At 39.4% G+C, this 144,179-nt stretch overlaps 3 protein-coding genes and 1 long non-coding RNA gene across 5 annotated transcripts; 3 read left to right on the forward strand and 1 right to left on the reverse strand.

Moving 5' to 3' along the window:
• The first annotated feature begins 1,606 nt into the window (after positions 1-1,606).
• RNF128 (ring finger protein 128) lies at positions 1,607-39,450 on the forward strand. 2 transcript variants are annotated; one of them, XM_053473747.1, is made up of 7 exons: positions 1,607-2,167; positions 24,602-24,849; positions 31,898-31,969; positions 37,214-37,296; positions 37,949-38,045; positions 38,437-38,602; positions 39,164-39,450. In XM_053473747.1, exons 1-7 carry the CDS (start codon positions 1,762-1,764, stop codon positions 39,280-39,282), a joined length of 1,191 nt encoding a protein of 396 aa, XP_053329722.1. In that variant the 5' UTR covers positions 1,607-1,761; the 3' UTR covers positions 39,283-39,450. The 2 variants fall into 2 exon arrangements, with proteins under 2 accessions (XP_053329722.1, XP_053329721.1); XM_053473746.1 differs by lacking the exon at positions 1,607-2,167 and adding an exon at positions 16,887-17,385.
• A 5,414-nt stretch (positions 39,451-44,864) lies between these two features.
• Positions 44,865-66,184, forward strand: TBC1D8B (TBC1 domain family member 8B). Its single transcript, XM_053473086.1, has 21 exons — positions 44,865-45,035; positions 49,994-50,104; positions 52,743-52,861; positions 53,404-53,629; positions 54,684-54,924; positions 56,733-56,940; positions 57,653-57,817; positions 58,206-58,346; positions 58,493-58,643; positions 59,024-59,238; positions 59,896-60,013; positions 60,672-60,957; positions 61,808-61,937; positions 62,122-62,220; positions 62,780-62,848; positions 63,328-63,568; positions 63,710-63,775; positions 64,285-64,368; positions 64,818-64,874; positions 65,129-65,226; positions 65,590-66,184. Exons 1-21 carry the CDS (start codon positions 44,909-44,911, stop codon positions 65,992-65,994), a joined length of 3,357 nt encoding a protein of 1,118 aa, XP_053329061.1. The 5' UTR covers positions 44,865-44,908; the 3' UTR covers positions 65,995-66,184.
• Positions 66,185-67,133: 949 nt separating this feature from the next.
• LOC128503072 (uncharacterized) lies at positions 67,134-67,758 on the forward strand. The gene is made up of 2 exons (XR_008355198.1): positions 67,134-67,493; positions 67,531-67,758. It is a non-coding gene; the product is annotated as an uncharacterized LOC128503072 (long non-coding RNA).
• Positions 67,759-76,585: 8,827 nt separating this feature from the next.
• On the reverse strand, positions 76,586-103,737 carry PASD1 (PAS domain containing repressor 1). The gene is made up of 19 exons (XM_053473564.1): positions 103,706-103,737; positions 101,184-101,338; positions 100,972-101,063; positions 94,334-94,423; positions 93,778-93,898; positions 93,045-93,158; positions 90,988-91,106; positions 90,490-90,572; positions 85,275-85,381; positions 84,001-84,148; positions 81,550-81,631; positions 80,877-81,000; positions 80,200-80,306; positions 79,708-79,794; positions 79,073-79,231; positions 78,395-78,601; positions 77,677-78,110; positions 77,178-77,385; positions 76,586-76,741 (listed from the first exon to the last, which is right to left on the reverse strand). Exons 1-19 carry the CDS (start codon positions 103,735-103,737, stop codon positions 76,586-76,588), a joined length of 2,625 nt encoding a protein of 874 aa, XP_053329539.1.
• Between the last annotated feature and the right edge of the window lie 40,442 nt (positions 103,738-144,179).

Below are 144,179 nucleotides of genomic sequence, written 5' to 3' on the forward strand. Positions count from 1 at the left end.
ATAATTATCTTTTATTTTTATGGTGCCCACAATTTATGCAGCGCTTAATACAAAACATATATTCAAGGTGTATGACAAGACGAGAATTGACGGACTAACACAAACCGATACATTAGGTGGAGAGAGCTCGGCTCGCAAGCTTACAATCTTGAGGGAATGGGGTGACAAACATAAGGCACAGAGAAAGGGTGAGAGGTAGTGTGGTGGTTGGATCAGTGCCAAGGAAGTTCTAGCAGCTAAGATGGCTGCAGCTTCTCTGAAGAAGTGAGGTTTGAGATGTTTTTTGAATGTCGGGAGGCAGGGTGAATGCTGAAGGTTCGGTGGATTCCAGAGATATGGGGCAGCCTGAGTGAAATCTTGTAGAGACAGTAGAGAACTTTTGCATGTTTGTGAGGCCTGGACAGAGACCTGTGATGGTTTGGCGTAGAACTTATATCCTGTTCTTATATTGATATAATGTACTGAAACATTTACGGTCTGGTAGTTGGTTAGCAGCTGGGAAACTGAACCTGTTCCAGTTTATTCTGAGAGCACAAAAGGCTGCCCCTTCACATTCTTCGGTTCATTGCGGACTGTATCAGATTGAATCCTGCAATAAGAGGTCATCTACCTTCCTCTTCGTCCCCACTCTTACCAACATGCTCAGCTCACTCAAACGATCCCTTCCACTCTCTCTGTAGCTCAATGCACGGTGCTCCTGGAAATGACATAACTTCCTGGTACGCAGTATATGCGAGACAAAGAGGACCACGTCTGACATTCAGACTTGCCTTGTCACAAACTTGGTCTCTGCTTCATGGAACAGAGCTGCAAAATCAGGACTGTGTAGAATGCATTGAGACAGTTGTGAGGCATAGATTTATACATATAATTCTGTGTGTGTGCATTTAATGATACAGTTTTTAAATTGAGACACTGGTAGAAGCATAATAATAAACCGAAGACTCTAATAAAGTGTTTATATGCCTTTTGCCTACATCTGTATTTTTGGATTTATGTTACTGTAACCGCACATATTAAGAGGTCTGTTAGTAGGAATGTCGAGTCATGTTAATAAGGTTAATACGTACAACATATTTTCTTTTATAGGCATTCTTGAAATGCCACCACACTACGTCTACCTCTCTGTTCCTTATGTTTGTCCTCACCCCATTCCCTCAAGCTTGTAAGCTTGCGAACCTAATGTATCAGTTTGTCTTAGTCTGTCAATTCTAGTCTTGCCATACTCCTTGAATAAATCTATCGTATAAAGTGCTGTGTAAATTGTTGGCGCTATATAAATAAAATATAATATTAATAATAAAAATGCCAATGCAGTGTGTGTCTAACTTCAAACTTTCATTTAAAAAAATAAACCTTTTCCTGGTACTAAATCTGTACGTACGCTATGTTTTTAACCTATCTATTCTGTCTACCTTTGATACTGGAAACGCACATTTATATGTTTGTCACAACAAACACTTATGCTCCGCATCGTGCATACCTTGTGCATACCTTGTGTTGTAAAACGTCAATGATTGGCACTTGCTTTAGAGTAAACCGCCCTTGTTATACTGGTCAAGGGTTTACCTGATAAGGCAGGTGAAATGGATATGACGTCTACAGGGTTTGTGTTGCCTGAAGTAGTATCAGTTACCTTTACAGAGCTGAAACTTCAACCTTCACAGGAGGATTATGCACAGCCAGTCCAGCCGCCAGTAACTATTCTGCACATTTTTATATAGATATATCTATAAAAGTATATACTTCTTAAAAGAAGCAATGAAGAAGAACGGACCCGTCATTTGCTGTCTTTTGATTACTGTTATCGTATTAAACGTCAAAGCTAGAGATGCCGAAGCAAACGCCAATGTGAACCTATCCTATTTCAGCTTCCAAAACAACAGCACTATATCAAAATATTGTGAATGTGGCCTGTATGGCTTAATGTCCCCTATGGGCAATGCCCAGGGACTGGTGGGAATACCTATTTCCCCCAATCTTCAAGGCTGCGATAAAAACAGCAAGTTTTCCATTACAACCAAACCTTGGATTGCACTAATAGAAAGAGGGAATTGTACATTTTCCGAGAAGATTCTCCTAGCTGTCAGCAAAGGCGCAGAAGCTGTTGTGATATACAATTCTCCTTCAAGTAATGGCAATCAGACCATTCCAATGGTGCACTATGGTAAGTGCTTATTTACTATTGGAAAGCTACTATTTGTCTGTCTGTTCTGCGCTCTCACTGCTATTTTGTGTCCGCAGTAATGATACACTCAAATAATGTGAGACGTCTTGCTATTGTTCCCTGTGGACTATGTAAAACAAATGCTTTTAGCCATGTGGCATCTCTGTGACCTGGAATTGTTGTGCGTTTCTGTGTGTTTAGCAAAATACATATTAACTCCATGTGCATGGTATACGGGCATGTGCTTATTAAAAGCACTTTATTCTGGTTAAAAGATACACAATGACAACTGTATTAATAGGCAAATGTGACAAAAAGGGCAAGAGAGAAGGTCATTCTTATCAATGCAGCGGTTGATTCTCTCTCTCTCTCTCTCTGTATATATATATATATACAGAGAGAGAGGCAGAGGCAGAGAGAGAGAGAGTGTACGTGTTTGTATGCTTGCAATGTCTTGGATTTATGCATATCATTTATGCTGTTACTTTGATACACAGAATTGGCCATGTAACCAGCACTGTGCAACTGTGCCCCATGGCTTTACCAGTCCCAGTATAAATGGGTTAAGTAAAAAGATTTGTCTTTAGCATAAGCATAGCACCTGGTCAAGGCTACTTTGAAGCTTAAGGGAAGAGTATGGCACATATATATAAAGCACCATAATATGTCTACTATTGATTTTCACTGTTCCCAATGAGTGGTGCAAATAGTAGTGCCCATGGCCAGGAGGTGGCAGAGAAATACAGCTCTTCCTGTTCCGTTAATACAGTCGGGGTTACCACCTGAAACATCTGGCCCCCGCTTCTGTATCGTTAAAGTCTTTCCAGTTACCACTTTTGTTTCTTGAGAGTCAGTTTTGACACCCCCTATACCTCTTTTCCATCCTCTTATCCCATATAGTTTTCACTCAGTCTATATGTTTCACCCTTCCCTCCTTTTCATGCTCTTTTGTCCTTCAAGATCAGGAAGTCAAGTTCAAATTAGTGAATGACCCGGCTGATGTAAAATGTTCACTTGGAGTGAAACTAAGGGAGTTCTGGACAATTGTTACACTTACTTGAGGTTAACATGACATTAACATATAAATCAATTGTGTGTCACACTTAACCACAATAAAATGTATCTGAAAATATAATGTGATATAGATTTATTGAGTTTTGTAGAACATTAACTATAAAATATTGCATTCCCAGCTTAATTTTAAGTAGTAGGCTGTCAATAAAACATTCTTATGCTTTTAACTGTTAAAGATATTGATTTACCTAGATAAAATGTAAACTGGATGGTTTAGAACATAAAGCAAAGATACGCAAGCTTTTTGTGCACTTTATTATGCATTCTTTAAAAAGGTAAAAGAAAAATAAAAGCTGCAGCTCCCTGTCTCCTCAGTGGTCCAACAATTCTCACCACTGATGAAGCCGGCAATCATCGCCAGCAAAGCGCTCCTACTTAAAATCAATGGGAGCGCTTTCCTGTTGTTTACGAAACCAGCACTGGAGCAAACTGCTGGAAAGTATATATCGTTATATATGGATGTGGGGAAAAGGCAAATGCATTTGTGGAGATGCTGCAGAACCCCCATACTTTTTGCCAGGAGAACACCACATAAAGTTAAAGAGACCTCTCACTTATCATTTGCATTAAAGTGCATATGATGGCTGGACTGTCTATGTAAGGTGTTTTTGTTGATATGGCAACAAGGCTTTTTAGCCTATCCGTATGCACTCTTAGTATCTGAATACAGACTATAATAATATATTTCCTGAGTAATATGGAATAGTATGGACATGAATATGAAAAACATCAATTTGCGCTTGAATTATACTTCAGGGCATGGTCCTATTAATATGGGATTATTTTGGATATATCCTTGCTATTATATTTTCTCAGTTTTGTTTAGCTTCTTGATAATTTTATGTATACATTACTGTGTACTGTGATGGCTATCCATCGTGCTAGGAGGACCCCCTGGTTCCCATTACAGCTAGCTTTTTGAAAAATAAAGAATACTTTCCAAGCTTCTTTCTTTAGGTGGGGAGCAGTCCCTCTTCCATCCCCTGATGTCCCTTTTTTCTATGAGCTTAAGATGTTCAGTAGGTATGAACCTATCAGTGTTCTAGAGACCTAAAAGTCACATAAGAATGCATGAAAAAGAGGTAGAAAATGTGTTTATATATTGAATTGTGTAAATAATACAGTAAAGCCCTCCCCCACAGTTAAAATGTCACATATTTGACATTTTACACACATATTTACAGAGTTTTTGCGAGGTGGGTTATTACAGGAAGATATGCCTTCTATTGACATTGGGCCATACAAAGGGTATATATATATAAGCCTCCATACGGAGAATTCATATAACGTGTTTAATGATTTTAAGCTTGTTGTATATAAATAAAGAAATATCTCCTTGAAATGCATTTTCCTGCTACATGTAAGAGAAGACATGACTGGCTATGACAGATGAAAGCTTTGAGTGCTTCGAGGTGACCTTATGCCTTTGGGATATAGGATAAAATGTAACATGGTTTGTTTTCACTAATGCACCAGTCTGCTTGTTTTTCTGGATCCCTTTGTAACTCTAAATGTCACAATGGATTTTTCTCATACTTTCACCCATGTGACCAAATGCAATAATCTCATAAACTGAAAATTTTACAGCACAGACTCTGAAAAACACATGGGTTTCTTTTCCGGAGATAGAGTGATTGCAGACTTGGCTGCCTGCAGTTCTAGGTTACCTCTGGTCGGATATGTTTTAGATCCCAGAAAAGTATAGGGGTGTTTACATGCTCCAGATTATTATTATCTAAGTAATTACTCCATACCCCTTTCCAGGAAGGAGGATAATCCCTATTATGCAAGTATGTGGGAAAATACCAGTACTTCGTGCATGGTGAATCTGGCAGCAGTGATAGCGATTGATCAATTGGCGAGTGGTCTGAGTTTAGGCCTTAAAGGTTCCATAAAACTGATTTTAGCGCAGTAACACGCACCAAATTAGAACAGGCAACATTAGGGTCTGTCATTGTAGTTAGTTTATATCCATTACAGGTTTAGTTAGCTTTGCAGAAACTTGAGGAGCCTGTGCTGTTCATAGGAAAGCTTTGTCTTCCTCTTGTAGGCCATCAGCGGGTTGGTCTTGTCCTCAGGCCTGCTGCGATTCTCAAGGTCCTCAATTTTGTCTAGCAGGGTCTCGATGGTAGTGGTCTATGTTTCAGATGACCCCTTTAACCTTTCCACCTCATCCTCCAGGTCCCTGTGTCTGCTTCCAGTGTGGTAATTCTAGCTGAGTTGGCTGCAATTTGCTAGATGGCATTATGCACAGATGACTTGTATTTGGTGAGTTTGGCATCAAAGAGGGGTCATGTAGCCCTGATAATTATTGGACTATCTCTGATATCTGAGAAGGTGTTGGGTTGGTATTACTGGGCTTCCCAACAGGTCCAGCAATAGACGAGTCACAATATCCTCTCTTGGCAATCTAGGAGGTGGCTCCTCATAATGCTGGGAGGCCTTCTTCGGTTTAGACAGTTGTTTTGGGGCCAAACGCTGAGAGACCTTCCTCTTGACCATAGTGCAACAACCGCTCTCAGTGCACAGCTTAGCGTAGGAGCCAGATATAGTGACCACAGTTTCAATGTAACCAATGGTCAAGATCTTATGTTTATATTATGAACTGTAGAGTGGAGAATAGTCCGTTGGCACCCAAAGGGTTGAATCCATTCAATGTATTTCACATATTACCATACATTTTGAAAACATATACTTTATAAATCTAATTTGAATTTAATGTGTATTAATACAAAGGAGAAAAAAAACACATACAAAAATGTCTTTCAATTTGCAATCACACCAAGGTCTTTTTAGCCAAACGCCTTGTAGCTATTAACCCTTTTCCCGCACTGTACGAACCGGCAAATCTCAAGAAAATCATAAAGTGATCCTTATACTGTAATTTCTTTTTTAAATACAGCATGCAGCTAATAGAGAACATCAGATTTTAAGTGAAATGATAAGAAATGTATATTTTTTATGGTAAATCAATTTGTTAAAATACAGATGTTATTGCGGGTTCCACGCCATCACTTTAATTGGGATTCTGCCAGTGCATCTATTAGAAGCCACAATAAGTAATGACACTTCATTTTAGTGTGCCTTTCTCATAAAAGTCTAAAAATTGTTGTGAATTAACCCTTACAAACCCTGACACTTACCCCTTTGGCAATCCCTTGTATTTTAAATGTATTTATTTATTTGTTAAACAAAGCCATTTGCAATCAACTTTTAAGAGTCTTATAAATGTCACATAAAATCTTAAATTCTCAAGCTTAAGAATTACGTTGAATAGTAATTGCATACTTAAAATAATTGGCTCTGCAAACACTTTGTAAATTTGCCATATAAAACTGTGGAAAGTTTATAGCCGTAGTTAAAGGAAACAAGGTCATGTGCGTGGTTTTATACGTTGCTTTTACAGGATTTTCCTGTGTGTCTTTGGAGTTGTGATGCAAAATCACATACAAACATATAATAATGTATAGTATTTATGGCTGAAGAGGTATTGTATGGCAGGCTTAATATACAATTTATATGATTATAGTTGGTTGATATGTTGGAGTTGGTGTTAGTGTCTGTGTGTGTCAGCACATGATGTTTGAGTGTGAGTGTTGAGCCTGAATCGGGGGGGGGCTGGCCTGGGGGGCATGGAACCTTACTTGGAAAAGAGATTCCATTTAGTATAACTATTTACTTATTGCTCCTGATCACGCACTGTGTAAGTAAAGTGCGCAGTCATGTTAGCTGTCACAGTATTCGCATTGTTAGTTCTTCCCTTGAGTTTGGTTACTGTTTTCTTTGGTGGAGGACGATTGATTCTTGCTACCTTGGGTAATGAAGGGAGAAACTCGGGACAGGATATTGATTAGACACCTTTTGCCACGTACACCTGACGCAATATAGTCATTTACACTGTTTTCACAAACAAATGTACCTTCCTTAATCCATCCAACATTTAGAAGGGACTTTTTTTGATTATTCCCATTATTATTTTTCTAGAAAAGGTTGTAGGTTCTGCTGGAACACGTACTTAGAGAAGAGACTCTTCCGAGCAGAAGCAGTTTATTATTTAGTAGGTTTACATGCTTGACAGGGGATAAATTACACAGATATTAGTGCTTAATGAATACCCCTGCTCCAAAATATATTTCCTATAAAATATAAAAAGTAATGTTTTCATGGGATAAGAGTGACCCCTGGTGGCTAACACTTGAGTTCCACTGATAAAATAATTACTGAATATTGTATCTGAAATCTAGAATATTGAAAAAATATTATTACAGCTTAACTTTTTGATTATGTTTTTAGGCCAAGTTTATGTTTTGTATTTAATGACTGGACATATTGCGAATGCAATTTTCTGGAATGCAGAAAAATGCTATTATGTCCCTTTAAGCCTCACTGGAATTTTTACATAAAAAATTTGCTTTTTTTATATAAATTAAATAATGTTACAGAAAACTACTGTAAATAAAATAAAGTTTTCCAAAAGTGGCCAACCAACAAAATGAGTAAAAATGAGTTTAGTCCTTTCATGGTCATGCCAAACATCGTATTACTTCTGTTGCTGAAATAGTTAAATCAATCTATACTCTGAACGAATTGCGTTCTGACTACTTAGTATGGTTTCATGTTGGTCGGTTTCATTCTCACATGTTATCTAAACAAGTCCTTGCTATTGATATGAAGCTGGAAGCCTAGTATGAAGGAACCCCAAATGGAGTATTAATGTAATCTATGTAGTCACAAGATCACCAATGAAGACAGGATTCAAAAAGTCACACACATCATAAATATAAAATAAAGCCAGAAGCCATGCAAAGAGGTCGGCAAAGGCTTAGGCCAGGCCATCAGCGGGGTGTGCTGCAACACCTTTCCAGCGACACAAAGTTTCCTCATAGTGACCCGGAGACCCCGAGAAGCAGTTAATCACCTCAGAGTCTCTGGGCGAAACCCAGAGTTCACAGGTATGCATAATACGAAACAGCTGACAGAATTAAAGTGATAATTAGTAGTTACTAGCGATATCGATAACGATATACAAGTGGAATGATAACGACAAGCAGGTGGAACCCGTGTGCTTACACTGAATACTTCCGCATGATGAGGCAACAACGAGAAGTGGCGTAAGGAGGGCATGACAGTCTGGCTTTCAAACGTTGCGATTTTGAGTACATTTATTCACACGATTTTCTACTCCTTTGAAATAACGTGGGCACCAGACTTGGCAGATGTGATGCATTCTTTAATACGACAGATAGGGCATTTCCCTTCTGTTATCACTAATTCAACTTCCTTATAACGGTTTCTGTATACTGCAGGCTGCGCAGAAACCTCTTCTTCTAGATATATATAAATATATATATATATATATATATATATAGTGACATATTGTGGCCTAGGAAGCAGCAGCTGCTGCCGCCAAACCGAGCGAGCAGGCCCTAGGATGAAACTTATTTTTTATCAGGCTATGTTGTAACCTAAGTGTTATTTTCTAGTGCCAAAAAATATTAACTTGGCAGAAAAGTAATAGGCTTCCCTTGAAAATGTTGGTCTGTAAAGGAAATTGCTCCAAACCATTCAGCTCAAACAAAATTAATGTGCTGTTTTTCAAAAATGGCGAACAACCTTTCTCTGTTTTTAACCCCTTAATGACTAAAGCTGTTTTTTTTGTTTACTTTTTAGAATTGAGTATGTAAGGGGTTTTAGCACTTTTGCTATCATGTTTTCAAGCATAATTTCACTCTATCTCATTTAGTTTAAAAGGGAAGTATTGTTTTATTTTAAAACCATACATGTGTCATATATATATATATATATATATATATATATATATATATATATATATATATATATATATATATATAATCAAGATATGATGTACCACTGATAAATTCATTAAATATAGCAATTTTTTTTTTAAAAAAATTCTTTGGTCTGCTCTTCTCCTTTCTTGAATGTCAGTCAGATGATGCACCCAGGTGTAATACTTGTGTAAGATGTGTTTAGGGTTTCCGTCCAACCCTACCACCTAAATCTACTAAGTGTAAAAAAAAAAGGGGGAAACTGACCATGCAGGGTTAAAAAAAAGTGCACAGACTTCTGATCACTCTATAACAGCAATTTATTTTAAAAAGATACTTTTGAACCCACTATATTGACTATAACATTGTTCTTTCTTTGCCTCACATCAGATTAAAGGAGAAAGAGGCAGAGAACACTGACACCCTCAGTTTTAAATACTGGTTTTGCAAGGACAAAAGGATACGTCTTCCGTCCTTAAGGGGTCAAATGCTGGAAAGGAATGTAGCTGTTTATATTGAATATATTTTATATTGTATTGCTGTTTCTATTTTAGTTTCGTGTTGTATTTTTTATTTAGTATGTAATATACTAATTATCCTAAGTCATGCTTTTGTAATATCTTGAATGAACTTGAGTAACCCGGCTTTATCTGACATTCAAAATACTGCTGTCAATTTAATTCTATAGTCTTTCCTGATCTGCTGGACTTTTGTATAACTAGTTATCTAACAATTGTATAACTAGTTATCTAACTGATCCGTGTGCATGTACGTAGCATGTTTGCTGTCAGTACATTTCCAGTAAAAAAATAATTTAAAAATAAGATTGTTTTATTGCAAACATCTTGATGGTAGACCTCGGGGACCATAATACTAATTAGGTCATATATATCAATATTTTTAAAAAAAAATCACAGACACTTTTTATTGAAACATAGTAACCATATTTTCATGATCTCTTTGTTTGTTTGTTTTTTAGTATAGAATTTGCATAAATCAGTGTCAATTTTCTAGAAGAAGAAGTACCATGTGACCAAAGTCTTCTCTGTCTACAGTGATGTCAGGGCCTTGGTTTCCACTTGCTAGGTTATGCAACAAGGCGTGTTTCATGCACACGGTACATACGACATGTTCCGAGCATTCTGCATGTTTGTCTTTTGTTCTTTTGAAAGAGTAATGTCCCTGAAAACGTGTCCATAAAGGGAGCCAGATCATCAACCTGCTGAAAATCTGCTCTGGCATTTGTGGCAATTTCTGCCCACAAATTAAATGTTTTTGGTGACCTTCACAGAAAAAGTGACTGACAGATCTAAAGTCTTGCAATACCAAAGTCCATAAAAAATAACATATGGTAATACATGAGCGTGTTACAATAACGAGGCTCCTGTGCAGCTCCACCAATAACTCAACATTGTAGATGGTCCAAGCAATGCCGGTCCTTTTCCTGATGGTTCAGGGGCTGGACTCCAACAATTTCTATAGCTCTCTGTCTCACTTTGCTCCATTTGCCAATACAGAATAACACAGAGGTTGGCTTCTGTTTCATTGAAACGGAACACGGTTGAAGTGTCGGATGGTCACTTCTTCCCCATTCAACGTGGTTAGGGAAGTGAGGTTGGAGAAAATGTAGCCCTACCTAAAATCTACCTAAACCCTCCCCTCCTGCTTCTGCTTACTTGAAACCTGACCTACCTACTTCTCTGCCTCCGTCATAAATAGTACAGTAGTGGGATACTTCATAAACTTTTGTTGTAAGAACTTAGCCTTTTGGGACCCACCCTCCCAAAGTGTTAAACCAGAAAAACAAAAATACTTGTTGGAAACTAACATCCTTGTAACATCTTAAAATGACCTCATTAAAAAAGTAACGGTGAAGTATTGCCCCAGTGACAACAAATTGTTTTGAATATTGGGATATTGTAGCTTAAGATTCCTGCCAATTCCAGCCCTCGGAATTCAGACATTCTTTAAAATCATATTTTAAAATATTGATAGTATTTTTCAGCACGTGACTTCAATCACTATTTGCCACGCATTTGCACGTAGTTTTGTTTTCTATTAGTGAACAATTGTACATTGTGATAATTTATACTAAATTGTGATAATATAAACCCTCCTCAGAGTCATTGATTAGTTATGCAAGGGAACGGCGTTACACAAGTTGTACGTAATGGAAAAGACTTTACAAACAGTAGATAAGGGTCACTAAGATGTGTAATCTCAGACTAGATATTACATGCTGTACCCAAATATCCTGCAAGTTTAGTAACAACATGGGTATGGAGCGATCTGGCTATATAGGACATTTTTTTTATTTTAAGTGTATATTGCTTTCTTGTAATTGCATCCCATTTGTAGTTTTAACCCCTTAAGTGCATGGGAGATCTTGAATTGTTTCGCCTGGGAGTTCTGGCCAGGTTTCATAGTATGGCTCTCATTATAGCAAGAGCACGATTTTTAAATGCTGGCCAGACTTCCTATGCATTCAAAGGGTTAAAATTACAAAAGCCACTCAATTACAAGGAACCAATATACACTTTTCAATGTTCAAGTGTCGTGAAACTAGTGAAACTACCCCAAAATGGTCTCCGCTTCCTTGTGTCATCCTACCCTTGCACTTTACCACAGAAGGACGTTGGCGCTGGGTATGAGATACTATGGAAGCTTTGCCAGCGAGCTCTTTATTTCCCACAGAAAAGGCAGGTGTGGTACTGGGTTTTTAGGGGCCCTAAGTTAAAATATTAAAGGGAGCCCATCTGAAGTACAATTTATGGAATATATACTTATACAAAGGAACTAATACTAATAATGATCACAAGTTTGTTAATGAATAGAATACATAATCGCGATAAGCGGTGTCTCATGCCCCCCGCATGCTGTACGGAGGCCCTAAGCAGCTGCCTAATATGCTTAAAAGGTAGGCCCAGGCAAAAGGGTTTCTTTTTGAAACCTCTAAATAATTTCTGGTTGAGATGGCGCATACAAATTGACAACCACTAGAGGGAGTTTTCTACTTATATTTCCTTCATCACAGAACATCAGCCAAAGAGCCCCCAGGAGCTGGACACAGGGCAGGTATCAGAGCTCACACCCAAGTGTGTTAAGGATGAGGTGCTGGGCTCAGAATCCACCATGTAGGGTTCATCTTTATTCCTTCTGCTTCTCTAACATAGAATGTTTCTACATTGAATTCGTACCAGTCACCATACTTGGGAAATTTCTCTGTGTGAATTTGAGATTTTTTGAATCCTAACACTTTGTAAACACAACGGCTCTTATACCGGCCCTTATGGAAATCTTGATTTATTATTAAAGATACACTTAATTGAGTTACTTGTATTCAAAGTGGATATCAACAATAACATTCTTGTAGCCAAATGTTAATTGGGAGGCTCAGGTTTTATCAGATCTAGGTAGCTTATGAAGGAGTCATCTCCAGACAGTGTGACCTGAAATTCTGGCCCTTCACCCTGAGTCTCAGGAGCAAAACCAGCCATGTCAACCGCTAGTCTTTCTGATTTGCCTAATGTTTGTGGTCCGGTATGGATTGGTAATGATGGAGGTTCTTTTACATTTTCTGCAACTCAATAGAACCTTGAAAAGTTACTTCAATAGTAAGAAATATATGCTCTGTAAAGGTTAGGGTTATGTAATATGAGCCAGGACTTGAATGCATGCCGTATTCTCAACTAGTTGATACTCTTTCAACAACCCTTGGCCTAGGGCATAGAAATTCAATATAGATGAACAATAAAGATTAGCTCACATACCCTGGGTTTACAAAACATGTTAAATGGATACCTCAGTGTCCTTGGGAGCCTCCTGAACAATTAACAGATATTAAAGTATTTTATAAACTTAGAATTTGACGTCAGATAAGAACCGTTCGGTCCATCTACACAGCCCATTTTTCCTGATGTAAAGTTATTCCTGATATTGGATAGCTTTATGCCTCTCCCATACATGTTTAGATTTCATCACTGTGCTCTGTAACCTCTGACGGGAGGCTGTCCCATCTATCTCTTACCCTCTTGGTTAAGTGAAATTCTTTATAATATATGAATATATAACATGCATTCATTAAAGATAAAAATATATATCACTGTACATTCAGCTTTCAGGAGGAGCTGGAGTGGACACCTCCTCCTTGGTCCGATGTTTCATGCCATTGATTGGTTACTTGAAGCAGCTAATTGAGTACTCGCTTCATATGCGTACTCACTGAGACCTGGCATGGGGTATGTACATCATGTGCCAGGAAAACGCATTTCCTACCCGGCGAAGTGTTGGGGGAAGGGGAAAGGTGCAAAAGGCATATGAAGAATGCAGAATTCGCGTATTTGACTTGCAGGGACAATAAAACAAAGATTTAAAGGAACCACTTAACTATGATATGCATTAAAGTACAGATAATGGCTGCAGTGTCCCTTTAATATTAAATAGGGTGATAACAGTATGACGTATGGCGAACAAAGTCAAGTATAATTCATCATACTCTCAGTAGATAACAGATGATAAAGAAAAAAGTACAGTTGTTGCTACGAGAAGGAGGATTTCATAACATTTCCATATATATAGATATATGTACATATTTAAATCCTCTTTTCCAAGGTGCTCTTTGGGTGCGTCCAGTAAAGCATCCTGAACTAGGGAGGCAGGCCCCTTGTACAAAACCCAGAGGCAGATCACCATCTTGGGGGTCAAGCCCCCTAGTGTCCTACGGCACAACGAGCCCAGTTATAATATCCTTACAGACTTTTTTACACCATGGAGGCCGTGTCGGCCCAGCGCAGTCTCCGTAGGCTGCATTAAAAGGTGCTGTGCGCTTTTTAATGGATTCTTCAATCTGACAAGGAGAAGGGTGGCTGGGAGTTGCCCTAGGTAGGACCTAGGACAATCCCAAAGGTACATACATCACTGGTTGTGTTCACTTAGGTACCTTAGCTTTTTACTGCGTTTGGAACCTGTTGTAAAAATGACCACAGTTTTTATATATCCAAGAAAAGTCAGGTCAAATATGAATTCCTTCATTATGGACATTTAGTTTCTTACTGAATATTTGGCCCCTATTATGTGAGGGGTTTTGCAAATAAAGTATCTTTTAGGAGCACAGGTCATTTTAATAATACTAAAAAAATGTGTGCAGTTCTTTGTGGGCAACTGGTCAATGTAGAATTCCCATAGCGGGTGATCCTCCTTTGAAGATATTTTTGTAGCCATGGCAAGGGTCAAACACATCAGTTGTACTATTGTTACCTCCCTTGTCCATCTTATCAGTAAAACACGGTTCCAGGGATGTAATTTCACTAAGTTGGTTATATAATTGTACTTGCAGTGCATTCTGGGACACAGGGAATTGTATAACATCAAAAGGTACATGAATGCCTTCAGGAGGGAGCCATTAGTAAGCGTTCTGGCTATAACCTGCTTGTTACTAATATAGGCTCCTTATCGGAATTAATTAATCAGACGTGCAAAAACCTTAAGCTGATAACTATATCCTCGCCTTCTCTGTTTGCAGGCGTAGTTTCCACTCAAACAGAAAAGAGTGTAACCAGGATATAGCCCGAGCACTGCAAGCTACAATTTATCAAATTCTTCTTCAGTCTCGGAGAGCAAACATTGACAACAGCCCTCCACCTTACAGAGCGCAGCCAACAAAATGAGCACTCCTGCTCTCAACACAAACTTCTTGATTCTTCTTCTTATTAAATCCTATTTAAGGAACACACTTTAATGCATGTGATTGCCGAGTGTTCCCTTTACATTATCACTTAACCCCTTGCATGCAACAGCACAGACCTCTATTGATTTTACAGCTACCTGGGCCAGTCAGGTGAGATCACAGGATTCCTCAACTGGCGAATGAACCCCATAACTGGAAAGCATTGGGCTCTGGATACCTGGAGTCTATGCTTGCGGGAGGCTGACATCACGGGACTCACCCCCATTTAAAGGGGCAATGGACGGGGAGTGGGGCGTCTCAGGACCCCGCTCCCAGGACCTGGAGGATTCTGGTGTCAGCACGGAGAGCCAGAAAAGCAGCGCTTCTCCTGGAGTCCCTGGGCGAAACCCATAGAGTTCCCAGGTATGGTGATCCCCACAGCTACATAGGATAGTGCCTGGAAATCAACACTGGCCCATCAAAACTGGGACACTTGGTACAACTAACAAAGTAACAACTAACTCCTCTGTAGTAGACTAAGAAATTATGTTGCAATATGTTGGGAATCCACCATTGTTAAAGGTGCTGTTCCGTGTAACGTTATTATATTGCCCTCTATTATGCTACGCGAAGAAATAGATCTGTGATGTTATTCTTTGTTCTAAAGTGTCAGCACAATATTTTTAGACATGGATCACCGAAGAAGGAACAGGCTCTGCTTGCAAACACGTTAAACTGAGGAGTCTCAAGGACGGCAAGACCACCCATGCAGGAGCTTCTTGGGCTGTCCAGCCAGAAACTCTCAGGGCCGCGGGAGTGGCATTATTTCTGTCCATTTACCCTCCAGCCACACAAGTTTTACCACAGCGTCATCAGGCCTGCCCACCAACATCAGGATTGCCCACTGATGCCAGCTGGCCCCCTGCCTACATCAGCGGACCACCCCCCTGATGGGACTGCCTACCCCCACCCTGAGAAGGAAAGGCTCCAGCTAGCTGGAGCCTGAAAGTTGCCAGTTATGGTTTTAACACGTAAAAACAACACAAACTTTTAAGATGTTTATTTTCAGTTTTTATGACAACAGTCTATCAGTGCCTGCTTTTGTGTCACATGACGACTAAGTGTTCCCATGAAGCATTTTGAATATGGCGAGATTTTACATGATTAAAGAATTTGATACCCTTCCCAGGGTGTAAGGGTTCTATATGTGAAAGCTAATGTTGAAATTGGTACTTTTTTGCTTATTTATAATGATTAAAAAAAAAAAAACATAATATTGGGGCATTTCCTAGCAGGCCTTGGCTGGCCACAGGAACCCTACATTCACTGGGCGCTGCAGTGCGTGGCCAATGCCTGGATATGCCCGGCCAATGTAAGCATGCAGCCGCCAGCCTTAAAGTGCCAGGACATCCCTGCCATCGCCAGTCCGGCCCTGTTTACTATGGAGGACGCATTTAACCCATTGCATAGTGAAAAAAGGAATGCAAAGAAACCCAACAGCGCATCCCTGGCAACAATTCTGAATTAGGCACAATAGGCATGATGTTTCTAAGGTTGCGTTTGGCAGAAAAGGTGGAATAGCCTGTGACTGCTTCAGAAGGTTAGCGGCTCTCTCAGCAAAAACTAACTGGGCCATCATTTGAAAACTAATATACCTCCCTTCCGCTAACCATTAAAAATCAATAACTAGACAGAATTGCATGAACAGGTTAACTCAATTTCAGCAAACTGTGGAGTAGCCATTAAAAGCTATTTTCATTCTGTATGAGCGTTCACTCCACTCCCATTACTCATGCTCACCAGTATTTTCCTAGTTTGCTTTATAGCACCGCTTCTAAAGTTCCAGCATGTAGCGGGTTAATAGTGTCCTCCTTAGTGAATGCCTCTATGTTAATTTTTTTATTTATTTATGTGGTTTATTTTCATTTAGAGCATTTCCTAAACACACGAGAATAGCCCTGATTGTCAGTTTATTGTCAGGGTGTTCTGTATTAGACCTCTGCAAACACAGGTAGGCAAACAGTACTGGGAGTGATGTGAGTAACTGTGGAAAACTAGAATGGGTTACGTGTAAGCCACGCCTCCTAGGGGCGTGTGTCCGGGCTGCAGGTAATCCAGGTGATATGAGATCCACAGAACAGGATAGAGACGCTGAGATTACAGACTCCGGTGCTGATTGTGGCAGTTGTTGTTTAAATCTTCTTTCTAAATGACCGGAGTGATGACATTTGGACCCCAAATCCCTGGGTCCCGGCTGCTGCCCAGCCCGCCCCGTGTAATAATGCTGCTGCTACTGCTGCTGTTTGCGGCGGGGGCACAGGAAGCAAGAGCAGAGGTCTTCTGGACGGCGAACCTGAACTATTCGTACGTTCTGGAGAACAGGACGTTCTCTGAATTCGGAGAGTTCGGGATCTTCGGACACGACTCTCCCGTGGACAGGGCGGTAGGGCTGTTGGTTTTACCCAAGCGAGAGAGGCGCCACGAAGACCGGTACACTGCCTGCGACAAGCGGGTGAACTTCACTGTCCCGGCTTCGTGGAGCGGCCCCTGGATCGCCCTCATAGAGCGTGGAGGAGGCTGCACCTTCACGGAGAAGATCAACGCGGCGGCCGCCAGCGGAGCAGAGGCGGTCATCATATACAACGACAACCGGGCTAATAACAACGAGGTCATTGAAATGTCTCATGCCGGTGAGTGCGGAACACCGCGAGCTGCACGGCCTGTGGGGTTGGGGTGGGGTGAAGAAGTCTCTTGTAATGTTTAGCTTTCGCTTCCAGGGTCTCCGATCGCTTGGATCTTCTTTCTTCCTTTAGAATCCAGGAACTGGGGAGGACTTAGAGGGGTGATGACCCGTTTTCACGCCCGTCCATTACAGGGGTGCTGTTTTCTCAAGGAAGAAATACCCCTTCTGGTGCTTATGGCTCCAATAGTCTCTTTATAACACCTCTTGTAAAGTTCCAACATATAGTGGGTTAACTTGTGCCCTCCTTGGTAAACTTGGTAAAGGTCTCAAAGTTTTATTTATTTATTAATCTGATTTTTTATATATATATATATATATATATATATATATTATATAACCTGGTGTAGCAAACTCCTCGTGTGATGTCCTGCTCTGGAAAGTGACCCGGTTTTGTCACTTGATTGTCGTGCGACAGAAAAGCAATTTGTTTCAATAGAGGATGAAAAGGCTTCTTTGCGCTCGATTATTGTACGTGATTGTGTAGTCAGAGGAATGGATAAAATGCGAAATCTGCTAAGGGTAAGTAACGTTCTAGAGCGCCTGATGGCTCGCTGGGTGGAACAGCACCTTTAACTGGTCATACGCCAACTGCTTCGTTATGCAAAACGCCATAAACCTAATGACCGAGATGAATAGCGCAGAATAAGTCACTTGGAAGTTCTTATCTTATGGCTATTATCTGCTTTAGTGTTGGCTCCGAAGTCCATAGATGCTGGGGTGCTTTATTCTTCGGACTGGTACCAGCTGGTATCGGCTATCTGTCGGTGTATGATTTGCTGGGTACGCGGGTGTCCTGGAGGATTAACCCAGACCCAGCTTGGCACATGGGCCCCGCTGCGTGTAATGAACCTTTTATTAAGGCACGGAGAACACCTGATGAACTCCTGCTTGTTATTGTGACTGCGCCTTTCAAGTACCAAAAACATAAAAAAAATAAAAATCGGGGGAGGTCCCTTTTTTTTTTTTTTTTTTGGTGGAGCAAAGTGGGAGATCTACCAGATCTGATGAGCTTTATCAGTATGTGTGGCATCCTACTGATACCTCATACAAAAGAACAATTATGTTACAAAGTGGGGCAGTCACCCCATAACAACTTCCATGTAAAAGTGGATGAATGAGCGCTAGGTTGATACACAAGGCTTGGTTTATAGCCCCAGTTGGTACAAAGGCTTGTCTGCCTATCCCCCCCCCCCAAAAAAAAAGCCTTCATCGGTGCCTTCACTGTATGGCTACATAGCACGTGACTCATCCCCTGTCCTTGCCATGGATACTTTACCCATCTCCACCACATGGCAATTGGGTTTCATTCTCTAAAGACAGTGTTAGCAGAGGAGTTGCAGTTTTAACCCAGACTCTGCAATGCTTTATAAAGAGCTATCACGTTCCAGTTTCTCTACAAAGTAGCTGGCCCAACATCATACATATTCCAATCAGTGGGAGGAATTTCATGAACGCTTGCTTTAACGAATTCATACAGAAAGAAACAGACATTATTTGATATGTTAGTCTGCAGAACTTTTCCAAAATCTTTGAATTATTCCAAAAATAATTTCAGTATTCAGTTTCATAATATAAACGGGACGTCGGCCATCATACGCACTTTACTGCATGTGATACCTGCATGCCCCTTTAAATGTTCATGGTGTCCTCCAATTATGCGTGGGGGAGATTCTGTAAAATGAATGGCCGCCAGACCAAGCAAGAGGGCAGCTGCAGCGCTAGGGCTGTGGTTTCTGCCTCAGGTAAGTGTTTTTGTTTTTTTGTTTCGTTTTCTTTTTCAGATGTGGGATTTGGCTCCCTCCCTCCCTCTGGCATTCTTTTGCATGTTATCTATACATAGAAGGTGTTGGGAATGTTTGGACACAAAGGAGAAAGTGGTGTGTTTTGTCTTTTGATTAAGGTGTTTGAAAATGGATCATTGTGATCACAAAAGCCTTCCAGCAAATATTGGCGCTCGAGTTAGCAATTGCCTCGATTAGAATTGTGGATTCACTTTGTTTTTTTTTTGTTTGTTTTTTTTTACTGCTTGCATTCACACAGCAAGACTGGGATGATTTGTTTGTCTAGAATAATCTGTGTAATCTAGTAGATTCTTTATCAATAAGAAAACATGCCGTCTTTCCACACCATTCAGTTAGCTATGAGCTTTTTCTGAAATATATATATATTTTTTTTCTTTAATTTTTTATTTCAGAGCTTGCTGCGATTTGAGCCAGGCACATTCCATAGGTTGATTATGGTAGCTGCCGTAACTTAAATAGTTAAAAAGAACCCTGAATCTCTCTGTGGGTCAGAGCTGATGGAGGATACTATCGCGTTCAGCTGCTAGGCTTTTCTTTTGGAAATATATAGAATTTATTTTTATTTTATTCTGTTCCAGTCTTTGATTCAGCTTTGCCTTGTGTGAGGTATATTAAAGGGGAATTGCCACTGTTTGTATTCATATTTCTGGATATTAGCCATTTATATGTGTTGCAGCTGTTTTAGAGCCAACCTACTAGACAAACACCCTGAATCCTTATTGTGCTGTCAGAGGCTAACAATACATTGTCTTATTGTCAATCTCTCAGCCAGACACTCTAATAAATATCTATGGGTGTTCAGACTTCATTAGCATTGACATAAAGAATCAAACAATTGGTGTGGTGTTTGAGCAGGGGAAGTCACCAAAGATATCACATGACTGACAACAATGGCGGCCTCCAGGTCTACAGATAAAGAAGGCCGTTGGAACAAAAAGGTGATAAACTAGGGTTTTTTGTCAATACTAACCAAAAGTATTGTATGTAGAATGCATATTATGCTCAAAGAGAAAAATCTCTATTTTTCCCATGGCACTTCCCTTTTAATGAATCATGCCCCCTATTGAGCTGTCAATCTGTGTATAATTCCCATTATCAAGTTTCCTTGATGTCACTGGATACCCAGAAACGTCTTCACACAGCGCAGCCTAGAAAGAAGGTGTCAATAAAAGACCTTCAAAACTTGAGTAACTAGTCTTTCCACATGGTGGTATCTGACGTGTTGAGATCATCTCACACCGCTGGAAAAAAGATCCATATGATATGTTCTGGTGTGTGTGTGGTCAACCCACTGACCATAACCATACCTGGCAACTTTCTGGATCCAGCTACCTGGTGCCCTTCTTGCTAACGCCGCAGGCTGGTCCTGTAGACATTGGTGGGCAGTCCTATTGATATCGCGGGGCTCATGTCATTGTTGGAAGGGAGTTTATCGTTGTTGTTATTGCTGTGCTCACTACTTTTGGCCCACTTGTGGCTAGTCACAACCGCCACATGGCTACACACTTTTCCTGTCCCAGCATTAACTCCACCCAGGTTCATTATGGAGGCCAGCATATCCAAGAGGCTTCTGGATATGTATAGTTAGATGGGTTTCTTTTCTTCTGTGAGTGACTTGATTTTATTTCTCTTAAAGAAACCTGGAAGCTGCCATTGTACGCAGCCGAGATAGCTTAGGAAAACTCTTCTGCTCGGACGTCGTACTCAGCTTGTTCTTTGACAATGAAACCTTTCCTCTATAGACGCTCATTAGTCAGTGTCTTGGTAGCTAAGACAGAGCCATTCTATTGTTTACCAGAAGACACTATACGGAGCCAGGGTGTCTAGTTAGTCTAACAGAGCTAGAACACATCTACATGGCTAATATGCAACTGTGTGAAAAACCTCTTATGCTAAAACAGAGTTTTACCGGTATATTGCTGGTTTAAACAGATTGTCACCTGCTATTTCTCTGTTTTATGCTATTCAGCGTGGCTCCTGGCATTCTCCTTGTAAGGTCGGGTAATGGCTGTTTGCACGCTGCTGTGGTGTAAAATGTAGTTCTGGTTCGTGAATACGTTTTTTTGTTTTCCTTGTATGTTTTTCCGATAGATCTGGTCTCGAAGGCCTGGTTTTGGCTGTGTCACTGCTCTGTGTCGCTACGCAAATGGTTTCAAAGTACATTTCTGTTAATCGCTGTTCCGCGATGTGTGCCGACCTTTCTGAACCGGTAGTTTTGAAGCCGCTCTGGGTGCAAATTTTTTGTTTTGCTTTTTTCCCTAGGCTACAAATAAAATACCATGGTTTACATACAGCGCCACACGCATTATGTCACTAGTAGGGTTCCTTTATTCTATGGAAATATGTGACATTTAACCATTTCCATGGCTACATTTACCATAGAGGCAAAGGGGGTTTTGATGATATCCCTGTCCATTGATATATGTACTGTGCCACACTTCAAATATGTTACATCTATTTATTCCTATTTCACAAATAACTGTGATTTTGGATGCAGTATTTGCCACTGAAGCAGCCGTTAGTGGTGTAATGCTCCCGTCGGTAGCGGCGAGTAAACCCACTTAAGCAGGTCCTCGCGTTCTTTCTGTTTCTATGTGATGTGCTACTTGTTAAGACCGGTTTACCCATTGTACGGCGCTGTGCAATACGATGGCGCTATAAATCGATAAATATGAAGTATATCACATACCGGGGGATGTGTTCAATCTGTATGGAATATTTGGGTGGGTGAGGAAACGGGCAACTATGAGGGTATTCTGCAGAGAGGGCATATAATGCCTTGTGTCCCTTTTAATGCAAAAACATTTTTGTGTTTAATGGTCGGTGACGGTTCCTCATCGTGTTCTGACAGCTTAGTGCCTTTTCTGTTTGTTCAGTCTTTGCTTTTTGGCAATGTGGGAGATATGCAAACAGGAGGGTGCCTGGCTTTTCAGCAAACCAGTAGTAATGTGGAACGTCTGGGGAAATGTATTCGCTTTTTGTAGCTTTTTCTTGGCCACCGTATCAGTGCAGTTGGGTGGTTTTAGATGGTGACAGTAAAAATGTTTTATTGGGGGAGGGATTCCTATTGCGTTTTTGTTATATTCTATATCCTCGTTCTTTTACTACTACTACTACATGGGAAAAGGTTTTTTTGTTTGTTTACATACATACATACATACATACATACATACATACATACATACATACATACATACATACATACACCTTCTTAACTTGTTAGGTGCAGCTGTTGGTGGCATGAGTAAGTAAATATAGCCCAGGAGTATGTAAAAGGCCCCACAATAACAAGGTGTATAATGTACCAGAGAATCAATATAAAGCTGGACATTGGAACACGTAACCAGCACAGGATTACACAGTATACATGAAAGACGCAAGTCCATGAAGGTCATGGAGAAGCAAGCAAAAACTCACATTGCGGAAATCTTTCCAGTCGTGGCTCACAAAGGGAAAAATTCCCTCTCCAAAATCCCAGTCTGATTTTTCACTGGATCATCACGATATAGCTAATGCTAATCCAGCCCATGTTTAAAGGCATTAATTGAATTTGACATCACAGTAAATTCATCCTTCTTAGTGTAAAAAACTCTTCGGCTGCTGTAGGCCAATATTGGTTTCTTCTAGTCTGGGTGACCTTGTGTTCTTTGTACAAGCCTATTAAAGAACGAGTCATTAGTGTTTGTATTGTCCCCACATGTATCTTGTATAATGCTTGTATTCCTTAATACACACAAAACAAATTTTAATTCCTCTTATAATATAATGTGTAGCCTCTGCCCTTTTTGTGGTTCCTTTTAATGTAACGTCTAGTTAGGAGTATATTACCTTAGCTAACTGTGTCTTCTGGAAACAGATACATGGCTCTCAATGCCCGCTGTAAGATCATGGAGGGACATTAAATGGCCTAGGATTGAACTCTCTAAGATCTTTTATGCTGGTTTTGCTCAATTCTTCATAGAATGCAATGAATACTGACTGTGATGTCTCTTAGTAATGATGTTATTGGAGAAATATTAAATATTCTCTTAACAAACGTTCAAATAATTTTCCCCGCGGCAGATGCCAGCTCTTAAGTCTGTAATTACCCGAGTACAAAGACTATCTTGCTCGCTTGTCCCTAGAGGGATACCAACAGCACTCCAGTGATGAGGCCCATGAAGGCCAAAATGTAGATCTGGGGTTGTTGGTTTCCTTGTGCAGAGGTTCTGGACTGCCCTCGTCAGACTGATGTCGATGAAGATTCTTCCTCTGTGGTGGCACAAGTGACCTAAAACATGAGATGCTCCTGAGTGGAGACGCACTGTGGGGGCAGACTGTTAAGCAGCTGCTCGTTCTCCGTTCACTTGTTCTTTTTGTCCCTTTGGGGTATTGCTTGGATCTCCAGTAAATTATACTAGGTTTCTGCTGATATCTGTTGCTGTTCCTGATTCTTCTTGGGCCACATGACCTTTAGACAGGCATCTCATGTTTATAATCTGTTCTTTGTAGTTAAGGTGAGCAGAAAGAGCAACCAGTCCATAGATCTTTCCTGGCAGTGGATATTCTCCCAGTTTCCTTCTACCTTATTATTTATCTTTAGCTATGTTTGTATTTATCAGGACCATAAAGTAATATTGTGCAAATGCAATTAAACGCTGGCTCGTAGCCACGGAGCAATTTTTTTGTGATGAGTTAGAAGTAAACTTAACTATATGGCAGGGGTTGTTATTAATACTATTTCAGCTCTTGGTTTGTTGAGTGATTATTTTAGTTTATTACTTTTGATTGGAGGCCATATAATTTTATGTTTTAAAAATTTGCATCATATTTACTTATCTCAGCTGTTGACGTTTAAGGTACCCAAACATTCAAGTCTCAGGTGTAACATAAAGGATCGTTACGGCAAATCTGTCTGGATATGGAAACAAACACTGCCGTTACTCTTTACCTTAATGTAATGTGAAATCGGAGGTCATACCGTACATGGCTTGCCCTGCTTCGCAATACTTTACTAATGTATATGCTTGTGTCCTAAACTCCAAGTTCAGCCTTTCCCATATCTGTTAATTGCTGTTGATCCAAAAGTAGCAATTACTACATTAAATTTAAAAAAAAAAAAGTTCCTTGTGCAGCCGAAGCTCTGTCAGTTTTATACAGAGAAGAGATATGAGCCGGTTAGTAATCCAGACTGACCATTCTTCTACTTGCTACAAGATGTCTACATTCTGTTTCCCCTTGGTTATGGCCAAGAGAGCCTTCTGCCTGTCCCATGTTTGTTCTGAACTATATTCATCTATAGTAACGTTGTGTTTGGAATGTTTAGCTCTTATTCACTAGCCTTTCGGTAATCTTCTTTTTTTTTTTTTCTTACGCTTTCAGGGACTAAAGACACTATTGCTATTATGATTAGCAATGAAAAAGGAATGGAGATTTTACAACTTGTCACGCAAGGCATCCAGGTGACCATGGTAATAGAAGTGGGAAAGAAACATGGAACCTGGATAAACCACTATTCCATCTTCTTTGTGTCTGTGTCCTTCTTCGTTGTTACAGCTGCCACCGTGGGTTATTTCATCTTCTACTCCGCGCGCAGGTGGAGAGTGACAAGAGCTCAGAACAAGAGACAGGTAAGCGAGTTAAAAATGGCGCTAGGTCTTGGATGGTGTGTATGCGGAGGACTATGGAACAGATGTCGTCGTACTCCTTGTGTGGCTTCCTAATGAGCAGATACCTGTTCAACATTACAGCTTTTAAAGTATCATAGTTTTGGCTTTTTCCAGCTTTCCTGTTTTTGTTTTTTGTTTTTCTTCTTTACAGCTCTGTATTTTGACCCAAAACCTACAGAATCTAGGAATATTGATTACAATTACTAATACTGTTTTAATGTTGACTGTAGGGTTTATGTGCCAAAATTTAAAAGGGTTATCATGCATTAGAGTTTACATGATGGCTGGAATAGTGTTTTTTCTTTCGTAATGCCAGTAATAGGAATGTATTTCTAACCCTCACCCCCTGTCATGCCTTTTTTCATCTATTCCTTCAATGACGTATAAACGTCATTGAACATGTTAAGATACTGAGTGAAACCTGTATAAAGAATTGGCCCCCGGTCCTGACCTCTGCTCAGCATAAGGGTAGAATAATTATGGAAATCCTGTTGCTCTTTCTGAAGCGGAGGGCGTTATTAGATACGTGTCTAGACTACCAGGAAATGCTTTTGGTTAAATTATACAATAAACGGGTTTACTTTACTTTTTTTTTTTAATTGTGCAACAGCCTCTCAGTATGATCTATTTTCCTTTTGGTGTGAGGCCAGTAACTCGATACAGGGCTACTTCCAACCTAATCATCAGTACTAATTATACCTGTAAATTGTCCTGTCTTTTAACGCAGTGGTGCAAGCATTCCCAAACGGATCAAAGGTAGCACGTCATTAGCTGATAAGGTTTTTCGAATGGAAAGATTGATGCAATAAATGCGTGACTGTTCTGTATGATGGACTTTATTAACAGGAAATGAATCTGTGTTGGGCTGTCCAGCTGGACTGAACCTGATAAAACGTTTTTAAACTGATGTGATTCTTGGAAGTGTCCAGAAAGTTTGATATATCAGGGGCACCATTGCTTTGGATAATGGTACTTGCGTAGAAACACATTTCATAGTGGATAAGAAGCATCCTTCCCGTTTGTCCAGATATAAAGACTCTGACCTTAATCAGTCCATGGCCATGTCTTAGATTCAGGGTAGCTCATGTATGTTTAAATTCCCTCCCTGTATTAGCTTCTACCACTTCTGCTGGGAGGCTCTGCCATTGATCTGCCGCCCTCTTGGTACAGTAAAGCATCCTTAAATTGCATCTAAGCGTCGGACCCTTAATCTTTAGACTATGACTTCTTGTTCTAATATTTCTCCTCCTTTGACATAAACGTCCATCTTTCTACTTTGTTGGCTGTAGAATTGGGCTGTAGCATTTACAATCGGGACTAGTCAAATTACAGGTGTCATAGGACCGGTAGCTCGATATTTTTCCTGATGGCTCTTTTTATGTGTTCTGCAGTCTGGCACCCTTCTTTTTAAGCGTCCAAAAAAATAAAATCAATACAAATTATTTATAAACATATATAAACTAATATGTCATAAACCTTGCCCAGCCCTGTTCTATGTACTTTAAATAAAATATAATTTAGCTTGTGCGCTGCCCTAGGCCACATCCAAGGAAGCTTTCCAGCTGCCCCACTTTACCTCTGTTGCTGGGATGCGAGTCCATCTCTGATGTACAATAATGAACAATGCAATCTGTTTTAACTAATAACACAAATTATTGCATTGTTCTTATTCATATCGAATCCATCATTCACACATTAACAGTGAGGGTTAGAATAAGTATGTGAACCCCTAGGGTAATGACTAGAAGTGGGCCCTCAGCCAAGAGGACTCCAAGGGTGCAAAGCAGAATGTTCAAGGTGGTGAAAAAGAACCCCAGTGTATCAACTAAAGGCTTGAAGGAATGATTGGATTTGATTAACATCATGAGTCTATCATACGCAAAACAGGAGTTTTGGCAAGAAGGAAGCTGCTGCTCGCCAAAAAAGAAAACATTGCAGCGCCTGAAGTTTGCCAAGGAGCACCTTGGCGCTCGAACGCTGCTGGGAAAATGCTGTAATTTGCGGTCAGAAAATAATTTTTTTTAACAGAATCAAAAACCACCTATTTTTTTTTTTTATTATTTATTTATAAAACATTTTTTAATAAAACCCTCGACCTTAGATTGGCAAAGCATTTATGTATTTTTTAATTGTTTAGTCAATGTCACTAATCGAAACTAGATTGGGTGTTTTCCATTCGCATGGATTGTAAATGCCAAGTCATTTATTGGAAGGGTAACCAATTCTTAAGACAGTACTTGGCATACAGGAACATAGTGTTCAATGGAATAATTATGTATTCAGTTTCTTTAATTATAGTGTATCAATGGCAGCAGTTACTTTTATAACAAGATTTAAGTATGAACTCACACTTTTGGGTTGGAAATGGAAGCCTGAACCTTTTCCTTTGTTCATGCACTAAAACAGTATGTATAAAATAATTTCTTTAAATGATTATAAACTCCCAACCGCAACCACCGTGTGCCAGATTACTTGAGTTTGTGTATAAGTAAGATGGTTTTCAACAGTATAACACGATGGTTTTATTGCAGCGTGCGGCCTCTTATACGTGCGTAAAAACATACATCGTGCTGTCGGGCACGCTTACGCCATCAGACGGCCCATGGATTAAAAGTGTTAGTGGCTTAGCTGCTTAATGCATCGAGCTGATGGGGAGCTCCACATTTAGCTTCTAGCTTATGTCAACAAGTGGAAAGGACCAGAGGCTTATTTTGTTTAGGGCACTGGGAAGCCATAAGGCGCTTCCCTTGCCAGGTATGGAAAGGGGGAAGGCGATGAGGAAGTACCGTATAGAATTCCCCCCTCCATTCGAATCTCCAAATTATCACGTTGAATAGACTTTGTGAATGGTCTGCTGTAGTTATGAATGATGGCCCAGTCTATATCACTCACTCTATTCAATACTTCTGTGTCGCTGCAGTAATTTCGCCTTTCCCAATAGTCTCATAAACGCATTGAGAGAAACTAGTCAATGTAAGAGCCTTACGTTTGGGTATTTTCACTTATTTTCTATGATTGAGTCTGTTCATACATGCAGTGTATTTAGCCATACAGTAATAGTTGAATTAAGATTGCAGCAGTTATAGATTATTCATCATATTATGAATAAGAATTTTTGGGGGAAAGCACTTTCTTGCCGTTCTGTTTTTCCAGGGTCTCTGGTGTGTTTCTCGACCCCTCAACATCGTGACCCCAGCAAGGCTTCTGTACACGGCCAGTGTTTGATTGCGAGACATGTTCAATACGTGTTGCTGCCTAGCTCTGCATGCCTTGAAAGAACCCACATTTACGACCCCCAAACAGATGCTTATGGGGCAATATGCGTCCATCTGTCGGGTGAAGTAAGGTGCTGAGTTAAAGAACACCACACTGAATACAGATGCTGTTTGGGTTGTCTGGTGAGGCAGCTTAGAACTGCATGTTTGTGTGGAATATAGTAGTAGAGTAGTACCCTGCTTTACGACACTTCGCTAATGTGGTGCTGCCCGGTTATAATTGTGACGGGAGGACCTGTACCTCGGCTGGGTTTTCCTGGCAAACAGACACCAGTGGTCAACTCTTTCAGTGCCAGACAGAACCAGGGTTGTAGGGAAGAAGGGGGAAGCCGCTGCACTGTAGCCATGTTGGCGCTATAGCTAGCCATAGCTGTAGCGTTTTCAGTGCTTGCGCTGCCCTGTAGAGGCCAGTGAGTTACCTTAGCAGACCACCCCAAGACATCGGACAAAACCAATGTTGAGGTGCGAACAGAACACACGTTATTGGAAAACTCGCAGCCTTTTATACACAAAAGAATCTGAAAAGGAGCACAATCACATTATCGTAACAATAAATGTCCATGCAGCTTGGCGCCACGGTTTGGCCACCTAGTACAGCAACGTCTGCACAGCCCCAAGTGGTTTCTGGGTGATCCTGAGGGAGCGGCAGTGACGCTGGATAGCTTGGGGTCGATAGATTGTCCAGTCCAAAAAGTGCCCTGATCAGTGGAAGGTACCCCAAACAGTTCAAAGTTCCCCGGGAATCGCCCGTCATGCAGCCGAGCAGAGGCTCCATAGCCCTGGCTGCTGAACCCCGGACTGAGGAGGATGATAAAATCCGGGGTTCCCCTGTGAGCTCCCTCTTAGAACCAACCCCGAAAGGTACCCAACAGATCCACAAAAGAACGCTCAGGCAAGGGGCATCCACAATATCTTGGGTCAAATGTCAGCAGGTACTTGCGTTAAACAGTTCCAGGGATATCGCAGCAAGGACCCGGTCAGGAGCAGGGATTCCATGGAGTAAACTGGGTAAAGGATTAATCCAGGAGGCTCCGGTACACATGGGGTGTGATTATACTCCTTTTGGGAAAGATACAACAAATTATGTCTGTCTGATAATCATTGTATTATTTTGCTTGCTCTGCTCTTAAGGAGTTCCTTTGCTTGTGGAAATGTGTTTTTAAGCTTTACTTTACTTTTTAGGTGGTTTTTCTCTTTACGGTGGTCTGGTCCCCACTCGGTATTAGTGGGGTATGTTTGTACGCCAAAGCATGATGTTCAGCTGATTATTTGGCCACGTGTGGGCTGTTATTGTTTCTTCTGGTGCGTCTCATCCTGTGATTCAGTACACCGGCATGTAACTCGCCTGAAACGTGAGATGCATACACCCAGAAAGATCTGTTCCATGAAACCTGTTTGTTTCTATTATTAGGTTGAATTTAATACAAGGTTAAGCCTTTTTTCCTCTTGTGTAGTAATGGGGACTTTCCTCCTATAATAATTGCCCTACAGAAGAAACCCAGTTTAAATCTAGAGGGTGACTTTTAATACTGATGGTTCCTGGGGCGCCTCGGGTCGTTGTGTGAAATGGACTTGGTGGAATTTTCTTTTACTCGCCTGTTATTTCCACTGGGATTTGTCTAGGTGTCTAGGTGAGATGGCATGGGGAGGAATAATCCTGCAGATGCCGAGATAAGAAAGTTAACCACTTTGTAACAAAAGAAAAGTAGTACTATATTACAGAACTCTGGCATTTGATGCTGGAAAATGTATTACTGCGCTCTGGCTCTTTAAGCATTGTCGAGGTTAAATCCTTCTTGGTGAATAGGAGATCATCAGCCTTGGCTTGTTTCCCCTCTGCTAGTTACTGGCAAAATTTATGGCTGAGCGATCTAATGTGACAGTGCCCAAACGGAGACCCAAATGGTTCTGGAGAGACCACAGTCCAATCTCCCTGCAATCTTGATCAAAGGATAGTCAGAAGGAGAAGCAGCTTTTAGAGAGCAGTGACAAAAAATAAATTCAAAGCACAAAAATAATCATCCATACTTCTCGCGTTATAAAAAAATAATAATAATTAAAAAAAAAATACCCTATAGACAAAATATACTGCCCTTTTTTTCTGCAACTTCACATATCCTGGAAAGAAAACCAAAGTAGCGTTGCAACTTGTTTGTAAAGCAGATTTTTTTTTTTCTTTATTTATTTTAAATCTATTTAGTACCAGAAAGTAAAGTATTTTATACGCTTAATATTGGATGTGTGGATGCACAAAAATCTGTCAAAATAACCGTCGTGCAATACCCTGGGGTTGTCTACTTTTCAGAAACGTATAGTTTTATGTAGCAGCTTTGAGTCTGAGTGCCATTTCAGATAGAGACTCAGAATACCTATTTTGAGAATATTACAATTTGGATTTTTTTTTGTGTGTATTAAAAGAACTGGAAAATGTGACCTATCAGAACAGTAAAAGCACCCAAACTCCTGCTCTCTGATTGCAATAAGGGACTCGTAGATTAGAATTTGAAAGCTTTTGAGTGCCAAATTTCATTCCGTGTGGTCAGATAAAAAAATGTATTCTGTATCAAAGCTAAATGATTAGGAGTAGAGGTTGATTCAGTGGTTGCTGATTACCCAGTAGTTAAACTCAATAGACCTCCCCAGCTTTTGTTTATTCTTTTGACATTATCTCTTAAGAAATATTTAAAGTACAGGCTGGAGACAGCCCTGCCTACAATTAGTTTAACCTATGGTGGACCTGAATAGATACAGAGCAGCGTCTGCTGGTCCAGCATGTCTTATGTTGACCTGTCTATAATCGGTGACTGGTACCACCAGCTCCCGAGATGTTCCACAAATGTACCCATCCTGTGTAGATCTGTGCGAAGCCGGATTAAATATTGGTTCGTATGGCGCTGTTAAGTTTTATGAGCCAAGTAATCGAAAGCTCTGCGTGTGTCTGCTTTTAGCATCGCGTGTTTTACAAATGATATGTAATCCTTTTTATTGTACATCTCTCTCCGTGTATTCCTGTGGCCCATCTTTCCATTAATAGGATTCTGCCCCCGCCACGGATTCAAACATAAATCCTTTATTAAACTAGCAATTAGTGCAGGTGTTTTGGAGATATGTGCTTTGGAAACGCCCACTCCCTGCCCCTTCCCCTCCCATTCTCCGCCCACTTAAAGCTATCTGGGACTAGCCCCCCCCCCTTGTAAAGCCAAACTCCCAGAAGAGGGAGAGCTGAGGGTAGCCTACATTGGGATGCTCCCTGGTATGTAAATCTGTCACTAGTAACAACCCTTACACTGATTGCATGTGGGAAATAAAACATAATTGTACACTTTGTTTCTGTCAATGAATGTTGGCCAATGTTTATACCTACAGTTTTCTATCGGAATCTATAGGGAAAGATTGCTAATAAATTGCCTGTGCTAGATTTACCTCTGGTATTGATCCAAATCCTAAATTCATCCACCTTTCCCGTTTACCCATCCTGAGAAGCAATCAACATCCATGAAAGGGAAGGAAAACTCAAATTCTAGGTGGCTGCTCCTACAATATATAAGTAGGAATGTAGTAAATGAAGTTGACCAGCATCAGAGTACATTGTTATGCTTTGAGGGTGTGTGATAGAGATATTATATATAATATGTGTGTATATATATTTTCAAGCAAAGTATATTTTCAAGGACGTATACTACACGTTTTGAATATCTGAAATTCTAATCATTTGCACAATATTTTTCTTGCAGAAAAAATTACAAGACGAAGCAAAAAAGGCAATCAATCAGCTTCAGCTTCGCACCATCAAACAAGGAGATAAGGTAAGGTTATCTCCCATTTCTTTGGGATTTTCCATTTTTCCTTTGTAGCATTTACATAATTAGAATATGTAAGTTTAGATATCTAACTTCATGTAATGTAAATGTATCGCCTTGCATTTACTACCATTGTCTATGCCAAGAAGCCCATCTTCAGTTCCAGCACACAATACAGAACCTTCCCAAACTGTATGTCGGGATTGGATCCCCCCAAGATTCAATGAAACGTTATTCTGATGGTACAAACATATTTACATCAAGAAGCCACCAATGTGTTGCAGTGTTACCTGGCTTTTGGGGTAAGATCAAATGAGAGGGAAAGCTTGGCCCCCTGCATTTTGGCTGCCATTTTTCCTTGAAGACGTTAGACTATCTGGCCCTCCCTGGGCTTCTTCGACGAGGGCCAGGGAAGGAAGCAGCTGCATATCCCCACGTGGAGAGTGCAGAAGAAGAGGAATGGGGGGGGGGATGTATGTTCTATACTGTGGTCCTACCACTTCTTGGTGGTTTGCACGTACGCTAAACCTCTACGATACCTTAAACATTAATTTCAAAACACAAAAATGTCTTCAGTAGTGAACATTTAATACACCTACTGTAAGAATGAGTTTGTTGGACTGGTTTATCAGAGGCTTGCACTTTCTTATCTCGTTGCTGTGTGTGGTTACTGCTGAAATATTATCCTGTTGTGTATACTGCAGTAAATAGGAGCATTGTGACCCATCTATGAAACACCTGCCTAACATTCAGAGCCAGAGAATGATTTGGCTCGCTGAGAATCATATATGTTGGGCCTGCACAGCCTTGCCCTTCTGGTTAGCCGTATTCTGGAGCGCATCGTGTAGAACGCATAGGAATTAACTGAACAAAAGGTTCTTGTGTTACATTGAACCCTTTCGTCCTACACACAAACAGTATTGAAGCACAGGGGTCTACTTTATTCATGATCCACATGTTCATTGTTTCTCTGTGCTGTTGCCTTGTTTTAAGGGTAGGTGAGGAGTAGGGAGAGAACAGTAATATGATGAGGTTGCTAATCCTGACACCCTGCAAATTAATTAAAGAGTTTGCCCAACAAGCTATAAGTAGCTTTAATTAATGAGGATACAGATAATGACATGGCTAGATGTCTGACGAAGCAGGTCTCATATATAGAGTTGTTGAGGATGCTACAATAATACAGGCAGTGTAATGTCCGTGGATGATTTGGGATTATAAGAAGGCCACCGGCAGCAGTCTTTACTTGACACTGAGTGGTAGCTGAGCAATTGCCCCCACTGAGAAAGATGGCAGCATGTTGTAGACATAAATCAGGACTATGTGTGGGGGGAGTCACACATTGTCGCGTTGCTTGACCTGGCGGTAGGAGAGGAGGCGCTAGCTTGAGCTGCCATGTTAGTGTGGGTGTCAGGATATGTTAGTATGTGTGTTAGTGTGAGTGTCCCTCCAAAGATCAGGCATAGTGCTTCTTGCAAGGTCTTTCCTCTGGCCTCATCCCCCGAGAACCACAATTGTATGGTGTATGTTGTAGTCCATAGCAGCTGCAGTGTTGTTGTTTTTCTCTCTGCTCAATTATATCTGTACTACAGGAAAATCTGAGCAATGGAACTGAACTCCACTGTATATAGAGCTTGTTCCTTGCAGGGAATGCCTGTTAATCTGACTGTGGTTAATGCTAGGGGCTTCCTACAATCCATGGTAACAATCGGTGCCCTTTAAAAAATATAGTGAGGCAATCCCAAAAAGGGAATATACACATTTAATTATTTTGTGGAAGCCTATTGTTATGTATTCATAATAAACGTAGGCCCCCTGGCTGTCCTTTCTGGACGTAATTCTTGATTTATATACAAAGACTCCAGTTTTTGTCTGCTTGCCGCAAATGTACCCGCACACCAAGGCTCGGTGACATCAGTCGCCTTTCCTTAAATGTTAATTCATACCTGCGAAGGCTCTTGCTCTACTCCTAAGCAAAATGTAATATTTTACTTTTGGCCACGCAAATAGGACTAATTTTGCTGTAACCCTGTCCCACCAAGCTAGGTATATGGTATGTTCGAGACAACTTTCCATCTTATTTTGTTGGCTCTTGGTTGGAAATGCACTTGTCTGGTAAACAACATCACGTTATTTCTAGAGGGAGCTCCAATCCGTGAGTCACAGCCCGATAACCGCCTCTCTTTCTACCTGTATTCTTCCTTTATGACCTCAGCAAGATCCCTCGGGTGATTAGCGTCTCCTGTGTGCACTTACGGGCCAGGTGTTGTTCTAACATTGCTTGACTTCTTCTGACGTTCGTGCATTGTGCCTGAGAAACTTTACCTCTCGCAGGAATCTTTGGATCAGATGGCTTTTATTGCCTCGTTACAATACATATTGTTGAATTGGTCATATTATGGCTTCATTTTAAAGGTGGTGTTCCACTTAGACAAAGCATTTGTTCTGTAGTCTGCAAATATAATAAACCTTAGCAGTTCTTTCATTTTATATTTTAATCTAAAGATGTAATCCCGTAAAGACGCAGCATTCTTAAATAAACCATGTCAGTTTAGGGTGACAACAAGTCAGTGCCAGCACCAGGCAACATTTTTCATGATTAAGGAGTGATATATCTAGGAAAGGTTTGGTCATTAAACTGTACTGGAACATATGCATAATGTTTCATTTCAAATGCAAATGGCCAGATATTTTCGCGTTATGCTTATTTTTCCCCTAACTACCTAGCATTGTTGGAATTCTAATTGCATAAGTGGCTATTCTGTGATATTGTTAACTGGAAAGGCACGGTACTTTTTTTTTTTCAGTCTAGCAGAACAAGGGGTTGTTTTGACAAAATGTGAACACAGATTATGCTTTTTGTGTTCTTGACGTACTTCTAAAACTTTGTGGGAATACATACATATACCTGCTATTGCTGAGTTTGGGATGTTAACACATCAGGATTTCAGACTTACTTTAAACAAAATTGGTTAAGGGTTAAACACGTTGTTTGGAACTGTTTGAGTCAATGTTGAACCTTAGATCAAATCTAGGAGAAATAGACGTTTAACAAAACTAGTAAATATGTCTTTAATGCTCCAAGTAAAGCAACAGGTCCACTTTAAATTTACATGATGGCTTACCGCATTGGCAATCCAGGGTTAAAGAATGCATTGGAAAAAGACTTAATATTTTTTTCTCTTTAATAATTTAACAAAATGCCAAGTGAGAGAACAGCTGAAAATAAGAATCTAAAATCAATATTGGGTGCGACCACTCTTTTTGCCTAGCCGCACTCGCACAAAGTCAAGAATTTGTAAGTATATAGTTGGGTGTATGATTAAATAATTATAGCAACAGGTGCTAATGATCAAGTTAATATGAAACACAATCATCAAACAACTGTGTAGGAGGAAGAAAACTGGGTGAGGAACAGCCAAACAGGATGAGGTTGTCGAAGACAGTTTAATGTCAAGTCATAGACCATGGCAAGGGCACAGCAGCAATACACAATACTGTATCGGCAAGGTCAAGGCAGATACTGGTGTCCAGATGTTCTGGTAAAGCTCTTTTGTAGAACCTGAAAGAAATGGGCGATGTTGAGGAGCGTAGCCGCAATTGTCAGCCAAGGAAATTTAGTGCAGCAAGTGATCTTCATGGAAGGCTTGTAGCCAAAAAGCCATACCTCTGATGTGGAAACCAGGCCAAGCAACTCAACTATTGACAAAAAAATACAGAAACTGGAGTGAAGAAAATGGCGGCAGGCGCTCTGGACTGATGAGTCAAACGTTTAAGTAGTTGGCTATAGCAGAAGGCAGTTTTCTGAAGAACGGTACAAGAGTAAGTGTGTGTGTGCAGGCAACCGTGAAGCATGGTGGAGGTTCCTTGCAAGTTTCAGGCTGCATTTCTGCAAATGGAGTTGAGGATTTGGTCAGAAGTAATGGCCTCCTCATTGCTGAAAAGTACGGGCAGTAATTATACATCATGCAAGACCTCTAATTGGCCCCAGAATTGTTCTGCAGCATAACCATGACGCCAAGCATACAGCCAAAGCTACTAGGAACTTCTTTTCAGCGGAAGAACATGGAGTCCTGGAAGTGATGGTATTTTGCTTTTGGAGGCAAAGGGTGGTCACACCGACTATTTGATTTAGATTTTTCTTCTGTTCACTCACTTTGCATTTTGTAAACGGATAAAAATAAACTATTAACATTTCTAATTATTTAAACATTCGTTTAAAACTTTTTTTCCCACCTGGCTAAATCTTTTGCACAGTACTGTATATTAATGATCCATGTAATAAAGAATTGATAAATGTGTAAAGATATTAATCCATTTCATTTTATGACTATAAGCTTATACATTAGATTATTGTTATATAAAGTTAATAATTGGTAAATATTGCTTTTCTTAATGATAAATGCATTCATTTGTTAATCAATTCAATGCTCATTAAATAGATAAATGTATTGATAAATAAATCAACATAAGTGAAGCAATAGGAATCTACAAAGAATGGAGGCCACTGTGCCTGTCACTTCTGTTCTGCATATCTTTCGAGCTTGCAAGGGTCATGTGATGCTGTGTGGCCCCGTGCGGCACGTATCCCTCAGTCTCCTGCTCCTCTTCTCCGTCCTCCAGGTGCCCCTGACACACACACGATAATGCCATATGCCGACATCCACACATGCTAACACCGTGCACAAACATTCGCTTAAAGACTTGCACACCGTACACTAATATACAGACTCTAACACGATACATACACATTTATGGTAACACACACAAAACCGGTCCCTTCTAACTGGGGGTCATGTACTGTACGTTATGTGACCACCAGGGATTTCTTGTGGCACCCACTTAACTGTGCCCTTGCAGCCAAGCAGAGGGAGCTGAATTTCAGCGCTACCATCTTGTCCTGCAAAACTACGGGCACCAGGAAGTGATTTCTGGTTGCCATGGTGACCTGGTGCCCGGGGTTTTGTGAGCCTTGGGTTAACCATCTACAAGATTTATAAATCCGGGTTTGTGTCACCTTCCAACAATTTTTTTTCTTTCTGTCTAAAGTCTATAGTGTGTTTATACTCTCCATAAAACCTATTAACAAACAAATATACTCATAGGACTTTGCAACTGTTTCCGATAAGGGGTATAATAACTTATTAATCATTATTGTTTGTTACAAAATGTGGGGAATGTGAACAGTAAAATGGATGCGTGTTCTGCTTCCCTGTACGCCTGACTCATGTTTTGTATTGATGTCCCCAGGTGCTCGGGCCAGATGGTGATAGCTGTGCCGTGTGTATCGATACCTACAAGCCAAATGATGTCGTGCGCATATTAACCTGCAAGTACGTCTGAGCTGTCAATGTTTAAGTGTCCATGACATTACCACCCCTGCTGTAAAATTCATGATGTGATGCAGAAGATCCTTTTAGGTATAGATTGACAGCCCGGGTGCCATGCCAAGACTTCGAAAGGCTTCCTTCCAATTTTTCAGAACTTAAATGTAACCATTACGTTGGTCCTTCGGGGTTGGGCTTTAAAAAGGTCAAAATAGCCTAAATGTTTCAACCTGCGTAAAATTGTAGTCTAATTCCACAGGGATAATCTAGATTAAGTGCAATTTGTTTCTTATCCTATAATTCAAATTTGCATTAGTCATGGAAAATAGTCTTAATATTGGGGATTAAGTAGCTAACCAAAGCTTGTGCAATGTTAACCACAACCCTGATGAATTTGGTATAAATGGGTAATTTTTCTTGGGTATTACATTTTGTAGATGTATACGCGTAGGAATCAGGAAATTGATATGCTAGTTCTCCCACTTCTTATAGAGATCTCTACCACCATAAAATATATAGTGAGATTACTTTCCTGACAAAGGCCAAATTTATACCAGACGTGATATCTGGAGCAATAATTTCAGTCTGTTACGTATGGCACATTGTTCTCAATCTTCCCGTTCTTCAGTACGTTGAATGTCTTTCCTTTTCTCCGCAGTCACTTCTTCCATAAGAACTGCATTGATCCCTGGTTACTTGAACACAGGACATGCCCAATGTGCAAGTGTGACATCCTGAAATCTCTAGGAATTGCTGTAAGTTCTATTCCTGACCATAAATTCACCTTCTAGAACTAACATTATACACGCAAGGTTGTTCCTGATGTGATGAACTTTATTCTACACGTAATGACACCTATGCTTTTTCATTTGGGTTTTCTTGTCTTCTTATTCGAGTTGTATACTGAACTACAGATTTTATTCAGGTGGTCCCAAAAGCCTAAAGTGAACACACATTAGTAATTCGGTGGAGCGTTGTTTGCACAATTCTGAGGTTTATGTGTGCAGGTATATCCACACCTCATGACACGAGAGCACCTCCTGCTGCTAACAGAGAGGATATGGCGACTGCTGATATATGTATCTTTTTTTGTTTGTTTTTTTTTTGTGAGTGGTTTGTGTTCATGGCAACTTTTCTTATCCAAAGGCCGATGAAGAAGAGCAAGACACCAATGCTGCAATTGCTTCAGTTTCCAGTGAGCTCCAGAGAAACTCGACGCACGTAGAAGACGAGACCCGCAGTGATAATGCATCCTCTGGATACGCCTCTGTCCGAGGAGCTGAAGAGCCAGCAGAAGATACAGGAGTAGTTTGTGAGTATATAGCAACTAAATTCAAGCCTTCAGTGACTTAAACCTTAAAGTATTTTGTACCAAATTGAAGTTTTTTTCATGCCTTTTATTTACATTTTTTTGTTTTGTTAATTGAAAAATGTTGGTAAAAAAAATTCTGGCCACTTTTTGGATTTGGAGAATAAAACTAAATAAATTAGACCCCTAGAAAACTTAGCTGACTACTATTCGTGACCACAAGCTAGGTCTGTAGAAGTCTCCTTACCAGCTAAATGATGTATTATGTAGTGTCAGCTCAGCCCTTCTTGTAATGTTCCACGGAATGCCCATCATAATGAATTTAGTAAGCTGAAATCACAGCTTTCTACAGCAATGCCCCAGTTTATCGAATAACCATCATCCTTAGTTGGTCAATGATAATTGTATGGTATACAAAATGAAGAGGTCCTAGAACTCTGGTAGGATTTGGGTTTGCAAAATCATAATTCTGGTTCCCCTGATACTGAGATCATGGTAGACCTGGTGGAGGGGGGTAAAGTGCTTATCTTAAATACATTATGTACCTTTTTATTTTATCAATAGATGACGAAATAGACCTTGTAAACAATGAAGTGCATGCTACAGCAATTGAAGTTCTCCCTCAGCTGGACAACCCAACTTTTGAAAGTGAAGAAAGCTACGTTCGTGAGATGAAGTCATGATTTTTTAATTTTTTTTAAACAATAAAAGGCTGTACAAATCTGTATTTTTCCAGCCAGTCAAATGACATATTTAGTCCAACTTGAATTAGAGGTTGACCAGCAGTAATTTTATTCCATTGTTAATTTTAAAAATAGTAAATATATACCATTAAAAACATGGAAGTTAAATATTTTACATTGGTGCATTCTTAGATGCAATATTCTTTCCAATACATGTCTTTGATAAGTCCATTTTTTTTTTTTTATTGCATCCAAATTTTCTATTTTTATACAAAAAGTAATAGATTCTTACCTAGGTCCCATTTTCCAAGTCTTAGACCAGCCAATCTACATGTCATTCTTTATTTTAGGAATAATGTGAAGTTCATGTAACCCTGGGTTGAAGGGAATAATGACTTCGTTCAAGGTGGCCAAAGGGCCATTTAATATATATGTATACTTTTTATTATTATTTTTTTTTTTAGTGGTTATTAACTTCTTCTCGATGCAGATTTTAATACCTCTCAAAGACAGTAGACCCCCCAAAATCATGAAATAAACAAACATACAAGTATGATGATTCATAGAAATTCTAAATATAAAATCTTCTATCCTGGCTCCCCTTGGCGATGTCCTTGACATATGCCCAATGCCTCGGCCACGATTTCATGTACCGTACATAGTTCAGGAGCTTCCGACACCCAAAATGACTACTTGGGCTAAGAAACCGGACTTTGTGTTGCACTATAGACCGTGCCTTAAATTCCAGGGTAAAATTAGGGTATTCTGCGTCAATAAATGAAATCACAAATACATCGGATATAGTTAAGCAGGCCACATACTACCAAAGATTATTTTGCAACACACTTTTTATTAATACACAGCATATGATCATAAAATAGTCAGTATGCTCATTTGTCGTTCAATACAGCCCTGGCTGTTTTCCCAACTTTAACAATTAATAGTTAGCAAGAATACTGCCATTACTGTGATGTTACTGCTCGGCTAGGGGCTACCTCAATCAGCTGCTGGTTTTAGCCACATCTGTTTTAAGAAAAAAGCTTTGTTTCTGCCTTTGTAGATCCTTATGGCGCCAACACTATTTATCAAGCGGACCTCACGTGTTACCAGTTTATAACTGTTCTGCTTGCCCTTCCGGTTTAGTCATTGGTCTTCCTACAATTGGGATTATACCCCCCCCCTTACACTGGTTATTAGGTTTATTTTTTATTTGCTTTGCACACTCACTAGTGATTTATACATCTTGGCTTTCAATTTCTTATTTCTCTCAAAACGTACCTTGCACAGAACATTTTTAGAAACATTCTTCCCCAGGGGTTTGTTCACCGCTGTGTAGAAACTGGCAGAATTCTGGGTTAAACTCGCAGAAATATATTATCTCAGGAAGGACGTATGTGTGGGATTCGGATTCGACCGATAACATCTAGGTGTCTTGGGGTTTGTTTTCTTTTTTTGTTTGTTTTTTTTTGTACCTTTTGGAATATCTGTGTTAGAAATTAATGAAAAATAATTTCAAATGGCTTTATCCATCTAGAATCACGGCTGAATTTTAGGAGACTGGGCAGTATTTATTTAGAGATTCATAGTAGATTCAAATACCAACACATTTCTGCAGAAGTGGTTTAGAAGTGAGAAAGGATTGCCATCTAAAAATTGAGGTTCTAAAGACTTCACACGACTAGTTGTCAAAGAGGTGTATCTCAAATATGATAATACAGGTCAAGCAATCTGTATTATTATTTATGTCAATAACACAAATTCTAACTAGCACCCTTTTTTTTTTTTTTTTTTTTTTTTTTTTTCTTGCGTTCGAGAAACAAAAATAGACTCCACAGACTGTTTACCATCTGCTTCTTCTGTTTTAGTATTTTCCAAAAACCACTTGTTGGTTATCAGCTTAAGCATTAACAAGTAAGTGTTTGGTAAGATGATTCTCTGACCTCCAAGTTGTGCTTAGTCAGTAGTTAGAGCCTTCATAATATCCGCTTCGTATACTCATGACCAAGCTTGATAAAGTTTTGATGGGTCCCTCTGCACCTAACTCCAACCGATGTGAGTGTATCGATGGTTTGAGGAACATCAAGAGCTGGTATGAGTACATTCACAGACCCGCTGGGGGCTTTGGTTCAAAGTTTAAGGTTACACGACTTACTACCTATAATGATGGTGCTGTTTTGGTTTTGTGAATGCGCCACAAATGGAGCAACATATGTTGGGAGGTAGCGTCCTGTCTCATTCTGGGTATTTATCCCAATAAGGAGATTTAAAGACATTTTAAGTCAAAATTTGATATTGCTGAAAAACTTACTTTTTTTTTATAAACATTTCAACAAAGTCGATTTGGTGGGCTACCATCTGTATAGTTATGGCTGTGAAACAGAGTGGGCAGCAGGGAAGGGCTTACAAGTCATTGTTAAACCAAAGACCTGTCCTTTTTGAAAATGAAATTTTATTTTTGATTATGGACTTATTTTAACTAATTCTATTCAGCTATAAAACTGTCTATACCCTCTACATTGGCTTCTTGCGGTGTTCTGCTTATGCCTAATGTTCTTGTATCCATCCCATAGTCTATAATTAAATTATAACGCACTTTATTTTTATGTCTGTTTTATGCAGTAACATTTATATTTAATGAAATGTGAACAGATGTGTGAGAATGATATATAATGGTTGAGATTACTATTTGTTAATGTTTAGCAATAAAAAACTATTTGAGAAACTTTAAAATGCTGTAAATATATTGATTGTATTGCTAATTTTTGTGTAAATAAATACATTTGACTACTTCATCTTGCGGTGTTTACAATGTGAATTCATGTGTCGTAGATGATATATACACCCACTTCTGTGTCTAGCACCCTCCTAATTCTACATAAATTGGGTAAAAAGATATGGGGGGGGAAACAAGCAGGAAATGGCCATTTGATGAACAAAGCGGGTGATGGCAGTTTTTAAACAGGCAGGACATAAGCCATGCGTGTGTGCTAGTATTACCTTTTGGCCCCCATCGGTGTGTCTGCCTTATGAAGGGCGCTGGTTAGAAGGCAGTTCTTTTATTCCTTTGCTGGTGTATCTTGTTTCTACAAATTAATATCCAATAGGTATTTACTCAGAGTGTGGTAGGTAAGTGGAACGACCTTCCACCAGAATTGGTAGGTGTAGATACAGTAAGACACATGCATGCAATAAGCAAATTATTATCCTGAATCTAAGACGACACCAAGTACTGATTAAAGTTTACAGGAGGGAAAAATGTGCAGAAATATGTTCTTTCCTAGTCAATGACCGTCTAAGCCTGGCGACCAAGAGGCTTGAAAACAACTGGGTAGAGTTAAGAAGACAACCTTCAGTGGGATGGCAGGGACGCTATAAGAGAAAACAATTCTAATAACTTCATGACAACATAATAATAGAGCCACAGTTACAATGGGTGAAGACCATTGTGGTTGGTATAAGAAAGACCGGGTCAGAAACCCTTCCTTTTTCCCCACAAATCTATCCCTGAAGAACATGCCTTGGGGGTGGCAAATTGCTGCCCCTGCCAAAAATCTACCTGGGTCCCATTGGCCTACCTGGACCCATATAAGGGGCAGCCCTGATCTGTCGACAGAACCTCTAGGTCTTTAAAATCCTATATAGGGAAACATGTTGAATATACAATCTAAACACATTGATTACTGAAGGTCTTAATTCAGGGGGTTTTTTTTTTTACCATTTTTGGTTTTTTTATAAAAAAATTCTGACATGCTTTTTCTTGCAGTAAATGTATTTTTTTTATTTATTATTTGCTTATATGCTATGGCTCTTCATGCAATGGTTGAGGAAAACCATGGCAAGTCTATGAATGTCACACCCCTGGCAGAAGAGGGAGATAAGGGGTTTATAAATGAGAGATGTTGGTAATATATGAAGGGCCGACCCTCTCTCTCTGTCAGCACTTGAGGAAGCCACGTGTTGGCGAAACGTGGCGTGTGTATCACATGATAGCAGTGGCGACATTTGGAGAATCCGCCGTGCATGTTTCACAGCTGTAAGAGGAGACCTCCAGAAGGACAAAAAACCCAAAGCAATTCCCTTCCTTGGAGTATAGGTGGTGGCAAGCAAGCTTTATGTTATGAGAAGTCTATTATCATGCTTTTATAGTAGGGGGCATGTAGGGACCCAATAAAGTATACTTTTACTGTTTTACAATATGCCTGGTCTCTCCTCCATGCCTTCTTTATATTCGTGTTCCTGCACCACGAGGGATACCGTTATTCTATATGGAAAGATCCTCTTACAGTTTGGGATTTACAATCCATGTGCTGCGTAAACCAGAGATGGTTTTTAAGGCTCAGGAGATGTTAGTGAAAGCCTGATGGGTATATAGCGGATATCATACAGAATGTCTCCGGAATTACAACCTAGATCTTATGGAAGAAATTTAAAACAAATTATTTTATGCACAACACCCTGATCACATTCCTCGCTGCAAGATGTGCATTTAACCTTTCCACAATCACACACCCATTTGAAGATTTTACGTTACAAGTTGCTTAAAAGTTAAGGTAAAACCAGCTTACTCCCAAACTGCACCTAGTTTAAGTGGGGTTTCAGTAATGGGTAGTAAGTACCTGGGATAGACTTCCAATGGAAGAAGTAGGTGCAAAGTACTGGAATTCAAGAAATTTTTGTTGCAGGATAAAGCTAAAAGGTGACTTAAAATGGGCAGAATAGATGGGACATTTTGTTTTCTGTTGCCACTGTGTATGTATCTCCGCAATCTATGCATCTTGATACGTGCAAATTTTACATGTTTATGGCGAGCACATGCAAGGTGTCACCCTGCTGTATGTGGCACGTATAAACTCACAGATGGGTAATATTATTTATTTCCCGATTCTGCATATTGGTGGGTAACATGCTGGTGTATAATTATAAAAAAGCCAACACTGGCAGGTTTCTCCTGAGTGAAAGGCTGAGGCGGCCATATATAATGTATAATTCAATGGGTGAGAGGACTGAAGAAATGTAACTATACATTATACAGGGCTGGCTCACTGGGATTGTTTTTTTTATAATATATAGTCAAAGAGCTGAAACTCTCCTGCAAACTCTCCCTTTAGTGAATAGATCCCAGTCATTTCGGAATCAACTCCACACCATCTGCTTGCCTTTCGTTAATTTACAAAGTAGCCATAACTGGTATTTTTTATCTCATTGGGTCAAACATTGAGGAAGTGTCTGGACATTGTTTAGATAACTGACACATACTGCCTGTTTCTGCCGGCACCATTTGTCCTATGAGTGTATGTGTCTTTCTCTGTTATAAAGTGCATTTTAATATCAGGAGTGAAGTTTCAGCAGTGTCAAAGATACCAGGAAGCCACCCTGACCCTGCCATATGCCCTACACCAGCCACCCAGCATATCGTTGTGACAGATAAAGAAGCGGGCGCTTTAACATGCAACGTTGCATTCTGGGAGATGTAGTCCTACGCACCCTCTGTTCCTATTGGTTAAACAGGGGCGCAAGACTACAGCCCCCGGCGTCCTTCAGCGACTCCACCGTCCTGGCAGGTTTGCTGCTTACGTGTCGGCGGAGCCCGGGATGGGCAGGAAGAGATGCGACCGGTACCGACAAGATGTGGCTCAGACCGGAGGAGGTTCTGCTAAAGAATGCGTTGAAGCTGTGGGTGACGGAGCAGTCCAATCCATACTTTGTGCTGCAGAGAAGGAGGGGGTATGGAGAAGAGGGAGGGGGTCTGACAGGTAACCACCCCCGCTGGGATATTATTCTTTATTATTCTTGCTGCATATGTGCGATAGTCTGCAGCATGTGGAATAGTCAGCTCATAACTTCACTATATTAATACAGCAGTCTAAATAATGAGACTACATTATCCATATTGAATGTGTACAGTTATTTGAATTACTTTGTTTATTGCGTATTTATATGTTATATATAGATATAGATGGATATTTCTGCCTATGTGTGTGTGTGTATATATATACATATATATATATATATATATATATATATATATATATATATATATATATATATATATATATATATATATATATATATAGTATATGTAAAATCATGTGTTTATTGTTTCAGGAATTATAATATTTACATGCATTTTTACTTCACTTTGAATGCTCATCCCATGACTCTAACATGTATATTTTTTTATAACATATATATATATATTTATTAGATTGTTATTTTTTCAGATGATGCTCTTGTATTATTAGTCATGTTTTTTAGCACCATTCATAATGCTCTATGACCATGGAACTAATGTAATAAAAATCACATAAATTGCTACTTTCAGGGGTTCTCAGACAACTAAGATTTATATATAGAAGGCAATGCAAGTGTAAGGAGGCAAATGAAGAGCAGCAGGAATATGCGGATGGTTGCTATGGTGACTGCATCACTATGCACCAGGATTGCTTCTTACACGTACCCAACAATGAACTTTGCATAAACTGAGAACTAGAGAGTCGGAGGCTCAGATGTAATATTATGAAGTTTTACTTTACTTAGAGGGCAGTCAATAAATGGAATAGTCTCCAAGCATAAGTGGTAGAGGGTAATACAGTAAGGTAATTTAAACATAAATGGGGCAGGCATAAAGCAATCCTGAATCTAAGACCAAGGACTGATTAAGGTTTAAGTTTTTATATCAGGAAAAACGGGCAGACTAGCTGGGCCGAATGGTTCTTATCTGCCGTCAGATTCTATGTTGCTCTAATTGTGTTACGGTGTTCTATGTTCTTGCTTTCTGACACATTACATGGGATGTAACCTAAAGATTTAGTAAATGGTTTCTAAATGTTTCACTTGGCACACCGATTGCGTATGTTGTTACTGCAGATAGCGGGGGCGTTTCTTATTTGGAACACAGACTGCTAGTGTTGTGTCTTTATAGCGGCGGTAGCATCAGGCACTCAGTATGGCTTGGCAGACAAGTACATGCCAGCTGCGTGTTCTTCTTGGTTTTTATTGTGAGCTTAAGCACAGATAGATAGAAAGCAGTCCACTTGGGGAAACACATGGGAACAGGACACATTTTAACCCTCGCTGACTTATTACATACTGTGTATTACGTATAATAGCAGGTGGATAATAACGTTGGAGTTCCCTTAGCACAGAAGGGATAACTGTTAACGTTGGTACCCCGGCTTTGTCTTGTTTCGACAGTTAATAATACTTTGTTTTATTTCTAATGAAAACACCAACGTTTAATATATATACTGCGTATATTACAACATGGCTTTTTCTGCCATAAAAATATATGTATACAGTGATCAGTGCTGCTGGACTCTCATGTTGTATACAGGACCTACATTTCCTTCCTCATCTTAACCTAAATTATAGTTTAGACCATTAAAAGTAATTAATGATGTTTTGCAATTTAGAAAGTATCTTTTCATTTTGTTATGGCCTGCCTCCACCTCTGTGCCGCTGTCCTTTCTACGGGGTATAGGGATATGACGTCATATTTCGGTGCTCCACTTTTAAAGGGAGCGTGGCCTGGAAAGAAACTATGGAGGACTGTGCCAAATTGTAATGGGCCAGCTGGGGAGATCAGTGATGTAGTGTAGAGTGTAAGTGGACATTTTACACCCTTATAAAATACGCCACATGTACTTATTGTTCTATAACTTGCAAAAAACATTAAAAAAATGTGTATTTCTATACTCAGGACAATATTAGAATCTATTTAGCAGTTGTTTTCGTTATGTTTTGTAGGTGAGTAAAAACTTTTCAAATAACAGTCAGAAAGTTTTTTTTCCCCTCCATTTCCCCGCTTTTTTGTAATACATCATATGATACGATCAAAATAATGGTATCTAAAGAAAGCCCTTCTTGTCCTGAGAAAAAAGCATATATATATTTGAGTGGGTACCGTAAATGAGAATTAAATGAAAATGACAGCAGAACGCCATTTTCACGGGCGATCAGGCACCCTGTTATACGGCAGAGGGGCCGCTTTTGTAACTGCGGCTAGATAAGTGTATACTTAGCTGTTTAGTTAACAGGCTGTACATACATTTTTCTTCTTTTCATTTATTTAGTGAAGATTCTGGTAGCAGTGAAATCAGTTTAGGAAACCGGGATATCCTCCCACACAGGCTAGAAACATAAGATTAGTGCATGATCGTGAATTATTTAACACTCTGCGGTTATATGAGACTAAAGTGATGCCTCTGTAGGTTTGCTGTGCGTGGGATGGAAGAACTTTGTGAATGATGACACCAACAGAGTTATATCAGCGGATGAATAATCTTACATTCAATGGCTGCTCAGCTTCTTTCAGCTTCTTTCTTGTATTTATCCTTTTACCCAAGTCAACAGATACATGAATTTCCTTTTGCCCTATACCTCGTTTCTCCAAAAAAGCTTCTCCATGCACATCACATTTCCATTGCAGGGTACATTGTTTGCATCAATAATACCAAAAACCAGAGATGAGCGCAGGGCTGGATTTCAATTTTCCAGGGGTACAAACACACCATGTTTTTGCTAAGACCGTGACAGATGCTACCACGTGTGACCAGATGAATGATAAAAACATTACAGAGTTAGGTCCCACAAGTGATTAAACATAAGAGTTTGCGGGCTGCAAAGGTCCAAACCTTAATCACTCCTTGGTCTGGACTTAGATTCAGGGTAGTCATGTTGTCAACTGAGAATCGCTTTTATAGTGGAACTGTTGCTACTTCTCGATGAGTGTATTTTTTTGTAGTCCCTTCTTCTCACCCCACCATTACAATGGCTGGATGAACCAGTCAACAACAAGCAGCACCTCAATGGAGAGGAATTATCACGCAGATTACACTCTATGACCAAATGTATGTAGACACTCCTCCTAATTAATGAGTTTAGTTTCAGTCACACCGATTGACAACTTGTGTATAAAACCAAGCAGATAGACAGCCATCTCCATAGACACCAACTTCCATGACTCCAACTTCATGGCACCTGCTTAGAGAAGACCCTTTCCTGTTCCAGTATGACTGTGACCCCGTGCATAAAACAAGGTCTATAAAGACATGGTTCGATGAGTATTGCTAGGAGCCTGAGTTGCCGCACAGAACTCTGACTTTAACTTCACTGGGATGACTTGCAATGCCAATAGCGAGCCGGGCCTTCTCGTCCAAAATCAGCGCCTGACCTCACAAATGCTCTACTGGATGAATGGGCAAAAATGCCTACAGAAACTCTCCAAAATCTTCCCAGAAGACTTTTACAGCGGCAGAGAGAGAGCCGACTCCATGTTAATACCCATGGTTTTGGAATGGGATGACCAAGAAGCTCATATAGGTGTGATGATCAGGTGTCCACATACTTTTGGTCATACAGAGTATCTTTTTCCATGGGATTTTAATAAAATATTATTTATTTTAATGCCATCGTATGCGTTCATTTAACATTTAGGTATAAGTGGCAGATCTGCTTTAGGGCTGATTTGAATAGAATTTTTGGGTGGTTTTCTTTTAAGACATCAGAGACGGGTTACTGAAATGTGGATATTTTTCTTTGATTCCTTCATTCTTGTAGACAGAGATATGAGCGGCTTTGTTTCCAAATTGTTTGACTGGCTGGTTGTAAGAACTGTCTACTCTTCGCAGTATCACAGGCTTTATGTTCGCAGTTTCAGCGGTATGAGCTGACAAACAGGGGGATGATTGATGTAGCATTCAATTTATCTCCTTTGTTCATCCAACCAAAACACAAATGTTTGTAACCTGCTTTATCAATCAGCCTTCACTCCTTCTCCTGGTATAATAAACGGCACCTTATAACCATAATATAGGGTATATACCGTATTGGCTCGGATATAGGCCGCCCCCGTATATAGGCCGCACCCTAAAAGTTTGGTGCTTTTTTAAAGAAAAAGTTTTTTTCTTTAAAAAAGCACCAAAAAAACATGCTGCCCCCCCCCCCGAGATACGCTGCCACTGTCCTCCCTCCCCGAGATATGCTACCACTGTCCTCCCTCCCCGAGATATGCTACCACTGTCCTCCCTCCCCGAAATATGCTACCACTGTCCTCCCTCCCCGAGATACGCTACCACTGTCCTCCCTCCCCGAGATATGCTACCACTGTCCTCCTCTGCCCCCCTCCCCCGATTTACCGGAGCAGACTCCCGGGTGTCTTGCGGGGCCGGCAGGGGACATCTACGCAATACGCGTATACAAGTTGTATTGCGTAGATGTCCCCCGCAAGACACCCGGGAGTCTGCTCCGGTAAGTCCGGGGGGGGGGTGCAGAGGTAAAACGCATCCGCACGATGCGCTTAGACAACCTCCCGTGCCGGCACCCCCCCCGTGGGAAGTGCTGGCAGGGGAGGCTGTCTGAGCGTATCGGGGAGTAGGATGCAGGTCCCCTGCACCGCTGCGGGGGATCTGTATCCTAACCCCGCTGCCCGGGCCCGGGCGCTAGACCCCGAATATAGGCCGCACCCCCACTTTAAAGACTTAAAGTGGGGGAAAAAAGTGCGGCCTATATTCGAGCCAATACGGTATAAGCAGCGGATAATTTAATTACAAATGTTCATTTAGAAGGAGGCAACCAAGAACATTTTGTTACAATGTTTTTGGGGAGATGGAGCTTGTGGTACAATAGTAATTACTTTTTTTAACAGAGTTTATATTTCTTTTAAATCAGCAGGTCAACTTAATCTTGAATGTTTTGTTTGTCCTCTTGACAGGTCTTCTCGTAGGGACCCTTGATGCGGTTTTAGATTCCACTGCTAAGGTAGCACCGTTCCGTATTCTCCATCAAACCCCAGATTCACAGGTTTACTGGTCTATAGCATGTGGTGAGTACCAAATAATCATAATATTATACAAAAACAAAAAACTGTCTGCGCTTCTCACCCTAATAAAGTTGGCAACAAATATATAACAAATATATAATATTATAGTCTTAACGTGTTAGCAAAAATTTTTAGTGGGACGGAATAATCAAAATTAGATGTACAGTCACATACACTTTCAAGACTTTCAAGACCTGGTGAGCAGGAGCATTAAAATAAAATTGTCTATAGGTAATGCATACCTCCCTGGAGTCCCAATATTGGTATTTTCAGACAATTATAGGGACTTGGACATTTATGTGACAATATCTCTAACACTGTGAAGATGGGTTTCACCAAAATATTTGAAACATAGGTTCTTTAATTTTGAGATAGCCTTATAACCATACATCCAATGGAACATTGGGCTGTTGCTATGGTGATAAGATAACCTTTCATACAGCAGAAGAGTGTGATGGTATTACCTTAGGCTGACTTCCCCAATATCCTTATTATATCTCATAGTGCCTTTAGTAGTTTCAGCTTTCCCTGTCATTCTCCCCTAAAAGCATGCGAAAGATAATTTATCTTATTTGAAATAATTAACAAATAAAACGACTAGTCGACAATAGCCATCTCACTTTTACACTTATTATATATATATATATATATATATATTTATATATATATATATATATTTACATTATTATTCTGCCACCTCAGAGACAGTTAAGGATTTGCAACCAACACACTGCTCTCGAGCTGCTATGAGATTGAAATTCACGTATCTCAAGGATTGTGCGTATAGTTTGGCCAACACCAAGGCAGTTTTAGTTCTGCTACAACTTAGTTTCCAAAGTAGGTTTCAGCCATGCAGCTTCTCACCCAACAATGTTTCTAGAGACTTGAAGCCAGTTTAGTGGTATTTAGTATACACTAAGTGTCCTACAGTATGTGCTGACTTCTAATCAGTTACAAGAGGCTAAGTGGGGCTGAGTACTGACGTTGGGCAATTTAACCTGGCTCCCGTCGGTTATGGTCAGGCTCAGTGTAGGCCAGCCAAGTTCTTCCAGTCTGAGCTCGACAAACCTGTTCTGTATGTTCCTTGCTTTGTGTGTGAGTGCATTGTTATGCAGAAAAAGGAAAGGGCCTTCTCAAAACTGTTGCCACAGGTGTGGAACTACAGAACTGCAGTGAATGTCTTTGTGCTGTAGTGTTGCACACAACATACATTGTGGTAGGGTAAAGGTGATGGAAAACCCCTCCACTCTAAGGACTAGAAAGGGCAATATTAAATACTCTTTTCCCACAGAAATCTTGTAGTGCCATCACCACTGCGAGGGATTCTGTGTAGGTATATGTAAATAAGGACAACAATGATCACCTTTTGCCTATATATATATATATATATATATATATATATATATATATATATATATATATATATATATATATATATATATATATATATTATACAGTTAGTACATGGACGTATTGCTCCAAGCCTCAAGCAGTAAGTCAATACCCAACCTCATGCTGATGAGTCCCATTAAGGAGGAAACAGCTGTCCATGAGGAGTTATCTGTCTTCTGCTTTCTAGTACAGCAGATATTTGCTCCAGATGTTGCTTCCAGAGGCATTTTGGAGCTTGGTGGGGAATTAGCATCCGGGGGACAGACATATGCTCTTTAACACTCGGAGGTCCCTTTCTGTGAGTTTGTGTGGCCTACCACTTTGACTGAACGGGGCAACTCTAGCTCAGATTTGGAAAACTCTTTTGTTGGAAAGGTGACATCCTGAGGATACCAAGTTTAAAGTCACTGAGCTCTCTAGTGTGGGTCTCTGTACCGCCGGTATTCGGATAAGGGAGTTGGGCTCTGTGCTTGATTTTGTAAAGCTGTCCGTGGTCTGTATGGCTGAAATAGCTGAAAACACTAAATAGGAATACGAGTACTGACTCTTATTGCGTAGACTAAAAGATTAAGCCTAATTATTAGACATTTTATAATATGTGTTTTTGGAATTTCTGGAATCCATATACAAAAACATTTCTCAGAGGGATACTGTATATGATCAGTTGGTAACATAAGGTGCCATATCGTGCAGGGAACAAAGTATAAAATATAAAGTAAACTATTCTCGCTAGAAAGAAAAAGAAATGTACTACTCTTTTCTCTAATATTATGATGATTTCAGTCTCGTTTTTAGCCATAAAACATTTCCAGTGCCATTATTTTTGTCTTCTCTACCTCTGCTAAAGGTTTATTATAGTTAAATAATATAAACGTCTGAAACCTTTGCTCTCCTTTTCTCAACAAATTCCACCCACACCCAAAACTGATCATGTTTTTGCAAAGGACTACGACAGGACCGTTTTTCACGTAGCCATGGAGATTATGGAGATGTGTTAGGAAGTGATTATTCCGCATTACATTTTCTTTCTATGCTGTATTTTTAAAAATCACAAAAAAAACATTCTCCACGGTCCATTGAAAATGAAATAATCGCCACTCCGACAATCAGACTTATTACTATTTATTTTCCAAAAACAGATTGATGACTGGACGAGTAGATTACTAGTCGTTTACTATGCTATGTTATTATTATTTTCACTAGAAAAATGGTGTGACCATTAGAGTAATAATGTCTTTATTTTATTTAGGAGGCAACAAGGAAGAGATTTTAAAGCACTGGCAGTGGTTGGAGCTCAATGTTATGAAGACCTTGTCAGTGTTTGACTCAAGCGATGACATAACCAGTTTTGTACAAGGAAAAATCCGAGTAAGTGTATTTAACTAGCAGGAGTTCATATGATGGGGCATTATAGCAATTCAGTCCAATTCAGGACAGTTATTACAGAATCAGATTTCAATAATAAATAACCACACTTTTTAGATCTTTTAAATGCCTTTGGGATAAACAGTTTTAGGAAAATTTGGGGGAGATGGGGTTAAAAATTGCAATAATCTTTTTGGTTTTCGCAGTATCTTTATCATAATGATTACATATGGGCAATATTGTTTATCTGACATAAGACTTTTTGTTTCTATTTTATTTTCTTGTGTTTACTGGTCACTCATTGCATGGGGTTGATTGAATATCTGAATAGCTTCTTTCATTCAGACTCTGTTCACAGGATGATGAGCTGAACAACACCAGTACTAAAACACTCGTGTTTCTTGAGTGGTTGATATCTGCCGTTTTTCCTTGTTTGGGGGAAATAACCCAAGAAGACTTCATTGTCATAGTATTGGGCAAGCTTTATTAACAAGCTGACTAAGATAAGAATAATAGTACTTCTTTACTTTCTCATTTTCTTTTAGGGTCTCATTGCAGAGGAGGGAAAGGGTTCTTTCATAAAAGAAGAGGATCCAGATAAATTTAGAGAGGCTCTTATGAAATTTGAAAAATGCTTTGGATTGCCAGATCAGGAGAAATTAGTGACTTACTACTCATGCAGTTACTGGAGAGGAAGAGTACCGTGCCAGGGCTGGCTGTATCTCAGTACCAACTTTCTCAGTTTCTACTCCTTTTTGCTGGGCTCTGAGAGTAAGTATTGTGTGCCGACCATTGGGAATTAGAGCTGGAGAAAAGGGATCCTAACCCAATGTAATACTGGGGATGTAGAGTATACTGAATTGTGTGCCCGGGTGCTCTCTGCTGGAATGTTTTTGGGTTTCTCATTCCAGCGGTTGCATCTTTTCCTATTGTATACTCTCTATTGCATTGGTCTGGAGTGAGAAAGCGCAGTACTTTGTGGCCAAGGAAAGCAAGATATAGGATATGTGACTCCAGCAACACATACCATTATTCATCTGCTCCATGGCTGCACATAATCTGGCCCTTCAGCCAGTACATTCATGGTATGTCTGTGGAGCCATGAGGTAGATTTCAATGATCAAGATCTCTTTGCCTTGCATGCATTACAACAGGAGAAGGTGTACTGATTTGCTGAGCCATCAAGACCCTCTTGACTCCTGTTTTTAGTTTATTGGTGCAGGTGGTTACTCATCCCACCTATGAAGTTGCGTGTTGGCAGCATCTCTTGTAACCATGAATAAAGAGCTCTTTAAAAATGACTTCTCAAGTGATTTGAACTTCCTGGAACATGAAATGAGTAGTGATCTGTTATGAGTTGAACAGATCACTAATAGTCAAAACATGATATATTGGTTACGATATATTGTATTTGTGTTTATATTAGGGGGAGTATCTAGGATTACTAGTGTTTCTTACTCCAGCACTTAAAATTAAATACTAAAAAATAATATTCAATATTCAATTTTTGTAACCAAATGCTTCCAAAGGCAGAAATGTAAAACACATAGAGCAGCACAGGATGACACAGATTTGCAGAACGAGGACATCTTACAGGCTATGAGGGTATAATACTATTTTATTGTTTTTTTGTCCCGCTTTTACACTTTATATTTATTTGAATGCAGTATTTACACATTATGCTCCGTTAAGTTCCTTGTGTGTCTCGAGTTAGTGTTATTTCAGATTCATTTTAAAAATGAAAAAATAAGGACAGATGGAATCATAAAGATTAAATCAAAGATTTCAAACCTAAAAGTGTTTTGTGTTCTTGCTATGTCCCCAGTGAAACTGATCATCTCATGGGACGAACTCTCCAAACTCGAGAAGACTGCTACCGTCTTGCTCACGGAGAGTATACACGTGTGTTCAGGCGGAGAGGATCATTATTTTTCAATGTTCTTGCACATCAACGAAACGTTCCTGCTGATGGAGCAGCTGGCGAGTTACGCTGTAAGGAGACTGTTTGACAAGGAGACATTCGAAACAGACCCGGTGCTGAATGATCCCTTTCAGATTACCAAACGGTACGTCGATAGGTCGTGTTCAGCCTTTTCTATCCAAAACTGCACTACATATTTAGGGTAACATATCTAAAACATGTATGTTCTGTAGAGAAGGGTGGTCAGGCTTGGTTTCTAGTAAAGTATATTGGATTGTCACCATACACGCCTTTTAGATCAAATATCTGTATGAAATAATCTTTAAGACTGTTCTGGAATACTGATTGTTTGTGGCTATAAGAGTTTTTTGGATAGTACAGTTCCGATATTAGGACATGTTGTTATTATTCTTTATTGTCTTATATAGCGTCACCATATTCTGCAGTGCCGTACAATGGGTAAACAGGACTTAAAAAGTAGTACATCACATAACAATTTGACTTAGAAAAACAAGAGGGAATGAGGGCCTTGCTCAAGCGTGGTTACAATCTAGAGGCTAGATAAAAATGAAATCAAGATACATTTTACTGTATTTTGAAATGGTGGTTTTTTTAATATTAACAGATGAGTATGCTGAGGATTTCCAAATAAGATGATCTTTTGATCTTTGATGCATATTTAAGTAACATGCTTGCTGTAGTCCATCAACAATATTTTATAGATGCAGCAAAATGTCAGCTGCCATGTGTAGCAATGGGAAATAGCTGCCAGCGCTGGTTGTAAATATGTGAAAACATGGGTTATGGCTAGTATGGACTATAAAGGTCCCACTTTAACTTTGACAATGAATCCCAAGTGATCTGATCTGTCATGTCGATCCATCACAAAGACGCTGGAAATGCTCTCTGGTTCTGTTGAACTCCCCGTGCCGCAGATAGGTTCTTTCGGGGCTGTTGTTAAATCCAGGCACTCCGTGGAAGTGTTCCAGGTAATCATTGAACCAGAAGCTACGTTACAAGCAGATTACAGGCAGCGAGTGAGCAGCGTGACATTTCATCCTCATTGTGAAAGGTCTGCGCAGGTGACTTCGTGAAGCTGCATTGTTCTGTGACCCATATATCTTAAATGTGCTCTTGGCAGGTACACGTCTTTTTTGTGAATTTGATACCAGTGTTTGTACTGGTTTCTGCATTAGTTTAACCTTAGAGGAAAGGAGCCTAGACATTTCTACTTCTGAATTAAATATAAATAGGGGAAAAAATACCTGCCATGATTTTTGTTAGGGCAATCATTGGATGTGCCATTTTTCTTATTTTGCTGGTAAAATACCAGCTGGGTGGCAAAAGGCAAACTTCCATATGATTAAAAGTGTCATTTCAGAACATCAGACTGTACGGCTGTGATGGGGCCATTCATTTCAGGTTTTGGTAAAAAGGTGATACCTTTGGTTGAGCCAGCATAGAAAAGAGATGACGTGTCCGTTAAACCTCCGGGACTTTAGAATCTCTTCTTCAGGAGAAATCTTTTCAATGAAAGCTATCACCTTCAACCAGACCTTCCATCTTCATATGTACCAATATACCGTAGTTGTATCCATTTTGGTTTTACCAAAGACATTAGCAAAGACATATAAAAAAAAGCAGTAGTTTTATTTTATATTGCAGCCAATATTTTTAATTATCTAATTCAGCATCAGCCATGACCCCCTATACACATTAGCCACGATGGGCCGTGAAACTTGTTGACAGTGAAAGGTTTAGCGATTTTAGAATAAACCTTTTTTCTGGATTGCAGTGTTTGCTGTGGGATCGACCTGTTCTCTGAAGCATTGCTCTTTCCTTTTGGGATGTGTTCGTCATTCGCTATGTATACAGTGTTCTTGTCTGTGTCAGATTTGATTCCAAGGGCCAATACTGAATGCCAGTAAATTAAATTGTCCTGCTGTCCACTAGAGGCCTGGAGGGCCGAGCCCACAGCGAGCACTTCACTACCTACTTCCGACTGCCGAGGGAAGAGACTCTGAAAGAAGTTCATGAGTGCTTCCTCTGGATACCGTTCAGTCACCTCAATACCTTGGGGAAGATGTGCGTTTCCGAAAACTACATTTGCTTTGCGAGCCACGATAGCAGTTTATGTAGTACAGTCATTCCTCTAAGAGAGGTAAGGTGTAGTTGTATAGATATTTTTGCTTAAATCCATGTACTATTTAATCACCAGTATACTGTCCACATGCACGTACATAAACAAATGTACATTGATTTACTTTTAATCTTTGGTGGCCAATGAAGTGACAGAAATCATGTTCACAACTTTCTACCACCATAATACATTGGATGAATTTTTCATCTTTCCTAAATCCATATATTTTGCAGCTCAGTGCACAAAACAAACATATACACCGTGTATCAGCCATAACATTATGACCACCTGCCAAATATTGCGTAGGTCCCCCTTTGCCACCAAAACAGCCCTGACCCGTAGAAGTATGAACTCCACTAGACCTCTGAAGGTGTGCTGTGCTATCTGCACCAAGATGTTAGCAGATTATTTAAGTCCTGTATATTGCGAGGTGAGGCCCCCATGGATACACCCTGGTGCCATGTGTTCTCCAGGTAAGTGACGCACCCAGCCATCCATGTGATGTAAGGGAAAACGTGATCCGTCAGACCAGTTTTTAAATAGTTTTGAATGGGTTTAGGGACTGCCCACTGTCCTTAAGGGGTTAATAAATGTTACTATGATTACCTAAATTAGCTTCAAAATAATAATGGAGAGAAGGCTCACCAACCAATTTTCACTTTATTAAAGTCTGAGTTTCCCCAAATACAGTTCCTCCCGAGATATATACGGCTTATTTGCTTTACCGTTCTAGGTTGTAGGTATTGAAAAATCAGATGCAGTAACCAGGGCTGTTACCATTAGCACCAAAGGGAAGAAAATATTCCGCTTTACCGACGTTCGAGATTTTGAAACTCTAGTGAAGAGATTACGAGGGAAATGTGCAGTTACAAGTCCTCAGCATGCCGCTTACTCCGAGGTAATACACATTCTGGGTTATATTCATGAATATTGCTTATAAAGGGATTTGTATCAGAATTCAACATCACTGAGCTGAAGATGTAAGTGGTATAATATTTGTATGGAGTGTTCTAGACAGTGAAGAGGATACATAGTTCTACTAAATACACTCAGATGGTCCAAGTACCAAAGATCTTGCAGTGTAACAATAGGGAATACCTATAAATACCTAATAATAATAATGGATATAATACCTGTAGTTTAACATTATGCATATCCCAAGGTTGTTCCATAATGGGCCAGCCCTACCGTATGAGCAAAGAAGGCAGATGCTTAAGTAGCTGAGTTCTCTTCAATGCACTGGGAACTGGAGACATGCTTCATCATGTTTGACTCTCGTTTTCCAGACTGGTTATACCGATAATCCATCTGATTTTCTTGAAGAACACCCAATGGCTGCACAGAAGGGCACCAGCAAAACTGTAAGCACAGAAGCTTTAATGACGGTGTTTCATCCTCAGGATGCCGAAAACCTTGACCCCAAAATGGTGAATAAATTGCTTCTATTTTTATACTTTATTACCATACAGCATACTAGGCTACATTTTCAGAGCCTTCCGTTCTTCCTTATTTTTGTCGTTGTTGATGCGGTGATTCACTGATCATTTAATGACCAATGTGAAATCTGTTACAGCTGAAAGAAAAAATGAAGGAGCAGTCCTGGAAGATCCTGTTTACAGAATGTGGGCGCGGAGTTAGCATGTTCCGGACTAAAAGAACACGGAATTTAGTTGTGAGAGGAATTCCAGAAACATTAAGAGGGGAGCTTTGGTTACTGTTCTCAGGTAAACCTTATGGCAAGAGTCAATTTCACTTTAATATTTTAATTAGTGTCTAAATGTCTCTGTCATTATAAACACTTCAGATAACAACTAATTCAGTGCTTATGTAATTTGTTTTATCTAAATTAATTCGCTACTGGGATATTAGCTACGAACCTGTAAATAGATTAGTACCGGGAACAACTATAGCATTGCGTTTATATTATGAGAAAAAAGGCAATATTCATCACCCTCCAGATTATTCCTGACTCCTACACTTTATGTGTAACAGTCTTCCTTATAGTTAGTCCTTCTTCAGAGATTCAGATGTAAACAAGTCATTCATTTCACAGGGAATTTGTATTTTGAATCCTAAATAACAGGTTTTCATTGCAAATTTGTAGGCGCTGTTAATGATATGGCAGCTAATCCTGGTTACTACACAGAAGTGGTGGAGAAGTCTTTAGGGACGTGCACCTTGGCTACTGATGAGATTGAACGAGATCTACGTAGATCCTTGCCTGAGCACCCTGCCTTCCAGAGCGACACTGGAATCTCCGCATTAAGGAGAGTGCTGACTGCGTACGCGTACAGGAATCCCAAAATTGGATATTGTCAGGTTAGCTGATCTCACAGCATGTTCTCTCACATGTACATGTATGTACACAAGGGAATTCATGAACATTTATAATCCGTTCATAACTGCTTACCTGCAAGTCTGTTTCTTCCTCCCAAAGGGAAGAAGCCTTTCCCTATCCATTCTGCCATATGACCTATATATATATATATATATATATATATAATATACTAATTGATGTGTTTACAGAGGGTAGGTATCTGTTACCTAAGGAAGTACCCCGTCTGCTTTCCTATTGAGTAATAACATATGTCACTAGGACGGCTCTGGATGGATGCAGCATCAGCTGTTGGATGTTAAGGTTCCTAGGGCCCAGTATCAAGAGAACAAGGCTGGCCTTACTTAGGTTCATGTGGGTAAATAGTCTTATATTTGGATTCCTGGCCAGACTTACTGTGGTGTTAGAAAAGAATATACAGCACTCTTGCCCAACATTAGGCCACCATCAGGTAGAATGGCCTATGTTGTGTACAATGTGTACGTGAATAAGAGGATTATTCACTAAATATTGACTTGTGATCAGCGCTGATGAGATGGAATTCCTATTTCAGAGTGATACATATGCCACTAATAAGCACAGGGCAGGTGATCACTTCCAGACATAAGTAATATGAATTTTCTCATTCTGTTGTTTGCCAGGCAATGAACATTCTGACTTCTGTTTTACTCCTCTATGCCAAAGAAGAGGAAGCATTTTGGCTTCTTGTTGCAGTGTGTGAAAGAATGCTTCCAGATTACTTTAATCGTAGAATCATAGGTATTTCCCATTCTTTTATTATTATTAGTTTTTGCATATTATGCTTACATGGTTACCTTATATATTTATCCTAGAAGTTTGTATAACAACCCATGCAGTTGAGGTTTGGGGAATCGGTGTGCAAGTATCTTCCGTGTTCTGCAGTCCCACAGCAATATCACTTTTACAGTAGCCACCAAAAACATCCATTACTTTTCAGAATATAGTCACCGTAGATGAGTTAAAATGTTTCATCTCACAGATTTAAGAATATATTATGAGAAGCCTATCCCTGCATATTTCACATGTGATAGTCCTATACCATGGCACTAAACAAATGTATCAGTATGTCTGTATACCCCTCCGTACTAATCGTTGATAGATAGATAGATAGATAGATAGATAGATAGATAGATAGATAGATAGATAGATAGATAGATGTATAGTTGAAGCCATGGTCAGACCTTTCAGTTTTTTAACGTTGCATTTTGCAAAGTCAACTTGTGTCATCTCCTAAAGGTTAAATCCTTAAAAGCTTAGGATACAATGTATTCATCTGATTGAAATTTAGTAAAACTTTTTGAGAATTGTCTTCATGGCTTGGTAGTTCTTGTTTCTTCATCTGGGAGGTTAGTGTGTCAGCACTAGTAACTTTTGATACTTCCTTGATCTTTTCTAGGTGCCTTGGTGGATCAGGCTGTCTTTGAGGAGCTTATCAAAGATTATTTGCCCCAACTCACAGACCACATGACAGACATGACGTTCTTTTCCTCAGTTTCGCTTTCTTGGTTTTTGACCCTCTTCATTAGCGTTCTTCCCATTGAAAGTGCAGTCAATGTTGTAGATTGTTTCTTCTACGACGGCATCAAAGCTATCCTGCAGCTGGGACTGGCCGTCTTAGACTTCAATATTGAAAAACTGCTTGTCTGTAAAGACGATGCCGAAGCTGTCACTATTCTGAACAGGTAACTCATGAAACCACGTACACTGAGAGAGAGGAAACCACAGCCCTTTTGTGGAATAGCATCAAACATTTATTTGGAAAAAGAATGATTTGGGGTGTGGGGCAGTATGTACATTTGTGCTTATAAGAAACCTGGGGAAGTACTTCTTTATCATAAATGTCCCACATATTTTGCAACATGCACCTATTTTACACAGTATACATAATTATGTATCATAAAGTCCTCTGTACAGCCCTTTTCTTGGTCCCAACTAGAACAGACTTGCTCAAGAATAAATAAATTGGTGGGAGGGGGTAATTAGTAAATATGTAATAAATAAAAGCAGAATGTTTGTTTTTATGAGGGTTCTGTAGTATTGTAGGGACAACTAATAATAACTTCTGTAATGATGGGGAAACCCATTGTCACATAGGTAATGTTTGGCACTGTATAAGTGTATTGCTATTTATATATTTATTTCATTAACTCTCAACATGTAGGAAGTTCTCTGTATGAACTTTTTATCTTGATTATCATGGAGTTTAATGTCCATAATATCCACCATTTTCAAACAGACTCCAATAAAGCTGCATTAACACCGATGTGGATGTATTCACTTTAATCTCGACTTCGGTCTTAAGTAACAACCAATTGAATAAGTTAAGCCGTCATATATTTGTATTAAGGAGAAGCCACCCTGTATCACATAGCTTTAAAAACTCATATAAGCTCTGACTGGTTTGTGTTTTAACATAAATGAGTCTTTCTGAAAACCAGAATAAATACACACATGCATGTCCTCGTCATGCTGGATCAAACGCTTTAGATTTCATAATGTGTCCGTGTTAGTAAAGGATCTTGTTGCCTTTAGGTTCTTTGACAATGTCATCAACAAGGACAGCCCTCTGCCGTCAACAGTGCAGCAAGCGTCGTCCAGCCCGGAAAAAAAAGGCAGCAACACTAAAGTGGAAATTACACATTTAATCAGGGAATCAAACGAGGTACGTTTATTCCATTTCTGGACTGATAGCGCTAGGGTTACTGTATATCATTTCATAACAATGCAATTTAATATTACATCACTAACATTCGTAACACACTGATGCTTATCAAAAAAAATGTTATTCAGTGTTTCAGAGCCACTATGTTTGACAAGCTAACTGGCTCATTTTTATTTTCTTGTAGAAATTTGGGGCAATTCGCTATGAGGACGTAGAAAGTTTGCGCAGGAGGAACAAGCTTTATGTCATCCAGACGTTAGAAAGCACGACTAAGCAGAATGTGGTGAGTATACACAAACTCGGAGATTGATGTTTGGATGTTATCCGCTGCCATTCAGGGCCAGCTACAGTGGGTGCCGCGTGGGACAACGTTTAAGGTGTTAGAGTGAATGGGAAGTGAATGAGAAGTTTGTGTGGAAGTATGTGAAGAACTGTTTATTTAGAAACAATCATAGATATAAAGCATTAATAAGTGTGAAAATGGCATCCAGTGTTCCACCAGATATTGTTTGTATTTTAAAATGAATTGATCAAAGTTGCTCCTTAGTCTAGCATGCCGGTCATAGACATTAGCTGCAGGTATGCCCTATTACAGTTCTGCTCAGCTAATTAGTACCATATATTGTCACTTAATAATTGGACATGTCATTGACTGAATGTAGCCTTCCTTTTACTATCTCAGATAAATAAATTCCCTGTCGTGTTGTAGAACCATTTTATGCATTTGTATTAATTGTTTTGTAAGTGTGCTAATGTGATCTAATTTACAGTGTTCTCTGCGCAGATACACATATTTAACACCGTATAACGTTTGGTTTTACTATCTGCTTATATTTCAACAGGTTCGAGTTGTGTTGCAGGAAGTAAAATTCAGTTCTGGTGATTTGGAAGAACTTTATTATTTATTTAAGGTATTCTAGAATTAAATGCAGTGTCTGATCATAGAACTTAGTTGTAATATAATCCTGACATTAATGTCCAAGCTAAGCATTAAGAACTAATCAAACTAATCAAGTTATAGCAGCAAGTGAAAGGCCCTAACCAAATAACTTAAACCAAATTTATAAGCTTGGGGAACAGACATCTTTAAAATCATATGATGTAATTGAAAGTATGAGTTTTTAGATGGTCTGTGGACCGCAGAAACCCCCCTGAAGGGCATGCCCAAACCTTCTTGCAATGTCCATGGCTGCAGTATTTTGGCTATAGTCTCAGAGCTAACTTCACAATCCAAATTACTCAATAAATATTGCTATAGTATAGGTAAATATGCTAATATACAGTCATCTGAGGTGTAATTGCCACCACTAATTTAGATCAGATTATGGTTATGTAATTCAGTTGGCTCTATGTTCTATTCATTAATTATTTGATATTATTTCTCTTGAAGAGAGAACACTTTTTATCGTGTTACTGGAGCACGAACAGCAGTATTCTTAGACACCATGACCCAAGTCTCCCCTACCTGGAGCAATACCACATAGACTGCCAGCAGTTCCGAACTCTCTACCACCTACTCAGCCCTTGGGCATATTCAGCCAACGTGGACTCTCTTGCCCTGTGGACCTTCCGTTTAATGGATGAGAACTCTGATGGCCTCATCAATTTCAAAGAATTTGCCTTGGCATTTGGTAAGTGAGAGTTACTGCTTGAATTTGAATTCTAGTAAAAAAAAAAACATGCAACGTGTTTATATATAAATATGAAATGCCGTGTAGCACACATGCGCTGGTTTTTCCTTTAATAACCTACCTATTGTTTTTAATATGCAGACATGATGTTCAATGGAAGTCTTACCGACAGGCTCAAGTTACTCTTTAAAATGCACATACCTCCAGGTACGTTCAAAGGATTTGTTTCCCCCATTTTTCTTTTTTTTCTCCTCTCTGTCCACTCCTCTTTTTTTCTTCCACGTCCTTCCTCATCGCTCACTTTTACTTGTTTTGGTTTTTTTTTAATTCCTCACGGTTTCTATAAATGTATATTGGGTTACTTATTACCAGTCAGCCTCCTCTCGATGTCTTCACAGGATTAACTTACTTAACAGGCCATAATATCGAAAGTTGTAGAAGTACAAGGTGTAAAGGTTTACAGCGTTTGCATTACACAATGGTTAATGGATGTAGTTTGCAGGTAAAGGTAAAACGCTATGTTCCTTCACCTATAACAGCAGACATTACCCAGCACTGAGCTGTGTCATCTTTTTCTAAAGCTAAATCTTGACAAATTGCTTACTGGGATTTAGTTACTAGTTACATATTATGGTTTAATCACCTTTTGTTGCAGGTTAAAGAATTGTTTTGCTACTAGTAGTATTTGTGATGAAGTATTATTACTCTTGTTCTAGCTTTTACTGAAGTGGGAAGTATAAGTCCCTCAGAAGAAGCCAAACTTTCCAAAGAAGACCTGATGCATTTCAGCAACCTCCATGGTAATTATGATCGTATTAAAGTGTATGCATTGACTTTAGGGCTAACTTGAGGTCCTGTACTGTATTAGCAAGAAAGTGCATGCAAGAGGTGATAACGAGAGACAGTTCACTTCTTGTATGGATTATTATTTTTATAGTAGTTTAGTCTTTGAATGATTTGAATTCATATTTAGAAATGTTGGAGTTAAATCCCTCTGGATAAGCATACATTTCCATTCGCTCTTGGTCTGTTGGATCAATTCTTAATGGAATCCCTTACTGATTTTACTCCCACCCCTGTCACCAAGCTGTACTGACCTGCCCGGTGGGGTTTGTATTTGAAGCTTAGTGATTGTGCCCTAATAGGTCTATAAACTCTTCATCGGTATTCTGATTCTTCATCAGTTATCTTTTAAATCTTTTAATTACTGATAAATCAATAAAATATGATTTTTATTTTGTACCATCAGTAACTTCACCAACAGAAAACGCAAATACTGAAGACAAAACTAGGAGTCCCGATAAAGGTAACTTTCAGGAATTCAAAATAACACCTATCCTCAGCCTTAATTTCAGGTCTGCGTCTTTCTATCTAGAGAGGATCTATGTAACATGGTCATGATCTATGCACGCATTACAGATTTGCTGTGATGTGGGGCTGATTATCAAAAAAACCCCATAAATGTTCCATCTAAAGTTTCTGCACGTAGAGGTTTGCTAGAGAAATATTACTTTTCCCCCTGGTGCTTAAAGTGACCGCTTTTGATTTTCATTTTTACAGGTAAAGGGAAGATTGATATTCAGGCATATCTCAGACAATGGCAAGATGAGCTGGTACGCAAAGAAGAGAGCATCAAAGACCTGCCAAGAATGAATCAGGTGAGTGCAGAGGATGTTATTGATTCTCCGAGTAGTATTTATATACCTGTGCTACTGACACAGATAGCCTGTGGTGTCCTTAGATATCCATTCTACACTTTCCAGCAGGGCTTGTGAATATCCTGGTATTATCTTTCGTGGCCCTAAAGGACACCAAAGGACCTAAAGCAGGTTAACTGACCATTCCTCCTCAAACACAATGCCAGTTTAGGAAACATTATGTAATTGGAATACATGGCTAGTGAAGTTTATACTGTAACTTATAGTGTGCTATCCCCATAATACTTCTGTATAACATTATAATGTCGCTGGATTTGTTGATACTCTTCATTCATATTCTGCTTTATAAAATCCTTTTGCCAGACGCAGTTCATTCAGTTTTCAAAGACCCTGTACAACCTGTTTCACGGAGATCCTGAAGAAGAGTTACTGTATCGAGCCATTGCTGCCGTAACCAGTCTTCTCCTCCGAATGGAGGAAGTTGGGAGAAAACTGCAGAATTCTGCTTCGCCGACCAGGAGTTCAGTGCCGGGGACCAGCGCCGAACCCGCAGATATGACTCCAGGGAACGAGTCTCTCCGGCAGACTGAAACTGCAATGCCACAGCCTTCCACACAAACCACGGAATGGTCTTTCGCATTTGAACAAATCCTCGCCTCCCTATTAAATGAGCCTCCTCTTGTAAGATTTTTTGAGAAATCCGCTGATCTGAAATCCAAGTTAGAAAACGCGAGGCCCTCTCAAATGCGCGCTAGCAAGAGAGTGTAAAAAAACGCTTTTTGATATGCAATATGCAATGGATTTGTTAAATGTTAAGCTATGTTTTACAGACCACTACTAGAGAAGCAGAGCCTGCCTCCAATGACATCTAAAACATACTATTAGCATACACTTTGATATGTTCAATGTTACCGCGTACTTTTGTTCCCAGGAACGATCCATTATTATTCCAAGGGAAACAGGCAAGATTTTACAAGATGTCCGTACTCGGTTATGCAGCTAAACTTTGCAAGACGCCAACAGACTATTAAAGAGGTTTGTTTTTTTCTTCCGTCAGGGAAGCATTTGCTTCCCTGATCACTGTTTCTGTAAAAGCCAAAGCAGAGTTTGCGTTAGGGAACGCCATGTAATTCTCATAGCCGTTTGCTGTCATCTGATGTGTCTCAGCGTTTGACTTTTAGGGCATTCTCCCCTAGCAGCCAGCTATAGGATTTAACCCACCAGTGATCCACGTCTGGACTGGGGCTTCAATTTTTCTATATTAGTAAAGGCATGTACAAAATATTATGTGTCTGTCCCCTTAACTCTGAGTTTCTGTTAGTTTAGTAATCAAAAATCAGCTTGCAGTGGAAGGAAGTCTGATTGATATCAGAGAATAACTAGCTCTAGGCAGTTCTGCTAGAAATGTTCTCTTTCGTCTATTGAATGTGCGTGAGCATAAAAGTTCCTATTAATCTGACTTCTGCAGGCAATGGTCTTGTCTATTTTTAAACCTTCGAGTGCCAAAGAGGTGTTAAGAGCCACTTACAGCCCATGTCACCTGCACTCAAAGGCTTAATAATGTAGTCGCTCAACAGCCCACATTCTCAACAGCTTCATTCATAAGATTTTTCACAAACAATACATGAAAGTAGGTTAACCCTTTCTCTTCCACAGAAGAAAAAAACATTGCTGTGCAATGTGTGACTTGTCTCCTTGGTTGGTTACGTAAAAATCCTAGGCTGCACCAGGTTTAAAGCAGACCTGGGCTAACAATTGGGCACTCTGGGCAAATGCGTGATAGCTCCACCGACCCAGCAGAATACATCTGAGGCTGCTCAGGAGGCCGATATTTCCTTAAGCCATGGCTGCACACTGTGATTTATCATTCACTGATCGAGTGCCAGGGCTGATTCCCCCCACAGTCCGTTCCTGTTTCAAAGCCACCAATGTGGGTTATCTCTAAAAGATAATCTTGGTGCATATTGCTGCAATTGCCATAGCTACCACTGGAATATTCCACCTGATTGCATCAGTTTTAGCAATTTGCACACAGGTTGCTCTTGAAGTATCGCCCATTGTTTTCGGGATTAAGGTACCTCGCTGCCCACACAGCTCGCTCCTGGCCGACTTCATTTGGAATTCGGCTCAGCAGCTACAAAATGTGGAAAGCTTAACAACCCGCGTTTTTCAATTAATGTTGGTGACAAAGCTCTCAGGGGCAGGCGACGGTCAGCTATGCATCATGCAGCAGTAATACTTCTTTTTAATTTTTATTTATTAAAGCCGTTGTCTATATTTGTCTCCGTCGTACAATTTGTGCAGACAGTCTAAATTCTTCTTTAAATGCAGTGGTTACATTTGTAAAAGAGATGAAACCGTATGTGCGTAGTATTTATTTGAGTAAAGCACTTTATGTCACATTATCCTTTTAATAAAAATGTGTTGTATATTTTGAGACATGATAAGCTTTACAACGACCCGGCCTATGAATAGAGTCTAAGATTCTTTGGCAGGCAACAGAACCACTTATTGTATAAAGTATGGCATAAAGATGAAGAAGAAATGGGCAGTGTTTCCATGCCGACAGCACTGTGTATGCAGTGATATGTTACCCCTTACCTTTTATCAGAATATGCTTTTTTTATCCGTGATAGTAAACTTTTATCATTTCGGGGAGGATTAGCAAAATTTAGGAAAAAGGTCAGAGACCGTATATGAAGTATAACACATTTAAATGGCATTTAACCAATTATTATTTTCTGATATGTTAGGCTTTTTTTTATAAATATATAAAGGGGAGAAATTATATTAAAATATGAGTGAAAAATGTAATTCTAGACATTAAACAATTCTAAGTAAATATAATATATAAATGTGCAGATTAATATAAAGGTATAAGGAAAACCATGCATTAGAGCGCACCTCTATAAATATAGAATATACAACAAAGTTTATATTTACAAATTCCTGTAACCTGTACAGTTGGTCAAGATGGGTTACTATTACAGGCATAGCTATTTTTCTGATGCACCAACTTTTATTGACCCCCATGACCTTCATCGCCATTCTGGCTCTGGTTCATTGGAGTTACAGTTCACAGGTGCCCTGTTCTTCTTTTACAGAATAGATATACTTAGATAAATGCTTTGGTTTATTTTCTTTTTACTTATTTATTGGGTCTTTTCTGGGTCCCATACATGGTGGCTAAAAAGTTAAGGTGCCACCATGGATGGGATATATGGTTGGCCTCCTGTGTAGACTAGACCAACCACATATCCCATACATAGCTGACACTCAATGGATTAATTCTGTATTTTTGTCTGATTTGCCTAACCTTTCTCAGAAGTATTTTTTTTATCATATTTTTGCTGGGGGCACTTAATTGTCATGTGACACAATAGTAGGTACTGCTAGGTTATTGCTATATAAACTGGAAAGAAAATATTTTAAAAAGTTTTTTGGCTAAACCACTAGAGGTATGAATAAAACATTAAGCTAAAACTGCTGATCAGCTAAAGTTTATTAATGTTATTTCCAAGCAGAACAGCATCGTTAAGGACACCTCCTGTAAGGCTCGCGTCATTTTGTGCCATGCAATGTCTGTTCATATTGATAAGATATTCATGTTGATATTTCTCAGACTGCACAAGCTGTTTTTAAGCTCACCCATATTTTCAGCTCTTCTCATGGGCATGCGGTGGGGGCCGGGGGGGATTATGCCACCAAAGGGCATATATTTTAGTTTCATACCCCCATCCCACCGGACATAGGATTGGGAGCACGGGAAGGCAATAGCTTTGGAATCCCTTGTCCCTTAGTGCAGGGGACAGGAATGGGGCAATATTCCTGGGCAATATCCTTCCCGGATTGATTTAATTCCACTCATCCCACCATGAAGAGGGAAGAGGGGCATGGGTAATTGGTGATTGTCTTCCCCACAGAATTCTTATACCATGCAATTCTTATACATTCAACCTGTACCGGGTAAGGCGTTTTTCCACTCTTGTAACACAAAAGATACTGGAGTTGATATTTCTCAGACTGATATTGATACTCAGACTGCACAAGCTGTTTTCTGAATGTTGCTTCCCTCTATATTCCTCCCCCAAAAAACCATATCTGCTAATGTGTGTTAAATCAAAATAATGTATATTGTTTATGTGTCTGCACTTTTCACTTTTTTATACTTTATATACAATGCAAGACTAAATGTGTAAATGTCATACTTAATAAATTCTTGGAGAATTCAGGACTTTGGACTTTTTTATGTTTTAGAAGTGTCACAAAAATATTACAGCATTTAATATGTGAATAAAAGATGACAATATAAACCCAAAACACCACAACAATACATTTTATCAGAGAAGGCTTAATCTCACAGGAACGTGCTATGCTGAACCTGGGTCCATCTTCCTTTTTTTTAACCATATCATGCACAGATCTTAAGAAGTGGGAAGCCATCGAGAGAGAGAAGGTATGCCAGTCAATGTATCACTACAACTTTTAAATAATCATTCTTTTCTGACACCTTAGTAACCAATTCATTCTAATACATGGTTTGAAATACCAAGCTTTCATTCAATTGCCATGTTTAAAAAAAATGGCTGGTTACTGGAGAGATCCACTATGGAGAAGGATCTGGGTGTTCTTATGGATACTAGATTTTCCACAAATCCTTTCAAGGACAAACACATTGTTATCCTATATTAAAGGGGGGATAGGGATATGGGATGGGAATGTGACTCTTTTTATATGATTGGTAAGACTATACCTTGAATGTGCTGCACAGTGTTGGGTGACGGGGAACAAACTAATTAAAGAAATGGGAGATAGACTTTTCATATTGGGCCTGTTTATTTTGGAGAAACGTCTAGGAGACATATGATTTCAACAAATAAGTACATCCAAAGACAATCTAAAGACCTATTTGGGGATCTTTTTACTTATAGAACTTTGCAAACGAAATAGGGACATTCTGTAAGGTTAGATGACAATCAGCTATAACAGATATGGGTTTTTGGAATGACCAAACTTTATGTTTTTTTCTTAACCTACCAAACTATGAACCAGAGCAACTCTTTATACATTGTAACCAGCGGTCATGTCACAATAACGAGCTAACTTGCCGTGTGCAGTGTAATGTGTGAGTCTGTGTAGGCTAGTGATACCTCTTAAAGGGCCTGTGTATTCATAGAAGATGCAAAATCACATCAGGTGTCCCCTTCCCACATGTAAGGGATATCAACTAATATTACAGTTGTAATTACTGCGCGCCTGTGTAGTCATGTGTTTTCATGTGTTGGCGCTCACACCAATCAATCACACTGATATTGTTTTATCTCCTGACCACAGGAACCGCTCAGTGGTGTTAGTAGCTGCTCCTCTTTTCTTTTTCTTCTTATTTGTGTTTTTTGACTGCCGAAAACTTTTACCAAATTTGTTTTTAAGCAAGAAGCGTATCCTTTAAGATCACCTCTTTTTTAATGAAAATAAATAAATTAATAAAGTACGGTATTATTCAACTAATTGAAAAAAAAAAGATAAAAGGTTTTCCTTTTGGTTTTAAAAGTAGTCTTTTATTATTTTCAAAATATTATATGCATTCTATTAAAGCTTCTTTTTTTTCACGTTGTAACAGGCTGAACAAAGTTGTCCAAGACCAGAAAATAAATCTACAGCCTGTCTCAATAAGACACTTTTCATTACAAAATAATTTTAATAGGAACATTTAAAAACATATTTCTATTGACATCATATAAAATAAACTAGTTTCATGTTTGACTCAAGATTTGTACATGGAACATTTACAATATTTACAACAAAACAAAATAATATAGCAATTCTTATGTACAAAATATGCTAAAAGTGCAAGGCCATGTTAATCCATACCAAATAAGTGGGAATTCTTATTTTTTTATGTAAACAAAGCTGGATGTTCTGGAAGATGAGAACATGTTTAAATTATTTACCGTAACCTGTTAATTATAAACTGATATAGGGAACTTAATTACAGTTTTGTAAATATCTCATCAATAACACAGAATAGAAGATCCAGGATAGCAGTTTAAACACATTTAAAAAAAATTAAATATAACAATACAACATTAAACAAACTTAAATATCGTCAAAAAAGTCTTCTATCTTGTACATATTAAATTACCAACTCTCACAGAGGAATGGATTTCACAAAATACTCCAAAACAAGAAGAATGTGTTTTGTCAATTGGAATAAAGTTTGCCAATTGTGCTCCTTCTTTGAAACCCGGTGTAACACACCTTATTATTTATCCCGCATCTGTGGACATCACATCACAAATTTATCACGGATAATTATTATTATTATTCATTATTGTTATTATTATCTGTTATATGCAAGAACTTCCGACATATTACTGCAGCTAGAAACCAAATTCCGTTGTTCTGCATCCGCTTATTAATACATTTCTGGGAAGTCATCCCACCTCACAGCGGAGATGAATGTGAATGGTTTCTTGAAGGCCTTTCCTTTAGCATGCACCAAACATGTATGTTTTGCAGGATCTCCTAACATGAGCATCAATTGCCAAAATAGCAATAACACTATAGCGTCCAACCGGACCAAGCCCTGGCTGGCTGGCCTCTGGCCCACAGTGCCGCACACTCATCTGCTCTGGTGGTCCAGCGGCAGGTTGGGTGATCCAGTGTGCGTCCACAGGCTGGAGGTGCCCGGCCGTACACTAAACGGGCATAAAAACGTAGTGTGCGGCCGCACATATCAAGCCGATGGCCTTAAAGTGCCAGGGCCAACCCATCGACAGTCCAGCTCTGAACTCATGTTGGAAGTCCCTTAAATGATGTGATGTTGGTTAAAAGCTTTCACCCTAACGTCAGAACCTTTGGCTGTAACACTTTCATTTATTCTATATAAGAAAATACACATGAAATCTCTTATCACGCTGGCTTTCTGTCACTGATGAAGTTGGTCATGCCTTAACAATACCCTACCTAGCACACGTTGATAAAACACACAGACAGCTCATGGAAACACTGAGACATTCTACATCGGCTACAATATATATACAAGGTCTTGCTTGAGTTATACAGTTTAATCATTGTCACGTTGTCTCTGCCAGTCTAATCATTGATGTTCCTCTAGCACAGTCATTAATCATGTTGGCGTATACATGGCCACAACCTGATGTTTACTTGTATAACAAATATCATTCCTGGGTTATAGAAAAAAAGAAATTCTTTAAGAATCTCTGCATTTGGTGTGAGCTTTCGTTGATATAATTAAGCAGCTGCCATTTTTTTTCGACGAACTGAACATACATTCTCCTACATTGGCTTAATTTGGATATTGTCGGTACTATGGTGCCCATTTGGCTTTCGCAGAGCAGATACGCAGACATTATCTACCATGATAATACGAACAAGCATGTGTGCTATAGGTGAATACATCTATACACTGTAACACTTTTTTCATGGGTTGAGATGTATATCATTCACATGTTATGAAATTATACAAATCAAGCTAATGAAATAAATGAAACAATTATGTTTTCAAGCAGGACCATACATATATATACGTATCTATATATAGGTATATATGTATAGGTAAGGCCTTAATCCCTGCGTTGTAACATAACGTCTAATGCTAGTCCTATGACATCATTACTGCCCGTATTGTAAGAACACATTAAAGGAACAGAACAGGCTGCACACCCTACCTGAGTTCATTTTTTTGGTATATAAGACTGATATATAAAATAAATATTATTATATTGCAAACCCCAAAATATTTTAATTATTTTATCATTTTAAAACATTAAATTGTCTTGTGTTTTCATTCATTGGATTATGGCTTCTGATTGCCCATTTAAAATCTGCCCAAGATACGGCGGTACCATGAAAAAGGTTTCTTGTGCAAATGTTGTGAACTAACAACATTATAAAGTGCAAACACACTACACGTACAGGCAGGCGTAATATAAACACGGCCCACATGGTTAACAATATTAAATATTCCTCCCTATCACTTTATGCCTCACCAATACCAATAACATAATTCATACAATGTATTAAAATAAAGTGTGATTCTGCATGTAAAGGTCTATCATGGCTTGGGATCTGTGTCATGTTAATCAAACATGGAGAATATTTGCCTGGTGGAAATGAAGAACAAGACGCTCTCAAATTTGTATTAAATGGGAATTGTCACAACGTTTAATAAACCCTACCGTTCAAATGTTTGGGGTCACTTAGCTGTTTTCTAGCTGTAACATAATTGCAAAAGGGTTTTCTAATCATCAATTAGCCTTTTAAACTTAAATTTGGATTAAAGACGCAACGTGCCATTGGAACACAGGAGTGATGGGAGTGATAAAGGGCCTCTGTACGCCTATGATGATATTCCATAAAAAATCAGCCATTTCCAGCTCCAATAATCGTTTACAACATTAACCCCGTCTGCGCTGTTACTTTAATGGACAACATTTGCTTTTCTTTTAAAAATGAGAACATTGTTTAGTGACCCCAAACCTTTAAACTGTAGGGTAAACCCATGAGCTAAAAGCACACAATGGCTGCGCAATTTGCTAACCTGTTAATTGTTTTGGAGGTATTTAGAAATAGAGAAAAATGTTGACATGTCTGTACCCTCAATAATAGCATGGTTTGTTTGTTTCGTAGAGGTTTATTTTGAAATGTCTATCAAATGCTGATTAAACATTGCCTTTGGTAGTAAACGCTGACATGGGTTGGTGCTATTCCTTCAGAGGCAAGCTAGCTCTGTGATCTGTAAGATTTTAGTGATTGTTTCCTACACAAAATATAGTGAAACTAAAGGGACGCTCCAGCCACCATGCACTGTATTTGATAATTGAGTGTCTACTTTAAATTATTAAAGCTCCTGGGCAATGCACCCATGCAGTGTACTCACCACCCCCCAGCTCCAGCAATGGCTCACATGAGAGTCCCAGGGGGTCTAAGGAAACCCCGCATGCAGTGACGTACCTGGCCTAGGCCGACTAGGCCTAAGGCAGCAGGTCCAGGGGCGGATGGGCTTCTTGGGTGATCAGGCCCCCTGGTGTTCTGCTGCTGCTGATGCTAAATGGGCCGGTTACAGGTGAGATCTTTGATCTCCCAACTGGCCTGTTTACGCTATGGCTTGGCTCAGCTTCCATAGACTTCATTAAAAGGCTCTGCAGGCCTTTAAGACACAGATCACTGGCCGTGGCCTGCATGCATGCCCAGGAGCCACAGTTTCTCCCAAAATTAAGTATCTTTTTCCCCTACAAGTTAACGAATGCATATTAAATACTCACAAACTACTTTAATATGCATTCTTTCTTAGTAGGGCTACCTGGGACACTAGACTGTCCCTTTAATTTTATTTCCTAAAGCTACATCACCAGTATGTTACATGGGGGACACCACAATTACTAACGATCTACAAATGCGGTGTAAATGAACCAGCCATACCCTCACACAATAACCCGTATCAGTAGGCAAAATGAACCATCTAAGCTATATGTGCTATAGAGCTTGTTCTGCACCAACAGATTGTCTATAGGTGTGAAAGATAGTGTGATAATAAAATAATCATTTCACTTTTCCCAAGCACACCTTGAGAAGTAATACCCTACCCATACTGGCTAATTTCTTTTTAGTGCATTAAGGAAAATGGATGTACATGTATTGGTCCAACGAAAGATTAGTTGAAGGTGATACCTTTTCTTTATTTACAGTCCCGCAAACTTTCAGGCCTTCAGATGAACTAGAAACCCAATGTCCCAATGTCTGTCTATACCTTTTTCCAATGTTTTCCCAACAAAGGTATCACCAGATTGTGCTACTGTTTTAACTTCACATTCTAGGAAAACGCTTCATTTACTGCTTAACTGCAATAGCCCTTAAATAACCTTTTAAAGGGTTTTCTAGTTTTATGCTGTAAGGGTTTCTTTGTGCACTGCAGTAAACATATAAAACTGCATCTATAACTATATATTTTAGAATTATTCTTAAAATGTACAGAAGACATTTCCAACAGACGCGGGGACATTAACTTAAATGGTATAAATAAAACCCAATCAAGGCATCATAAAACAAAAATGATGACGTTATTAAGTGACAAATAAATTACATGGTGCTAAAAGTCTTTGACTCACTCCTTAGTATCACTTTAAATAGGAAAAGTTGCTCAAGCGAAAGCTTAGTGGTGTGCGGTGAGATTCGATAGTCCAAAATGATGAATCCTCGGCACATGTTCCAGATGTTTGGCTGGGTATACACTACGCAAACAGATCCTTTCAGCATTAACCTTTTCACACTTGAGGCTTCAGAAGTCCAAGGCCGGTGTCTGCGGTTAATACTATTAAGGAGCACAGAATGCTAAGGTTACGGAGTATTCTACTCACTAAATATACACCAATATGATATCAGACTGCTCATCTACTGATCTATATTTCTTGAAGTCATTTCTACCTACACGTGTTGGTAGTGGTGTCAGCTGTCAAGCACCATCTTGGAGCTGCGCCCATTCTGGCCCAAATATATAGGTGACCTAGGCAGCTGCTGAGGACCCTGAGATAGTATTGAACATATCCTTCAGGTTCTCTCCTATGTTAGTAAGTGCATGTAGCAGGCTGGTGCTAGAGACACGGAGAGCCTAGGGTAGTGGAGACCCTACAGCTGCCCCTGCCTGACTCTGCTATTTGGCCACCATTATATCTACTACCTCTGTGATCGTTATATTTTGGCCTAAATATCATCACATCAAGTTGAAATCAGATCTACACTGAAAAACATAATTTTGGTTTTTAACCAAGTTAAGCAGCTTTGAAAATGGTTATAAAAACATTTGAGCTGAAGTTTTCCAGTGTAAAGAGCTGACCATTTCATGAGACAGTTGCCCAAAATGCAATGCTCAGCAACACGCTGGCTTAAAACAAATCAAACATACAAAATAGCCCACGGAAACAATAACTACAGTGTTATTACCCTGGAGAATCGTTTACTATAAATATTATATAAAATAGTCTTTAGTCTCTTGCTTAGTTAACTTTGGCAGACAAGACCTTTAAAAAGCCCCTGACATATAATTTGTGTATAAGTTCGATACATTAGAGCGCAGTCACTCTTAGTTCTACTTAAAGGCAGCAGGAATCTATTGTATTTATAGCTGGTTGGTTGTTTTATGCCTTGCTTCATTATGCTGAAATAAATACACCAAGCAAATGTGTATATAAATATACAAATTAGCCATCAAGACGCAGTAGTTCACCAGTTACTCTTCAATCCTAATCCATCCAACGTCATTTTAAGATACAGCTGTAAGGAGCCTTGTGTTCTCTTTAACTACAATACACCTTGAAGGTATGATGGCCTCCTCTATCTGTCATGGTAACTGCATTTCCGGTAGGTCTGCGATGTTTCCAGACTGGGTTTGATGCTGAGGATGAAGAAAATAGCCCATGGTGCTCTGCTGTGAGATATGAGGCTGCTGGAAAATGTGTTGGGTCTGTCCAGTTTGCATTGACTCGTGAGGCTGCATCTGGAAAGAGTGAAGAACAGACTGGGGTTCATGGAAAGGAAGATACAACATATTAGCCTAAATCCTCAAACAGTATCCCATCTCCATTCATCTGGAAAGAAGTTGAGGACATGTTGGAAGGCGTCCTGATGAGAGCTTACAGAAGAAAGAATATATTTTCTATGTATGTTGCAACATCAACATCAGCCTCACCAAAATCATCAGAGTGGTTTTCACAGCTTCATTCTGGAACTGGAGGTTCATTATTTAACACCACTGACAGAACTGTTCTGCTTTTAAGGATAGATGTATATACTACACATTGACTAGTCATCTACTCATCCAATCATAGATTTGAGCTAAACCCTTCACAAAATATTTTCATTGCTGCTATAGAGAACCTATATGAGAAGATCTATTGAGGTACATGCCCTCTTGAGCGTGAGAACGCGCTTACCTGAAGGTACAAATGCTGCGGCTGGACCTGTTGCTGCTGGCAGGGATGGAGGTGAACCGCTGAGTGGGGCTGCTGCGGGGTGAACGAGGCCTGAGGGATCATAACTGAAGGCGTATAAGATGGGGTGGGCGGAGCCGATATCACCGCGCTGCATGTGATTGGCTGCATTTGTAAGGATCGAGGCCTCATTTGCTGATCTTGTACAAATCTGTGCAGAATAAAATGAAGAGTTGGCAAATAATAATAATAATATTATTTGAAGTTGAGTTATTTGTTGTTGTTAAACTTTCTTACAATTCAGAAAAAACATATCAAATGTCATTCATGTTTTACGGTTTTAAGATTCTCTGCATTAAAGAAGAAATGTTTCATGGGAATGTTTTTGTCTGCACACAATCAGGGGAATTAGGATAAGATTACATTCTTCACTGACTTTCATATTTGTGAATAATCTTATGAACCCTTGGTAGCATTACATATGTTATGCATTAGCTAGTACCTCAGTTGCCTGTCCTGGTTGTAGTCTGCTGATGGTTGTCTGTCTCCGGTCTCAGCTGGTACCCTTGAAGGGGCAGTGGTGGGGTGGGTCTGGGAGAACATCATGGTATTCCCGTAGATGGGCATCACAATGTTACTATGAGCCTGGACCGACAACGCTGACGGTTGTGCTTGATTCCCTCTCATCAGCCTCTGATGCCGTTGCTGCTGTAGCTGCTGCTGGTGCTGTTTCTGTAGCTGCTGCTGCTGCTGATGTTGCTTCTGCAGCTGCTGCTGCTGCTGTTGTAGTTGCTGCTGCTGCTGTTGGAGCTGCTGGTGCAGTTGCTGCTGCTGCTGTAGCTGCTGCTGCTGGTGCTGCTGTGGTGGAATCGGCTGCTGCGGGTGTGATGGTTGTACTTGGTGGTGCTGATGAGACTGTTGATGTTGTGGATGATGCTGCACTTGAGGGTGTTGCTGATGTGTTGGATTCTATATTTTATGCATCAAACAATGTAGATAAGTTAAAAATATCGACTAATGTTAAAAATACAACTATGGTTTGCTGGATGGTGGTTTTGATACAATTTAAAGTCAAATATCTCTTTGATTCAACAAGTAAAACAGAAATCTTGACACATTCATAGTAAAAAGATATACATTTTAGATTCAAGGTTTACGTGTTGTCAGGATAATCATGATATATATATGATAAGATTTGTGCTAGTGGCAGAGATTCATACCTGATTTGATGTCACATACTGGTGTTGTGAGGACACACTAGACCCACAGAAACGTTTAGAAGAGCCCATGACATTCTGAGACTTCTTCCCTATGTCCACACTTGGCCTACCCACTGCCGCTGTCTGAGTCGGCTGCCGGGACACTCTTCTTGGATCTTGTTGCTGTGGTACGCTATTAAATGCCATGGTCATGGGCTGCATCAACATCTTAACAGAAAGAGAGAAGAAACGGAATTAGTCAATATTTCATCAACTTATCCATGGAATTAACAACAGAAGAGCATGAAGAAAGCCACGATTTTTCCACTCATAGGATGAAGGGAAAATGTGTGTGAATAAATAATTGTTAATGTGCATACAGTTCAGAATTTGTTAAATGACGTTTATCAGGAACTACCTCACCAATAAATGTTAATCTTTTTTTTCTCCATTCTCTTCTGGTACACGTAAAATTTTTATTTTCTAACATTTCCATGGTGTCATGGGTGCAATCATTTCAATAAAGGCTTGATGGCTACCACAAAATGTTGTCATCTCTCCTGTCCCCCATATATAATTAAAATATTTAATCCAGCTGGGGATAACACGGTCCTTGTTCAATTGTGCACACAATAAAGGCTGCTTTAGTTGGTCGATTCTAGAATAGAAGGCAACCCCATTTAGAGGGTTCCACGTTACCTGCATATTGGAATCCTGCACTAGTTGAAGTTGCTCTTTGATCACATGGAGCTCCTCTTGTTGTGTTTTGATGTCAGCTTGCAATATTCGTGTTCTTTCCTCCAGCTGCTCTTTAAGTTGATTTACCATCCCTAGCTGGGAATTGTAGGGGTATACAGGCTAAAAATGAAACAAAATAAAACTGTTAAAAGATTTTTTCTGACCATCAAAAGATATTGTAAAGTATATGAATGGTAAATTGGAACAACCATGGAGCAAAGTTTGGAGACGTCAAAACTTTTCAATGGTTTCTACAGTGATTTCTCCAGATACGGTGCTTTCCAACAAAATTGTTATAAATTATAGGTATATAGTGGCGGGTAAATGCCAACCTTATGAACATACTGGAGTTTTAACACGTAACAATGTACATTTTTAATTTCTGGCTATTTTGTTAAGGAACAGATCTTCTATGACAAGAGCCCTTCTTTAATCTTATACAATAACAGATCTGTTCAGTTACTGACTCTAGGCTTATCTAATAAAACCCACTGAAATATAACTTAAAAACCAGGTGGGTTCTATCATGCATTCTAAGAGGACCCTTTATGTCAGGGCATCTGATAATCCCCCAGTGCAGAACATATAACATTTACCAAAATAGCCTGTTGTGTTGCAATTGCTTGTTGTGCAACGTGATGTTGAGATAGGTGTTCAGACGGAGCCTGAGGTATTAATACAGACTGGAAAAAGAGCAGAGTAAACACATCAAATGAAAGAATAAAAAATTCAAATAGCAATTAAAAACTCTCCCTCGTGTAATTTAAGCTTAGCAATAAGGAAATCAGATGTCCACAATTGTGAACAAAGTTATGGAGAAAGGGAGTGGTGGGATAGTGGATGGCAAAAAAGGGATAGTGAAGAAGATGAGTCAGAAGGAGGGCAGCCCGAAAGTGACATAAAACATTATTATGTATTTTCATACATACATGTTATATTTTTACCAAACGTACAATTTCCGCCATAATTTTAAATGACTGCCCGTTTAATCTTTTGTTTTCACGCTATCAATGCTTTGTTAAAATGGATAAGTCAATGTGAAAATCCTTCATTCCACAATCAGTTGAAGCGGATCTTTTGGCTGGTACCTGATTTGCACTTGGTGTCATTCTCATCTGAGGTTTATCTTGTTGGCTCAGTTGCAATGAATGTCTGGAGGGGGTGCTGGCCTCGGTATGCCTCATTGATGAGGTGGCTAGAATGAGAGAACAAATAACCTGAAATTTGAAGAGTGGCAATAGACAACGGGAGTTATATATAAACAGCAATTCTGCTACAAAGTAGTAAAAGCGGAGCAATCAGAAGACACATTGGTCGCTGTACTGACTGCTTCACGTATACCACTTTGCTCTAGAACTGCTTTCTATACATAACTCTCAGAATGTATCACTCCAATATTCAGTTCTTCCCTGGCCGTAGTGACATTTAGTGGCCAACCCACTGAATAACTAGATAATAATAATACTCATGTGTTGGGAGATCATTGGGTCAGCCATGACTGGTTGAACCCCATAGGAATTGTAGACAGGGGTAGTCGAGGGTAATCTTTATCACCCAGCTATTGTAAACTAAAGACAAAAACTTTGTCTGGTATTGCTCGTGCAGCTGCAGGTTTTCATTGGCATTTACTATATATATATATATATATATATATATATATACTGTCTATTTATTTGATAAACCAAACTCAACATCTATAATAGAAGCCAAGCATGTTTTGCATGTTTAGCGTTTCTTGCAAATGAATAAATAACTTAATACATACAGGCAGAGTCGGAGAGAGCTGTATGAGAAGATCTTCGTGAACTATGGGATGAAACAGACACTCTGTCCCGGCTCGTTTCTTGGTTAGCTGTGCACTGTCTGATGTCTAAGTAAGCATTCTGACTCTGGAAGAGAAAGGAAAACAGGGGCTCCTTGTCAAAATGTGCAGGGGTGCTATAAATCATGGCTATGTAATGAGTCCTTAGCGACAGTGAACAGACCCAAAAGATATTTTCCAAAATAAAAAACCCCTAGTAGCTCCTCGACCTGCTGGACACCCACAAATGTATTAATAGACTATTGTAGACATCAGGGATAGGGACGGTAATTCACTGCGATCTCAAAGATAAAAATGTGGCATAAGGGGGTTTATTCACTAAAGATACATGGAGGGATTTGTTGTTTTACTATCGCTTGACTGTTCAGAAGAACTTTAAAGAATTCTTACTGATTTAACTATGCATTATACAGGGCCAGTCAAGCTATTCCTGCAGCAGAATCTCATCACGGATAGACCTTCATAATGTATAGTCTAGGAGCTGCAACAAAACTCTTGCCTTTAGTGAATAGACCCCAATGAGAAACATTTAAAAATAAACTTGGTTGGCTGAGATTGCAGGGAAAATGTATGCTTTGGTAGATCAGACTTATAACATTCGTACATAACTTTGTACCTTTAGCGCCGAATCGGCTAATTCTAACGTTGATTCTTCCAGTCCCAGATCTCTTCTTCTTTCAGCTCGAACCTCAGCATAGCTGTAGAAATGATTATATATTCATGAAAATGTAATATACAGGGTGTATATGCAAAGGGAAAGTGCAGCACATATGCTGGAAGTGCTGACATTGGAGAGACTGACCATAAACCAGGTGCGGAAGAAACTGATGATAGACGAAACAGTGCCAAATAACACACGGGGAACGTGAATGTTAATAGTTGCACTTTGTCATGTGCGTGATGGATGGCTTTTATCACTTTCGCACGTAAAATATGAGAAAGAACACGAGAAAGAGCAGTTCACATCTCTAATCAAAAATACATAATATTATCCAATCAAGGAAAAAAGAACATATTCCGCTTCTGCTGCTAGAGGGCGCTATTTACTGTATTTAAAACAGGCGCTCACGTACACAAATTCTTAAATATATATACGGTAACACATAATCAAGATCACATCAAATAACACTTCATTTTATATACAATTTTATAAATTGATATTTTTATTTATCACACATAATTGAGTTTTAGTACTTAAAAAGATTTATTTCAGTCCCGTAAATACTGCAGCCTTTAATTAATGCAGAAGCAAATGAATCCTTTTAGCCGTCGCTAATTGGTTTAACTTGTTGACAAGTTATGCCTTTTATATAAAAGGTTCACTTCTAGCCTTCTCAAGCTGCAACTCACATAGCGATCCAGAACACAAAGTTAAGAAGACCAAGTTACTCTTATGTTTAATAATAGCTGTGGAAGGAATATAGCTGTATAGCCAAACTATAACTATGCTGTGTCAGGGTGTACACGATAGTGAATAAAGACAATAGATCACCATGTCAGAAACATGCACCTTTTTGCCCCAATGTGTGGGTGAAGGGGCAGATTCTCAAGGTCACAGAGTCTGGAGGTGACTTCTTTTGCTAAGACTCTTAATTTCATGCTTTTGCTGCCAGTATGTTATGGTTGATATCCCTGCTTCAATGCAGGTGACTCAATTAAGTATATAGTTAAATAATGACAAAGCAGGGTTTCCATGAAGACGGGTATTACAGCTATTTGGTTAGTAATTACATAGAATCTCTGGCTACTAAAGGGTCAATGTTTAAAGAGTCTCAGGGTCAGCTCATTTAGAAAGTTCCCAGGTATAGAGATGGATGTGGAACCCAAGCCTTGAAAGGCAAGGTGCGAGGGGTTAATTTAAACTACATTCACTCTATCTACTTTTTATTAATATCCACCCGATAACAATGATTTGCTGTCCCGTTTTGTTTGTAGCTATTTTGTCACCTAAGCGCTGGTAACATTGTTTTTAACTGTTTTTACATCAATCAAGGTGGGACTTTATGCCAAAATGAACCTGGAATCCCAATCCAGCCCTGACGGATAATTCAAAACAATATATTGTCCTACGCAATGTCCTTCTAAGGGAAATAAACTGAACTTGAAAGACACTTTCAAATATTATATAAAGAGAATAAAAACGTAAAAAATTCCAGAGACATTATGAAAAAAAAGTTTTCATGTCTTGCTAGTAAATACCAAAAATTCTTCGAAACATATTTTGAATGCCAGGTATGCAGATAACAGACAGAGAAAGACAGAGTAGTACTTGGAAGCACAAAACGCCCTTTATCCACTAAAAAAAGAGTTGTGGTTTCCATGTGTTGACTTCACTGAACTCTATAAACAGCCACCATCATTGGGCTGACCCTGTATATGAACAAAACTAATGAAAATAAATCTGAATTTTCATTTCTTTTCATTCTTTTTTACACTCTCGCCCTCTCTCTCAATCACGCATACTCTCTCATAGAGAAAGAGAAGTGTTTCTGCACAAATCCAGGAGGTCTTGACAATGCAGCGGATAGTGGGGAGAAGCGGACCAAGACAGAAGAAACCAGAAGACAGGAGAAGCGAATAACAAGAAGCAGAGCCGCAGGAAAGGAGATGGGGACATGGAAGTGATTGGCGGAGAAGGTAGGGAGAGATTGACAGAGAGTGAGAGGACAGTGAGAAGGTGAGTGACAACAAATGTAGCTTCCAAATGGGAAACGGGAAAAGCCCTCCGAACTTCATTCTAAACCTAAAAAGGCGGGAAATTAAATGTGTTGTCCGAAAAAGGATGGACCAAAAACGAAACATAAAAACTGTCAGAATGGTCCACGTGCACAAGTCTAGTTGGAATAGCTGGATTTCACCTTCACCCTTTGCATTAGGCATCATACAGGGTCAGCTCAGCCCTTCTCACTGGGGAAAGTTGGCCCTTCAAATGAATAGTGAAAAGAGGGGGTTGAAACCACAACTCCCATCAGCTGCGGATACACCTCACAGTACTCAGCTCAGATGGCCCCTGTGATCTTAAAATCCTCATAAGTAGTAGTAGAAGTATGTTTATTGAAAACGATACCTGACGACTGTATGAGTGCAGACGATAAACTCCGGCTTTGAGTTCCACTGATGGTATGTTATGTAGTAATGTGTCTGGAGCCAGATCCACTGCTGGCCTTTGGTGAGAAATCTGTAGTAACAAGACTTTCCCTTTCCATACTGCATCACTGGTTTCCAACAAACAAAACAAAGTAACAGATGTTAGACATAGTGAAAAAAGTAAGAAGCAGTACAAATAACAGTCCTGTTAATTCCCTGTGTTAATGATATTATTCATTATTATCTTTTAAATATACAGCGGCAACAATTTATGCAGTTCTCGGTTATTCTTACTCTAGGAAAAGGGAGTACCCCTGCCTATGTGAAAATACATGAACTAGAGAGTAAAACATATCTTTTATTATTAATAATCTTATAAAATCACACTTTCTTATTTCATATAGAGAAGAACGTGCAATATGAACCCACAGTAGACCCCAACACCAGGATCTCCCTGTGACCTACTGAGGTTACAATTGTTTCCATAAAATTAAGTGAACGCCTGCCTATCCATCAAAGGGAGCCTGGCTTACTCTGAGGCTATCACTAGACTAACAGCTAAACTCCGGACTCAACTATAAAACAATTCAATGAAGGAGTCCCTAATAAATAGAGAAGACTGGGAGCTTTTATTCAAAAATGTTCCTGCCTAAAAGAATTAGGCTAACTAATACGAGAGGTATAGATCCATCTAGCTATATAAAATGGCAGCGTAAGACATTAAGGATAGGGGGCCGTGCTTGCAAGCTTACCATTACCTCTAATTGCACACACTAACCCTTACATTGGCTGCAACCAAAGAGGAATAGTAACTTCACGCAGAGGGGGGATAACTTAAATGTTGTGAAATTCATATCATCATACAGATGGCTTATATGATCTCTAAACTCAATTACATAGGTATATTAACATGAATATGAATATGAATTTTTTAGTGGATGCGTTGAGATCAAGTTTGCGTTTCTAATCCACATAAGTCGCTCTTAACCGGTAATCAGACTTTTCAAGGTTTAGGGTCACTGCAGTGTTTCAAATCAGGGATGGTTTTATAGTCAACCTACGGGGCTATATATATATATATATATAGGTATACTCTAAGACTGCATATATCTGGATGATAATCTTTTTGGCTTAACACCATCTCTGGATATGAAATCTCAGCCTGATGGAGAGTTGGAACATTATCACAGAATGAAAGTAATGCATTTTTGAAAAGACATCTATTTCTCAGTAAGTAATGGGAAAACAACTTACAGTGTACATGGCACCTTGCTAGGAGCTCCAGGTCATCTGCATGATAATAATCATAGCCTGACGTCCCAAGCACTTCGAAGGGTAGGTAACCAATTATAGGTGGAGCCCTGGAAGAAGAACATATGTTAACAGAAGCTACAGCTTTAGCTGGTAAACTTACGAATACAATATTTAGATTAATAGCAGTCTCTTCTGGCATGAAGTAATGAGATCCACTTTCATTGGAATCTTCAGACATTTCTAGTAACAATTGTGTTTTGCTAAGCAAGGTTATCTTGTGACGCTCACTCACTTACTGAAAACAATAGTTCATCAGAGGGACAAATGTAATCACATTATAATGATTCCTACATACACTCATCCATCAGAGTCTATTGCCTCCTGGGCTGGAGGTAGGATGTGCTGAATAGCTACCTGCAAAGGGGTAGGACTTGGGTGGAAAGAAGGGATGGGGGATTTAAGCCTGCTTTGTGGCTTGGGAATCAGTTGTGATCTCCAAGGAATTTCATATCATTTCTAGGAATAATCCGACAGAATGAATCATCTTCTTTAAAGGACAAACTCGCTAATATCCCGCACAACCACAGATTCTGGCAAAGCTCATTAAAACATTCAGTTCTGATTGATTAAAATCCTGAGTTCTAACCAGAGTTGAACTGGTGCCTAAAACGACATTGTTAAAATAATGCAAAAATATGAAACGTGCCATGTTTTCACGATGTGCAGGTAAGTAAATTCACCTTAAACTGCTTCCTCTAATCTGCTGCATGCACTAAAAGCAGAATCTGCTTGATAAATTGGAATAGATGGTGGCTGCGCAGCGTACCGTTAATCAGCTCTTCTTTATTCACTGCAGCATTATTTCTTCCATTAGTTTTATGACTTAAAATAGCAGTAACATTGAACTCCTTTGTATTCAATATATAACACAGCTGAAACATGGATTAACGCTCTCAATGATGTTATGTTCCTAAAAGTAACTCCCGCATCACCATTACATACTCGGCCACTCTCCTGTTTTTATCCTGGACAGTCCCAAGAACAGATCTTGCTTAGTGTTTAGTAAAGTTTCAGCAGCCAGGATGACATTACCGCTGGTACACTGAATTCAATATATGAGCACCTGATTTTACTCTTATTCTTTCATCTATTCCATTACATTTTAAAGATTCTGCATTGGTTTGCCGGATATTTGTGGAGAGACAACATGGACGTAATGATACTTATCGATGGGACAGTCATGATCAGAGGATCTCCCAATTCGGTCAGCAATATATACTGGCCTAGGATGACTAGGCTTGGACCTAGCAGGTCCGGGGGGCAGCAGTCTCTGCAGCAAAACCAAGGGGGAGATCAGCCTCTAGAGCAATCAACCCCTCCTGGTGTGTTGCTGCCTTATGGACTGGTTACAAGGGGATCTCAGATCTCCCCAACTGGCCTATTTACGCTATGAAGGCCTGTGCTGAGCTGACACAGGCCTTCAAAGCCGCCATTCAAAGTCACTGTGCTCACTTAAGACATGAATGCAGATGTGAATGCACAGTGGGCAGCTTAGGGCTCTGCCCTGGGTCAGGCTTAGGGTACGGCCCTGGGTCAGGCTTAGGGCTCTGCCCTGGGTCAGGTTTAGGGCTCTGCGCTGGGTCAGGCTTAGGGCAGCCTCAGAGGGAAATACGTCTCTCAACACACCAAAAGCGAGATAGTGGGGCTGCTAGGTGGGACAGCGACCGAATATCAGGACTGCCTGCTGAAAATACGGCATTTAATAAGTGTGTATAATATTATTTTATAGCAAAAAAGACAAAAAAGACCATTTTATTACCAGTATTTTTTTATGTTAGTTTGTTGATGTGTTTCAATCATATTATATAAGATGGAACCTAGACTAATTTATATTTGTCACCTATTTTATGTGACCATGCTACATTTGTATGGAGAAGACGTGCAACAAATATCCTTAAAAATATCATTAAATATTATTTAACATTTACTTTCATGGTTGCCCTAAAGCTATATATATATATATATATATATATATATATTGTAACTGGTATGGCATATTCTTCTGACAGTAAAAAGGTTAAAGGAACTGTATGCGCTAACACAAAATATAAAAGCAAATTTGCCATACTATGTGGCGAGTGTGTCGAAATAATTCCTATTGTGTTTTTATTAGAGGCACCTTCCGCTAATACTATATTATTAAAGAGCCCCTCCCTTTGCATGTATGTTATCAAAACATTTTTATTCCATAAACTTCCTTTCTGAGTTCTACATCGCGGTTTCACGGGTCTCTCGCAGTGTATTCTAGAACGCCTGAACGTCGCTTTTATCGCTGTTGGCGCCTGTGTTGTATGTCGCTGCAACTCTTAAAGCTGCACTCACCCCAATAACAAAATGTACTAGAACTGAATGGGTCGACCTATTTTCTTTCTAAAGGCTTTTGTGACCATGCTATGAATTTTTATGTTTAGTCGACAAAGTGCATATGAAATGGATGAAGCATCATTAGCGTACAAAGAGGTATTCATATTAAATGTATAAAAGTGCTTGCATAATTTTGGGCCACGGCTGAGTCAGTTCCATTATGGAGTGTAATGCGGTGCATTTCTGTTTAGCACTGCACACGCCGCACTAGCCTCAGATTTACTGCATTAAGAAAAAAATATAGACAAGATGTTGGTGCCTTAAATCATAAAGGTGTATGCATTCATGGGCGTTTGTCTATTTTCTGGGTCAAAATGTAACTCAATGAGATCGCCATGTACCTAGAGCGGATGGTGTGAATGATTTTCTCCAGTTTAACAGATTATAGGCAAGATATTTCAGCTCAACTCAATGAACCCCCCATAAGGCTCTCCTGGGTGCTGATAAATAATAGCTGTTAATCAGAGGTAGAAAATCAACTAAATAAGCTAAAGAAGAAGATAAAACAAATGGTCCAGACTCCAGCTCCAACAGAGCAGCCCAAGACTACATCTATCCCAAAGCCCAGCAAATCAATAAAGAACGCGTACCCTTTCCCACCACACACACCGCGACAGAAAGCCCAAGCCTGCAAGACATGAAAATTCTAGTAGCTTGTAAATTATTCCATTTATCCTATAACCAAATATGAAATTGCAAGATAGAAACCCCCCAAATAAATGCCTACATGTACAGTTTATTTCTACAGCAAGGCATTCTCGGCCTGATCTTTTTTTCTAATGTTTTCATGTACTTGGCCAAGAAGAAGGAATCTGCAGCGATATTTTCAGAAATATGTCTTAAAAAATGTATTATTTTAAATACGTTACCCGTATATTTTGCATTTGCCTTATATTCAGTCTGTCTGGGTCTGAACGTTGTGTTCTTTTGTTTGATAGTAAAATAATTTAATGTACACTGGACAATGCTCTTTGAAATGCCAACTCTGAATCTGTCTGATCATTTATTATACAAGCACAGAAGCACTTAGAATATTTTTGATGAGAGCATTAATGTAAAAGTATATAAAATTACAATATATTTCACAAAGCTTTGCAAATGCTGTAATAATAAAAGTACCTCAAAGACGTTGTCATTTTCCTTCTCCTTGAATGTATTATTAATTATTATATTTATTTACATTACATTTCATAGAGTCCCGGTATGGGGTATATGTGCTATTAGATTATCAGCGTATTACTAAAACAAAAGGAACTTCAACAAGCTAGCGAGCAACCGGTCTCAATCTAGCTACCCCTAAGAAGCTTTCAACCGGCACATTCTATGCCCGGAAGAGATGATATCTGTACCTCCTGTATCTCTAACCAAAGAAACCTTCAGAAAAACACATCTCAGTTCCTAAAATTCCACTTTTTCAATCTATTTTTGAAGTAGCCTTAAAAAGTGTACATTACTTATAACTAGGGGGGCCACATCGACCATGTGCTCCGGGATGCGTATAATTTTCCCCTATTCCTGACCAGCAAAGATAAAGTTCTGCCCTGCAGTTTGTTTGATCATGCATGTGTACTTGGATGTGTACTTGTGTGTGTGAGCATGGATGTGTAATTGTGTAAGTGGGGTGAGATGAAGTGTGTGTTAGTGAGTATGAGTAAGTGTGTTTTTTTGTGTAAGTGTGTTTACCTATGTTGTTACGTTGGAAAGGGGGGGCAATGTTGGCACACACTAGCTGTTGAAGTTGCCTGGTCTTCACAAGGCTGTGGTTTTGCATAGAACACTAAATATTGTGAGATATTTTTTTTAAAAGAAAATACATTAGAATGTATATTAAAAATATACATTTCTAAAAAAAACATTAAATGTTGGCAGCTGCCGTGGCTCTGTATATATAAGATATATTTACCAGGGAAGGGTAAAGGTGTCAGCTTTAAGCATGCGCCACCTCATCATAACAGCATTAACCATTTTGCATTTGTAAACTAGGACATTTTTTAATTGGAGATTCACACCTTTTCCACCATCTCCCAAAGCCCATTTTTATAACACAAATGTCCTTGCCCTGGGTGTGTATATGTACTTAAAAGGTGCGGCCATCCTGACACATTTCTCTTCCTTTTGTGTTTATGCTGAGCCAGGTCTGATAAAGATTACTGTGCCCAAACAAATGAAGCAAGAGCGTATTTTATGCATTTACAAACGTATCATTTGGAAGTATTTTGCCCTCTGCCTCAATGAACCCCTGCACATAAAGCATAAAGTCTAACAGATTGGTAGACAATGCTCGGCTTGATATTGCTGAAGGACGATTAACAATACTTGAATAAAATATTCAAAAAAATACATTTTCATTTTCCACTTACTCAATAATTGTTGTAGAAATATGAAGTGAAAACGTAAGGTAGGGCTAATTCTCAAATTTATTTCTAAAATGTGGCTCATTAAAGGATATGTAGGAACTTTGGGATTTTTGAGGAGCCAGCATAGGAACTCTCCAAACAGGCTGGTCCTACCATATAGGCAAACCCAGGGATGGACCAGTAGGCGTTATTATGAGGTTCTTTTCCATGTCCGCAAGCAAGTGCATGCAAGACAGGGGTGCTGGAAACACAGTTTGCCCAGGGTACCAGAAAACCTACACTTAGCCCTTGGTTGTGTATGTAAGCGATACTGACTGACAGAGGGGTTTACTCCGTGATCCTTGGTACATCATCAAACATCAGCTCTTACAACGGCTCGAGCCAGCGTAACAATTATCCGCACAAAGCAATCGAAATGGGATGGGAAGTTTTACCTGTGATCCAAAAACAGAAACTTCCATTCTAAACTGTGTCTTGATGTGAATTCTTCACACGGTTCCTCTATGTTGCACAATTCCTGCAAAAAGAATACAGGGTTTGTGATAGAAACGTTGAAATACTTAAAGAGATTTAACAAAGGACAGGAGAGGAGTTTATTTAAGGAGAATAAAAAGAGGCCCACAATCTAAAACTAGATGGGCTGAATGGTTCTTATGCGTCATCAGACTCTGTTTCTGTGTTTCGATGTCCTTGTATACTTTAAGAGTATTCATAGTAAATTTCCTTGTATGCTCCTGTTATTCATATACTCTGATATTCACAACAGCTGAAAACAATAAGCTATCCTTCTTTTCCGTACTTAGATTAGAAGCCTTTGCTGGTCTCCTACGCTATGATCTGGTTATTGTGCACTCAAAATAATAGAATAAATACACAGGGATTCGGAGTGCCTTGTAAAACCTCTTTTCATCCTATATCGTGACTGCACTCACCTTCAGAAACTGCGGTGTAACAAGCCTAACCGTGGCTACAAGACATATCTGTTCCTCGTTGGCAGACCGGAATGCCCTTGCAACAGCTGACTCAAAGCCATTATACGAAGATGTAGGCACTGTAATACAATGTGACAGACACCCACATCAGCAAATATTACCACCATATATCTTGTACAGATCATAATACAAGTGACCTTCTCTTAGAAGTTCAGGTGAACGCAGATTGTACAGTATGATCTTATCAGACTCGTCAATCACGGACAAAACACAGGAAGACAAGTTAGCCTATTCCTCAGGTTTGTGACCTTGCAAAAGTCAATTTAAGTGTTGCGTGTATATTATTCACACACTATTATTATTAACTTAATAAAACGCTTAAAAAAAAAACACCTATTCAGAAAAACACAAAACCTGCATTCTCGATAAAAAAACATCTTTGAAATATACAGACCCCCGAAGTCTCCACAACACCATGACTGTAATCAAATTGTCATTCCTCTCCTATGTCAATCAAGTAGCCATTCACTTCCTATCTGATTCCCTCTCTACCTAATAGATTGTAAGCTCACAAGAGAAGACCATATTCTTCTTTTGTACTACTATGCCTTAGTTTTCAAGGTATTGGTCATTTTGTATTCTCATTGTAATAGTGCTGCAGATTCTCTCTTATTGTAATAATGCAATGGAATCTACTGGTGCAAAAAGTATTAATAATGATAAAAATTTAATCTCCAATTAAAAATGTTTAAGAATGGATGTAAGATACATTTGGACATATCCTATGGAGTTTTCAGAAAAACTATGCTAAATAATGTACAATTTTACTCAATTGATTACATGTCAACATATGCGGTTAGGTGCTCGCATTCACAAGAAACACTTAGAGAAATGGTCTTTGCCAGCTAGCAATGGCGTTAATGTAGCCACTTAATACACATTTTCTGTAAGTGATTATGTTAAATGGAAAATGTGGTTTAAATCTCAGATTTGCACCACATGAGATCACATTGGGATACCATTGTGTAAAACAAGAAGCTGTCTGGTCAGATGAGAGTTTTTGTACGGCTCCGATTTGTCAAGAAAAGTGTGTAGGTTGTATCAGATTAGTTTAACAGTGTAGAGACACCCAACTTAAGCTTCTTAAAGTACAGCTTGCGGTCAAATCACGTGCCATTGACAGTGACTCGTTGACACTACAAATCGAGTGGTCCTCAGAGTCACCGTTGCCCAAGCAAACATGAGGAACTCAACTCAAAATCACAACTGAAGCCAAAAAGTTAGTGGAAATTGGTGATGTCTGAAGTAAGGTGAAAGACCCATGAAACTCAATAAAATCTCAGTAAATGTCAGGGTTATTCTTATGCCAACATGGTATCAGAGCGCCCTGTCAGTGCTGGATACAACAGGCTCTCCGCAATGTGTAATATAAAAACATACACAGCTTAAGTCAAATCATAAGTGGGTATTTCCTGTCATAAAAGTAGAAATGCTCAATGTTACTAAAGAAAATATACTGGCATTAGTCACGCTGGCATTAGGAATAATGACATTAGTCATACGGCTGATGCTCATCTGATAATTAGCTGATTAAATATGGATACTCATTATGGGAGCTTGTTATTAACTTCACAACAAAGTTGATTGCGCATGTCATTACATTACGATACACTGCTTTCTTCTTTAAGTAATGCATTCGTCTCGTTAACAGATTGAACATTTACTGCAAAATAATCGACGCTACAGTTCCACTAGATGCATTGTGAATAGCATTCAGCCAGGTATTTAGGGATGGGGCTGGGATGAGCCCTTTAGTGCTCATTTTTTGCTTGTATGAAAATAAATTAAAAACTTTAAAAAAAAAGGAAATAATTAATTTATGCCCAAAGGAAGCCAATGCATTTTTTAATGGGAAAAAGCTGTGTCATACTCATATGCTAAATCTTCTGTATATCTATATCCACACATATATTATATCAATATATCTAGAGGTAGATAGACACATAGATCGGCATTCTATGATTCCCTTTCATTTATTACCCAACATCAATACTCACCATGTGTAAAAAACTTAAAATCTACAACAAATTTGACATATTCATATGTTGGGGGCTCATTAGGATCGAGGCTTCCTCTTGCCAGGTGACAGCAGAACTCAACTTGTTTTTCATCTTAAAAAGAAAAGAAAAGCGGTAGGTGTTATTTAGTGCTGGTTATACATGTGCCATTTATTGCTGGTTCTTTTTATGGAGTCTATGGAAGACAAATGGATGTGGCTTAATGATAACCATGGCCTTTTACGCCTTAATCTGACCAGCACATTTTCACAGATTTTTCCTATGAAAATAAGTTACTATGGATGTCCATTAGAAAACGCTAATCATCCACATATGGTCTTTTTTGACCATTTCCTAAATTGAAGAGCCCCACATCCCACCATTGCCTATTCCCTGTCCTTTCTCCATACATCTAATGCACTCTCTACCGTAAATACAGCCCCACACACCTTAAGAGGCTTTGTGCTTTCCCTTGCTATGTTGTCCAATTTCTTCAGTTACTATGTTTTATAATAAACCCCAGTCATCCAATTAAAATTTCAGCTTGGAGACCATCATCTGCCCTCTCTCCATACTGAGATGCTATATTTTCACCTTGACCAGAGTCCACCTGAAAAACTCTCGATATGGTCCCTTTTTCCAAAAAATGCTGTTTGGTCCTACTAATATATTATACACTTCCATCACATACAATCAGTAATAAAATAATAATAATAATAAGTAGTAAACTTACTGTTGAAAAACTCTGGAGTGATGGGTTCCGTCATAAGTATGTGTGGTGCCAGTAGTTTGTAAACTTCTCCGTGCTCTCGCTCTGGCAGAAAGTTTAATATATTTTGGTCCACCAGATCTGACTAGTACAAAAGAATGCTTTGTCATGTTCATGAATGTGATTGAATAATAGTAAAAGATTTATAAATATGTACTAAAATGTACGGACAGACAGATAGACAATGGTGCTGCAAATATTTGTAGCCTTCGGGACAGTGACCTAAAAAGAACTCAAGCACATTCTTTTTAAAGAAAAGATCAACGCTTTTTTTAGTGGCAGAAATATCTGTTGACGCATTTTACAACCCGAAAAAATAGTTTCTTTGTAAGACCAAAACACAAATATAGTCAACAAATTGGCCAACTTCCATCATTTGCACCTTAAGTGTTCTCCTTACATTGGCCACTTCATTTTTGATTGGACCTGGTGTCTAATTGCGTTGGACATCACTGGTCTTGAGATTTCTATTTCATATGCACCAAACTGAAACTAAACATGAATAACAGACCAAACTTACCGGTAAATGACCCAGAAGAGATGAAACACTATCAGATACATAAATGATCATCCCGTCTGTGGTCAGTGCGATGAGGAATCCATCCAGCGCCTAATGAAAAGACGCAGAAAGACAATAGAAAATTGATTTTTTTTTTTTTTAAGGACAGCGCCAGGCATGGTTTATTTATAGCAAATACAGATGGTAATCCTATTTATTTTTAGCTGGATTTATTTTTAGAAATAATAATAAGCTTAGAACATCTGAAAAGAAAATACACAGCAGAAGTCAGTGCTACAATGTACATATCCAAAGATAAGTGTGCTGATTAACAGTTTCGTGATATTCTGTAAAATTCTATCCCATTTTTAATCATTATTGTGATGCCTACACTATACTATAAGTGTCGGCTATACATTCTGTAGATCATTACATGATTTAATCTGAGCGCCTTGTCATTATATCTGGCAGTTCCACACCATTCTAAATCACTTTTGTCAGGCATTTATTATCCTCTCATTATCGTTCTGCTACGAATGTGTCAGGAGACCTGAAAAAATAACATTATATTACTCAGAATTCACAAGGTGACCTTATCTTAAAAAGGTAATCAAGAACATTTTTTCATAGGGACAGTTTACTGCCCCAAACAGCATCGCTAAACATATATATATATATAAACATATACATACACATGTATATATATATATATATATATATATATATATATATATATATATTGTACAATACATTAGTAAATGTATTATAAATAAAATAAATATATAATGGAAGGATTTTCTGTGTGGGATGATCGGGTCTCCCATTAGCCAGTTCTGGGGCTAGTTGGCAATCAGTATCCCGTACCATCCAACTTCAGCTAGGAGTGCATCTCTTATAAGGTGGGGGTAGGGAAAGAAAGCGAAAGCATAGTGGGGATTATGATAAATCCGTCCATGCCAGAAAAGCCGGTTATTATTATTGCCCCTTTAAATGTATGTTTATATTAGATACTGAACTAACGAATGGTAGAATAATTCCTTTAGTGAATGTTGCTCTTTTTTAGGAAAATAATGTCACATACCTAATTCACAAATAATTAATAATAAATAAGTGGTACTAAGAAATACATGCATCTGAGTATTACAATGTATCGCGAGTCCTGCAGAATTTTACATAAACAGAGATACTTGTACAGCATTAAATCCACCTTCATCAGAGTAATCACATTAATTACCTCTTACTACCCACTAATGGTTTACAGCAGTAGTCTTATAGCTTTACCCATATATATGTTTCCCAAGGATAACTAGGCATAAAAAATACCCAATTTTGACATTATTCCAGCAGACCTTTCTGTAACCCGGCATTCTTAGCCAACATAAAACCGCTCTGTCTAATTCTGTACTTGAAGGTAAATAGGATTATGGCGGTTTTAATTATGGAGGTCCTTAATCTATTGAAGAAGCAAATCAGTAGTTCTGTTGTTTCTCAGGTGTGTCATTATTAGCAACACTACAGCAGCTTATTAAGCGTTAATATATTCTCCAGGCAAAGTAGGGGACATCTGATATATAGTACACAGTGTGACACAAGGTCTGGTAAAGTGGTAGATGGCAGGTTTATTAGACCAGCCTTGGTCAATAGTAGTCTGCCTTAAAATATGTCCCAGGGAAAGATGTTTGACTACAAACTGCACTACTGGCAGTTTGCAAAACATGGTAAGGGTCCCTGGGGCGGAGCATCTGGAAGAGCAGGGTGGGCCAGTGCTCCAACAGCACTAATTGCTGTATTGATCCAGTCCAGAGTGTGCATTCTGGACAGGAGCAGCTCACCTGTGGCTGATTAATTAGCAGGCAGAGGGTAAAGGGAACTGAGCCTGATTCAGAGAGGAAGCCACTGTTATGCCAGCTAGGAGAGCTGATAAACTGAGGGGTGGTTTCTCTCTGCAAAGCCATATTGATGGTAACTTGTGACCTGTTTTGTCCTAAGCAAAGACTGTTATTCTGCTTACAACTGCTGCTGTTTATTCCTTTAAAATAAACATTGAAGCTGAGCTGGATGTGTCCTGGACTTCATTTACCCTAGAAGACTGTGGTAGTGTGGTTACAGCCAAGATCTTTGACAAAAATCCCAAGGAAAAGGGAGGCCTGTCACAACAGCTAGAAACTTATCGGCTATTAAGACCCTTCCTGTGGAACATTTCACAATAATAATTGGAGTTTCATATTTATTCGAGATTATATTGTAATGGATAACATGACATCTCAACTTCAAGACAATCCTGGTTTGCACCTTAAAACCCAACTCAATGAATCTTAGTCACAAGTATGGTTCCCCTCCACCGCTTCATCTTCTGCAGTTACTCATGCTTTTCTGTAGTTTTATAATGTTTTACCCTCTTTCCACCCCTCGTACCAGCTATTAGATGGGGTTGCTGTTGTGGTTTTATGTAGTAGAATAAACCATCCATAGGATCATTTAACTATTACTGTTACATTTAAATTGGATAATTAGAATATTAACAGACCTTGATATGTACCCATCTAAACTTGTTCTACTCTATGGAAAGTCTAGACTAAACTGCTAAAATGACTGGCTTTTCTATGAATGATCCCAATGTCTATGTATTTTTTTAATTATTGGTCAAACCTCATATGGCTAGTAGACACTAGGGCGGCAATTATGATGGGCTGTTGTGGTGTAGATTGGTTATGTTTTACCCCCAGCAACAAAAAACGTGCCAGGATTTCTGTGTAAATAGGTTATGGAACGGAATTCAGATGCATGATCTAAGTACAAAATCTTGTCCTTGATACTGGTCAGCTCACAACCTAAGGGGCTTTGGACAGGATAGACATGTTTTCAACCAAGCCCATGGTACTCCTACTCTTTGTCCTTTGATGGTATACCAAGTTCACTTTACCTAGCAGGCTTAAGCAGCATAGCTTCTTCAAACAGCCTGCTACACGGATAATTACGGCATTGCATGTGCCAACTCTATACACTCCCTGTTCTACAAAAAACTAATTGTAGTCAAATTGTGCCTCCACTTGCCCAAGTGGAAAAAAGAGACAAGAAGAATGGATTATACAGAGCAAAGGATTTGCTTTTCTTGGAATGAATTAATAAGGAGGAACTGCTAGTAACTTCTTCAGCATGTAATTTACGTGCAGCGTATAACAATATATTTTAGAATAACAGAAGGATAATATAAAACACTTTAATATCAAAATAAGAAGCTTATTAATTTTACACTTTCTATGTTTTAACAGGAACAGATGTTAAAATAGAAAGGAAAATTTTCTTCTGTAAGACGTCTCTAGAGGCTCAACGAATCCAACAGGCAGTTGCTTCCAGAGCCTATTACAGCTTTAAGAAGTAGGGCAGCATATACCGGTAATATGTTGGATCGAAAGGGTTAAATGCTGCTTTGCAGAGGGCATATGCATTAAAAAGAAGTTAAAGAGATTACACTATGTCATTGAAATATCCTTATAATCTTATATGCTCCAAAATAGCTTTTACTTCAATATAGCATTTCAAGTGCATTGCTAACTGTGCAGTTTGATACTAAACTGGCAAAATGCTCCTCTCGCTGTAAAGCCCTGCTGTAAGTAACAGTAGAGGTTTAATACTCCAAGGCACATACTCTTACCTGGAAACTTACGGGAGAGTAAGGCAGGGCTAGGCCAAATGTATGGTGGATGGCTAGTCCCAGTTAGACTTAAATGGGGATTGAGGTTGGCTGAGAGTAAACAGGAGAGGGTGGCGAGTGGGCACAGCCTAGGGGTTTCCCTAGAGGTGCAAAGAGGAATCAGGGTTTCACCAGGAAACCACAGGTAAACCCTAGTGAGTTTCAAAATTTGCACATACCCACCGAACGGGTCTTAATCTACTGATGTCCACTTGGACTTGGTAAGCATTCTGAGCCAACTGTAATCAGTACCAGGGCCGGACTGGCCCACCGGGATACCGGGAAATTTCCCGGTGGGCCGGAAGGTCCGTGGGCTGGGACCAGGGGCAATTGCCCCCCAGGCTGCCCGAAATCTAATCTGAGCGGCCGCTGGGTGCTGATGCGGCCGGCGCTACTATAATACTTTTTTCTTAATTTAATATGGCAAGCTGGTCCGGCTTGCCATATTAAATTTTAAAAATGTATTACAGTATCGCCGGCCGACCGCATCGGCACCCAGCAGCCGTGTGCGATGGCCGCCTAGTGATGGGAGCAGCGTGAGGGGTGAAAGCTCCGCCCCCTCGCACTGACCTTTCACCCCTCACGCTGCTCCCATCACTATGCGGCTGTCAGATTGCTGGGAATGTAATCTGAACGGCCGGTGCGTGCTGATGCCGCCGGCCGGCTCTGCTTTAATACTTTTTTTTTTACTTTATATGGCGAGCCGATCCTGCTTACCATATAAATAAAAAAAAAAAGTGTTAAAGTAGCTCCGGCCGGGGGCATCAGCACGCACCGGCCGTTCAGATTACATTCCCAGCAGTCCGATGGCTGCATAGTGATGGGAGCAGCGTGAGGTGGAAGCTCCGCCCCCTCGCACTCAGACTGCTGCAGCACCGGATGTCAGGTCAGTGAAGAGAAGTAGAAGGTGAGTAAAGTAATGTATTTTTTTTGTAAAAAATGTATAATATTTTTTTTGAATGTGTTTTCAGCATGTGTGTGTATGTAAGTGTATCCCCCTATATGCCACTCTGCCTCCAGAAATGCCTTTTACCCCCCTATATGCCACTCTGTCCCATGACATGCCTTTTAACCCCCTATATGCCAGAGTGGCATATATATGGGTATAAGGCATTTCTGGATGCAGAGTGACATATAGGGGATTAAAAGGCATATGATGGGACAGAGTGGCATATAGGGGAACATAAGGCTTTTTTGGAGGTAGAGTGCCCCATGATATGCCTTTTAACCCCCTTTATGCCACTCTGCCTCCAGAAATGCCTTATACCCATATATGCCACTCTGTCCCATGATATGCCTTCTAACCCCCTATATGCCACTCTGCCATATAGGGGGTTAAAAGGCATATCATGGGACAGAGTGGCATATAGGGGTATAAGGCATTTCTGGATGCAGAGTGACACATAGGAGGTCAAAAGGCATATCTGGAGGTATAGTGGCAAAAAGGGGGTTAAAGGTATATCACGGGGCAGAGGGGCATATAAGAGGGTTGAGGCATATCAGGGAGGCAGAGTGGCATATGGGGGTTAAAAGGCATATCATGGGACAGAGTGGCATATAGGGGGGCATAAGGCTTTTCTGAAGGCAGAGTGCCCCATGATATGCCTTTTAACCCCCTTTATGCCACTCTGCCTCCAGAAATGCCTTATACCCCCCTATATGCCACTCTGTCCCATGATATGCCTTTTAACCCCCTATATGGCAGAGTGGCATATAGGAGGTTAGAAGGCATATCATGAGACAGAGTGGCATATAGGGGTATAAGGCATTTCTGGATGCAGAGTGACATAGAGGAGGTCAAAAGGCATATCTGGAGGTATAGTGGCAAAAGGGGGGTTAAAAGGCATATCACGGGGCAGAGGGGCATATAGGAGGATTGAAGCATATCAGGGAGGCAGAGTGGCATATAAGGGATTAAAAGGCATATCATGGGGCAGAGTGGCATATAGGAGGGTATAAAGCATATCGGGGAGGCAGAGTGGCATATAGGAGGGCATAAGGCTTTTCTGGAGGCAGAGTGCCCCATGATATGCCTTTTAACCCCCTTTTTGCCACTCTGCCTCCAGGAATGCCTTATACCCCCTATATGCCGCTCTGTCCCATGATATGCCTTTTGACCCCTATATGGCAGAGTGGCATACAGGGGGTTAAAAGGCATATCATGGGACAGAGTGGCATATAGGGGGTATAAGGCATTTCTGGAGGCAGAGTGGCATATAGGGGGTTAGAAGGCATATCAGGGGGGCAGAGTGGCAAGCCTGGGGGCAGATGTGCATAACTCGGGGGTAGGTTGTCAAATAAAAGGAAAAAAAAACAAACATGTCTCAATCATAACTTTTATTAAATATGAAAAAAATAGTCTACATGAATTAATAAAGAAACAAAAGTTTCTTACCAGAATATCGTGAAGAATAATGTGATCACTGTTTTGTTCCACTGAACTTTTTCATCTAAAATGTTCGCTGTAGCAAATGTTTTGATCCCATTATGTGTAATGTATTTCATTTATTAGGGCCTTTTAAAACTTTTGCTTTCTGGCATTTTAATACAAATAATGAGATAAAAAGAATGGCGAATAGTGTGAGTCGGGTATGTATAAGGGGTGCGTGTGGTTAAAGAGCGCGACCGTGAGATAAACTATATGGGGCTGGTCTCCAAATTTTTCCAGGGCTGCTTTTCAGTCCCAGTCCGGCCCTGATCAGTACACTGAAAGGAATCAGGTGATAAGGATGTACAAGTATTCTACTACATTGGTGGATACAATCATCACAGTTCCGGGCTTATTTTGGCCTCAGCTCAGAGGTGCAGCTAGTCATGGAGAGCTATGCCACAGGGGTAGACATCTCTGTTCCGTGTCACCAGAAGAGCAAGCAGAGGATAGAAGACTTTTTTTAGGAGTGGAAAGTGCCACCTTGCTTCAAGTCCAAGAAGGCTCCACCACTTACTACATCAGCAGGCTTCTTACCTCTAACATCAGCTGGGTGAACTCCTCATTGCTAAGGAATGACGGTTTCCAGTCTTGCCTAATTTCACAGGCCTCAGTCTGTGCCGTGATTTCTGTAAAACAAACACTCACACGTTTATTTCAGTTCAGATTACGAAAGCGGAAAAAAACTTCAATATTTTCTGTCTTCAGCCTGCTCCTAGTGAGGAGCCAGTAATTGCTGTACACGATACCTTTCTGTTTCTGCAAGAAATCGATTGTCCTCTGCAGTATTGTGGACTTGTCCATCTTAAGAGGGTGTCCATGACCCTGCAACATTGTGCAGAGCTCCTTAATGAGGACATTAAACTGGTCTCTCCTCTTCTTCTCTGATTTGTTCCGTGACGCCCTAAAAAAAACATGGGAATGATCATTAGGCTGGTGCTACATATATTTTGTTTTTGGTGACAGAAATTAACTTAAACAGCCTAAATTGCAGTAAATATATCAGTCAAGTTTCATAAAATTGTAACTTTTTAAATAGTTTATTTTCACACTGCCCACATTTACATAGATTTGCAAAAAATATTTAAATATTATATATTTTTATTTTGTCCATATACCACTCCCCTGTTGATCTATTAGCATCTGTGTGAATGCTCTGCAGAAGCAAAGCCATAAATTAGACGAGGCAGTCATTTTTCAGGATGAGGAAGCAGGTGTTACCAAAATAAACTATTTAGAACTTGTCTAGCTCCAGAACATTTTAATTCTGTCCAGCAGCGAAATATTTAGCTAATAATGATGTGTGACCAAACATTTCCTGCATAGTTTCTGCATGGACATATGGAAAAAAGGGTTATGAGCACGTCAAAAAGAAAACTGTGAAGTGACTAGAATTTATATTGAATAGCGGGACTAGCCGATACGGGCTCGAATCCAACTTTAATAACTGTCTCCGCAGTTACACGCGGTCACCTTAGTCTACCAGCTGTCCAGAACACGCATGATATTTTATTTTAAAGCCATCTTCACTTTAGAACATCAATAAAAATGAATGAACCATTGACTGATGCGGTAGGCTTTTAATCTGACGTGTTTGGAGTTATCTTTTTATAAGCCAGACTGTTAATTAGAGTGCATATCGTGTTCTGTGCCCTGAACGGCTATTGAGGAAGTAGAGTAATCGATGTGACCATGTTCTACATCTGGGCAGTGAGGTCTGCTTTTACATGTCTTAGATGCGGGTGCTTTTTACCTTTCTGTACAGAAAGTTCTTGAAGGAGAAATAGATACACTATATGTAGACATACTGAGGCGCACATACATAGTATTCCTACCCTCCATAATGTATCTAATCTAAATGTTTCTTGACAAAGAAGACATTGATATGCTTTAGTGTGTGTCCATCGCATTTACTAAATACTACAGGGCACTGGCAGTCTATGTTTGCTATGTTGGGCTCTTAGGCCATGTTAGTCACATGGCCTAAGAGTTGCCAACATGCCAAGAACATACCTACCTAATCACCGGTGTGTGAGTTTCTCAGTCTCTAGGACTGATTCACCTGATTCACTAATAGTTATGTGACCGGTGTTGATTACTATGAATGGTTAAGACAGCTGACAAGTGTGACCTGTGTTACCTAGGAAACTTACCATTGTTTTAACCCCTTAAGGGCAACCCATTAATGACAATGCATTGTGAAAGGGTTAAATGTCACATCATAAATGTATTAGTCTAATGAGTAGAATACATTCTGCATTCTCCATTTCACCTCGTCTGGATATAAATTACACATTTTTCAGTTATAGTGATACAAGAGTATGTTCATAAGAGTCCTTTAAAATAATCTCAACATTGTTGCAGGGCCTGGGTGGCTTATCCAGGTTTTTCCTTGTATTATGTGACAACTTCTCACCGTGTCACCTCTTAGCTGGGGTATTCAATTAACAGATGGAACAGAACATATGAAGAGGCTTTCTGTAGTATTATTCTGGAATAAACACGTTTGCCGTAGGTGCTTTATAGTAAAAGAGATAGCTTTTGGATTACTTCCCTGAATTATGCAAAACATTATTGATGCACAGTGTGGTCTTTTTCCTGGTGCTTGCATAATTAAGCCAAGAACTCAAGTTGCGTTAAAGGAAGAATTACACAGTTTCAATATCGAAGTAGTTGGACAGAGTGATATTCTATTCAATACGCTTGAGGTGCTAAGACTACAACTTGGCGGTGTCAGGCCCAGATTCACCAGACACAAGCCGCTCATAACTAGTTCTAAGACTATGATGAAACCTTCTTCTGTCAGCCACTAATTCAAATCACTGCTGTTGGACATACCAGAACACTCAAAAATACACTCAGCAAAGAGGGGAGCAGGGTAAGGGCCAAAAACATATGGGAGTTGTACAGAATCCTCCATGCATTTGCAATGGGGACAACGGGTAAAGTTAAAGGGACCATGTGTCTAGCGTATGCTTTGTTTCTTCAAATTTTTACAAAGCTCTAGACTAGATTAGTTTACCATCCTTAAAATTATAAAATTTGTTATTGCCCTCCATGGGTTCACTTTAGCCAACATCCAAATAAATAAACCCAGTTTTAAAAAGTTGTACGCAACAGAAAACCTTGTAGCACCAAATAATCATTGACGGTGCTCAGGTTCTGATACCCAAGTTACAGTACAGTGGAAACCCCAACTACTTTGTACATGCTGGACGTTGTAGCTGGGGTGTCAGGTGTGTCTAGTACATAATGTAAATGTAACACATACCTCTTTGCTCTGTCTTTCTCATCTTCATCCATCAGAACTTTTGGACAACACAGGATTCTAGGGAATAAAACAAGGAATGTAACTACATTTTATATTGATTCAGCAGTGGTGTCAATACAGCTTTGCCATATCTCCAGGAATCAGTGATGGCTAACAGTTATAGTCATAGGCAAAGTTTTAGGGAGCAGAGAGTTGGAGAGCTTGTCCTCCTCTAAAAAAACCCCACAATACCAGGAATAAAATTGTTTTCATTCTACAAACCCTCCTGAGTGCTAAGTATACTTCAATCTCACGTTTGGACCTCTGGCTTGACTCAGACCTAGCTTGATAGCTAATCCAGCTCAAACTTCTCTTCATACTCAATATTTTGGTCATAAGGGACTTGAGAATGAGCCTAGCGGAGGGCATAGATAAGCTTGAGCTGTACCGCTGGCCGGTTCACACATAAAAGGCCAATTTATTAATTACTGATTGAACTATGATGAACTAATTCCTTTCTGTGTATTACTATGCTACATACAACCAAGAATATCTGAACTTTAAATAAACCAGGTTAAAATTGATAAAACTGGCAGCTCTGAATTTGTTTTCACATTCATCTTGGAGCTGCTTAATCAGATCCTTCTACCTGAATGTTTTCATTTTTATTATCAACTGAAACCTGTCTGGCTACTTTTGATCACCCAACGACTTAAAGTAATGAAATGAAATCTGTTAATGTTTTTTTTGAGTTTAGCTAGGAATAATGGCCTAGAAACTTAAAACCCCGTTAAAAAGTATGTTTCGTTTTGATACATATGTTTCCTTCTACAGACATTATGTTTGTGCAAACATCACAAAACCAGATTTACATAATGTTTCATTTTGGTAGTTTTATTTACAAAAAAATTATACTTAAAATTCCTAAATCTTTTTTTCTTAAATGAATGATCATCACCGAGGAATTATTTATAAGGCCAAGTACTTACACATCGGGGTTCTCTATGGATGCAGGCACTTGGGACACTTCTGCTTCTTTTTTCACACTACAATATATTGAAACACAGAAAATTAAGCGTAAAAAAACTATTTGACTCAAGACTAATTTTTAAACTTCTCAATTATCAACTTTTTACATTAAAATGAACCGCTAATAAGTAATTTTAACATAAATTAGCATAGTCTCAAAATTCTTTTTTTTTGGCATATTCATTGCTCTAATCTGTTCCTTTTTTATCTTTCTAAAGGATAGATATAATTTGAGATTAACATCCCAAGTTATATGTATTACGCAGTCTTCGGGAGGAAGTGTATCTGAATACCAGATGATCTAGTAGGCTTCTAGTAGCTAGGATAAAAGATAATAGGTAATTATTAAATTATATAAGAAATAACACAAAATATAGCTAGTTTTGCAGGCTCATGGTCATAAAAGCCTTTTTTGTACCGCGCCGTAACTAAACTTTATTTACAGCGAAGTTGCATCATGAATATTATGTCCTAAGAGCAATATGAAAATGGAATATTGCTACTAATTGACACGCAGAAACGTAACTGTTGATACTAGCTGTGGTAAAATAGGTTTTGTGTGAAATATGTAACGGTTTGATTGAAAAAACACAACAACTACCCTAAAATGGTAAAATACATAGGTAAAATACAATAGGTAAAATTAACAAACATAACAGAAAAATAATATTCTGTGGAATGCATGGAAACGTGTTACAATACCCTGCAAGAAGTGAAATAGTTAAACGGCACATTGCCGATGCCGATCGTCAGTAGTTGAGAAATATACTTTTCATTGTTGGCTTTCTGTATAATTGCAATATTAAAAGAGTTTGTAACCATTCAGAAGCCAATGCAAAAAATATTCTATTTATATGTATTTATTGCTAGGTCATTTTGTTCTTAACTCATTTGTCAATATGTGTTTTTGTGGAAAAGAACGCAAGAAGCAATTAGTTAATTTGGATTTCATTTGCTGGAGGATCAAAGGATGATGTTAAATAAGGCAGGTGAGTCGGGTGTTTATGGCGGCAAATGTTGTACAGTTTGTTTTTACTGATCTCTGAAGGAGACAAGAGGTGCTTCTTTGCCTATTAACAGGAACGCTTGATGCGCTAAGTGGTGTACTTCTAATCGTGAACGGGGATCTGGGTTCCGAATCTAAGCTGAATATTACAATTAGGGAATGCAATTTATGGCTCTCTGATAAACGGAACAGCAACAGAGCCATTAAAATGAACAAAAAGACCATGTTTTCAGCGTGTCTGCAGCGTAAGATCATGGAAGATCCTGTAAACCAGGGGCTTTCTGGAAGGGGAAGGACCTAGGGTTCTAGGCAATCTAGATCACATTTAAATTGCGCTTTATGTGTATTTTATGTGAGCATCCGGTTCTCAGGATCTGGAAGATTATTCCTCCCTCTTATGTTATCCTGATATAGCTGGCTCTGCCGCATGCAATGACAGATCTCAGCTTCCAAAAGGTAAACTGTTAAGTCAAACATCCAAAAAAGAATTACATTTGTCAACAATCATAATGCACAGGCTATAGTTGGTTTAGTAAATTGATTCAGTTATGCTAAAACTGTGACAATGGCTGCCTAGGAACTACAGAAAACCCTGGAGGGCCACACCTGGCCCACAGTGATCTATCTAGCAGGTATAGTGGTATGTGTGTGTGTTATCACAGAAGGCTAGTAGAACTCAGTAACTAAACGTTCAGATCATCTCGTCTCCTAAAATGTGGAACCACAACCACCCAGAAAATAGGAAATCGTTGAGTCTGTTAAAGAAATGAAAAGCTGTAAAGTTTTAAGAACATTCCTTGAGTCATTGGATGCTGCATTTTTCCAGGAACTCATTTTTCACCAAAACAGAGCCAAATTCCTAAATTGGCCAGTAGTCTATGATGTGGGGATATTACAGATGAATGCATTTAACGAATGTGCACATCAAACTCCCTGAAACTGTTACAGCGACACGACCAGCAAAAACATCACATCAATTAAAAAGGAAGTATCAGGAAGTGTGTGATAAAACCATAACTTATTGAATCGTTGAAAATTACTTTTTACCGCTATTTTTACAGCATCTAAATTATTTCGATGGGTATTTTCCAGCTGACATTTTATTTGCCTCTATTGATCTTGTAATGAGTTCATGTCATGTCCTTCATTTTCCATGATCACCCAGCCCATGTTGTAAACATGCTCCCTGTGTTCTACCTGCATTGTTTTAGTAGACCGTGCACTATAAACATACCTGAGAACTCTCTAGGGTTGACCCAGAGTCTCCGGGTAACGCTCTACTTCCTCTGATCTCCAGGTCACTCTCCTCTCTCTCTGGGGCAGGGAAGCAGTGTTTAGCCAGGCCCACCTCGTAACAAACTCCCCTTCTGCTCCCAACACATTTACTGCTATTTGGGGGCTAGCGTTGGATGGCTAACCACATTGTGTGCAGCTACCCAGCTCCTTTATGATCATTGAAGTTCCCAGGTACGACTATAAACATTTGCAGCTGCGTTATGACAGCTGGGGACAGAGCAGCAATTTACACATGTAATAACACACTCCCCAAAAGTTCTGAATTTGGCTGTGACAGTCCCTTTTTGGGTCCTGTCCCGTCACCTTTGGGTCCTGTCCCAAATCTGGGTAAAGCTGCGTATGTTTGAGAGACACTCACAGCCTAAACGCAGGTAAATGAGCTCCGGCACTCCCTGGACAGAAGAAGGTGGAGCCTAAAGCAGGTAGAGTCACACAACAATGCATAACTCCACCTGCTTTAGGCCCCGCCCCATTGTGTCCCAGGACACCTGGAGCAAAATGGCAAGTATGGTGATAATGGATACAAGATGGCTGTTCTCACATGCAAGGCAACAGAAAATAACAGGGGTTTTTTGTTAATGTGTGGAATGTGTGGAATATTTGGTACATTTTACCTTCATCCCCTTTTTTCCCACGTATATTTATATAATAAATGGTAAGGCGAAATGTGAATAAAACATAACATTCAGTGTTAAAAAATCAATAATTTATGTAGGCTAAGTGGCACATGCATATGCGTTGTAGTGTATAATTATTAAAGTATTTTCGGAAAAATCCTAGTGAACACCCAACATGAAGGGAGCGGTAGGCACACCCTAAAGTATAAAACTTAATGGTATTCAGAGAAACGCCATGGGCCAAGCCGTTGACTCAAGCATATGACCCCGGTTGGCACAATGAATCCCGTTTATAAGTGTGTATCGGTCATAGCACACCAATACAATATCGTTTCAGTACCCTAGCACATGCCAGTTACATTGTTTTGACTACACAGAACGCAAGGAAAATGGGGAATTGATATGGGAATGTTACTGTTTTACATTTCTAAACACCTAATTACCCTACATTGAGCAAACATGCAAGATTGGCAACCAGAGGACTTCCCGCTGTTTTTAGATCGTGCGCTATCTAGATTTAGATTGTGCTGTGGGCAGTGCATGGTGATTTCAACACAAACGCTGCATATAGAAGAGGGGATTTAGGGACAAGCAATATGTGTGCAGCAATATCTTTATGACCCGCTCTCGTAAGTATTTTTGAGCATGAGCTAGAATCCTAAAATGTGGTGAACCATATTTGCCCTACTCATATTTCAGCCTTTTATAAACTGTATGTCCATATACTGTATTTATTAAATGCAAATAAACCATTCCTGCAATGCTCCAGTCTTTTTTTTATTATATCCCCATCTTTTGCCCACCTTCACACTTAATCTTCCTGAGTTGTCCCATTTTTACTCTTCAACAATCTGCCTTATTTTACTAATTTTGGCAGCGCAGGGAACACCAAACATAAGCATGACAACGAAAACCAACTGATTAGTTCTGTACTCTTACCCTGTTATATCAATTTTCATATTCTAGAAGCCAATTTATATTATTGCTTCAACTATTCAGTTTATAATTACACGATTAAACAAGTCTTTTTAATAGGGTAAAATACTCTGGAAATCACCAAGAAATAATTTTGTTAATTTGGTTTAATCAAAGCCTGTTTTTCAGGGGATCAGACCACAAATCACATCAGCTTCATTTAGCTCCATGACAAAAAAATGTAAATTATTCTCATAATTACATTTTTTCACTACTTTTATTTTACATAATGTATGTAGAGTTAAGAATATGATGTCAAACGAAGGTCCTTATTATTGATTTCATAGTATTCTAGTATTGGATCAGCATATACCCATACAATTATCAGATGACCTTCACTCTCTGAGGCCGGTGTTAATTTAAACTGCGGTATTTGTCAGACTTATCATCTCTGGGGGCTTCCCAAGTTTGGCTACCCTCTTTACCCCAGAAGCTCTCATCTTCTGTGATAAAGCGGCTTTTGAAGTTGTGAGGCTAACCTCATGCTGTCTTTATTGGAAGCAAACTGGGTGGGAAGCAGGGGAGAGGGCATGGAATACACAGAACATGGGGGAGTGGGTGCGGTAAAATACTGCCACCCTGCCCAGAGGAAGAAGAAACTGACCAAGGGTGCAGGGCTTCACTGTGAGACTCCAGCTCATAGCTGGAGAGCTTTAATGTATGTCTATCACGGGTTCCTTTTGTTTTAAAATTGTAAGAGGCACTAAATGTCTAGTGCCAAGGGGCCCATGAGACAGAAATATTGCCATCGTGGCATGTCTAGCCCACTGACTTCGACAAAGAGGAGGTCTATCTCATTGGTTTGCAGACAACTCTTTACATGAAGGAGGTGGATATGGGGCATTACAAAAATACTATAAAGCAAGCAATTCCAGCTACTCCAGTAGAGGCCTTTCCTTAAAAAAAATAGCCAATAGTAAGTACAAGGCCCTCATTCACAAGCTGGCCAAGAATACTGTGCCAAACAAAGGTCACAAGGAACCTCTGGCATCAAAGTCACTGCAGACTACAGCTGCCAAAATACCATTCAAAGGTTGCTTAGATGTCAAAGTTATGTGCTTTATTATTGGAGGCGTTCAAAATGCCCAACGAGATTATATCCAAGTTGTATGCCATTTAGTGGCAACTCACGCACTCCACCAAACTTCGCGTCACAGGATCCTAACCTTTAACTTAGACATTTTGCTTCATCTACTTGCGTGTTAAGGTAGACGTACCCCTTCCTGCCACTTATATATATATATATATATATATAAAGTGAAGTAGTAAAGCCGAACCTTCAAGAAAAGAAACCTGACTAAGGCTTCCACAGAACATCTAATTATAACCAACGTTTAAACAGAAAATTGGTTATCGTTAGTACATGTTTTAAAACAGGGTTGGGTAATTGGCAGCTACTGTTAAACTCCTATCATCCTCAGCTAGTTGGTGTTAACAAGAGTGGACAGCCATTACATGGGGGTGTGAAGGTTCAGGGTGCACAATCTTTATTTAATAAAAAAATAATGTCAGTGAAGAGTAGGCAGGAGCTCTCCAGCAGGGGAGAAATAACTATGCCTAGCTGGCCCATTGCAATATATGGGGCTTGGTGGTAACAAGGAGAGCAGGCCTCACACAGCAGAAGATGCGTTTCAGAGGTCAAGGTCAACTGATCCACCAAACTTTAGGTACATTATATGTCAAATCTCCTTATACACAGACTGGCTAGGAATCATAGGAATCGTAATTCAACGCCCCGTGGAGATTTTGCTGTCGGTTACCACTGTGCTATTAGTTCTTGTATGTTGCAAACTAAAAAAAGAACAGATAATTGCCCTTTGTCTCCTTTCACCATTGTGAGAGATAAAAAAACATACTGTCCTTTAAACAGCTCTTCAATAGAGAGTTTTATCTGAGGGTGAAAGATTCATTGTGATCACAATGGCACCACAATTACACAACCTATTTTTTTTCTTTGCATTTTTATTTTTGTTTGCAATAATAGAGGTAATCTTTATAGATGGAGAATGCGTGTTCAGGACACATCAAGAGTCAATATGAACCCTCGGACTATGGAAAGCAGCGCTTCAAACCTTCTTTTCAAGCGCCTACATTTTGGGGATTATGTGAATAAAATAGTAATGCTACATCTGCTAAACACTGAATTGCTCAGCCTGAAGAACACAAACATAGAACACTGATTGAGTATGAGTTATAGACAATGCTGACTGTCTCAGATTACCAGGGACAGGTACATAGGCCATAGGTTGTAGGACACACACAGCACGGCCATACAGCATGAGCCACATCTGTGTAGTAATTAGAGTCTTATGTTTCAAACATCACCAGGTCTCATCAGTCTGTTGTAGATGCTCCATTAACTTATAGTAATGTTATTCCCTATGACCCTTGGGTAACAATCAATACAGATGTATATATTCATTGAAGGTTATGGGTTCCACTCATAATGATTTCTTGGGGGTCCTACTATTGACCCCCAACTCTGTGCATAACTAACTCCTTTGAAGAGGAAAGCTTTGGGGATATCTCTAGTTTATCAATGTGAGAATGTAAGGGGTAGGTACCATTAATGACATTGTTACTGCATTAGTAACTCAAGGTAAAAGGCCATAACATCCTATAGCAAGGCTGAACTTGATGGACTTGAGCTTTGTAGCCCCATGATAACTACAAATAGAAACAAGGAAGAAATTGGGCAGCATGGTTGTGCAAGTCAACCCAAAGCAACTAGAATTCTACCACCCAGCTTACCTCATACCAAAACATAATGCCTATCTAGTCCAATTTACTGATGCAATTAAATAACAGTAACAAGGCAGCCTATGACACAAGAGAACCATGTTTAACTCAAATAACCCAGGAGCGATATTGTTATGTTACGACATCAAGGTCTGATTTTCTGCTTAACATTTCCATATGGCCAAACCTTGCAACGGTGAGTTATAATGATATTACAGCTCACAGCTATGGGAGACAGAAAATGCTACACAAAATTGTCAATCAGAGAAATCACTGAAAACAGATAAAAATTAATAGATCATTTTTACAGGCCTACTAGACTGAATATACACAGCCCTTTTCTTTGTGCATGTTGACTTTTGTGAAGCAAGCAGTTGAAGGGAATGTTTGGTTTTGTTTATAATAGCTGTTTATAGTTAGGAGCCAACTAACTTATCATGTGACCCAACCTCTGCTTTACCTCCACTAGAAACGATGGCTGAGACCTTTCTAACATTTATTTTCTCCTGCAAAGGTTTTATATATAGTTTAACTTTTTAGGAGGTAGCTTCTAAGCACACATTATGAATTAGTTTATAATTGACAAGAACATGGAAACAATTGAGCCACTCATCTGACTTGACCCAAGAACGAGCAGGGGGAGAAGACGCAATGGGAATCAAGTGCACCCTTTGTGGGGTACGGTCTTTTAAAAAAATATGATTATTTTCATGGTTTAAAATATTTTTTTCATTTGAGATCTGCAGGATAAAGAAACAGGGACTGGCCTCAACAGAGGATAGTTAGCTTGATTTGTCTACTTGCTCCCCAGGCCAAGTCAGTCTTGGCTCTCCCACTTGTGCCGTAGCAGACTCGCATTTGGATCAGACTCACTCACTCTATCCTACAAAGCTCTCACTAACGCCAATCCCCTCTACCTATCCTCCCTCATCAGCAAATATACTCCAGCCCGCCATCTAAGATCCAACACTGACCTGCTCCTCACATCTTCACCTCCTCCCACGCCCACCTACAGGATTTCTCTCGCGCAGCACCAACCCGCAGGAACTCTCTTCCCCGAGCTGTCCGACTCGCACCAACTCTACCCTCCTTCAAACGCTCGCTAAAAACTTTTCTCTTCAGGGAAGCCTACCGCTGACACAAACATCAAAACCTCACTCACCCCCACCTACAGCCTTTATCTCACCGTACAGTAACGTCATTCACTACCTCGCAGTCCTCACCTCCTGTTTCTCACCCCTTATCCACCTAGATTGTATGTTCTTGAGGGACCAGGGCCCTTCATTCCTCTTGTATCTGTATGTCAATTGCTGGATTGTACTTGTCGTTATCATTAAATGCTGTATCATTTTCATCTTTGTACAGTGCTGCAGAATCTGTCAGCACTTTATAAATAAAGTATAATAGTAATAATAATAATCTATCTATGGAAAGCAACCCATTTTCTCCACTTTTCTGGATGCAGAGTTCCTGATCAGGGTAATATGCATGCAAATGCAGTTCCACTAAACTGAGCAACTGGCCAAGACATGCTCTTGTGAATTAACCTTTATACCCGGCAATAATATTACCCATGTCTAATGCTGTTTACGACAAAAGCCAATCACTAAATATCATTAAAGTAAAAAAAGTTTCATACCTTAAGTTATAAAAACACACAGTACACACACATATATATATATATATATATATATATATAATTGGATAGATAAATAGATAGATAGATAGATAGATAGATAGATAGATAGATAGATAGATAGATAGATAGATAGATAGATATAGATATAATTATATCTATATAAGGAAACATTTGTGTAGCCCTCTAAAAGTGAAAAAGCTCTCAAAAAACCAAACTTAATAAACACTAAGAAAACAATAAAAGTGTTTAGCCTTCATCTTCATAGATGAGATAAAACAGTAAGTGGTGAGTCATATAACATGTTACATGCTGGTGGTTTGTTGTTATTTGTTAGTATTAAAGAAAACAAAATAGAGGGAGGAAAAAAACCAAAGTAAATCTATCTGATTTCTACATATGATCCCTCATTTCACTCAAGAGCTTTAAGACGGATTCTTCATTGACCACGGTATACAGGATGCCCCAAAAATACATCAGAGCTCCCAAATTAAAGAACGTTGAGTTAGCAGAGTTTGCTTTGTCATATCTCCTATCCTGGCAAAACTTGGCCCTTAATTAAGAAGCGGGTGGAGACACAGGCTGTACTAGTCATCATCATGATACAGTCTTACATCATAAATGAGGACAAAATATTAATATAGGGAAATATTGATACAAATTCAATTCTCATTTATCTCATATCACAAAGGAAGGGATACATTTTCTTCCATGTTCTTTTATTCATGAAACCTTCGAATGTGAATGATGCTACACGGATAATAACAATAATAATAATAATAATAATAATATTAGATAAACCAGAAGATTTGGTTTAGAGGAACAGAAACTCCTGGTGACAAAATTCTGATATATTAAAGCAAAATCCCTCAATCATTCAAATAATGACTCTTTAAGTAAGCACCTGAGTAAGTATCTAATTGCTTGTTATCTATAAATCTTAAAAAATCCAAACAGTAGCAAAATAGATTTGTGCCAGTTTTCTTTTTAAACCTTTAGAAAAAAGCCATTATACGTTATATTTACACACTTTCAATTCAACAGCCTTTAAGGTATTTTTTTTCTTTCATTAATGTATCAAGTAAGGTAATAGGCAAGTATTGAGTCATCTGTTTGTCTAGAGTCAGAACAATGTTCTATTATATGTTATTGTTTGGATGTGATTCACCGGCATAACTTCAGCTTTAACCAGTTAAAGGAACAATTGTGTAATTTGTGTGTTTTCTATAAATACTACACTGAGTGATTCAACAAATAAATTATAATAAATTACAAAATATATATTTTTATATATATATATATATATATATATATATATATATATATACACTACCATTCAAAGGTTTGGGATCTTGTTTTTGAATGAAAAGCAAAATTTGTCATTAAAATAACATCAAATGGATCAGAAATACAGAGCAGACGTTGTTAACGTTGCACATATGATCATAGGAGCACAGAGGTCCTTTATCAGCAACCATCACTCCTGTGTTCCAATGACACGGACACGTTGTGTTCGTTAATCCAAGTTTATCATTTTAGAAGGATAAGTGATCAATAGGAAAGCTTTTGAAATAACTTAGCACAGCTAGACATTCCTTGTTTTCCAGAATATTGTTTTATGACAATTTTGTGAAGGGATTGAAGAAGACAATAGTGGTCCTTAGTATCAAACATGGTGGAAAGGTAGTTGCAAAAAGCAGGATCTTATTTGGTTTTTCCTCCACATTACCTTATTATTCTTTGGTGGAAGCAAAGCTGTGCAAAGCTTTTTAAGCAGCAGAACCAATAATGAAATAATTTTACCGGTTGAAAAGCAAAAATCACATGGTAGACGTAGTTTTATTAGAATGCAGTTTTGTTAAGTTGCCAAAGGCAGATAATCCGCGGGCGCTGTTATGATTTAATTATCGCTAATGTCTAATTTAACATAAAAGGCAATTTAGGATTTAGCTCTAATTCAGTTTAATAAAAGTGTAAATTATTGAACACACACACACATTATTTGGACACTCAGTCCATGTACTAAAAGCAACTGAAGTGGTTCAACCCGGTGGGTAAAAAATCCAAGTATGTGAAGTTTTAAAGGACTTAAACTCTACAAGTGGAAATAGCAAATCACTATCAATCACGCCTGTGGCTGTAGGCATTAACCTCGAAAATGAGATCTAGTTTTCTATAATAGTAGTTTTCTTATTTAAATGAGGCATATTCAAATAACCACTTGTATTTACCTGTTCATTCTGTTGTATGGGTGTATAACACCATGATATCCTTCCTAAAAGTGAAATGAGCCAGAATACAGTCTTCCGAGTCTTTACATGCTACATTTTTTGCTACATCTAAATAAATAATTAATAATTAATAGGCATTTTCATGGCCCATATCATGCATTTGAATATCATCAAAAATGCTACCTCCATTGATCTCCTTAATAGCGAAAAACTAATTTGCCAACTAAGGATCGCAAACTGTGAATTGCTATTTGGGAAAATGTATATTTTATATTGTGTACTCTAAGCCGCAATCTGAATGAGACCAGTTCTGAATTATACATTTCTGGGGTGATATTGGATACATTTCTGTACGTCTGATGTGTGTCCTCTCAATGGGGTTGCGTTTGCAATTCTTTTCTCCTTTAAATGCCTCGTCAAGGGAATATATGTAGTAAGCCCATTGTTGCGGAACTGTCTTTCGGGGAATGCTCAGGATAATACCCAGATGATATCCATCTTCAAAGAAAAATGTTTGCAAAGACAGAAAGTGAGAACTGGAAAGAGATATATCTAAAAAAAATATCTAAAAAAAGATTCCCAAGTGTTGACCAAAGTCTGGACATCACAACACTAAGATACCCCAAGTGTGATCTAACGCATGGTGATTTGTGGAAGAAACCGGGTGTCACAGAAAGAGGAATTAAACATATTTTAAGCGCCACGTTTATTGATTATCCTTTCTCAAATAATTGCATGACTATATTGAATGCACTATTTTATATTATTTTATGGTACCTAACAATATTACGACAAAGAAAAACCAGCATGGCTCAATAAATGGTGTTCTACGGGAAAACAGCATACTACTGTATAAATGGCAAATATCCTATTGTGGTTTATATGCTTAACAGTTTAACGATCAGAATAATCCTGCCCTATTGCAAATGACATGCAAAATTATATGTGTAGGTTGTTGAATGAGCAGGCGCCAGTAAGGTGCCAAACAGGAATTAAAAAGGCAGCGAGTATGGTTTACGCTTGTTTGGTGACTAACTCTATAAACTGCTGTCAATTTCAAACATGTTTTATTAACATGTAAATATATATATATATGTGTGTGTGTGTGTGTGTTATGTGTAGGTGTGCATGTACAGATGATAGATACACAAACACATATACACTGGAATAAGAGACCAAGAGTTATAAATAAATAATAAGATATTTCTTGGTAATTTGTTTAGGTAATTTATTAGTCTATATTAGGTATTCCAAGTATGTGTTGAAAGCCCTTCTGATTCAGGTAAATACTTTCCCAACCTATGCCATGGTGTTCTGGTAAGAACGATACGTGTTACGCCATCACCACACTGACCTGATTCCTTATGGCAATGCTAAGGAAATCCGGCCTGTAGAATGAAATTCTCTCCTCCATAGCTTTATCTTAGTTAGAGAGTCCTGCTGGGTGATTAAGACTGAGCTGTCTTATTTATTTGCCGTAAGGCAGTATTATAAGGTGTTTTTCTAGCAGATTGGGCTAAAACGGTGCTTATATGCATCTGCCTGAAAATATTGTATTATGCAAAAACTAGAACTGTTAAAAAAAGAAAATAGCGCAATACCTTTGAAACTAGGAATAAAAGCATGGAAGGGCACTGCAGCCATAATAATCCTTTAACATATTCATAGCTAAGTGATCCCTTTAAATTTACCCGTGGACCCACTTGGAATCTCACAGGGGCATTCTGAAGAATCCACCTATATGTGGCTGTAGCTTCTTCTAGATGTAAGTACAGATATAAACATACTTACAGAGTAAGCATCCTTCTCTGATGATGCTGCGTGGGACATTAGACTGTTCCTTTAAGAAATCACTAGCAGAGATAATCCACACAAAATATGTCAGACACAGCTAGTTATGTGCTGTATTCCTGGTTTTATTGAATTTCTAACTGTATTCTTGTCTTGGTTACTTCCCCACACTCCCCTAGTGCGTTTTCTGGCTAGGCACGCAGGGTAAACATGTCCTTATCTAGCCCGCTGTCTGTCTACCTGGTGTTCAAAAGCACTACATGTTTGTCCGGTGCCATTGCAGCCATTTCGTCAGATTATTCATTTGTCTGAGTAAGGGTGTGAAATGAGAGGATAGTGGCTGAACAGAAAACTCAGAAATAAATCAAAATGCGCACATGGTCATTTTAACTCATGGTTCAATCGCCATTTTTTTTAATTTTCTTTTAAATAGTATGATTGGTGGAGAGGATGAGTAAGTTATTGTTAGTTGTTTTAGTAAAGCTGTGCAAAGAAACAGAAAAGCCATACACTTTATACTCTCCGCAACTCACATGTCCCATGCTTTGTAAGTTCTTTGATATGCATTGTTTACCCATAAGGAATAAAAAAGATTCACATACATTGTTACTCTGTTGCAGCTCCAGAGCTGGAGTGCACCAATCCTTCTGCTATTCGTGTTTGATCCCAGTTGCGGCAGCCAATCACTGGCAAGAAAGTGCTCTAATGAAAATTCAAGGGAGCGCTTTCTGTGCATGCAGGCAGGGAACCCCTTGGATATCTCCTACAAGCCATGATGCTGGGGGAAAGGAAAGAGTACATACGAGTACAACGCATAGGGGTTCTAATGAATCCCTTCTTGCATTTCCAAAAAGGGAAAAAACATTAACTCAACTACCACGTACTGTTGTTTGTAGAATGTCTGCGATTGTTGTACAATATAAGTTTTAGAACTGCTGGGAGTTGTGTGAGTGCCTGTCTGTGAGTGCTATGAATTTTAGTGTGAAGCTATGTCTGTGTGTGCTTGTGTGAGTGCTTGTGTGAGTGCATGTCTGAGTGCATGTCCGAGTGCATGTCTGAGTGCATGTCTGTGAGTGCATGTCTATGAATGCATGTCTGTGTGTATGAGTGCATGTCTGTGAGTGCTTGTGCGAGTGCTTGTTTGAGTGCATGTCTGTGACTGCATGTCTGTGTGTGTGTTTGTATGCATGCATGTCTGTGAGTGCTTGTGTGAGTGCTTGTGTGAGTGCATGTCTGTGAGTGCTTGTGTGCCCATCTCTGGTTCTTATTTGTAATTGTGTATGAGTGTATGTCTGTGAGTGTTTGTGTGAGTGCATGTCTGTGAGTGCTTGTGTGAGTTCATGTCTGTGAGTGCTTGTGTGAGTTCTTGTGTGTCTATCTCTGGTTCTTATTTGTAGTTGAGCGTGAGTGTATGTCTGTGTGTTTGTATGAGTGCATGTCTGTGAGTGCTTGTGTGAGTGCTTGTGTGAGTGCATGTCTGTGAGTGCTTGTGTGGGTTCTTGTGTGTCTATCTCTGGTTCTTATTTGTAGTTGAGCGTGAGTGTATGTCTGTGAACACTGATGTCTGAGCAATATCAGTTGTCATGAGTGTTAATGAATTGCCAAGAGCATCATGGTTGGTAAGGATTATCGGTTATATAATGTTCCGTCATGATCAATGACCTACATGGATTTACCTACATAGTTTAAAAACATTGGTTTTAGCCTTTTTACAGAATACATTAGCAGGCAAGGTTTTTCTTCCAGGTGATTTCGTAAATCTTTGTTTGCCTACATCTGTTCGTGATGAATATAGAACCTCTCAAGAATATCCAGGATTTTGTTCAGACAGGATATTCCAAAAAGCAGGTTTCATGGGAACCAGATGTTTTATTTCAGATTTCTTTCTGATTAATTCAAGCAATGGAACTATTGTCTGCGAGCCGAGGTGGTATGAAACGTTCGGAGCACAGTTACACATTTTAGATCGCAAGAATGTTTATTGCACAAAATCAAGCTATTTTCTTACTTCTGTGGAGAATAAGACTCTTCACTCTCTCGACTTTCACAAAATAACACCCCCAACTTATTCTAAAAGCTGTCAGCAGTCTTTATCTCTTTCTGGACATCACTGAAGCCACAAAGAAATAGCCAAATCCATGAACGGGTTTGCATCACACCATCTTACGTCAGTAGCTCGAGTTGGTGGGATCTGTCCACTGAACTTGACCGTTCCTGAGGTGACTTCCACGATGGCAGCTACTGGACTAGCATCTTGTTCTATATCAGCTAGGATTCAAACTCCTGAACCGGAATATTCCCTCTACTGACCTTGGGATGATCCCCTTGCTTTTACCGTTAAATGCAGGGAGACCAGCACCATTTAGGTGAATTTGAAGGATTTTGCAGCTGCAAAGTATCTTAAAGAGAATGTATAAATATGATCTTGGGTAATTAAAAGAGTTAATTTGATCACAATCAACTTTGTCTGTAGTTGGTATAGTCATTTTCTATGAATTGTGCTAAATACATTATAATTAAATACTCTTGATGTATTACAGGCAATGTTTTAAAAGCTATAGCAACAGTCAGGGGACTCTGCTACATTCATTAAAAAAAGAAAACATTTTCTGTAACATTTTCTGTAAAAATTATAATACGTGATTTCACAAAAATACAATACCTTTATAATATACTGTATTATTCCAAAATGAATGATACCAGGATAGAAGAATATTTTGCGGTAAGTAAAGAATAGACAACAGATCTGTTCGTTAAGGTATCAGTTGTCGGTCTCACTGCAGAGTAAACTAAAGTGTCTTGGCCTATAACCACTCAATAACCTGTTGGGTTTGGCCATGTTGCAGTCAAATTGCTGACATAATTCAAGTTGGTCATGTGGTTTCACAGTCAAGACTGTGGTACAATATGGCAGTCTTACTCAGCCGAATGGCGCTAGGAAGTCAAGCTGATTTTTCATGTTGGGGCAATATTTGTACTTCACTGGCTACTCAACACATACAGTTTTACTACAATATACTTTGCTTTTCCCTAAACCTTATCATGAGAAAGAAGGGCCAAGAACCAGGTGCAGGGGAGAAGGAGAGAAGATTGAGCTGGCTCTATAGATTTGCAAGTCTGGGAATTTAGGAACTGAGTTGGCACCCAAGCATGATCAAAAAGGCAGAGTCCCATAAAACTGACTCCACACATCCATTCTATAATAGGCAAACCACAGATCGCTCCTTACATGGTAGAACTGCTCCAGAATATAAAGCATTTATAAAAAAAATAATACGGAGTCAGACATTTTTGGATGGTCTTGTCATTCAATAAAAACATTTAAATTTTACAAATAACTATCATTATTATTATATTTTATTTAGAAACTGCTATCAGAATATATGGTGTCATATCACACTTTCATACTCAGGCTAGCACACACTGACACACACATACACACGTTAACACACACTTACACATATTCACTTATACACACACTTCCAAACACATGTGAATACACACACACTCTTACACATACATTGTCTTGCTAACACAATGAGGCTAACACACACACTTTCTCATACACGATGAGGCTAACACATATACACTTTCACATACAAAGTGAAGATAATACACATACACTTGCACATCCACATTCATGCTAACACACATACACTTGCACAAACATATCCACGCGAACACACACACTTACACATACGCATTCAAACATATACTCTTACTCAAACATGTAATATTGCGTCATGTGACCCCACTGTATTCCAACTTCAAGTGGCCCGGTCCAGGTCAGACCAGCCCTCAGTGAAGAATGTTTGACAGGCCAGGTGGCCAATTGCCCCCTTTCCACTGGGCCAGCCCACCTCTGACACTAACATGAAAGTGGGCAATATAAATAAAATAACATGTAGTCTTTTGCTGAAGCTGATACCTTTTAAGTGGTCAACTTAGAAAAAGATGTACAGTTACATAAGCTTTCAAAGACCTCCAAGGTCTGTTCTTCAGATAGAAGAATACCCCTGGGGTCTTGAAAGTTTATGTAACTTTAAATCTTTTTTATACTGGCTCATAAAATGTATCAAGTTTACTTCTGCATTTTCTCTTGGGCTAATACGCCTAAATCCATTCTTATTATCAATAACATGAACAAACCGGTACTGTCCTATTATCAGGATACTTTCATTCTAATTGAGGTGTACTCAATTTACGATGACACATCATAGGGAAAAAAATGGATAAGGAGATTCCTCTCCATCAAAACAGATTGATGTCTGATTATTCATATATTTATACATACATAACACCATTGTCATTTCCACACACCCCGCTACAAAGTGAAACAGAGATATGTACAGGTTTGCTCTGCCGCCCTAAATATGATTTCATCCCGTGCCAGTCTTATTTCCTTATTGCTCAATACGCTATTCTTGTTCCACCAGTCTTGCTGCCAAATCTCCAATTCCAACCCAGCATTTTATGGACAAAAATCCAACAGGAAATAGGAGAATATTTCAAGGAAGAAAACTGTAGCACCACAGAGACCATGCAATCAAATAAACCCTTTGATGGCTTTGGGCTATGAGGAAATCCACTGCAAGAATATAACTTGTGCCCACTTTGCCCTACATTGCTTAACAATACCTCATTAACAATGGCTACCTCATACTGGTTCCAAAAACAAATGCATACCCCCAATGTTTCAGATGGGGATCAAATTTGCTTCAGAACATCGGGGTGGCCATGTGGGGGCTCCAGCGGAGGTCTCTGTTGCAATAGCTCAGGCCTCCATTGACTTTACAGCTGCCTGGTTATATCAGAGAAGATCAGACGATCTCCCCAACTGGCCCATGATACCCACTGCCTGCAACAGCATTCAATAATTATTTCATTTACTTTCATGCTATTTTGATTTCAACACATAGTTATGAAATTATTTACCTAAATAGGAATTGTCACACACATTTTAATACCAAAACACCATAATGTTAATGAAAAGATACATTTTTGCCTACACTGTGATGTTTGTTTGGAGAAATCTATGCTTAGTAAGAGGGAAAGTATTACATTCCCTGCATCGTTCTGACCATACGGTTTACTCATCAACCATCGCAAACATTGAACGTTTACGAGATGGTGTGGGCTTAAGCCCAGAGCCTGGCATATCTGGAAGGGGAAGCGTGTGGACTGAATTAAACCCTTCTCGGGATACTCGATGATTTTTCTATATGCGGTGGATGAGTTTGGCTCAGTTTGTACAGGCCAGGGGTCTGGTAGTTGATAACATTGGCAGTGGATGTTCACATTTTAGGCTGAAATATGCAAATATGACATCAAAAACTATGTTACAGCAAAGCAAGAGATCAGCAGACACTCAGCAAATACTATTTAAAAGCACCTGAGGCATAAATATCTGGGATTTCATCACACTTTATGGCCCTATATTACTCAGCACTCCACTATGTCAAAGCACCCCTCGTTTGGCGAGTCCTATGTAATCTCTCATGGCTATATTGCTTACCAAGGAGCTGAATCAGTGGGACTGCACTTTTTAACACAAATAAGACTCTGCCTGGACAGCTTTCCCTGGACAGCACTCTGGTGTAGTGGTGGGCTAAGAAATATATGGCCATTTAGAGAGACAGAATCCCCAATATGTATGCCTCAAATAGGTGTTCTTAAAAAGTATTTGCTGGGTGTGCGATGATCTCTAGCTTTGTTGTTGTGTGTACATGTTGGTAATTTCAGCAGCACCCCAGAGTTTTTTAGGGTGTGCTTCCCTTTCTATATTGTTTTGTAACTCTTCTCACTTGGCAGCACACAACGTATGCAGGCATCCCCAAGCCCCAGCTTTGCAAAGGTTTGTATGCTCTGTTTAGAAGGAAGATTGTTATCAATATAATAAAAAAGAAAGTGTGGGATTTTACATCTAAAACTGTCATACTGGATGTTTATTACTCCAGAGTGCAGGTGATGTTCAACTATGTAACACTGTCTTATCATTTCCAGATAAGAATGTTGATATGTGAACATAATTTGAAAAGTTTGAGATGGCAGTCGAGGTGTCAACATCCAAGATAAGCCTAGCATGAATACCCGGTATATAAGTATTTCAAAATAAATAATTCAAAAGTTTAACTATTTACACCTTTCAATATATATAAAGCCACTCCAATAACAAATCACATATATTGTAACAAGAGCAGTGTTTTTGGTATTTTTGGTAAATAAGATAATCATGATTTTTCTCAAGGGAACCAAATACGATCTTTGTCCAGCAATATACAGTGGAGTAAGCTGTATGTGAAACTCGCAACAGTCTTCAGAGATATGGGGCCAACAGGCTCAATAACTAAAACTCTGGCTTCAAAGAAGTTCAGAGAGTTTCTTTTGAGGTAGTTTATGGCATAAAATCAACCAGACGAGAGTAATATTCTACTGATATCTAAATCATCTGTTTCTGTGCAACTAAAAGATGCAAGCTGATGTTGTGTGGACATCGAGAGACAAATTAGGGGTTAGAAGAATAAAGCTGACAGCTGCCTATGAACATGTAGGTCAAGGGTCTCTGACGGCTGTATCATGAGATGGGCAAAGGCGGCTGACCACTTGCCACCGAGTAGACCACCACACTCCACTGCTACTCCAATAAAGACAGAATGCAGCATCGTATGTCTGAGACAGAGTAGAGCTAGATGTACAGTATCACCTCTAACACAATTAACCATCAGAAAACATTATATAAAAATACTGAACTAGTTCATATCGACATAAATTTAAATAAAATGTAGAGGCCTATTACTGTATTTAATCTGGCTTTCTTATATTTCTATTTTTTTATTTTATTTCTCCACAGCATTAATCAATGATTATCTAGAAAATAATTGTGTGTCTAAGTATTATGAATAGACAGTTCTGAGGATTTTGTAGCTTAGAGATCTGTATGTAATGGACGATGACTCAAACATTCAGTGCTTTCCTCAGTAATAGGAAGAAAGAAGCCATATGCAGGTTATAAAGCCCAAGCAAAGGCTGTACATAAACAGCACCTTAAGGTATTGCGGAGTTCTAGATTGTATGATCTTGAAAGTCTGGTCATGCATATTGAGATAGGATGGAATTACTAAATTAAAAAAATATAGGGAAGCCTTTATAGGTTATATATGATGGGAAACAACCCTAAAAAAAGTGAACAAGAGTGTGTGTTCACATTTCAGAATAATTCTACTCACGAAGGCAGTCTAGTACGAGAAAGTAAGACAATTTTTCTCTGCACGAGGGAACTAACAACCTCAGGCATTTGTTCAGGTGACTCCTGAGCTCCATCAGTAATGTGCCACTGCTTTCCCTCTGACACTGCGAGCAAGGACTTTTCAGCTAGTTTCGCCCTTTTTGTACAAGCAGCTGTAGATGTCTCATCTGGGGATTATTGTGACTGGCAATAGCTCTTCAAATCGTAAGTGTTCAGCAACCTTCCAAACTGTAGCAGAGAAGCTACTTTACGTTAGAAACCATGGCTATAACCCACAGGCATCCTCAAACTGTCCCTTTCCACTTTGAGTAATGTTTCATGATTTGGGTTCAACCAGACTCTAAAATAAGCGAGCTACACTTCCGATATCCAGATGTCTCCTTAATGTTTCATACCATTTTTCAATGTATATTTTATTTGATGAAATGTCTCTCCCTCCTCATTAGGAAAGTGATTGAATTTTCAAGTACAAATTTACGATGCTTACTTGCAGTCATTTATTCACCCACTTAAAATGCAAGTAAAATTGTAAAATAAATAACCAGTGGCCCTAATCTAACAGGCAATAATTATTTAGAGGATTAGAGTGTTTATTTCTCCCCAGTTATCTATCTCCCTTTGTTAACTAACTGCTCCTCTTTGGGGACAGCTGAATGCCTCAGGGGAAGGGGATAACATTGAGGCTGCAACCGAATATGCTAGTTTTGCCATGTTTTGCCACAAATCCTGGCTACGAGTTAATATAGCCCCTAAATTATCTCCAAACCAATTCTACTGATTGGCAAGGGAAAAGCACCTCTTAAAATTCCAATTACCAATAGTAATCAATATTTTTGAGAAATAATGGGAAGGGTATTATGAACCCTTAAAGCCTAGAGTAACGTTCCAACAAGCAAATATTCCAATAAACATTCAGTTCACATATTAACGCTGTGCGATACAATGGCTCCCACAGACTGCCATGAAAGGAGACAGACATGGATCATACCATGATTACGTTTACATACACAGAAACACGGTGGATCACAGTTTTACCATAATATGATCCTTTAGTAACTCATTAATGGATATATTGTTATAACGTCAATAAACAAAGCCACTCAAGTATAAAATTAAAAGGGTTTAGTAGCAGCTGCCATTCTTTTATTTTGTTTGATTTTTTTTCCCCCATCACAATGTGTCCGATCCCTCTTTGGCACTTAAAGGGTTAATAGATCACATTCCAGGAAATCAGCTGAATTGCCCAAAGCCGTTTCTTTGACCTTTCCCAATTAAGGGATCCACGTGGCGTACACATATATCCCGTCTCTAAGACAATGTATGACACAAACGGCATGGATGGCTCTCAGTTTAAAAAATGTAACAACATTTAACAAAAAATGGTGCACCTTTAAACGCAATAGTGTTCTGGTATTTTTCTTGTAGATCTTTATTAAATTCACAATGATGATGTCATTCTATTTTCTTTTTTTAGCATAAAAATGGGAAATAAGGCTAAGGGCCTTTGGCCTCCCTATCCCCAAGTCTTCCAAAGTATGGCAATATTGTACCGGGATAAGGCAATAATATGGTGTTTGTGTTAACAATAGCTTTTTTTAACTGCTTTCTTTACTTCTGAGTGACTGGAAACTAGCATCTAAGGGTATGGGAATTAAATTAGGGGAAGTTGTCCAGATAAAAAGGAAAATTCACCACTCTTTCCCATTTTTGCCCAAATCGTATGCACAGGTTGTCCACAGTGGTAAATATAGATTCCACAAAAAAGCATATAATTTGTCCCAAAGTTTCTAATGTCCATGGGATATCAGAAATGACCCACTGAAGGAGACATAAGGAGAAAGACATCATAAACTGGGGAATTATAGCTTGTGGTTGTGCTGGGCCACATTCATTTTTACATATGTATGTCCCCAGCTGCTAAAGCTATTATCACAAGGCAGGTATACAGTGCCTGCCCGGTGTAACAACCTCCCCTTAAAAACGCTAGCGGCGGGTAACATCTGCAGTTAGCGGATGATCTCTCACGCTCTCTGATCCAGCATGCAGGAGGAGACATCACATCCGTTTTCTGCATGCTGGATCAGTCTGAACGGAAGGAGAAAGACACACACAAGCTCCATGAGACAAAGAAGGCTCAGGCAAGCTGGGGATAAAGTCGGCACCGACAAACTGTTTGGTGGCAAAGCTAGCACTGTGGGACATATTGCTTTGTAAAGTCGGTGGGCCGCGACCTGTGGTTTTTAGTTACGCTCTTGAGTGCCAGGTATCTGCAGTGGTGCATGTCCATGCACAGATCTCTGTACGGTGCTGCAGAATAGGATATAGTCATTGGTACCGAAACTCTTAAGAAAAGCCTGTAAAAAAGGGATCTTTTATAAACATAATACAAGTGAAATGCTACAGTATATCATCACTATCTATCCCGACTAATGCATGGATACAATTATTTAAGGGTTCTCCACTTTTTTTCGCACTCATGATACAGATTCAACTTCATTATTCTTAGTAATTTTCACTCAACAAATTATTACATCTACCGATACGCACAGTGTTATACAACCCCTGCCAGATATTTTCTGTCCTGCCGCATCGTTAAATGTCCATAATTTGCTGTAATAGTTTTCACATGTTTCTGTTCGTCCTTGTGTTACTAAACCGTAATCCCTCTGTGTTGTGGGACATCCTCAATCCCATTAAGTAGTCCATGCAAACCTGGGGCCTACTCACTACAGTACAGTCACTACAGGTACAGTTATCAGGAGAGTTGTGTTTCAGCTCCTAATTTATGACGGTCTGACCCCAGTGAGCTGCTGCAGAAAGAGCTTGGACACCCTGTATAATGTATAGTTAAATCAGCGAGATTTCGTCATCCTTTAAATTATACATTACACAGGGCCAATTTAGCCTTTGACGGACCTTAATAATGTTAGTCACCACAATGCTGCTGACAGCTCTCCCTTTAGTAAATAAAATAAACGTAATCTACTACCTCTCTTAAGCATGCAATCTATTTAACACCGTTTTGTTTTTCATAAAACACCTGTTTACATAAGAAAGAAAAATACTGTATTTTTGCATTACTCCCTTTAATTAATGTCCAGAAATAAATCAAAACGCAACATAAGCTGAGAATTAGCAGCCCGTATCGTATCTGTATCTGTGATCTCCAGTTACAGAGATGTGCGTCTGGGATGAATTGTGGCGTATAGGCGTGCATAGCCATTCAATATAGAGTTATTATTCATCTTTAAAAGAATGATAGAAGGCACACAGACAACAGGAAGCCAGAAAGTGCCTTCCAATCAATAAAGTATTTTTAACTTTACATAAGACGGGATAGGGTGTTATTTAACTTGATTGAGGTAAATGGAGCACACCTTAGGAATGGTCTGTTACGCCCTGCTGTGTCATGCCAGGCTGTGGGCAGAGACTTACATACCTAAAAGTCATACCCAACACTACCGAGCTTGCGCCAGGCTAGACAACACAATTACGTTTGGAAAATGTAACAATTTGTCACATTCGGCCTGCAGAGGACAGAACCGATTTTCAATCGCAATCAACTATAGTATGATCCATATATAAAAAAAAACATTGATTATAATATATTGATTATTGCCTGGTAGGCATATCCGGGAACTCTTAGGGTTTGACTCGGAATCTCAGGGTGAACGGGCAGATGCTCTGGGTCACACAGTCAGGAACTGACTCCATTGTATTCTACACCGCTGTGATCATATATAAGACCCCCAATTAGTGATTTTGCTGCTAGTGTGTTATGGTTGATACCCCTGCATGAACAAATGTGACTCAATTAAGTGTATCTTAAAATAATGATATGTCAAGGTTTCCACGAAGACCATATTGGAGGCATTTAGTTAACGCAGTTGGTGGCTACCTACCTAGAATCTTCACATGGGTAATTAAAGGGTTAATATTTCGACAGTCTCAGGGTCTTCTTATTAACAAAGTTCCCAGGTACGATGTTGATTATAGAGATAGATATAAAAGAATATTGATATGTATTTATATATATATATATTAATATGTGTATATATACTAATATCTAGGATTATAACTGAATTTTTCAACATTAATATATGATAATACTACTACTACTACTACTACTAATAATAATAATAATAATAATAATAATGGTAATATGGCCCAATGAAAAGGTATCACTTTGTACAGATAAAAGTGTCAGTCCAATTTATCAGTATATCTTGAGATGGATATTTATATCCTTGAAACTGGACACTTCAATTAGTCTAATAAATAAGACTTATAGAATTGTATTAAAGATCATAACACATAATCTAAATTTAAGCAATTAATGATTTTTAACACCAAAAAGTTAAGCAGAATTTTGGTATTTTAAACTTTTCCTGCCAACACAAAATTTGAAATCACTGAGACATCATAACCAAAAAGGAAAAAAATCATACATCCTACGTTTACGACAGCCTTTTTCCCCTTTAAAACACACAAAGCGGGTTAATGAAACAACACAGCTCTTAAACCTACAATAAATAAAACACTTGGAGTATGCCCTCTGTCCTACGCTTCCAGATTATAGAATCTCGCTTCTTGGCACTGCAATTAAAAGTGGGTATTCAGCCAAGTGGAACTAGATTATTTCACAACACCTATTATGGCAGAAATTATAATTCCCAGCATACTTTTTCTACTTTCACAAGGTTTTAGTAGCTAAATCTAATCCAAAGAATAGGTTATACTAAACGGCCAAAAGCATACAAAATAATCAGATATGTACTTTTCCATAATGGCACCTAAATAAACCTAAATAAAACGTATGTTTCCATTTATGTATGGAAAATTCCCAGACATTACTCCAATACTTTCTAGCTATTACAGGACATACAGGGCATGAGTATCACTAATCAACAAGTATTATACCAGGTGCCCACTTTCTGCACTGGTGATGGAGTCAGTGATCACTGAAGGGCATGATAAGAACTTGATTTCAATGATAATTACCCATTAGGTAACTCCTAGTAAGATCCTACCAACTAGTTTGGGACACAAAAGTACATGAAACCAATAAATGCACCATATCTCAGAAATATCGCAAATGTATCTCAAATATATGTCTCAAATATATCTCAAACCCATGAATAGGAATATAAGAAAATTGTTTTCTTAACTATAGCTGTTGTTTGGCTTTGCCACATCTGATGTTTTTTGGGGGGCCACAGTTCAAACAATAACTTGTATAGCAAGGATGGGTAACCAATACAGTTCACCTGAAGTCTTCTTATCCATACCAAGATCTAAGCATCTAAACACTCAAAGAAGAAGTTCTTCTTTTGTCCTTAAAGAGCACCTTAATACTTTCAATGGGATGCATATAATACTTTAGACAGCAAATCGAGGTGAACTGATATACAATAAGCTATATGAACATTAGCCCACCTTAAGTGGAGAGGTGGGCTGGTGCCCAGGACTCAGGATCCCCTAAATGTCACCGATCATCAGGTTGTCATACCTTGGTTTAATGGGAGGAATCCGCAGCTTTCTGTGCCATTCCAGGACACCAGGACAGTGCAGATCCTGGATCCCTGTCCTAACAGAATGATTAAATCCAACAGCCAGGAAGCCAAAACGCCAAAAAGCCAAATCTCAACATGTCATCGCGATTTGTTTGCCAAACAAAAAAGTATCCAGTTGAGAGAAGCGCTGTATTCCAGAACTCCGAGAGCACCCTAGATCTTCTATCCCAAATCCACAAGGGACCAGTGGAGGGACCCCGGATCTCCTCCTGCCAGCGGGGGTTCAAAGAGAGGATCCCAGATCTAGAACCCCAAGTGGAACCGGCTCAGTGACTATGTGTTCAATCTCCCAGTACACGCGGGGCTTGTGACGGAGACCCCCGATCTGGGATCCGGAGGAGAGCAGACACTTATGCAGGACACTGGTGCTTGTGTAACTCGCAGCTGTGATGAGCTCGCCCTGCTCCTCCTCCCCGGCCTCTGGATGTGGAGTGAGAGAGAGGGAGAGAATGTGCGCTGGGGAGAGAGAGGCAGGCGCTGCACGGAGTAACTACTGCAGAAACTAGGTCACCCAGTAGCAGCGCCTGACAACATCATTAGCAACCGGCTGCAGAGCTCAGAGAGGAGGGCTGGAGCCGGCTAATGCTGCCAGCAGGCTACGTCCTCCTTCCTTCTCCTCCTCTCCGGATCAGAGTCTAGAGAAGTTTGTGAAGCTTTTAGCTGGCAAGAAACCCAGGTGCTCCCTATACATGTGGGCAAATAGATAAGAGCAGGGGTATGAACACATCCCAAATGTCCCTCTTTACAAGGAACAGTCTCTCTTTTGGCCCCCAAATCCCCGCTTTCCTCCCCTTAAGTCCTTCTTTTCTATCATGTCTAAATGGTGGGTGTTGGGTAAGAGTGTATCACAGTGTTCTCCACTAAAGGTTATAATAAAGTCTATAGAAACAGCAGAAGATGTGTCTATAAAACATGTTATTCTTCGTCTAAATTCTAAACATTACATCAACAGGTCCCAAAATCACATAAAAAGTCTTGGTAAAGCCCCGCCCCTGACCACACCTCTCACCACACCCCCTAAACCAAATGTGTCCCTCTTTGGTCCTTTTAAATATCGATAAATATGCCGGAAAATATGAATTTGAAATGTATCGATTTTAAGTCATTTCATGGGAGTGCTTTTTCCGCCAATAATATGAATCACGTCCGTGGGCCAATATTATGTGTTGCTGGGCATCCTGTTTCTTGGATTTTCTTTAATATTTATTTATTTTATAGTTTAAGGTTTTTAATGAATGAAAACATTACATTCTTTAACACAACAAATCCATATTTTAACACTTCCACTAAGCACTTTGGTGCCATTTTAATGTCCGTCTTTTTTTATTTATAGGTAAACTCAGTGACCCAAATACCATAGTGTCTCATAAACTACGACGGTAATTAAAGTTATCAAAGATGATGGTGCATTTCTTTAAGATCCAATGGAATCCAGTCTATTGTGTAATGCTGATGGGGCGGTAATGTTTGGGTATGTGCTGTATATAACATATACATGCTACCTTGGGCCTAATCAAGGGCAGCTTCACCTGCATCCCCTCCGCGGCGCTCTGGACGTTGAGATATGGCGTCCAGCCCTCCATTGTGTTAATGGGCGGTTGGGGAGATCAGTGATCCCATTACAGGGAGTGCGTTCGTCCAGTAGGGCAATCAGGCTCTCTGTTACGTGGCCATAATACGCCACTAGATATTTGAAATCAAAATTGGCACAATAGATTTGCCTAAATACTTAAGAGTAATAACCCCTTGCATCTGCCAATACTATATAGACATAAGGCTTAATATAAACATTCTCTGTTGCCCCCATACTCTGCAGTGTTACCCTGCTATCTCCAGTGTGGTATTCATGATGATAGCGGGACTGTGAAAGGTATTTGTCTTTAAGTAAAAAATGTGTGGAAAAAGGACAAACACAGGGTAATGCTGTGTATTTCATAAAGGGGAATGCAGCTTTTAGCCAATTGTGACAGTAAGTCACCCTCAACTGTTAAAATTAAGTTACTCTTGCCTTTATAAATGAGTACAATATTAGAAACATTGTTCCTAGATTTGTTGAACATCCAAAACTTTCCCAGAAATAATTATTTGATCATGTAAAATTTTGTGTCATTAATTATTTTGGTCATGTGACACATAAGCAGGCACTGATAGGTTGTTGCCTTAAATATCTAAAATGTTATTTTAAAGACAGGATCATACATTTGGATGTACATCCCTCAGGGATATTTATATATATATATACTGTATGTACAGTGGATATAAAAAGTCTGCACACCCCGGTTAAAATGCCAGGTTCTTGTGATGTTAAAGAATGAGACAAAGATAAATCATGTCAGAACTTTTTCCACCTTTAATGTGACCTATAACGTGAACAATTCAATTGCAAAACAAGCTGAAATCTTTGAGGGGGGAAAAATAAAATCAAACTCCAATAACCTGGTTGCATAAGTATATATATATATATATATATATATATATATATATATATATATATAATTGCTATTAAAGGGGCAGTTTAATATCCCAGACAACCTCACAAAAGATGAATGTGTGAGTACCTTAATATGCGTTCTCTAAAAGGTTAAAATAAATCAAGTACTTACCTTAGGGAGAAAGTACATCTCCAGAGCTGCAGTACAATATCTCCTCTGTGGTCTGATTAGCTGCTTGAAGCAGCCAATCAATGGAAGGAAAGTGCTCCCACTGAACTAAAAGGGAGCGCTTTCCATGCTTATGAGAGGTCCCCCTATGGCATTTCCCAAATCGGCGCTGGATAAGTATATCGTGTCAGGAGATGTGTTTGGGACCTTGCAGCTATCACTTGCATTAAAGAACGTTCAAGTTAAATAACAAATGTTTTAAATCAATAAATCTGTTTTGCAAAGATATAATGAATGCACCCATTAAACAAATTTGAGTGGAAAGGTGGAAAGGATTTTTTATTTTTTTTTACTAATTTCCAAAATATATAATAATAGAATAAGAGTTTATTATTCTGATTACTGCAAATCAGTACAAGGAAAAGCTACCGCGTGATCATTAACAATAAGGCACAATGACTATATGTGTACATGTCCGTCATCCATAATTCCTAGATTCATGCAATAAATTACTGGATGTTCTTACAGTCCGCGGTCTGCAATAATCGCATAACTGGCTCAGAGTAATGCAATATACTGTGAAATAACTTGCAAACCTCTTTTCCCAAACTAGGTCAGTGCTCTCCCAGATAAGTAGTTTGTGACCTTATTAGGGACAGGGCGGACCGGATCAGACTCGGTACAGCATGACAGATAAGTGATTCATCTGTTTCTTGCTCTTCTCGAGGCAACTTTTCACAGCCGGTACAGAGAAGTGGCGTATCAGTAAACCAGAACCTTTACAGGATTGATGAGAACTTGGAGAAGAATAGTGGAATCCTGCCCACCAGATGGCCTTCATGTTAATTTAGTGAACATGCACAGATCTACAGAATCTAAAGGGCTTCATTCATGAAAGTGATAGTCGGCAGGAGAGTGTGGTTTCAACTACCTAACACTTATTTAAGAAAAGCTTGGATGGCCCTGTATAATGAATAGTTAATTAAAGTCAGCAAAAAATATATTGATCTTATAGAAATATAAAGAGTAAGCCAACGTCTTCTTGCTGGAGTGTTAAGGCATTGTAAATATTCTAGGGAACTTTCTGGGTCTGACCCGGAGTCTTCGGTTGAAGTGCTGCTTCCCTAGGTCATGCCCAACCACTTCCCTGTCTGTGAAGTCAACTCCTGGGCTAGCTCTGTCCCATGCATGGCTAGCCCTGCCTCCATTAAATCCACTCCACCAGAATAGGGAGAGATCTGGGTTGCCCACCCTGGGAAGTTCCCAGGTATGATAATAAAGTCACTGAGCTGAAACCACAACTCTACTGCAAGGTCCCTCATTTGTATATAAACACAGACCGAGATTCCCTAAAAAGCAGTCATGCCCAGGTTTTTCAGCTCCTGCTCAGTTTCATTTGTTTTTGTGACAGTGACACTAGGAGAGAGAGGAATTCATTCTAGTGCCGTCATCAAAATCAAATACACCTAGGCAGCAGCTGGTGAATGTGTGTACAACCAGTGACTGCCACATGGCACACCTAAATTCTTCGCACTCCTGGCACATCTAGTGTTCTGGAGACAAGCAGTGAGTAAACCAGCAGAGGCGGAATCTTCTAGGGTGAGGCATCCCATGCTAATTTTGTGTGAAGGGCCTGCCAACATTAGCCTTACCTTACAGAGACAAGGGAACCCTGAACTCTCCAAGATACAAAGTAACCCTGCAAGTAGCCTGGGACACCTCACCCTAACCGAGGAAGCCTGCATAGAAAAGGACTTCTTGTATAGACTTAAAAAGTCTGCACAGCATGGACAGGGAGACTTTGTGGAGATAGTGGGGAGCCTGGGCAGACAGAGAGAGCATACCTAGATAGAGAGGAGCCTACACAAATACACCCCTTTATAGAGATTCAGTATATATATCTATGTATATAGATATAGATATATATAAAAACTTTGTAGATATATATATATATTGCATTGATGTTGAGTTTTGTCTTTTCTATTTGATCAGTGAGAGGTCACTGAGACTTTACATGCTGCACATATTATACCCATACAAAGTCAAAGAGATAGCTAGTTACTCAATTTATTGCAATTTCTTCTTTACCTGGCTGGTTGGGATCAAATCATCTCCATTATTTCTCTAGGCTGACTCCGGTACCAATGTCATATGACTACCTGCATAGGAGTGCCATCATGCACTGGGGCTCCTGTTGTGCATTTCTCCGTAATGATGTATGGTTATTTCAGAAACAGACCAAAAATCAATATGCACTATTAGAATTCTGGAACACCATTTTCAGCAGATCAAGAGAGTATAAACAACATTACTATCTCCACTCAACTATCACCTAGAGGTGGATGAGCTTATTGTTAGTGTATATGCAACTGTTATAACTCCTCGCATTGACCAAAACACTATGTCGAAGGCATTTAATGTGGCTAGGCTCCCTCTACTATCTTAAGCCCAAACTCCATACAATAGGAAAAAGTTACCAAGTAATGCAGTTATATGTAAGTACATCACTTGAAAAAAAAAAAAATATTGTACTACATCTAGCCATATGCTAGATATATGCGTCACGTTCCTTAAGTGCTTCAATCAGTGGCACGAAACACAGGACCACGGATGGTGTGGGAAGTTGCAGCTTCTTTGTGCAGTAAGGAGCTTACCTTGTGGGATGCAGGAAGGAGGTCCTGCGGATGTCAGTGGATGGTCCCACTGATGTGGCTGGACACACAACTTTGTTTAAGTGGAAGAGGGGCGTGCCGCAACATCAATCCCACGACCGGAGTTCCCCCATACTGACCTGGAGAGGCAACTCTTCATCAGGGGTCTTCAGACAAAACCTGGAGATTTTCTACCATTCCCCCGGGCATCTTCCTAGTGAGCCGGATGCCCAGGCCATGTATTGCAGGGTAGCACTTTACATGGGCCAGTCAGAAACCTGTGAAATGATCTCTGGATGGGAGGAGAGCTGTTTGGAAAATTGGCTCTACTCGTTTCTCACCTACTTTCTTCCTCCTGACATCTAAAACAGGAGAGCAGCCCATGGGAAGTTATGTCCTCTTGTAATAATCTGATCATTTACCTTTGTATACCTGCACTAGGTTAGAACAAAGTTTTGTGTTTGCCAGTTTTTTTCCCATGTGTTACTTATGTCTGTGTAGTAAAATAAATAAATAATAATTTGTTTGTTTTGGCTTTACCAGTATCTACAAGGTCCGTCAATAATTACCTGTGCTTCCTACAGGAATAGCAATTATAGCGGATTTCAATAGGAATACAAATTGAAAAAACCCAGTAGGTGTTTTTAGAACCTGATAGCCCATCACTGCTTGCTTTAAACTGTGATAAACTGCTTTCTGAATTAAATTGGTATCACGTATTCAAATAAAGTCTGGGCAAGCATGCCCCATCGATTACTTGAATAGCTAATGGGTCTATTTTGTTTATATTGAAAAAGTATATTCTTGACACCGCTAAAAAAGGGTTCTCCACATCAAGGCTAATTGTTTAGCTACACTATTTAGAACAAAGATAGGGAAAGTCTGTGACTATGCAAATACCTTAATGGGGAAATCCCAAGGAAGAGGTATTTCCGTTTGAACATTAAATATTTTATTATAGCGACAGTTTAGTGTGCCTGGCAGCCCTTCTAAATAAGTATTTCTATTAAAGTACCCTGGAAAAAAAACACACTTACATGAAGTAGAAACTGCAGCCCTGCAGCTGCCCTCCTCTTCCATGTTCCAACTGATTGGCTGCTTCAAGTAGAATCACCAGACCACAGAGCACATTCAATAGAGTGCTTTCCGCGTCCCTCAGATCCTACATGCACTGTTCACCAAGATCAAGCTGACAGTGCTGCCGGCACTGGGGATCTACAGTTCATTGAGGGAACCATGAATGCCAACATGTACTTTGCGGAAAGGGTAGTAGACGCATGGAATAGCCTTCCAGCAGAAGTGGTAGATGTAAATACAGTAAAGGCATTTAAGCAAGCATGGGATAGGCATAAGGTCAAGCGAGATATAGGATAAGGGCAGGTACTAAAGGAAAGTACTCAGAGGTTGGGCAGACTGGATGGGCCTACTGGTTCTTATCTGCCGTCACTTTCTATGTTTCTATGTTTCTATACTGAAGCAGAGCGTGATCCCTTCCCTTTGGAGACTGGGCCGCAGGGCAGTATTCTAACATGATAAAGACCCCAAACACACCTCCAAGACAACCACTGCCTTGTTAAAGAAGCTGAGGGTAAAGGTGAGGGACTGACCAAGCATGTGTCCAGACCTAAACCCTATTGAGCATCTGTGGGGCATCCTCAAACGTAAGGTGGGGGAGCACAAGGTCTCTAACATCCACCAGCTCTGTGATGTCGTCATGGAGGAGTGGAAGAGGACTCCAGTGGCAACCCGTGAAGCTCAGGTGAACTCCATGCCCAAGAGGGTTAAGGCAGTGCTGGAAAATAACGGTGGCCACACATAATATTGACAATTTGGCCCCAATTTGGACATTTCAACTTAGGGGTATACTCACTTTTGTTGCCAAGGTTTAGACATTAATGGCTGTGTGTTGACTAATTTTGCGGGGACAGCAAATTTACACTGTTATACATGCTGTCCACTCACTACTTTACATTGTAGCAGAGTGTCATTTCTTCAGTGTAGCACTTGTAGGGTGTACTCACTTTTGTGAGATACTATATGTATGTATATTTTTATTGAGCTCTAATGGTACTTAGCTCTTTATAGTATAATAAAGGGAAGGTGTAATAAGTGCTGTCATATAACTGTAGTCTACAGACTTTTTGATTGGGGTACAATGAGGTCCTGCCTTGAGGAGCGTTCAGTCTATATAGTTTGACGAGAATCATAAATTGTATAGAGCTATACCTGTTTGGTTACCTCCAGCATTTCGTGATTTAGCTGCCTATATCCTTGTGATAAAGAAAAAATGCACACCTTGTGTTGGATTCTTTGGGACCCTTTGAAATGGACTCAAATCTTTCACAAAATGGACTTTTCATTTTTAAGTTCATAGTTTTGTTGTCAAAAGCCTCGCACGTAGTTGTTGTCATGGTGTCGGGTAATAAAACTCCCTCTAGTGTTCTACAATAAAAAATATGTCAACTTCCTAAGGACAACTGATTTAAATCGAGACCTCTCATTGGGTCATTCTCATCCACCAACTTCATGTCAGTTCTCTGTATGGATGCATGAAGCATGGTAGTTATAGACTGATGTCACATGATATAAATAGCATTAAGCCTTTCAAAACTAATGAGATGTGCAACTCAACTTCTCTTCTGTGTCCTGAAGGAAAATAATGACTCAACTGAAGTAAGAAATCTCCATTCTTCATGCATGGAACATTCTGTTCAAATTCCGTGGAATTATGAAATTATCGGTTTCTAAAAAAATGCATTTACAGTATCATTTACCCTATTTGACTAACGACCACATGATATGGATTGCTATTATTTTCCAAGGTGCTGCCAAAGTTTAATTGGAATTGAGAATATGATAAACAGCAAAACAGGCAAGAAAATATAGGTTATTGAGTGATCTGGCCACAAGAGCTTATAGTCTACAGAGTAGGGGTATATGTGAAACCCAGGGATTTTCGGGGGGAAAATGTCATTTTGCAGGATTGTAAGAATAGGTCCATTTTCTAGCACTAAATTAAATATGACTGATCATGAAATCATTGAACCATGCAGCTATAGAAGAAAGAGAATAGATCTACTGTTAATGATTCCAATTAAGGCATATTTCCGCTACAAAGGACCTGCTTGTAAATAGCATGAATTAGGGTGTTTAGGCTTTAGGTTTTATTCAGCGATGTGTCTCTGTGTTTCTCTTAGTGCTGTTTTATCTTCCATTAGGCATCAACAGTAGATCCACCGTGCATGGACAAAATGTCCTGCTACTGCTACGAAAACTACATTGATGGTAGAAGGAGGCTGTTACCTCCTAGTAAGATTGACTTTTGAATCACTGCATTTTAGGAGTAATGGTTTATTGCATCATTTATAAACAATGCAGAACTAATTACATGCCACTCCCATCATGGTTAAGAAATACATATTGATTGTTTCTTCATGTTATGTTACAAATCAATAATTATTTAATGTGAACTTGAAAGTATCTATCTATCTATTGTTTTTATCTACTGAAAGTCGTATATACTGGATACAATAAAATATTTAGGAATTGTTCAGGTCTGATCCAAGTCTCCTGGTTAAGTCCTTCTTCCCTGGGTCCCTAGGTCGGTTTCTTCTTTCTCCAGGCAGGAGAGTGGCCTATCCACTAAAGAACTTTAGACTTAACTTTAAATTTATAAACATGATCTCATATAGTGAACAATGCCGCAAACAGAGTGACACTGCTATTAGTTACACACATCTTGAAAATTATTACATTCTTAGCCAAGCAATGCCATGATATTCACCTTTCAACAGGAAATACAGACTGCAGCATAACATAGTATAGAAAGGTTGTTAATTATATTACAGTCATAAAATCATGCTAGTGGTACAGTGTTAGATTTCTAGGTTAGAGATACTTCCAAACAAAGGTGATAGATGAACCTTATGTTATATTTCGGTGACCTGCACTGATGCATGTGCACAGCAGAAATAGGCACAGCATTTTCTCCCATGCTTTTAGGTGACCCTGGGTATGGTACTGGGTTGGAACTGCTCAATGATGCATCCCACCTCCACCGTGTGCTGACCTTGTGAACTTGGATCTACATTATTGAGTTGTGGCGGAATGTAATATCTCACAAAGCCAACTTGGATTTTGCTATATTGGTCAAAGAGAAGATCCTTGAGAACTTTGAAGAGAAGAACCTTTGTTATATCTTTTAGTTTGTAGAATATCAACTTCCCAGACCTCAGAGGTCTTCAGAATTAAGGTCTAATAAAAAGGTATCCCAACTTTCTTAATTATGTGAATATGCTTTCTGGTGGAAACACACTGACTATGTTTTTATATTGTTCGTAAGTGTTTGTTTTTTATGTATTATATTTTAATAAGGCATATATATAATAATGAGACTATTTCAACGAAGATGCTTTGTTTATACTGATGATTATTCTGCAAACTGGAATTTCAGGACACACGCTTCTCCGGCTCCTTTTGCATAAGGGTGGGGCAAACCAGAAGCGTCATTAACGTTATCATGCAAGATTATAGCTTGACAGAAGTTCATTTAAGGTAACAACGCTTACCTAGTCAGACAATGAAGGTGCTTGAATAATGACCGAGAATACTAACAGTAAATAAATAATTAAAGACACCACACCATAAGTAATTCATTCATTCACAAACACTAACATTGCTTTGCTGTTACATCAGTGCAGGCTGTAGATTGTTTATTAGTTTAGATTTGTAATCTGACACCATATGTCACACACAGCAAAAATGATGTATCATATCACTCACTAACAAGGTCACTGGAACACAACTACTGTGTCTTCCTGGTTGCTGTTCATGGGGTTTTAAGCATTATTGGTCCAAAATGCACGGGACATTCTGTGTGTAGTCTTAAGCTTTTTAGTGTGTTTGTGTTTTTTATTATTGATTTTCCCACATTATGTCTACTTCTATCTATAAGAACCCCCATGTATTTTGTTGTTGGCAGTGACATAGTTATTTAGTCGTTGAGTGTTTTGCATGGGTGTTCTTAGTTCTTTTTTACCTCCATACGCACATCCTGCAGTAAATCCTATCTTCATAGCTCTCCAGCATCACCTTTTCTAGCCAGGCATGATGGGAGTTGTTTTTCTATGGCTCCTTAATGCTCATGCATCTGTACTGTCTCCTGTCTGTTCTTTTTTATCTTTCTCCTTGCTTTACTGGTTTCCTGGTACACGGCCATGGCGTGATGGGCATAGTATTTGCATAGTGTCTGCGCATATCGCTTGCTGGGTTTTAGACCACTGTCCATTCAGATAAAGATCCTTAGTCACTGCCCTGTTCTGAAAGTAATAAAAAGACCTGTAGCACAATTATTAATTTGAAGTTCTCCTGGAACGTGGGACGATGTCATCGTGTCCAGCTGGTGTTTAATGTACTCTCAATCGAGGGCTTCCCTCACGTTGTTGCTGAAGTAACTCGAAGCTAAGTATATGCTCTGTTGTTGTCTTTCATGAAATACATTATTTCTGTTCTTTCACAAAGTGTTTTGGTTTTCCGTCAGCTTACACCAGAATTCTGGCTTTGCATGAAGCCATATATATGGGGGAAAATGCCACATTTTGCAGGTTGTGTTTGTCAGACGCCATTTTTGACGCTGTGTTGTACGTTACGTAATGGCTGCAGTGTTCCGCTCTCTCGGGACCTTCCAAGTTGTGAGGATAAGCTTCAGGAGTACAAGACGGTCATGGTTAACCGAGTTCTTGCATCAAATATTTAGGCAAGTGCAATTGTTATAATTACGGATGGGGTTCAGCCAGAGTACTTATTTACTTACTTACGTACCTAATACTTTATAACAGAAATATTGTACTGGCAGGTTTACAATATCTACCGTATTTTTCGCTCCATAAGACGCAGTTTTTTTCCTCCCAAAGTAGGATGAAAAATCAGCCGCGTCTTATGGAGCGAAGATGCAGGCAGGGAGGGGGGGGGCATATACTCACCAAAAGCGCACCGGGTGCCGCTCATCAGGGGGTGCCAACTTGCCGGCACCCGGCACCCCTCCAGAGACGGACAGTAATGTCCGCCGCTGGAGGAGCAGGCTTGCAAGAGAGCGGTATCGGAGGTCTTTAACAGACCTCCGGCTCCCTTGAGTGATTTTAAGCCGGTTCCCTTGAACCGGCTTAATATCACTCAAGGGAGCCGGAGGTCTGTTAAAGACCTCCGATACTGCTCCCTTGCGATCCGCGCGGCAACTGCTGCTGTGGGCGCGGCTTCAGTGCCGCCGGGATCTGACAACAAACCCCGGCGGCACTGAAGCCGCGCCCACAGTGCCCTCTGACCCGGAAGAAGACAGAAGAAGAGGAGCGAAGAGGAGGATTGTTGTAAGAAGAAGACTGCTGTAAGAAGAAAAGAGGTAGAAAAGAAGGTAGGAAATCATTCAGTAAGACTGAGTGACAGTGAGAGTGGATTGGTATGTGTGGAATCTGTGGATTGGTATATGTGTGGATTGGTATGTGTGGAATCTGTGGATTGGTAATGATGGTTCTTAATGCTGCTGTTGGCTATTGTTCATGTTAAGTTATTCAGTTATTGTAATAAATATTTTAGCCCATTTTTTAGCTCAAAATATTTTTTCCTTTTTTTTCTCCTCTAAAATCTAGGTGCGTCTTATCAGCAGGTGCGTCTTATAGAGCGAAAAATACGGTAAATTACCATAAGGTTCTTACAATGCTTGCCTGATGTGAGCTGTCTGTGATTTGATAAGGTGTTTTAGGTCTTTCTGCCCTTAACATGACATTATGCCGTTCCTCTGTTTATCTTCCCATACACCCGAGCACTTTCACATCTGTTATTACTGTGGGTGTAGTACTACATAAAATTATTCATATCCTGTTACCCTACGGCCATAAAATTAAAAATAAAATCACAGAAGCACACGGTGGATATGTGGCAAACATTTACTAAACATACTAAATGACAAATCTGGGCTCCTGACACTTATGTCTTGATGCTCATGTGGGCCAGAATGGGCCAGAGTGGTCCTTGACTGGGATGTCAAGTTGGGCTAGACCTGATGGCATTTTTTGAGTTTGGGGAGGTGCTAAAAGGGCATCACTGGGATGGGGGCCATTTTGTGTGTCACCTTACCTTGTGGAGTTTGGCTGACCCTCCTTCCCTGTTTGTGGTGCTTAGGTGGGTGATTTAAATTTGTCACAGTTAAGGGGAACTTACCAGGCGTGAATGTTCTGGGGAGCTTTTGGCGATATTTTTGTGGAAGGTTCATGATGGGTGGAGCTTGGAAAATTGGGTCTGGGATTGGGCATCGGGGTATGTCCTCCCCTGTGTTGGTGGTACCAGGATATCTTGGTAATCTTAGAGTTTTTTCCGTGTTTGTTATTTATTCATGTTAATTTATGTTATTTATTGGACTTCCATTTTTAGAAGTCATTGCCAACCTGCCCCCCAGTTATGCACATCTGCCCCACAGCTTGGTGGTTTTAGGTTGCTGGCAATGACTAGGCTAAATAAATAAACTGGATGTGGCCTTTTTAACCCCACTTCTGGTGTTGTGTCATTAGTGGGTTGTTTAACTTGGGGGGGGCTGATGTTACATCAGTCAAATATATATATATATATATATATATATATGCTAATTTCAGATGAAGGGCAATGTCTAACCCATTTCTTTAAAAAAAGATTTGTATGCGTGTGTGTGAATATACATTTTTTTCTCAATTATAAGACAATAGCCCTTGTGTTATATTCGAGGTCATTTTATAATCAGACCTCAAAGAGAGGTCTCACTACACGACTAAGATCCAGATCCCCCACAGCACTGCAGGGGACCTGGATCCTCCTCTCTGGTAGCCTCTGCTGCTGCCCACACTTCCTCAAGGGGCTTCTATGACAGAGCGCCGTGAAGCGTCGTGCTCCACCATAGAAGCCCCAGCAGAAGTACCAGCCAGCAACAGCAGAGGTTGTCTACACACATTGCGCAGAAGTTCACCAGCTGCCAGAGAGGAGGATGCACGCAGCGCTACAACCTCCTCTGCTACCCAACGCTACCCAAACGCTTTTTTGAAGGAGTACTGGTGTGACATGACCTTCCAGTGCTCAGTCATAAAAGTCCCGGATGAAAGCAGAGGTTGTCTGCATGCATTGCACGACCACCGGGTGCCCCCACTTGACCCCAGGGAGTCTGGAGCACGGGGGACAAGTCTACGGATGCATTTGTAAGCCAGGGAGACATATAGGGCGTATAAGGCAAATCTGGGGGCAGAGTGGTAAATAGGGGGTATAAGGCATATCTGGGGGGGCAAAGTGGCATATCTGGGGGGCATATAGAAGGAATAAGACATATAAAGGGGGGTAAAGTAGCAAGCCATGGGGCAGATGTGCATAACTGGGGGACAGGTTGGCAAATGAAAAGAAATAAAAGCAAAAAATGCTTTTTTCTCAATCATAGTTTTTATTAAATATGAAAAAATTGTTCATTTGTGAATTCATATTTACTAATAAAATGTTTTCCCTATAGTGTAGTCTTATATTCAGGCTTTTTTTTTCCAAATTAATATTCAAATATTGGGGAGTCGTCTTATAATCGAGCAAATACAGTATTTATTCCAGAAATAAATCTTTGTACATAGAATGTTTTTTGTATAATTTCTAGATCATTATGCTTTGACTAGATTATGATTTCATGCTACCATCAGTTTGAATGTTAGAATAATTGCACCATCTGATCCATTACCAGATAGTAAGCAAACAACTAGCAAGCTAATTAAGGTGCATTTGCCCCACTATGCACCCCTGGCAATGGTTTTTAACTGTGATATTTGATACAATAAACAGACTGAAAGACTAGAGATTGTGGAAAATTAAGTCTTTTTTATAAATTACACAAATGAAAGGGAAGTATGGAGTGTGCGGCATTTCCTCTCCCTGAGGACAGGTGCTGAGTCACTATGCTCTCAGCACCCACATTTGCTTGCATCTGGCGTGACGCTTTGGTCCGAGGGGCAGGCTAGGAGCTCAGCTAGCCGTCCACCCCTCTCCGAGAGACAGATAGCGAGCTGGGCCACCTCACCCAGCTGCTTTCACTGAGGATTGCCAGGGCATTATCAA

Source organism: Spea bombifrons, chromosome 8, assembly GCF_027358695.1.
Source record: "Spea bombifrons isolate aSpeBom1 chromosome 8, aSpeBom1.2.pri, whole genome shotgun sequence".
In the NCBI taxonomy this organism is placed as follows: Eukaryota; Metazoa; Chordata; class Amphibia; order Anura; family Pelobatidae; genus Spea; species Spea bombifrons.

Excerpts from the sequence above, each read along its gene's own strand:
- RNF128 (XM_053473746.1), top strand. The coding sequence starts at position 16,905 with ATGACCGGAGTGATGACATTTGGACCCCAAATCCCTGGGTCCCGGCTG. Across the intron at positions 24,850-31,897 it reads GAGCTCAGAACAAGAGACAG|AAAAAATTACAAGACGAAGC; the intron begins GTAAGCGAGTTA and ends TTTTTCTTGCAG. Across the intron at positions 38,046-38,436 it reads TGAAATCTCTAGGAATTGCT|GCCGATGAAGAAGAGCAAGA; the intron begins GTAAGTTCTATT and ends TCTTATCCAAAG.
- TBC1D8B (XM_053473086.1), top strand. The coding sequence starts at position 44,909 with ATGTGGCTCAGACCGGAGGAGGTTCTGCTAAAGAATGCGTTGAAGCTG. Across the intron at positions 59,239-59,895 it reads CCAAAATTGGATATTGTCAG|GCAATGAACATTCTGACTTC; the intron begins GTTAGCTGATCT and ends GTTGTTTGCCAG. Across the intron at positions 64,369-64,817 it reads GCATTTCAGCAACCTCCATG|TAACTTCACCAACAGAAAAC; the intron begins GTAATTATGATC and ends TTGTACCATCAG.
- PASD1 (XM_053473564.1), bottom strand. The coding sequence starts at position 103,737 with ATGGATGAAGATGAGAAAGACAGAGCAAAGAG. Across the intron at positions 93,899-94,333 it reads CTCTTCTGGGTCATTTACCG|TCAGATCTGGTGGACCAAAA; the intron begins GTAAGTTTGGTC and ends CTTTTGTACTAG. Across the intron at positions 79,795-80,199 it reads TGACACCAAGTGCAAATCAG|TCTGTATTAATACCTCAGGC; the intron begins GTACCAGCCAAA and ends CTCTTTTTCCAG.